Source organism: Bos grunniens, chromosome 28, assembly GCF_055505025.1.
Source record: "Bos grunniens cultivar Pamir isolate PY7600 chromosome 28, Bosgru_T2T1.0, whole genome shotgun sequence".
Taxonomy (NCBI): Eukaryota; Metazoa; Chordata; class Mammalia; order Artiodactyla; family Bovidae; genus Bos; species Bos grunniens.
Window position 1 is genome coordinate 27,865,477 of NC_141192.1, and position 121,896 is coordinate 27,987,372.

The following is a 121,896-nucleotide window of genomic DNA, read 5'->3' on the forward strand; positions in this document are numbered from 1 at the left end:
ATTGGCATTATACAGGGGAGAATAAACCAATCCAATGGTGTTAATGATACTACTGGTATATATTTGCACATGCTTTACATTTTTCACTTTCACAAATACTGGATCCAAAAAAAAAAAAAAAAAATCCAGTGAAGCAGAGAAGGGAGAATGACTAATCCTATCACAAGTGAGAAAACTTACATTTAAAGAAGTCAAGTGACTTGGCATATAGATAGGTGGCAGGGTTAAGACTATAATGTAAATACCATCTCTTAGTCTTGTACTTGTATCTATCAAAATGGGCTGGGTAATGCTGTAGTGACAAACAATCCCCAGGTCCAGAGGCTCAAAACAACAAAGATGCATTTCTAGCTTATAATACATGTCCATCACTAGACGTCTATGGGTTCTCTAGTTCTCTCACTCTGAAACCCAGGGTATCGTACCATCCATTGTCTGTAAGGTTGCCTGTCACTGGGACACAAGGAAAGAAAATTATATCAAATCACACACTTGCTCTTAAAGCTGCTGGACAGACACTTCTGCTCACGATCCATCAGCCAAAACATGACTCTCAGGCAATTCTGACATACGCTACAATGTGGATGAAACTTGAGGACATTAAGCTATATAAAATAAGCTAACCATAAAATGATAAATAGTGTATGATTCCACTTATATGAGATACCTAGAGTAATCAAAACCATAGAGACAGACAGAAGAATGTGGTTAGCAGGGGCTAGGAGGAGAGAGAATAAGGAATATTTGCTTAATGGGCATAGAGTTTCAGTTTTGCAAGATGAAAAACAGGCAAATCTATGAGCAAGGGTACCAAACCAGAAATATTTTGTGAATGTCACTGATAATAACAGTGCCAGAAGGGCCTTTCAATGAGGTCATCAAGTTCAAAGAGCAAGCTCTATGGGTGATATATTACAGTTCCTACATCAGGAAGAAATTCACTTCATGTCTGGGTATGGCTTCTCTTGAACTATGAACTAAAAACCTATGAACTAAAAAGGCAAGTCATTTGTTCCCCAAACATCCAATACACACAGGTAAAATGTGCTCATGGTAACATCAATAACTGTTCCCTGGAGAAAAATGGGAGACACAGCAGTTACTGATATGTAGCAGGTGGGAAATCCCAGTAGGCAGATATTGTAAGGATCCTTTATCCCAAGAGGAGAGAAATGTTCCTTGATTAGACCTGAAAGGGGCTTTCCAGTCCATTTATTCTCCATGACTCTCTGTTATAACCTTTTAAAAATTCTGTCTTTCCATTTTCCTTTTTGGACACATTCAAAATGAACATCAGGGAATATGACCTTGTTGGGACATTGAACAGCTGTTCCTGGAGGCTATATTTACAGAAGGAGAAAGAGATAATACGGTGAGTTTTTCTTAAAATCAAATATGTGCAATTTAAGATTGCTTTTTATTCTGTAATTATTTACTTCTTCTATTTTTTGCTGTTCAAATATCCTTACTTGTGGACTTCAATATAAGCAGCACAGTGGATTTTGTGAATAATATTTTGTTTCCTGAAACCATTAAACATAAATTTGCAGGAACCATAAATTTTGCATAAAACATAACTTTTATAGCATTGCTGAGATCTCCAGAAAGAAAAATCTCTAAGGGACTAAAATCAGAATAATAGTAACCAACCAAACAAAAAACCTTGAGTTGAAACCAGAGCTGTAAGCTATATGTGCACACGTGTATGTACACACACACACACACACACACACACACACACACACTCACATACACAAAGGGTTTTGCTGTCAGTGGCAAGTAGAAGGACCTGTACCTGAGATCCTTATAGTAAGCCTGAGAATCTGGCCTAACTGGTCTCAGGTACCTAGAGCCTTTTGGCTCCCAGAAGAAGCAAAGACAAATCCTCTCTGGAAGAAAGTCAAGGCTAGCCGAATTTGAACACAAACTTTAGTTCTGAAATGACAGAATAGAGAGAACAGAGGAGAGGCAACTTTTGAAGAGTTAATGCTTTAATGAAGAACATAAATCAAAACTTACAGGGTGAATATGTATACTTACGGAGATAAAGAAATCAACATTAGAAACATTTCCTTCAAATTGAGGAAGAAAACAAAAATGCCCGATATCACCACTTCAACACTATAATGGCCGCCTGCCTTAGCCACTGCAGTTAAGTCAGGTAAAAAGAATAACAAGAATTAGAAAAGAAAGAAACAAAATTGTTATGATTCACACTTAGTCATCTACATAGAATGCCCGCCCAAACCCATAGTTTATTGGGAATGATAAGAGAATTTAGCATGCTGCCTGCATGCACGCTCAGTCACTTCATTTGTGTCTGTGACCTCATGGACTACAGCCTGCCAGGGTCTTCTGTCCATGGGAATCTCAGGCAAGAATACTGAAATGAGTTGCCGTGCCCTTGAGATCTTCCCAACCCAGGGACTGAACCCGTCTATCCTACGTACTCCTGTATCACAGGAGAATTCTTTACCAATTGAGCGACCAGACAAGCCCTTTAGCATGGTTGCTGCTGCTGCTGCTGCTAAGTCACTTCAGTTGTGTCCGACTCTGTGTGACCCCATGGACTGCAGCCCACCAGGCTCCTCCGTCCATGGGATTTTCCAGGCAAGAGTACTGGAGTGGGGTGCCATTGCCTTTAGCATGGTAGCTGGATATAAAATCAACAGATGAAAATCAGTTTTATTTCTATACACTAATCACAAATAGAATACATATCTTTAAAGCTTTATTTCCAATATCGAGATATAGGAATCTAAAAATGGAACAAAAGATATGGAAGGCTTATGTAGAAAAAACTGTAAAACTTCAGTGAAAGACATTAAAGAAGATCTAAATTTGCAGCATATGTGATGTTCATAGATAGGAATGCCAATATCCTAAATATATCATTTCCTTCTAAATTCAGTGAGATTCTAATAAAAATTCCAACAGGCTTTTTTATTTTGTCAGAACTTGAAAAGCTGATTAAAAATGTTATGTGAGCAGTATCTTGGCCACTTTTGAAAAGAAGACAATGGTGAATATTCATAAGGAGAACCATTAAAGAACCAAAGTAGGAAGAAAAAGGTTTAGCCTAACTCATGGCACTAAGGTACGTAAAGAAAAAAAGTTACCTAGAGAAGGAGCTGGGTCCATTCTGGAAACTAGAGGTCCATATGAGAGACCATGTAAGGGTGGGTGCAAAGTGGAAGAAGAATTAGAGAAATATTTGAGGAGGTGAGTTTGCAGGTGTACGTCCTCTGTTAAACATAGATGTGTTTGGGTACTATAGCGTGATGCTATTAGATATCCAAATCAGAATTTTTTAAAACATTTTTGTGTAAAACACCTAAAAAAATTTGATCCCTTACATATATTTTAAGGTGTCATCTGTTATGTTTTAGCAGACATCTAAATAGTTACAAACGATGCAATTGCTGATGTATTGAAAAATTATAATTTAAAATTAAAACATTATATTTACTGTGTCCAATGGAACCCAAAATGCCAAAGACTCAGCCACCATTTAAATACATGAACAACTTCATCTGTAAGTTTTAGTGTTCCTCTTCCTACTTGAACTTGTATTTTTATTCCACTTCCTCCACAAAATTTTGTGCTTGTATAAAATATTTTTATGCTTAAGAGGTCTTTATTGCTCATCCTATCATGTTTCTCTGCCACAAACATACACATGTTAATTGGAATTTTAGATTTCATTGTCAAGAGTTTTCTTTTGGGTTGCATTATTAAAATTATTAGTAGTACCTAGCTGATAAAAACAAAATAAGTTGATTACAGATTATGATGAATCAATATTAAACATCAAAAGTAAAATTTTCCCAGAAATGAATCTCATGATGAGATGGATGAGCCTTTTCTTCCCTCTAGTTAGTTTATGTATCCACGGGTGAATATTAAATAATGCTAGAATGAGACAGCTTTTAATATCATGTCTACATCTGGTTTTCATTTTTATGAATGTAAGCCCTAAGCCTGTGGTTCATTGCTTACAGCAACATCAACACCAATAAATTTAATTGTCCCTTTGGCTCCCAGATGGTTTTTATACCCTGGGGCACACAATAGGAATGGGTGAATGTGATGCCCTTCTTTTGTCAAGTGGGAAAAGGTGGCTGTGAAAACGGGACCTACATGAAGCCTAGAGAGCAGGCAGGTTGTTACGTAGATCAATTTTAGGATGGAGAACATAAGTTGAAGACCATGATGGTGATTCCTTCAAAAGTGCCCATGCCTTTATAAACCTTGAAAAGTCTTTGTGTGCTATAGTTTGAGGATCATTGATTAAAATCTTAAAACTAATTCCTCTGGCTGATTGCTTGCTTGGTATGGAGCCCTCCGATTTTAATGCCATTCGAATATCCTAAGGCCTCTGTGTAATATGCAGGTCCTATTAACAGTAATAACTCAAATTGCACTTAATTTCATCCCCACCTACTGACAAAACCTCTCATCCTTTGCAAATTCCACCCCCTCCTCTCACCCAAGCTTTTAAAGAATGGCTCTTAAGTGTTCACAGATAAATCCACATGGCCAGATGGCCAGATGGCCAGTTCTCGTCTCTCACTGGGCACAGGCACCAATGTATTACAGCTGTACTTGTAACTTTCACATAGTATAATATGTACCGGAAATGAATTAAATGTAAATCTAATTTTGTAAGCCAAAAAAATGCATTATTATTTTGGTAAGTATCTTTTAAAATACCATACATTATCACCATTATTTAACTTATATAAGAATACTGTAAATATTGTAGCAATATTTCTTATTATGAAATGTTTGAGACATATAAAAGAATATTTAGGTAAGTTACCTACCAGGTAAACATTAAAATGTGAACCCATCACCTAACTTAAGAACTAAAGCATTAGCATTACTAAAGTGTGTTCTGATTCCATCCCATTGCCTCTCTCCCAGGGATTGTTACAGTCCTGAGCTTTGCTTCTAGCACTCTCTTATAATATAAACCTCTACCATATGTATGTATTCCTAAACAGTGTACTGTTTAGATTCTCTTAGTCTTACAGAAATTATATATTTTATATACTCCTCTTTAACTTGCTTCATTCAGTATTTCTAAGATTCAACCATGACATTACATGTATCTACGGTTTATACATTTTTATTGATATATAATATTTCATTGGGTAAATCACCACAATTTTTTTTACCCGTTCTCCTGAAATGAACTTTTGGCTTGCCTTAATATTTTTGTGATTGCAAGCAATGTTTCTGGCACACGATTGCAAAAAGTTATCTCAGGATGTACAGGCCTAAGAGTGGAACTGCTGGGCATTTGCATTTTCAACTTTACAAGATAGCTCTGAAGTTTTTTTCCAAAGTAATTTAACAAATTTACATCCCCTCTATCAGTATATAGTATCTTCTTGATTTGTATCTTCACCAATCCTTAGTATTATCAAACTTATTATCTACCAGTCTAGTGACTATAAAATAGTACCTCCATGTACAGATTAAAACTAATGATAAAGTCGAGCAACTTTTTACACATTTTGTCATTTGGATTTACTGTCCTGTGATACGTGCCTACCATAACTTTTGATCATTTTCCAGTTGGACTTTTCTGATCTGCAGGAATTTTGTCTATATAATCTAGGTATTAATTATTTTTCAGTGGTGAATGATATATTTTGACTATATCCAACCCCATTCATATAAGCTTTTCTCATTCAGTTCTCAGTGTTCCTTGGGTCGCTCATAGGCATTGGTGTTTTCTTCCTGCCTAACAATCCCTCATGTTTGTGTTGGATAATCAGTTTACAAAGCACTCTCACAAATCTTACCTCATTTGAGTACCTCAACAACTTTTAAAAGACAAGCTGGGTATTATTATACTTGTTTTATAGATAAGGACACTGAGTAGCTTGCCCAAGGTCATAGGGCTCATAAGTCCTCAGACTCTGTGTATATTCTTCTTATGATTATATGATGCTTCAGCTGTTTGTAGATTATGGCTTATTCATTTCAGAAAATGTTGCACCTCTGCTTAGCATCTTTACTTCAGTTCCTTCTTTTTTATGTATATAATTCAAGATACAGCTCTAGTCTGTGAGGTTCATTCTAAGTTCATTACCTTCAAGGTAACAGATGAGTAAAGGAAGCACCAAGACAATGTTTTTTAATGGGATTAAAAAAAAAAAAGAATGTTCAGGAGGATATTAGAAACCGCAAGTTACCTGTTCTGGGGCAAATCACGTTTTTAAAAAATGGGTCTATTATGTAAGAGTTGAGTTCAAATTTACTATTTTTCTTTCTCTTGGCCTTTTAGAGAGTTAACAAAAGGAGTATGGTTAATAAAGAGAAGAAAAATATACTTTAATATTTATTAGTAGTATCTAAATTGGCTGTCCATTTATGCCAAACTGATTTTCTGTTAATTAATTATTAAGTATTTGTGATATTAGCTATAACTGATACTTATATTAAATGTTGAACTTGCAATGGGAAGTGACATTGATAGGACAGTAATTCCATCACTCAAGCTCCGGCTGAAGCTCCTATGCCTGGGCAGTTCGGGGAGACTCTACCTTCTGTGGGAACCCAAGGAGGGTGGGCTGTTAGCTGTCAAATGAGAGACCCCCCAAGTGTTACCTCGCAAACATCTGAGATGGCGAAAGGTAGCACTTCTTACTTTCTAGGAGTTTTAAAATTCATTCATTCATTCACCCTCAAGCTGACCAAACTACTTCATGTGATATCTTTAATTTTTTGGTTTTCATGGATTATTCAATTTTCATGTACATCGCATACACCAGAGAAAACTATGTTTGAGGAAATTAGCAGCAATACCAAAGGACCTGAGTATAACTAAGGAAATAGCATTCCTACTTTGAGCTATTTTAATCACTGTATAATAGTTGTATCTTAAGCACTTCCTGAGCACATCCCTTGATGAATAATAAAGAGACAGAACCTCATTGTATCTTCTCCAAAAAGAATAGTTTTAATAGCAACTGTCTGTTCTACAGATAATTAATAAATATGACCTTTCCTAGGTCTCTTTTTCCTAGTATATCTCCAATTATATACCTGGTATTTACTCATCAAATATTCCTACCTCAGTGTCCAATTTAAAACTGGTTGGCTTGCTATTTTATTTTTGATCAGTGGCATTTTGCCCACTATAAAAAAGGTACTGAGCATCACTGTTAGTACTAGGGTTTTTATTTTTCTTGGCTTTTTCGTTTTTGGCACATGTGAATTTTGTTTTGTTAGAGACTTTTCTTGGTCTCTGATGATGGATTTAAAATTAATGGAACATCTGGTTTTGGTGTGGGGATTATGTTATGACTGATGTATACTGGTTACTCATATATATATATATATATATATATATATATATATCTTTGATCTTTGCAAGGGGAAAACTACAAGAAATGAGTTTTATGCAATATATTTAAATATGTTCAGGGTAAACAATTTTTCAACTTTGGGTGAAAATACTTGCAACAGTTTAAGGTGACTGTATTTTACCTTAGGACAACTGTTGCATGCTAATTTGTGTGTGTGTGTAAACACTTCAAAACTGAGTTAAAAGATGCAAATTTAAAATTGGTTGCATGTCTAATGTGCTCCAGGTTCAGTAAATAAGCAATTATTTAAAAGACAAACCAAAACAAAAAACAATTGGCTGGCTTGGTCCTGTTTCCATGAAGTGATGGTTTCTCTAAGTATTTTGATCGAGAGCTGTGTGTGATATATGAAAAATAATATATGGCTGATATGAGCATCCAATATTTCTGGGTCAGGTACTATACTAGGCTCATGAGACTCACTTTGAGTAGGGGATAATTATACCACAAAGTGGTAAGTATAAGAGAGAGGTGTGCACTCAGAGAAGGGTACCTAATGACTCTGGAATGCAGATCTGTATTTGGAAAAAATGAGTTGAACTCTGTATCAGTAGCTTTGAGCTCTATGTATTTTATGGTTTTGTGTAAGGATGTAGGTCATCATCCTTAATGACTCATACATTCCTAATGTAAGGAGAGGGCCATTCCTAGATGGGCAGCTTCTAGAATCACTGGTTCGGGGCCTCAAAGAGGCAAATTACCCTTATGAGAGAAAGGGCATCCTTTATATTTTCACAAGATCATCTTCAGACTAACTGGTTTAAAAAAGCCTTGTGGATGTGACCACATAATTTTATATCCACTCTAACTAGGCCAAGCCAAGATCCGTGGAATATTGATTGGGACAACAGACGCAAACAAGGACTGTCTCAGGCAAACAAAAAATGTTGAATGTTTCATTTTACTTATGGAATGAAAAATGCCCTAGGCCTTTAAGAGATGAGGGTGGGAAGGTTGTTTTGATAGATTCTTCCCTTAGGAGAAAAAACATGTTAGAAGCCAAAGAAGCTTCTGTTGCTTTTTCAAGAGGACAGTGGGGTTTTAAAGAACTTACAAAGGCCTGAAATCTTTGGCACTTCAATTTTGACTTTTAAAGATTCCATATTTTGGCATTATAATTAATTCCCAATAATTAATTTCCCAATATAATTAAAAGGGTCTTTATATTGGTCTTTAGGGACAGCAAGAAATCAGAGTCTGGGGAAATAATACCTCATTCTGTTGTCACTTTGGATGTTGGTGGGGAAAGAGTAATGAAAGGGTTTTTTCCAAGAAAGAACAGACTACTTAGCAGCGGGGAGGGGCATCTGGAATTACAAAGAAACATTGGGGACAAAAGAAAAAGGCTTGTGAAATGCCTGTCACGACGTCTCACCAGCCTGATTAATAAGGCCGTGGTTTCTAAGTGACCTCGGGTGACAATCTGCGTTGTTTGAGAGAGTGATCGCTGAGGGCAGTGTCACTTGGTTTTCTGGAATTGAGGTTGTCTGTGGGAGTCCAAGGACTGCAGCGTTGGGTCAGCTGACCCTGAGAGCTCTGGCGGGCCTCGGGTGAGATGCAGGCCGAAGGCTCCGCGCACAAAAGGCTTGCCTCGAAGACCACCAGCCTAAACCAGGCTTCCCGTCAGGTGCGTTCAGTGGGCTTTGCTTTCCCCACGACCCCGCCCACTCCTGTCCCAGGCCCGCCCACACCGCAACCTCTCCCTTAAGTGGGCCAGCTGTTCCCTACTTCCCAGCCGGCGCCGGGAACTCGGGTCTCGGCAAACTTGAGACACGGGCTGCGCGGGGTACCCTCTGCGCGTGCGCGCACGCCGGCTCTTAGCCCCCTCGCCCCCTCCCCTGCGCTGGGACTTGGTACAGCCGTGGCGGCGGTTGGCGTCCTCCGCGGCTCCAGCCAGGGGCGGGCTTTTCAAACCTTAGCTTCGGAGTTGTGCCGGCGGCCCTAGCTGTGACGCTGGAGATGGAGCGGCACCTCCTGAGGGGACACGAACTCCGCGCGGCGGGGCCTGCGGCCCAGCAGGTGAGTGAGGGAGGGGCCGGCTTCAGGTCCTCAAGAGGTAGTTCTGTCTGGACGACGGGAAGAGCCCCAGTCCGCGTCTCTATTCAGCCGAGGTCAGAAACAAAAGGAAAAAGTAGGCGACTGCACTTTGGGGGCCCTAGTGGACCTTGGAGATCTCCCTATTCCCACCTCCCCACCCTCGCCCCCAGTTTCTTAGAAAACTGGCCTGGAAGCGGGAAGCGACTTTTGGACGCACCTGCCCCTCACCCCTCCTCCCAGGATTGGGACCTTGTCTTTTTGCAAGTGTGGCTGACTCGGGGGACTGGGAGCCCCAGGATTTTCCGGAAGCCCACCCGAGGCCAGTGGAGAAGTTTGCTTGTTACTAGATTTGATGTAAAGCATAGTTACTGTAGATGCTGTGGGGCGGGATGGAGAAGCAAACTGGAACATCTGAACTTGAGAAACAGTTGGTCTGCTAGTGGATTCTTTTATTATTTCTTGGCATTTATTGAAAGATTATACTTTCCACTCTCAACCTTTAAAGAATACTTAAAAGATGGGGCTTGAAAGAAAACTCTGCCTTTGAATGGGATATCCACTTCCAATTTAATCTCCAGTTTTACCTATTTCTGAAGTAGGTTAAACCATATGAAATTCCCAGTTTTGTAGATCAGAATTGGTAGAATATTAGCAATTTCGTATGGTCCAACCTATTATCTTTGCTTAGAAACCGATTTTCTTTTCTGGAAATCTTAGAATCCTCAGCAGATACAAAATTATTAGAAAGTGTTCATAATGGTGTGAAAACTAAAGCATGACATTTAGTCTTTCTGCAGAGAGTGCAGTAGCTTTATCGGTAATTTATACTGCTTTATGGCAGCATTTTAAAAGTTTCTAACATTTCGATGCAGTGTTTCTTTTTCTATCTCGTTGTGTACCTTTTTTAAACTGTAAATTTGGTATCCAGCTGGGTCGCTCACTGCTTAAAAGCCAATAAAGAGGCAAGGTTGGTGGAAAGGAAAGTTTACTTCATTTTGGAGGCCAACAAAGAGTTGGGGAGGGCAGTTGTTGTTCTTTAGTCCCTCAGTCCTTCCACTCTTTTGTGACACTATGGGCTGTAGCCCACCAGGCTCCTCCATCCATGGGATTTCTCAGGCAGGAATACTAGAGCGGTATCCACTCTAGTATTTCCTTCTTCAGGGGATCTTCCTGACCCAGGGATCAAACCTGTGTCTCCTGCAATGGAAGGCAGATTCTTTACCTCTGAGCCACCAGAGAAGCCCTGGGGGAGGGCGGACTCGTATCCAAAGGCTGACTTCACCCCAGTGACAAGTGGCCAAAAGCTTTTATAGGCAGAGGGAGGGGGCTGCATGCAGAAATAGCACAGTCAGCTTTGACAGTCATCTTGAAATTGTCATTGGTAGTCTGACCAGTGGCATCTTGATTGTTTTAAATAGTTAAGCTTCACTTCCAGGGTAGGTTTGTTCTCATTTCTTTGAGACCAGTTCTTGGAGTTATGGCGGCTTCTGTAATGGCTACTGTCTGGTCTTGTATTGACAGCTTGTTCTGCCTGGTTGGGGTTTCAGTATCCATAAGACAGCTCATGGGATATGGCTTAGAATATTATCTATAGCCCTTGAGAAGGAATTAAATGGCATTGACTTTCCTTACTAACTAAATTATTGATATTATTGTTTTGTCCCGTTTTCAAGCTTTTCTTTGCTTCTGTATTTTCTTACTTCTCTGATTAAACTTATTGTTAAGCTAAAGATGTTTCACAGGCAAAAAAGGCAAGCTGAGGACGTGGGGGGCAGGGACCTTAAGGGTCCTGCTCTGTTTCACTTCGATCGTACTAATTATTTTTTAAAATTTGATTTCTAGTGAATTGGTGGTATCTTGAGGCTCTTGCATTTATCACATAGGTGTTGGTGGGGCTGATCAGGCGTACTTATTGAGTTGTGTGTAGCAGCAGTATTTTGGAATGGTACAAAAGAGATGAGAATAAGGTCATTAAAGAAGTTTTATGTGGAATGACAAGAAATACTTAAATATACATAAAGGTGAGATTATTTACATGTAGGAAAGTACAATACTTAATGATTTCATAGGTAGCAACAAATTAAGATAATTGAGTTGTGGAATTCCTTCTGTTTGGATCGTGGAGAAAAATTGCAAATAGTAATAGGCTGTAATCTAACAGGAATATTGAGGGTCAGTAAAAAAATTTTATACTTGACTAACACTGAATTTTTGTATTTCCTTTGATATTAATGAACCTGCCATAAGATAGGCCCAAAGATTCTGAGATCATCACTCACTAGTATAACTTCTCTACTTGAACGTTAGAGTTATCTGTCACTACTCACAGCATAGAATATTGTCTTTGAAGTCTGATTAAGGTAAACTCCAATTCTGCTTGTTGTGGAACCTTGCATAAGTTAGCTGTCTTTTCTAAGTTGCAGTTTCTGCAGTTGCAGAATGGGAAAATTGCTTATTCTAGAGAGTTGTTGGAATTTGAGAACCTCTTTAAAGTACTTAATGGACTTCCCTTGTGGCTCAGATGGTAAAAGTGTCTGCCTACAATGCAGGAGACCCCAGTTCGATCCCTGGGTCAGGAATATCCTCCTGGAGAAGGAAATGGCAACCCACTCCAGTACTCTTGCCTGGAAAATTCCATGGACGGATGGAGGAGCCTGGTAGGCTACACTCCATGGGGTCGCAAAGAGTTGGACACGACTGAGCGACTCCACTTAACAGTACCTAGCACTCATACATGCTTGAAAGATGACTAGTTTTGTTACTACCTTTGTCCCATTTATCCGAATACTTGGAACAGCCACCTACCTTTTCTTATAAATGTTTAAGCTTTTGCAGTCTTTATAAAAATTAAAATTCAAGGCATACTTTCTCATTGCAGAAAAGTAATCATAGAAACATGAATTTATGAACTCTTTCTCTAGTTCCATTCCCCAGAATGAGCATTGTTAACAATTTCCAGACTTTTCTCTGTACATAAACAATTCTTAAAATACACACAGTTTCTTTTGGAAAGAATGTATCTGTATATGCCATTTTGGAGTCTTTTTCATTGTAGTCTCTCGGTTAACATGGTTTAACTATATGCATTAGGTGGGTGTAGGTTCTATCTGGATTCATGCAGTTTTGTTTTTTTTTACCAGCTGCCAGCTTCGTTTTTCTTTTTCTTTTTTTTAGTCAGTGCTTGATTCCACCGCTCTGGCATTTTCTTTGTTCTTCCTTTGTGTGCCATTCTAGCTCTTAAAATTTAGTATATTTCTGTTTCCTACATTATCTAAGTTTTCACATTTAAGTCATCAATTTCCTTCTTAGCCTTGCTCTAGCCGGTTAGTCTTATCAACCTAACTTTAAATACCTACGAGATAAGGCTTCTGTTTGACTCGATAGCAAGCCCTTATTTAGAGACATGCTTTTGTCATGTGTCCTAGTCGGTCTTGACTCTGCCAATATGATTTTAGTTGCCTACTCTTCCTCTCTGAGGTCAGTAAGCATCACCATCGAATGCTTATGTCATTACACAATCACTGTTCTCACTGTGGTTGGCACTAGACATCACTCCTAGCCTTGGAGCGCTTTGTACCCCTTCTTAACTAAAACCAAGTCCTTTGACTCCATGAAGCTTTTCTTGGTTAGAGTAGTTTCCTTGACCAGAGATGTTTTCTCTGTATATAAAGCATAGATGTGTACGGTACATTCTAGTCTGGTAGTGGTGGTTTAGTCGCTAAGTCATGTCCGACTCTTGTAATCCCATGGGCTATAGCCCACCAGGCTCCCCTGTCCATGGGATTTCCCAGGCCAGAATACTGGAGTGCATTGACATTTCCTTCTCCAGGGGATCTTCTTGACCCAGAGATCATATAGTATATACTACAGTAAGAGAACTTGCATGAAGAACACAAAACTGGTCCTTTTGTTTCTCCATGAATACATTAAAAACAGAAGCTAACACAACATTTTAAATCAACTATGCTATGCTATGCTAAGTCACTTCAGTCGTGCCCAACTCTGTGTGACCCCATAGACGGCAGCCCACCAGGCTCCCTCGTCCCTGGGATTCTCCAGAAAAAAAAAAAAATACACTTAATTTATCCCACTTGTATTAGCCCTCCAAGATCCACATCCACTCACTGTAGAGTAAGGGAGGTAAGGTCACAGTTCACTATGTATGTTAATTTGGCTGGGTTAGGGATCAGCAAACCACTTCTGTAAAGGAACACATGGTAAATATTTTCAGCTTTGTGGGCCACGTAGTCTCTCTTGAAATTATTCAGTTCTGCCTTTGCAGTTTGAAAGTAGCCATAGACAATAGAAATGGGCGTGACTGTGCGCCAGTACAACTTTATTTACAAAAACAGGCACTAGGTTAACTATAGTTAGCGTCCCCCCCGCCCCCGCTCTAAAGGATGTGTGTGCTCAGTAACTCAGTTGTGACTCTTTGCGACCCCATGGACTGTATGTAGTCCTCCAAGCTCCTCTGTCCATGGGATTTTCCAGGCAAGAATACTGAAATGGTTTGCCATTTCTTTTTCCAGGTGATCTTCCTGACCCGGGGGGTCGAACTTGCGTTTCCTGCATTGGCAGGCAGTTTATCACTGAGCCACTGGGAAGTCTGATCTAAAGGATCAGTTCAGTTCAGTCGCTCAGTCATGTCCGACTCTGAGACCCCATGGACTGCAGCATGCCAGACTTCCCTGTCCATCACCCAACTCCCGAAGCTTGGTCAAACTCGTGTCCATCGAGTCGGTGATGCCATCCACCTGTCTCATCCTCTGTTGTCCCTTTCTCCTCCCTCCTTCAGTCTTTCCCGGCGTTAGGTCTTTTCCAATGAGTCTGTCCTTCACATTAGAATTCTAGTATCTGCCAGCTATATCTCATTTCTTTAATGAACTTTTAATCCTACAAATACTGTAAAATTTTTTTAAGCCCTGACTGTACATTTCCTTTCTCCACTCTATCCCAAGCCTCTCCAGTTTTATGAAGTCTTGATCAATAATTGATGAAGAGAGACAATCTTCATTTACAGGATAGAAACCTTAGAAACCAATTCCTTAGTGTTTTTGTGGCCACCTGCTGGTTCCTTAAGGTTTCTGCAATTTCCCAGATTGCTGGGGGATATCAAGCAGTCCAACGCTGGTTCTCTACCTGAACTGTGCGCTGAATCACCAAAGGAACTTTAAAAAACAAAAAATGTGCAGGTTCCACTTCCAAAAATCCTAATTGTTTGTTTTTCTTTGCCTGAGGTGATTCTAATGTGTAGCCAGCTTTAAGAATGACTGTGCTAGTTCAACTGGCTGCCTCATTCTCCTGTTTAAAAAACAAACTTGAATTTAATGGCACCAGATGGTACTTGTTTATATTTGAGTTGTGGGGTAGTTTTTCATCCCAGTTTCAAGTTGCTCTGTAAGTGCGCTCTCCAATACTAACCTGCCTGCCAGAGTTTATTTCTATAGACATGTGGGTCACACAGATAACTCTTATAATTAATTACTAATTACATTAAAAAGGAATTTACTTTGGGACTGACAAGTCATAAAAAGATGAGATGGAGTTGTTGAAATTCAGTCACGTGTAAAGAAGGAAAAGTAGCAAATGACTACATTTATATAGTACATCAGTTTTGAGTTATGCTACAAAAGAAGGTTTTTATATAGTGATTACATGATGTAATTACAGAACATAATTAAACAAGTCTGTTTCTGCATGTGAATAGTACATTTGCTGGATTTGGATAGTCAAGTTAAATCATCTGCAGTTTTTCTTTTCGAGTAATCTTCATATGCAAAGTACATCATGAGAAATGCTGGGCTGGAAGAAGCACAAGCTGGAATCAAGATTGCCGGGAGAAATATCGATAACCTCAGATATGCAGATGATACCACCCTCATGGCAGAAAGTGAAGAGAAACTAAAAAGCCTCTTGATGAAAGTGAAAGAGGAGAGTGAAAAAGTTGGCTTAAAGCTCAACATTTAGAAAACTAAAATCATGGCATCTGGTCCCATCACTTCATGGCAAATAGATGGGGAAACAGTGGAAACAGTGTCAGACTTTACTTTTTTGGGCTCCAAAATCACTGCAGATGGTGATTGCAGCCATGAAATTAAAAGACGCTTACTCCTTGGAAGGAAACTTATGAGCAACCTAGACAGCATACTCAAAAACAGAGATACTACTTTACCAACAAAGGTCCGTCTAGTCAAGGCTATGGTTTTTCCAGTGGTCATGTATGGATGTGAGAGTTGGACTATAAAGAAAGCTGAGTGCTGAAGAATTGATGGGTTGAACTGTGGTGTTGGAGAAGACTCTTGAGAGTCCCTTGGACTGCAAGGAGATCCAACCAGTCCGTTCTAAAGGAGATCAGTCCTGGGTGTTCATTGGAAGGACTGATGCTAAAGCTGAAACTCCAGTACTTTGGCCACCTCATGTGAAGAGTTGACTCATTGGAAAAGACCTTGATGCTGGGAGGGATTGGGGGCAGAAGGAGAAGGGGGGACCACAGAGGATGAGATGGCTGGACGGCATCACCGACTCTATGGACATGAGTTTGGGTAAACTCCAGGAGTTGGTGTGTGCTGCGATTCATGGGATCGCAAGGAGTCGGACATGACTGAGCGACTGAACTGAACTGAATCTTCATAGACTATTGCTCTAACTTTTCTGCTTTTTAAAAAGATTGTCTTTTCAGTATCTGAAACTTCTGTTATTAGATTCATTCATATTTTTGATACAGATTTTATTTCATTTAAAAGGTAAATTATAGCATTCTTTTTTTTTAACCACAGAAACCAGGGCGATCTGTTTTTAGAAGTAGACATACTGAAGCATTAACACATGTTTGTAGGATAGTAAAAAGTAACAACTTAGCAACTAAACAACAAAATAACAAAGAGTATCTAGCGATTTATAATTTTTTTAAAAGTCACTGAATTAAATCAGAAGAGTACATATCAATTTATAGAATTTTGATGTTATATCTGAAACTTGCTTTTAGAGCCAGGATGTTATAAGATCATTGTACAGAATGAAAGAAAGACTTTCAGAACTAAAATAATTTAGTAGTTTCATGGTGACTCTTAAAACTAAAATAAATGTATACAAAACTATGTTCTAAATCTCTGGTCCAGGAAGCTAAAGCTCCTGACATTTTCTTAGCACGGTGCTTTCACTCTCTTACTTCTGAGATTTTATTTACATTGCTTACTCTAACAAATAGCCTGTTAACCTCTCTGCTGCTAAACCTTAGTTCCTTTATTCAGCATCTGTTCTTTTAGAAAGTTTTTCCTTGGTTAATTCAGTATCATCAGTTAACATCTTGCCATTTCACAGTGCAACTTACATGAAACATATATATGCTATACTTTTCACCTTGGTTATTATATTTTTGTGTTAGTTTCCTGAGGTTGCCATAACAAGGTACGAAAATTGAATGGCTTAAAACAATAGAAATTTTTTCTGTCGTAGTTCTGGAGTCCAGAAGTATCTGCAGGGCTATGTTCCTGCTGAAGGGACTAGAGAAGAATCTGTCATTGCCTTTTCCAGCTTCTGATGGTTGCTGGCAATATTGGTGTTCCTCGGCTTGTAGACTCATTACTGCAGTCTTTACCTGCATCTTCACATCGAGTTCTCTGTGTGTTCCTCTGTTTCTCTGTCTGACTTTGCTATGAGGCCAATAGTTATTGGATTTAGGGCCAAAATGAACCTAGTATGACCTCATCTTAACTAATTATATCTGCAAAACTGTCCAGACAAGGTCCCATTCTGAGGTTCTGGGAGGACGAGAATGTTTGGGGGGCACTATTCAACCTTGTACAATTACAGTAAAAATATGTAGTATTTCTCACTTTTGTTTCTGTTCTGTTTTTCTAGTAGATTATAAAGGCTCCCTAATAAAGCAAGAAATTAAGATTTTGCAGAGCATATTTAACAATTTTTATACTATCACATATTAAACTTTATTACTTTCCTGATATGTTATAAAATTATAATACTAGATAGTACGTTTCATTTTTTAGGAATATAAAGAAATATTATTCTGTGTTTTGCTGCCTTTTAAAATGCTTTTTTCCCCCTCTCTCTTTTCTAAGAACTGCAGCATTCAAGAAAAAATGGATTTGGAAATTCGAATACGAGAAGGAATATGGAAACTCCTTTCTTTGAGCACTCAAAAAGGCCAGATTTTGCAGGCAGTTAAGAATCTCATGGTGTGCAATGCTCGAATAATGGCTTACACATTGGAGCTGCAGAAGTTAGAAGAGCAGATTGCAAATCAAGCTGGAAAATGGTTAGTGGCATTGTTTACCTTTGGTTTTTAATGTACTTAAATATTTACATTAAAAACACTGTGTGATTCAACCTTAAATTTAATCTAAATGTCAAATCACCAAAGCTTTTAAAAAATATACTGAAGTAGCCTCTAGTATCATAAATGTTTTGACAGTAGGGCTCAGAGTAAACGTACTATTAAGGCAGCAGTTTTTACTGGGCAGTTTTATTGTTTTCATTACTTTAAGGTTGTAAAATGAAGTGGTTAAGAAGCAAGGAGTGAGGAAATATTTTGAGAAGGATCAAGATTGATACTAGAGTATTAATGTGTACAAATGTAAATTTTTAAAAGCTAATTACTTAAACTGTTAAAAAGGTACTATCTGAGAGAAAGGGAAACTTAGGTATAGAAGTTGAAATGAGTGGGCAACAAAATTAAAGCTATGAATAGAATTAAAGATATCAATGGGAGGGAACTTAAAAATCAGCACGCACATTCCTTTTGTATGGTGAGTGTAAGTTCTAGTGAAGCAAGTCACTCAACTCATATTTTAACTCGTGACAGAAGCTAATGAGAGGTTACTTATGATTTGCTAAGTAACTCCTGGTCCTTGTTCTCTCTGTCGATTTGTGCTGCCTTTTATAGTGCCAGGTTTTATTTGGACCTTAGAATTGACTCAGTGACTAGATACTGGCTTCCTTTATCATATAAATGGTTTTACATTATCCATGGTTAATCATTGTTAAAGCTATAGCACTAGTTAAAAGTTTCTTTTTAGACATTAGTGGCCATTGATTTGGATGTTCACAGTACTCCTCCATGAAATTCTTGAAAAGTAAGGTAAAGTCACACATCAGAGAAAGAGTTTCTGTAAAAATAGAATATTGATGAAATCATATAATAAACACTTGTGTACAAAGTGGCTAGTATTTATTAGCTTTATTCCCTTGGGATAGCTGTTTAATCTCTGTTTAATTTCTGTAGTAAAGAAAAATTTCTTTTCTACAGTTGACATAATATTTACATTTTGAAAATTAAGATATATATTAAAAACCTAAAAACACCTTTTATATAATTAGTATTCATAATATGTCAAATAATTTTCACTATTATTTATCCCTGGCATTATAAAATGAAGTTATTCCAGTATCATAATGTAGGAAAATATTTTTCAGATACCCATAGTAAGTCAGTGCTTCCCAAATGGGCCAAATATATTACTTAGAGTACATGATTATGTGTCAGAAGACAGGCAAAGCCAAAGAAAAACTATGGCATATCTTTTTGTAGCATGAATTTTTAAGATAAAGTGTAAGAAATTTAGAAGTGTGGCTTAGTTTTATATTATGCTACTCACGGGGGTATATATTCCTTCTCCTAGCAATATTTTGTCAAGGAGGATTTATAACAATATTTTGTTTAGGAGGATTGTTTAAGTGGGAAAGTTTGAGAAGCACTGGATTTTAAGTATAGGCATGCTCAGTTGTGTCCGACTCTTTGGGACCCTATGGACTGTAGCCCGCCAGGCTCCTCTGTCCATGGGATTTTCCAGGCAAGAATACTGGAGTGGGTTGCCATTTCCTGCTCCACAGGATCTTCCCGACCTAGGGATTCAACCTGTGGCTCTCACATCTTCTTTACCACTGGGCCACCTGGGAAGCCGGTTTAAGTATACAATGTGGGACTAAACACTCAGTATTTGTCATCACTCACAATTACATAGAATGTTCTCTGGGAATGACATCTGCCCTTCATATTTATGTTCTTAAATATTTACGATGATTTGTGAACTGGCCGTTTTATTAATTTGACAGTACAGCTTTCCTGAAGTTGCTGATTTGTAAAAATGTTAAATTGTCTTAATCCCTGTTGGATTTATATAACAAAGATAAGAAAAAATATCTGGAACTCTTACCTGAAAATGTGTACAACCTTCAGTTTCTTTACTTATTATCTTTGATAAAAATAGCTTTGATGGTATATTTCTTTTATATTTCAACATTTATATTTGTTTATCACTCATATAGAAACATTGCATCTGTTAATTATTATTTCTTTAAAAATCTGAATATTCTGTATGAATTATTTTGTTTACAACTTCTTTTTGTTATGTGCACATATAACCCGAGGTCACTGATCAAATGTACCTGAAAATTACAGTACTCACTTTCTTATTACATAAAAGAGCCTAAAGATAAAAAAGAATCCCATGATAGTTTTTTTTTTAGTTCCTTCAAGAAAGTTATGTAAATTATGGCATTTGATTAATCACTCCAGTATTTATCAAATATCTACTACTTGTAGAACATTTACTAAATATTGTGCTAGTGAATTCAAATTCAAAGAACAGAATTGGTCAAAGTGTGAGTATATTTGTATATTCAGCAGTCAAATACTTTACCTTCAGAGACTCAGCAGTCTGTACCTTTCTTCGTTTTGGTGGTCTTCAAGGTAGAAAAGTATTCCAGTTTTACTTTGCTGCCAGAACTTAAATAGCACTTTAATGAGCCTACTGCCTAACACTCGTCTACCTTCTCTAAAATTTTATGATAAAATGTCAAAAAATTAATGGACTACATCTAGAGCTTTTCAAAGAAGAGTTAAATCACTATAAAATGGTAGAGTTAAGGAAGGTCTAGTGGAAGAATCGGATAGATAGAGTTTGGTTTGTTGAGTAGGAGGAAAGCAGGATTCTAAGAAAGAAAATCTCAAAAGTTTGGGATGAAAGATGAGCATGAATTATTCAGTTGCAGTGAAAAGATGTGTTTGGATGAAGCTGAAGATCAAGCCAAAGTGGGAAAGGATGTGGATAGCAAAGAGTCAAGAAAGTTTACAATGATAGAAATTTAATTGTTATTTCCTGATAGTCTTTCTAGCTGGCATATTGTGTGCCAGGGCGTTTATAAATACCACATCACAAGCTGAGAAAGGTTTAAACTACTTTATTGAAGATTTGGGATAGGGACTTAGAAATACTAAGCAACTGTTTCAAAGGGCACCCAGTAGTGTCTCTCTGTTTGGGACGTGAACCCAAATGACTTAAATGCCAGAGAAAACTTCACCCTCCCCAAAGAAGCCATGTACTCTGTACTACCCCAAGCTACTCTAGTAAGTTATTTGAAGGCTTTATGTTTAGTTCATTGTTTGCTTATCTTTTATCATTTTATTTTCAACAAGAAAGAGGTATGATAAAATGGGTTTTTGGGAAGGTTATCTGGCAGACTATTGAAAACGATGGTGAGACAAAATAATGAAATAATTTTTAAGGAAAATATTTAAGAACAAAGAGTTGGATACGACTGAGCAACTGAACAACAAATTTAAGAACAGACAGATGAAGTGATCAAATAAATAACTTTTGATGAGAGTTTTATAAAAACTAATACATGAGTTTTGGATTTTTCTGATATTCATGTGAGGTGCTCTCTACACAGAAACAAGTATTCTGCAAACAGTTTCAGTTATTTCTTAATTTATTAGGCATTGTCTTATAAGTAAACAAATAGTCTTGCTTCATTTTATAGTCTGGTTAACTGAGGTTTCAAGAAACAAGCCCTGATGCTCCAAGACATGCATTCTATACAATGACTTAACGTCTGTATATGGGGAACAGTGCTAGTTTGGTACCGTTCTTGGGAGAACTGAGAAAATAGTAGTCATTTTCTGGTTTAGTTGAGGAACCCTACTTGATAAATCTGTGATATAGTCATATCATTAGCTCTTTTTTTAACCACCTGGGAATATTGATAATGGGTTAAATGTTCCCTTACTATAATATTCTAATAATGTAACAGAAGCCTTGTTCTCTTTAACTTCTGGTATATTATCCATTTTTTACATCTAGATATGCAAAAAATGTTTAGGTTTGTGTAAAATTCATAGTAGAGTCAGAGTGACTCAGGAAAAAGTGAAGGGACTTACCTGGTTAAGAATCGACCTGCCTGTGCAGGGGATATGGGTTTAATCCCTGGTTTGGGGAGATCCCACATGCTTCAGAGCGACTGAGCCCATGTGTCACAGCTACTGAGCCTGTGCTCTAGAGCCCAGGAACCCACAATACCTGAAGTCTGTGAGCCCTAGAGCCTGTGCTCTGCAACAAGAGAAGTCGCCAGAATGAAAAGCCCATGTACTTCAATGAAGTGTAGCCCCCACTTGTCACACTAGAGAAAGCCTGCGCACAGCAATGAATACCCAGTGCAGCCCCCCACCCCCCAAAAAAGTGAAATATAGAAAGCTTTCTAGGTTGAGTAGACAGTAGTAGTAGGGGTGAGAGGTAGAGTGTGGACAGCTTACAACATTAGTTTAGAGGATAGGATTGCTTGTTTATAGCAGTCTGTCAATATGCTAGTTGTTTAATTGGTGAGTCAAACTCACCACCTTTTCCTGTATGCGCGCGCACACACACACATATGCGTGCAATGTGAATTGTGCCTAGTTCATTGCACTGTTCTGACCCTTATGCCTGACTCCTCTGTCTGTGGAATTTTCCAGGCAGATACTGGAGTGGGTTGCCATTTCCTACTCCAGGGGATCTTCCCAACCCAGGGATCAAACCTGTATCTCTTACGTGTCCTGCGTTATCAGGTGGATTCTTTAACATTGTGCCACCTGGAAAGCCCGTATAGCCATAAAGAATTGCTTATATTGGTTCACTTCTTAAAGACAGCTAATGGTTTCCATTTACTAAAATTCTTTAGATAGACACTGCATTTGTGGTCTGATCTCAAACTACTTCCATAATAGTTTACAAATTAGTTTGTTAATTTCTACTTTGCAAATTTATTTCAGCCAAATGCTTGGTCTGTATCCCCGAAATGGATTTTGAATTTTCCTGCCCCTGCTTTTGTTTATACTGAAGTGTCCTATCTTCTGTTTCCATTTTATAGACCTTTTTTGTTCTGCCATACCTTACTTGCATCATCAAAGTTTCCTTCATAAGTGAGTTCAGAAAAAGATAATTTCTTACTTATGCTCACAGTAAGGATTCAAAAAATGATTATTTGCTTCCTCTTAGTTCTAGTAACATTTGAGCCATGAATATCTCACTGTAACATACTATATTCTCTTTGGAATATGTATTTTCAATTACATGATAAACTTTCGGAGACAGGGACAATGTCTGGTTCATACTTACTGGTGAAATAGAAATGATGCCTAAAGCTTGAAGGCAATTCACCTGATGTTGATTGTTTTCTCTTTCACCTTTGTATCCCCCAGAACACCTAATAGTGCCGTGTAATTATTTAAGAACAGTTTAACTTGTGCTTCATAATGTTTTGTGTCATTCTCCCTTCCATGTGTATGATGAACAAATAGGGCTTATAATTGAATAATTGTTAATTGTATGGCAGTTACTTCTTATTCTCCTTGTAACTTTATTCCTTGTTCTTAGGTTCTTAATGTTTTTGTTGGCCTCTATGCTTGCCATGTTCTCGATTGTCCTTTTTTATTCTCTACTTTGTTAACTTTTTTAAAATCAATTTTTTATTGTGAAATTTCAGATGTAAAAACTTATAAGAATAGTATGATAGACATCATCTTTATTCTCCACCTGGAAGTTTGCCAAATACGTTCGCTCTTTCTCCGTCTTTATCTTTGTACTCATATACACTTGCATGCCTGCATGTGCACACATGCATATTTTTATTTTTCGCTCACACAACACATGCATGCATACGCACACACACACATTTTTCTTTGTCTGTGTTTAAGCATTTGAAAATAAGTTGCAGACAACATGGGATGTATATTTCAATAGTTCAGCATGTATCATCTAAAAACAAGAACATTTTCCTACATAACCAAAGTACGATTATCATATGTAAAATACTGACAGGAATTCCATAATAATCAACTAATATTCAGTCAATATTCAGTTTATCCTGGTTGTCAAAAGAAAATTCTTTATAATTGCTTTTCTCAAACAAGAATTCAATCAAGATTCATTTGATTATGTCTCTTTAGTTTCTTTTATCATTTTACCATTTTCTAAAAACTACTTGTCATTGATGCTTTGAAGATTCTAGACTTTAAAAAATATCCTCTAAAAATATTCTGCATTTTATATTTGTCTGTACAGGGGAGGGAAAATTTTTCCATTTGCCCCTCTGATTTCTTTTGACTGGTCTAATACAAGACAGATTAGTAAAAGAAAAACAAATTTAATTTTGTATATATGGTGGTCCCATACCAGACCACCTGACCTGCCTCTTGAGAAACCTGTATGCAGGTCAGGAAGCAACAGTTAGAACTGGACATGGAACAACAGACTGGTTCCAAATAGGAAAAGGAGTACATCAAGGCTGTATATTGTCACCCTACTTACTTAACTCATATGCAGAGTACATCATGAGAAACGCTGGGCTGGAGGAAGCACAAGCTGGAATCAAGATTGTTGGGAGAAATATCAATAACCTCAGATATGCAGATGACACCACCCTTATGGCAGAAAGTGAAGAAGAACTAAAGAGCCTTTTGATGAAGGTGAAAGAGGAGAGTGAAAAAGTTGGCTTAAAGCTCAGCATTCAGAAAAGTAAGATCATGGCATCTTGTCTCATCACTTCATGGCAAATAGATGGGGAAACAGTGGAAACAATGGCTGACTTTATTTTTGGGGGCTCCAAAATCACTGCAGATGGTGATTGCAGCCATGAAATTAAAAGACACTTACTCCTTGGAAGGAAAGTTATGACCAACCTAGACAGCATATTAAAAAGCAGAGACATCTCTAGTCAAGGCTATGGTTTTTCCAGTGGTCATGTATGGATGAGACAGTTGGACTATAAAGAAAGCTGAGCGCCAGCGAATTGATGCTTTTAAACTGTGGTGTTGGAGAAGACTCTTGAGAGTCCCTTGGACTGCAAGGAGATCCAACCTGTCCATGCTAAAGGAGATCGGTCCTGGGTGTTTATTGGAGGGCGTGATGTTGAAGCTGAAACTCCAATACTTTGGCCACCTAATGAGAAGAGCTGACTCATTTGAAAAGACCCTGATGCTGGGAAAGATTGAAGGCAGGAGGAGAAGGGGACGGCAGAGGATGAGATGGTTGGATGGCATCACCAACTCGATGGACATAGGTTTGGGTGGACTCCGGGAGTTGGTGATGGACAGGGAGGCCTGGCGTGCTGCGGTTCGTGGGTCGCCAAGAATCGGACATGACTGAGAGACTGAACTAAACTGAACATAACTAAAAGATTCAAAAATTGACCAAAGCAGGTTGTTTATTTTATATACCTTTTTGGACAAAGAGTAAATTATTTGTGAGGATTTGAGAAAACAAAGAGATTTGAGCTTACAGTAGCAAATTAATGAAGAAGTAATGAAGTTTGCATATATAGCTTCTCTGCCCCAAACTATGTGTCTCTGGCAATAAGGATGCCTCCATCCTCCAGCACAGGGAGGAGATCTTCCCATAGGAGCCTTGTTTCCTGCTTTCAGGGGAACAAAGGAGGGTTAGGGTGTTCTTGCATGAACTATTTCTTAGGTAACTTTAATTCAAAATAGTATGCCATTTTGGCGTATTTTGGGGTTGCATCCCCCAATTCCTATCAGTTCATTGTTTATGGTATTACTGAACTTTTTCTCTTTTTGTTGTAACTGAAAATTTTTTGCTGTAACTGAAAGTTGGATCTTAGTCAGATTCTGATTAAATGTATTTTTCAATAATTTTTCTAAGTGAGATTGGATACTGTATATTCTGCAATGTGTAACAATATGATACTGGTTTTTACTGCTTTAAATAATGTTGAGTTTGATCCCTTGGTTTAAATAGCAGTTGCCACATTTCTCCTCTGTGATACTATAATAGCTTTCCCTTCATGATTCATAAGTAATCTTTGGGCTGTTACATTGTAGCTGGGAGAATATTCTGTTATCCAACAAGCTTTCATTTAATGATTATATCCATTTATGATCCTTGCCTAAATTATTAGGACTTTACAAGACAGTCATTATCTATTAATAATACTCTGTTTTCCTATAACTTTTGGCTAATATTCTTTTGTAAGGAAGGGCATTCCTCTTTTTTTCTGTCTCCATAGATTTGTGGGGGTTTTTAATCCAGTGTGTTATTTTCATTTATATTCATTAATCTTTTTTATAGATTAAATTGTCCCAATTTTGTTCAATGGAAGGTCCTTTAAACTGGCTTCTTTGTCCTTTTGACTTGTCTCTCTATTAGTCATTAGAAACTGTCTTACTTTCTGGCACAAAAGGAGACCCAGGTTTGCCTTGTATTTTCTGTGCATTAGACCTAGAGTCTGCCATTTCTTTAATGAATCTTGATCTGCTTTAAGTGTCAGTGGTGATTTTAAACCAAGATATGAGCATTAGGTATGCTCACTTTTATTGGGATTGCTAATTTTAGGCCTTGAAAATGGTATAACTATGGGAAAGACTTAAAAACTGACGAGTTTATATTGATATTTATAAGTTTTTGAATTACTTTGTATCTCTTTTTCTTACACTAAATATCTTAATTCCTAAGAAACAGCAATATATTTCCTTATTTGATTTGTATATATATTTGTTTTATACTATGATTATATAAAACAGTTTCATAATTATAATACCAGCATGATTGCTGATATAAATCCATCTGAGCAAGTTCAAGATGTCCTTGTAGTTCTTTTCTGACCATAGGAATTATTAAAACTTTACAGTGTACATAAAAGTTGAAAGAATTATACTGTGAAGACTGATATATCTGCAACCTAGACTCTGCAATTAATATTTTACTATATTTGCTTTGTCTTATATCTATTCATCTATCAGTTCAGATTATTTTTTATGATGAAAGTTCTTTTTTTGCATATGTGTGTGTGTATACATACAAATATATATACATTCTTGTGGATAAAAGGTTAAAAGTTTAAAAGTTACTTAAAATAGCTCTCTCTCTCTCTGTTTTATGTTATCAGTTTCATAAACAGCCATTCATTACTTCTGTCAGTTTGGTGTTGCCTTTTATCCCTCTTTGAATAAACTATGCTTTCTGTATATGCTTTGTTTGTTTTTCCTCAATGCTGGATGAGTAGTACCTGCCTCTGTTCCCACTTGAAGAGGCAAACACTGTTCTTTTTCTTTTTTTCACCATAGATTTTGCCTTAATTTTGCCCCTAGAAATTAATATAAATAGAATTTGTCCAGTGTGTACCCTGTTTTTTTCATTAGCATAATATTTTTGAGATTCTTCACTAACTAGCATACATCAGTGAGACTCTTCAGTAACTAGCATGTATTGTTCCTTTTTATTGATAAGTATTTCTCTGTATGAATATACCATGGTGCCACTTCCTTCTCTGTCCAATTTATTCCTAGTTGTGTTTTAAATAGTTTGTCCATATTTTAAATTGTTTTCTCTGGGAGACTTTCTCGGATATGAGTTACTCTTAACATTGCATCTTGATCAGGTAAATTTTTATTTTTTCCTACTTTACAAAATGCTTTGACATTTTCTCTCTGACTTCATGTGGTCAGCTTTCATGACTGTCTTACAGATTTTTGAAGTTGAATTTATTTTAATCAAAGTACAAAGTTCAGGCTGGAAGTTGAATGGTTCGTGAAGACCTACAAGACCTTCTAGAACTAACACCTGAAAAAGATGTCCTTTTCATTATAGGGGAGTGGAATGCCAAAGTAGGAAGTCAAGAAACACCTGGAGTAACAGGCAAATTTGGCCTTGGAGTACAGAAGGAAGCAGAGCAAAGGCTAATAGAGTTTTGCCAAAAGAATGCACTGGTTATAACAAACACCCTCTTCCAACAACACAAGAGAAGACTCTACACATGGACATCACCAGATGGTCAACACCAAAATCAGATGGATTATATTCTTTGCAGCCAAAATGGAGAAACTCTATACAGTCAGTAAAAACAAGACTGGGAGCTGACTGTGGCTCAGATCATGAACTCCTTATTGCCAAATTCAGACTTAAATTGAGGAAAGTAGGGAAAACCACTAGACCATTCAGACATGGTCTAAATCAAATCCCTTATGATTATACAGTGGAAGTGAGAAATAGATTCAAGGGATTAGATCCGATAGACAGAGTGCCTGATGAACTATGGACAGAGGTTTGTGACATTGTACAGGAGACAAGGATCAAAACCATCTCCAGGAAACAGAAATGCAAAAAAGCAAAATGGCTGTCTGAGGAGGCCTTAGAAATAGCTGTGAAGAGAAGAGAAGTGAAAAGTAAAGGAGAAAAGGAGAGATACACCCATTTGAATGCAGAGTTCCAAAGAATAGCAAGAAGAGATAAGAAAGCCTTCCTCAGTGGTTAGTGCAAAGAAATAGAGGAAAACAATAGAATGGGAAAGACTAGAGGTCTCTTCAAGAAAATTAGAGATACTAAGGGAACAGTTCATGCAAAGATGAGGTCAATAAAGGACAGAAATGGTATGGACATAATAGAAGCAGAAGATATTAAGAAGAGGTGGCAAGAATACACAGAAGAACTGTACAAAAAAGATCTTCACAACAAAGATAATCACAATGGTGTGATCACTCACCTAGAGCCAGACATCCTGGAATTCAAGTGAAGTCAAGTGGACCTTAGAAAGCATCACTACGAACAAAGCTAGTGGAGGTGATGGAATTCCAGTTGAGCTCTTTCAAATCCTGAGAGATGATGCTGTGAAAGTGCTGCACTCAATATGCCAGCAAATTTGGAAAACTCAGCAATGGCCACAGGACTGGAAAAGGTCAGTTTTCTTTCCAATTCCAAAGAAAGGCAATGCCAAAGAATGCTCAAACTACCACACAATTGCACTCATATCACACGCTAGTAAAGTAATGCTCAAAATTCTCCAAGCCAGGCTTCAGCAATACGTGAACCGTGAACTTCCTGATGTTCAAGCTGGTTTTAGGAAAGGCAGAGGAACCAGAGATCAAATTGCCAACATCTGTTGGATCATGGAAAAAGCAAGAGAGTTCCAGAAAAACATCTATTTCTGCTTTATTGACTATGCCAAAGCCTTTGACTGTGTGGATCACAACAAACTGTGGAAAATTCTGAAAGAGATGGGAATACCAGACCACCTGACCTGCCTCTTGAGAAATTTGTATGCAGGTCAGGAACCAACAGTTAGAACTGGACATGGAACAACAGACTGGTCCAAATAGGAAAAGGAGTACATCAAGGCTGTATATTGTCACCCTGTTCATTTAACTTCTATGCAGAGTACATCATGAGAAACACTGAGCTGGAAGAAGCACAAGCTGGAATCAAGATTGCCGGGAGAAATATCGATAACCTCAGATATGCAGATGATACCACCCTTATGGCAGAAAGTGAAGAGGAACTAAAAAGCCTCTTGATGAAAGTGAAGGAGGAGAGTGAAAAAGTTGGCTTAAAGCTCAACATTCAGAAAAGTAAGATCATGGTATCTGGTCCCATCACTTCATGGAAAATAGATGGGGAAACAGTGGAAACAGTGTCAGACTTTATTTGTTTGGGCTCCAAAATCACTGCAGATGGTGATTGCAGCCATGAAATAAAAAGACTCTTACTCCTTGGCAGGAAAGTTTTGACCAACCTAGATAGCATGTTGAAAAGCAGAGACATTACTTTTCCAACAAAGATCCATCTAGTCAAGGCTATGGTTTTTCCAGTGTCATGTATGGATGTGAGAGTTGGACTGTGAAGAAAGCTGAGTGCCAAAAAATTGATGGGTTTGAACTGTGGTGTTGGAGAAGACTCTTGAGAGTCTCTTGGACTGCAAGGAGATCCAACCAGTCCATCCTAACAGAGATCAGTCATTGGTGTTCATTGGAAGGACTGATGCTAACCTCCAATAATTTGGCCACCTATGCGAAGAGTTGACTCATTGGAAAAGACCCTGGTGCTGGAAGGGATTGGGGGCAGGAGGAGAAGGGGACGACAGAGGATGAGATGGCTGGATGCCATCACCTACTCGATGAACATGAGTTTGAGTGAACTCCGGGAGTTGGTGATGGACAGGGAGGCCTGGCGTGCTGTGATTCATGGGGTCGCAAAGAGTCGGACATGACTGAGCGACTGAACTGAACTGAACTGAGGAACTGAACTGAACAAAGTTCAATATCTATGTATACTTACATATATGCAATGGGGCTTCTCTGGTAGCTCAGCTGGTAAAGAATCCGCCTGCAATGCAGGAGACCCTAGTTCGATTCCTGGGTCAGCAAGATCTGCTGGAGAAGGTATAGGCTACCCACTCTAGTATTCTTGTGCTTCCCTGGTGGCTCAGACAGTAAAGAATCTGCCTGTGATGCAGGAGACCTGAGTTCAATACCTGGGTTGGGAAGATCCCCAGAAGGATGAAATGGCTACCTGCTCTAGTATTCTGCCCTGAAGAATTCCATGGACTGTATATAGTTCATGGGGTTGCAAAGAGTCAGCGTGACCGAGTGACTTTCACTTCACTTTTTCATATATATGCAAAAGATCTGTGTTATTGGCTACGTTTTTAAGATCTTCTATTGCCTTACTTATTTTTTGACCACTTGAACTATCTTGGACCAAAAGAGGTTAAGATTTTTGTTATTATTAAGGTTTTGCTGTGTTACTGTTCTATATCCTATACTTTCTGTTTTATGAAACATTTGGTACTTAAGTACTTGTTATGTATTCATTGCTAGTTGCTGCCTTTAGCATTATAGAGTCTCCTTTTGTTGTTGTCCTGTAAAGCTTTTGGATCTGAGTTCTACAATTTCCTGATAACAAGATTATATACTCTGATTTCTTATTGTTTGCATTTGTTTGGTATATCTTTGTCCATCTCTAATTAGCCTTTATGAATTGTTTGTTGAAAGTGTGTTTCTTGTATTCATGAGTTTTACATTATGAGCCTATCTGAAAATCCTTTTACTAGAGAAATTAGGGCTTCCCTGGTGGCTCAGATGGTAAAGAATCCTCCTGTGATGCAGGAGAACTGGGTTTGATTTTATATATATATATATATAGCTGATATACTTGATTTCAGTTTTGTCATATTCTTATATGTTAACTTATGTGTATTATAATTATAGCTTGTCTTTTATATGTGGCCTGTTTTCCTTATTCTTTTTTTGATTTAAGAAGATTGATTGTCATTGTAGTACTGGAACTTTGTATGTTTAAAAACTATATACTGTTAGCTTTATAATGACCTTAATTCTTTTTTTTCTTAGGCTTCTCCTATTTTGTTTTTCTGCTTTATATGATATCATTTTGGAGAAGGCAATGGCAACCTACTCCAGTACTCTTGCCTGGAAAATCCCATGGACGGAGGAGCCTGGTAGGCTGCAGTCCACGGGGTCACTAAGAGTCAGACACGACTAAGTGACTTCACTTTCACTTTTCACTTTCATGCATTGGAGAAGGAAATGGCAACCCACTCCAGTGTTCTTGCCTGGAGAATCCCAGGGACGGGGGAGCCTAGTGGGCTGCTCTATGGGGTCGCACAGAGTCGGACAAGACTGAAGCGACTTAGCAGGAGCAGCAGCAGCAACATGATACCATTTTGTTTATACTTACAGTTTTCTGTGTGGGAATCAATGAACTTATTCTATTTTCCCATTTCTTCCTTTTCTACCGTTCTGTCTTCTTTTTTTAGAGTTGTATTTCTGTTTTGCTAAGTAGATAGTGTTTACATACCAATCCTGCACTTGTATCCTCACCTTTATTTTAGTCTTTGGTCTGCAGTTCAATAAATAAAATGTTTGATACCTGTCTTTTTGTTATGCTTTCTAAAATCATCTGTTGTTTAGAGGAAGCTCATGAGCTAGTGGATTCCTTAAAGTGAATACAGTTTTCTTCACATTCTTGTGTCTTTAAAGTGCTTTTCTTTAGTGTTGGTACCTAAAGTACAGCTTGATTGGATACGAAATCCTTGGCCAACACTTTCTTTCGCTGAGATTCTCTGAATACCTTGCTCCATTGTTGTATTGTTATCAATAAATTCACTTCTGATTTTTTTCCTTTTTTAAAAAGACCAGGTCGTTTATCTGGTATATGACTAAGGCTGAGCATTTTGGCTCATTTAGTGCCTTTGAAATATTGACTCAGATGGTGAAGAATCTGCCTGCCATAGAGGAGACTCAGGTTCAATCACTGGGTTGGAAAGATCCCCTGTAGAAGGGGATGGCAACTCACTCCAGTATTCTTGCCTGTAGAATTCCGTGGACAGAGGAGCCTGGCAGGCTACCCGTCCATGGGGTTTCAAAGAGTTGGACACGACTGAGTGACTTAAAATATTCAGTTCTTTTATTTTCAGAAAGTCTTCCTGGAGTTAAAGCCTCGAGGGGTGGGGGTGGCTGCTGCTGCTGCTGCTAAGTCGCTTCAGTCGTGTCCGACTCTCTGCAACCCCATAGATGGCAGCGCACCAGGCTCCCCGTCCCTGGGATTCTCCAGGCAAGAACACTGGAGTGGGTAGCCATTTCCTTCTCCAATGCATGAAAGTGAAAAGTGAAAGTTAAGTCGCTCAGTCATGTCCGACTCTAGCGACCCCATGGGCTGCAGCCTACCAGGATCCTCTGGGGGAAACATTAATTCTATCCTTGTTATTTTATTTTTATTATTTAAGGGCTCCAGTTGCATGCAGATTGGATCTTCTTTGCCTGTCTTTTATGTCTATCACTTTCTCTTTGATGTTTTTAAATTCTTTATTTTATTTTTTTTGTTTTGATCCACTGTATCCCTTTTTGCAGCATTTACCTGCAGTTTATCCTTTACTAGTGTGGGGTGTTAGATTTCAGATTCTTGGTTTCTCTCCTATTTGCAGTAGCTTTTTAAGCTACACTTAATTCATTTTGAAGTATCATGTTACTTTTTTTTTGTTCTTTGTTTTTTGGAGAGTGGTTGGTGGGGTATTTTTATTAGCTGAAGCATTGGAATTCTACTTTCATTTTATAGTAACTTTCTACGGGTGTTTGAGTCTTTTGTTGTTGTTGTTGTTCCTAATGAAATACATAGGATGCAGTATTTTTCTGGGTCAGGTGGTAATACTGGAGGGGAGTGGGTAAAAGGAGTTACTTGGTTTCATAGTTCAAAAGTGTTTTCTATTATTGGAAGGATGGATAGTAGTTTCTTTAATAAATGGTTTGTTTAGAGATGTTGGTCGGTTGATTTTCGGATAGTTTGATGCTATTTTATATCTAAGGGGTTTTAATTTCAGTTCCTTTCTCCTCCTCCTCTTCTTTCTCGTCCCCTCATCCCCACCCTTTCTCTGCCTCCTCTTGCTCCCTCTCCCCTCCTCTTCCTTGTCTTCTTCCTTCCTTCTTTTTTTCATGGCCAAACCTTCAAAGGATACCTCAGCAATTGTGTGTGTCTCTTCTCCACAAGACTAACAACTTCTGAACCACAATGCTTTCGGAGCCCCTACCAGGGCTGTGGTAGCCACCAGATTTTGTATCCATCTTCTAGAGGAGAGGATTAAATAAGTTGATCTTATTTTGTGTTCTGCAGTTGGTTTTCAGTTGCTCAGTCATGTCCAACACTTTGCGACCCCATGGACTGCAGCATGCCAGGCTTTCCTGGCCTTCACCATCACCCAACTTGCTCAAACTTACGTTCATTGAGTCAGTGATGCCATCCAACCATCTTGTCCTCTGTTGTCCCCTTCTCCTGCCTTCAATCTTTCCCAGGATCAGGCCTTTTCCAGTGAGTCAGCTCTTTGCATCAGGTGGCCAATTGTTTTGCAATACCTGACCGTTTGGGTAAGGCCTCCAAGAGCTGGCTCTGTTGTTTTCAGTTGTAAATTGAAGTCTGTTTTCCAGTTATGCTGTTGGTTTGGGCCATAGATGATTTTATTTGCTTTCCTTGTTGATGTGAAACTTTTCATGGGATTCTAGAAAAGATTCCAATTTAGGCGACTATCATTATCTTCCCTGGTGGCTCAGAGGTTAAAGCATCTGCCTGCAGTGAGGGAGACCAGGGTTTGATCCCTGGGTCGGGAATATCCCCTGGAGAAGAAAATGGCAACCCACTCCAGTATTCTTGCCTGGGAAATCCCATGGACAGAGGAGCCTGGTGGCCTATAGTCCACAGGATCGCAAAGAGTTGGACACGACTGAGCGACTTCACTATCACTATCACTGTCTGTCATTATCTTATAGAAACTGGAAAGTCATACTCCGATCACTTTAACAAACGATTTAGTGCCTCTTCCATGTAAGCTTCAAATTAATACTAAAGCCACAAATACTCACAAAATAATCCTAGTTTTAATGGACCTTTCTAAGAATGATACACAAATACTAGGGCTTCTCTGGTGGTTCAGATGGTAAAGAATCTGCCTGCAGTGCAGGAGACCTGGGTTCAATCCCTGGGTCGGAAAAATCCCCTGGAGAAGAAAATGGCTACCCATTACAGTATTCTGGCCTGGAGAATTCCGTGGATAGAGAAGCCTGGCGAGCTACAGTCCATGGGGTCGCAGAGTCGGACATGACTTAGCGACTAACACAAAAATGATACTGCTGCTGCTACTGCTAAGTCATGTCAGTTGTGTCTGACTCTGTGTGACCCCATAGACAGCGGCCCACCAGGCTCCCATCCCTGGGATTCTCCAGGCAAGCATACTGGAGCGGGTTGCCATTTCCTTCTCCAGTGCAGGAAAGTGAAAAGTGAAACTGAAGTCGCTCAGTCATGTCAGACTTGTCGAGACCTCATGGACTGTAGCCTACCAGGCTCCTCCATCCATGGGATTTCCCAGGCAAGAGTACTGGAGTGGGTTGCCATTGCCTTCTCCAAAAAATGATACAGAATACATTAAAAATATTATTTTATTCAGTAGCTATTAGATAAATACTTCCCACCATTTACAGATGAGGATTTTGAGTCTGAGAGGTTAACAGCAACTTACTAACTAGTTATTAATGGGTAAGAGTCACACCTGTAGGACTTGCTCCACCAAAATGACCATATCCTATTTTACTTCATTTGATATTCACTAAACATTTATTGAGTTCCTTAGACTGTACTGAGTTATATATTAGGCACTGGTGATTGAGCAGTGAACAAAATAGGCCGAAATACTATTCCTTTTTTTTTTTTTTTAAATAATTTTATTTATTTATTTTTGGCTGTGCTGGGTCATCACTGCTGCATGAGCTTTTCTCTAGTTGCCATGGATGGGGGCTGTACTTTGTTGAGGTGCCTGGACTTCTCATTGCAGTGGCTTCTCTTGTGGAGCACCCACATGGCTCTGGTGGTTATGGGTCCTGGGCTTTGGAGCACAGGCTTAATAGTTGTGGTGCGTGAGCTTAGCTGCTCCATGGCATGTGGGAGCTTCCTGGATCAGGGATCGAACCTACGTCTACTGCATTGGCAGGTGGATTCCTTACCAGTGAGCCGCCAGGGAAGCCCCCAAAATTCCTATTCTTACAGAACTTACATTTTAGCAATAATGTGCTCTCCTGGCCTAACCCACTAGTCTATCTTCTTGAAACTATTTGACTTTGTGAAAGTAATACTAGTCAAAGGTATTTATAGGACCTAATTATATGTATCATTCAACATGATTGTGATTTTAATAATGCCACAAAGCTAAATAGTTTCTTACACTCCAATTGACTAGTTTACTTATATACTGTAACATAAACAAAAATAAAAGCTAAAAATGTAGATTGCCAGTGAAATTATGTACTCTTGGTATTTCTGCAATACAGTATGGTATATTAAAGACATTACTGGTTTTACTTTTTTAAACTTTATATTGTTTGGTGTCTGTTGAAAATAGGTTGTTATTTCAAGATTTAAAGTAGAAAACTCATCTTCCCAACTTAACATACTTATGAAAGTATTGATTTTATACCACATAGTTTTAGATGGCTTAAAATTCCATGTTAAACATTTCTGAGTGTTTTAGTCTTCACTTACTTCCGTGAGAAGTGAAGGATTTTTATAACCTGCTTTTAAATAATAGAATCCTATTTAGAATTCTTCTATTGCTTTGTTAAGAAAATAATACTTTCATCGTGTCATTTCTTAATGTATTTTGCTAACTCTGGAAGGCAGTGTTACTGTAAATTCCAATATGGAACAATATAAAATAAGGTAATCTGTATTTACTCTGCTAATTTTAATACAGAGCAACAAAGTGGCTGATTGGCACCCTCTGTTGGTCATTTTATTTACCTACAGGCAGAAATATGTTAATAAAATAGTTAAAAATTTGACTTTTATATTTTTATTTGTCTTTTAAATTAGCTTTTACAAATCTTACCAAAATAATTCTCTAAACCAGGTTTGTAAGAATAAGGTACACTGTTATATAGCTGTGCTTTTGATTGAGTGATTTTTATGGTTATTTGCTTTTTCTTCAGACTGGCTAATTGTAGCATTTAGAATTGGCATTAACATTGCAGATTTTAAAGCAAGTATTTATTTAACTGTAGCAAACTATTAGCTACAGTAGCTCATTGTTAAATAGATAATGTTTAACAATTTTGTTGTCAATTTGGATTAATTAGAAAAACATAACGTTTTAGCACCCTAAATAGCAATTGAGTTATTTGAATTGAAAATAATTCAAGCTTCTGAAACATGAGGCTGGATTACTTCATCTCTTAATTTTTTAAAGGCAGACTTAATTATTCTGTAAGATTATATGGTTAATTGGATTTATATTATAGTTTGATAATATTTGTGTATAATAAATGTGTTGACTAGTCCTGAAAAGGACTTTTCTATTCAAGTAATTTACAGTTATAGGGGGAAAAAGCTATACCCTGCCAGGTGGTTGAATAATTTAGAGTGGGAAAATTTTTTTGGTAAATATTCAGCCAGTTGCTTTTGGTGTTTCTAGTATTTTAGAATTTCACTTGTCTGCCAAAGCCTTAAATTTAATCCAATTTAATAATGCCTAATGGATTTAAATTTTAGCATAATCTATGATCTATTCCATAATACTGAAGTTACTCACTGTGTTAGAGCTTCCTTGTATTTTTTCATTGAAATAAATAATTTGAAGAATTTATGCATTGCTCATATAGGAGATATTTTTAGAAATATTTACTTACAAATGCCAGCCAACTGTGTTTATACTATATTTCTTGTACCAATTTGAGGAAATTGAGATTTGTGTTTGATTTCTAGTTGGCCTTTCAGTATATAATTTCAAAGCATAGTAGACTATTCAGTTGAATTTTTCACTCTGATGACCTAATAAGCCAGCTGGTATTCCCCAACATGACAAACTGAACTTGTCTATGAAATATTGAACTTGACTCTCTAAAATTTATGATTCAACAAAACATTATTTTGAAATAATGAGTACTTTTATTTTTCACTGAGTGAATTCCCTGTTTTAATTTAAATACCAGTGTAACCACAAAATTATTAGATGGGATCCTGAGAATTTATGGCTTTAAGTCTACTATATTACTTAAGTTATACCTAGTGCTAGATTCTGTAAATTCTACATATATAAATTCTATAAATAACTATATATATAAATGTCCCGTATAGGCTTACTGACCATAAGTACCTCAGTAAATTATTTTTGCTCCTTCGGAATATATTTCAGCTGTAATACTTATGGGCTTAATCCAATAAAAGAGTTAAAAAAAAAGTAGGATGATATATTTTGTTTTAAAATTTGATGCGTGATAATGAATATTATGTGCAGTCTTTTTAGCAAGGCTACTGATGTGTATAAAATGTGTCATACTCTTCTGAAACTTAGATACACTTCACACTCCCACTCAATCTTTCTCCAAAAGCCCTTTTAGAATCAAAACAGTATTCAAATGAAGCTTCTATCTTATCACATACTTGAGGTACCTAATTAAATTAACTGGCAGTTAATTGGCTAACCAAATTGAATAGAGACAAAAGAAAAAGAAAAAAGAAAAAAACAGTGCACAGAAGACTACTCCTGGATACATTGCTCTAGAAATGGAATGCTAATCTCTAAATGTAGGTTATTTATTAGGAAACAGGATATTGGAGAACTGTTTAGAGATGGGATTGATTTGGTGTAATGGAAATAGAGTCCCTTGGACTGCAAGGAGATCCAACCAGTCCATTCTGAAGGAGATCAGCCCTGGGATTTCTTTGGAAGGAATGATGCTAAAGCTGAAACTCCAGTACTTTGGCCACCTCATGCAAAGAGTTGACTCATTGGAAAAGACTCTGATGGTGGGAGGGATTGGGGGCAGGAGGAGAAGGGGACGACAGACGATGAGATGGCTGGATGGCATCACCGACTCAATGGACGTGAGTTTGAGTGAACTCTGGGAGTTGGTGATGGACAGGGAGGCCTGGCGTGCTGCGATTCATGGGGTCGCAAAGAGTCGGACACGACTGAGCAACTGAACTGAACTGCATGGAAATAATTATTTTGAAAAAAAAATTTGTGATAATAGTATAGTCTACATTCAAACCTGGAAGTGTCTTATATCCCAAGAATTTCCTTTGAGACATTTTCTATTGTCATGCTAATATTTTCCTCTCCACATTTATTCTCTCTAGAGGGCCACTCCCTTCCTTTGCCACCTTAGTTAATTTATTGTTTTGATATATGCTTAGTGTTTAAACCTTCAAGGAAATAAATTACAATATTACTTGCACATGAATATGTAGCAGAGAATAATTTTTTAAATGTTTGTTGGAGATTTTATAGGGATAATATACTCTTTGGTGGCAAGCTCATGGTTAGAAAGTTTATTTATTAACTTTTTCAGATGACTATAATCTGGTAAGCTAGAAATGTAATTTATGAAATGGTTACCCAAGATATACTTCCTAGGACTTGTGTAAATATGGCATATCTTGTTTATAAATGTAAGAGGTCACAAAAGACTTTCATTGTAGAGTAAGCTGATATGCAATCATCAGGGAAAGTACAGGTTATATGAAAAAATCAAAGAGAGAATGGCTCTGTTTCTTTTAAAGTCAGCTAGCTGTTGACTAAACATCACAAAATTTGAGTCAAATAGTTTATATTAACTGGAAGTCATTGTTATTCCAGGATACGTGTTTGTTTTTAATATTTAGGCATTTATGAAAGATTGTTAAAACAATTGCTTATTAGAGAAGATCTTTGTTTTTTCATTAGGTTTTCATTTTCTTTTGACAGTGAGAATTTTGAAAGTAAAGAACGGACAGCTTGTAGAGGAAAGATTGCCATATCAGGTATGCTGTAATGGATCATTTTTATATTGCTGAGTAAATTCTATAAAGTAACTTCCTAGAGTTAGTGGTTTTTTTAATTCCTTATATCCATTTTCATTTTTCATTTTATTTTGCATACCTCTACCAGAATATTTGTTCTAAAACACTGTTTTCATCATTATGCTCTACATTTGTGTAGACTATTACAGTCTGAGAAAACTGATTCATGTATATTGCATACATTAATGTAGTTTTCTCTTCAGTGCAACACTGTGAAATAAGCAGGGTAGTTCTGTTTTTCTACAGACTCACTTAGCAGCAGCAGCAGAGGTTAAATGACTTCCTGTAAGTAGTTGAGCTGGGCTACAAACTCTAGTCTTTTGACTCTCCGTTCCTTTTCTGCTCGGAAGTTTCAGTACCGCTTCCTCTTAATGTCTGTCTACCCTGAAATTTCCATGAGGGTTGGAACCGTGTTTGCTTGGTTTGTCACTGTATACCCAGAAACTAATACAGCGCTCGTACGTAGTTACTATTCAGTGAATATTGATTGGATGATGACTGCACTCTGTTGCGCATAGGATAGAGAGTAGACTCTCCCCCACCAGAGTTTTATATTTTGATCCAACCATTTTTCCTTAGATTGTGTAGTCCATGGGGTTGCAAAGAGTTGGACACGACTGAGTGACTTTCACACTCACAACTATTTTTCTAGTCATATCGTCCACTATTCCTATACATAAGCTGTCTGTATTAGCCGTATATTTTTCTCTGTATTCTGTAAATACACCCTATGCTCCTGACCCCCAGTTAACTCTTGAAATAACTATAGTATCTTCAGGATCTAATAGCTCACCTATAAAGCCTTCCCTGTTATCATTCCCCTAGAAATGATGTTTTCCTTCTCTGAATTCTTAATGCAGTTAGGAAACCTTTTACCACTAGATGGCACTTATGCAGTGTTGTCTCAGTTTCTCCAAAGTGTTTAAGGAAGCTAAAGACAATGGCTTGGAGATACCACAGATTGGAGTGAATAAATACATGACTGACTCATGTGTCTGGTAGTTAGATAATGTATCTTTTATAATTATTATCTCACTGATACATTTTAGAAACAACAGACCTCCAGCAGTCCTTAAGTAATAACTAGTTTGTTTCATTGGCTGAAAGCCTTATTCTCTTAGCTCCAGGAAGCCTGCTGCTGCATTTCAGGCCATGTCACCCAAGGAACTGTTTTTAGAAATGTCTTCATGATAAACAAAAATTCTACTACAGGACGGGTAGACCTGTATTTTACATATGACATAATTGTCCTAAATCAGAGGAATTATTCTTAGCAGAAATTCTTCAGAAAATAACTATATATAAAAATCTATTGTTTGCTGTATAGTTATTTATGTTTTCCTCTTTGAAATTATGAGTGGAATAAAACATGTTTTATATCTTATTTATGCTTCTGATGCCAAACAGCACTTTTACATATTATACTGTTGTTAACTATGTTCAATAAATTTTAATGTGAAAAAACAAAATATTACAGATTTTTAAAGAGGATTCTAAAAATACTTAAATATAATCCTTAAATAATTAAATATAATTCCTTGCTTATGCTGTAGTACCACTCAGTACACAAATGAGATGTGTTAAATTGTTGTCGAAGACTGAATGCCATGATAGAGTTAGCCTCTATTGTCATTTCATAATAGGTTATTGACGGCAGCAGTTCATGAAATTAGCATTAACTGTCCATTTAGAAGAGTGTTTAAATAAAACCATTTAAGAGAGAAAACTATTTTCTTAACCATGAATACTTGAGTGTAGAAATTAATCTTATTTCATGTGTTCTTATTATAAATGATAATTTTAAATTAAGGAGCCAAATTCTCAGAAAATGGGATACATTTTCTCCTACAAAATTTCTTCTCGTCTTTGCTTAGGCTTAATCATACCCTGTCTCTGTATTTGTAAAAGATAAAAACAAAGAATGTTAAAAATGAATTCACCTTTATAAATCCATTTTGTTTTGATAGGGGAATGAAAATATGACTCGTTTTGGTCAAAATGAATATTTGCAACAAAATTTCATAGCGTTTCTGAGATTACATTGTTTTCCAGAAGATACTTGGATTTTCTGTTTCCAGCTTCACCACTCACTGGCCACATCTTTCACTTCAGTTCAGTTCAGTCTCTTAATCATGTCCGACTCTTTGCGACCCCATAAATAGCAGCACGCCAGGCCTCCCTGTCCATCACCAACTCCCGGAGTTCACTCAAACTCAAGTCCATCGAGTCGGTGATGCCATCCAGCCATCTCATCCTCTGTCATCCCCTTCTCCTCCTGCCCCCAATCCCTCCCACCATCAGAGTCTTTTCCAATGAGTCAACTCTTTGCATGAGGTGGCCAAAGTACTGGAGTTTCAGCTTTAGCATCATTCCTTCCAAAGAAATCCCAGGGCTGATCTCCTTTAGAATGGACTGGTTGGATATCCTTGCAGTCCAAGGGACTCTCAAGAGTCTTCTCCAACACCACAGTTCAAAAGCATCAATTCTTCGGCACTCAGCCTTCTTCACAGTCCAACTCTCACATCCATATATGACCACTGGAAAAACCATAGCCTTGACTAGACAGACCTTTGTTAGCAAAGTAATGTCTCTGTTTTTGAATATGCTATCTAGACTGGTCATAACTTTCCTTCCAAGGAGTAAGCGTCTTTTAATTTCATGGCTGCAGTCACCATCTCCAGTGATTTTGGAGCCCAAAAAATAAAGTCTGACACTGTTTCCACTGTTTCCCCATCTATTTGCCATGAAGTGATGGGACCAGATGCCATGATCTTAGTTTTCTGAATTTTGAGCTTTAAGCCAACTTTTTCACTTTCATCAAGAGGCTTTTTAGTTCCTCTTCACTTTCTGCCATAAGGGTGGTGTCATCTGCATATCTGAGGTTATCGATATTTATCCCGGCAATCTTGATTCCAGCTTGTGCTTCTTCCAGCCCAGCATTTCTCATGATGTACTGTGCATAGAAGTTAAATAAGCAGGGTGACAATATACAGCCTTGATGTACTCCTTTTCCTATTTGGAACCAGTCTGTTGTTCCATGTCCAGTTCTAACTGTTGCTTCCTGACCTGCATATAGGTTTCTCAAGAGGCAGGTGAGGTGGTCTGGTATTCCCATCTCTTCCAGAATTTTCCACAGTTTGTTGTGATCCACACAGTCAAAGGCTTTGGCATAGTCAATAAAGCAGAAATAGATGTTTTTCTGGAACTCTCTTGCTTTTTCCATGATCCAGCAGATGTTGGCAATTTGATCTCTGGTTCCTCTGCCTTTGCTAATACCATCTTGAACATCTGGAAGTTCACGGTTCATGTACTGCTGAAGCCTGGCTTGGAGAATTTTGAGCATTACTTTACTAGTGTGTGAGATGAGTGCAATTGTGTGGTAGTTTGAGCATTCTTTGGCATTGCCTTTCTTTGGGATTGGAATGAAAACTGACCTTTTCCAGTCCTGTGGCCACTGCTGAGTTTTCCAAATTTGCTGGCATATTGAGTGCAGCACTTTCACAGCATTATCTATCAGGATTTGAAAGAGCTCAACTGGAATTCCATCACCTCCACTAGCTTTGTTCGTAGTGATGCTTTCTAAGGCCCACTTGACTTCACATTCCAGGATGTCTGGCTCTAGGTGAGTGGTCATACCATCATATTATCTGGGTTGTGAAGATCTTTTTTGTACAGTTCTTCTGTGTATTCTTGCCACCTCTTCTTAATATCTTCTGCTTCTGTTAGGTCCATACCATTTCTGTCCTTTATGGACCTCATCTTTGCATGAAATGTTCCCTTGGTATCTGTAATTTTCTTGGAGAAATCTCTAGTCTTTCTCATTCTGTTGTTTTCCTCCATTTTTTTGCATTGATTGCTGAAGAAGGCTTTCTTATCTCTTCTTGCTATTCTTTGGAACTCTGCATTCAGATGTTTATATCTTTCCTTTTCTCCTTTGCTTTTCACTTCTCTTCTTTTCAAAGCTATTTGTAAGGCCTCCCCAGACAGCCATTTTGCTTTTTTGCATTTCTTTTCCATGGGGATGGTCTTGATCCCTGTCTCCTGTACAATGTCACGAACCTCAGTCCATAGTTCATCAGGCACTCTATCTATCAGATCTAGTCCCTTAACTCTATTTCTCACTTCCACTGTATAATCATAAGGGATTTGATTTAAGTCATACCTGAATGGTCTAGTGGTTTTCTCTACTTTCTTCAATTTAAGTCTGAATTTGGCAATAAGGAGTTCATGATGTGAGCCACAGTCAGCTCCCGGTCTTGTTTTTGCTGACTGTATAGAGCTTCTCCATTTTTGGCTGCAAAGAATATAATCAGTCTGATTGATGAAGACCAATCGATGTTGACCATCTGGTGATGTCCATGTGTAGAGTCTTCTCTTGTGTTGTTGGAAGAGGGTGTTTGCTATGACCAGTGTGTTCTCTTGGCAAAACTCTATTAACCTTTGCCCTGCTTCACTGCGTATTCCAAGGCCAAATTTGCGTGTTACTCCAGTATTCCAGTCCCCTATAATGAAAAGGACATCTTTTTTGGGTGTTAGTTCTAAAAGGTCTTGTAGGCCAGATCTTTAGGAAAGTTAAAAGAATAATTGAGGTTTATCCTGATTATTTCTGTTAAACATAAAAAACTTGCACATGGTAAATAGGCAGACTACTAATTCAATGACTAAAGGCAAATCAGTTCACAAAAGTAACTTGGATTTCACTTTTGAAAATGACAGAACTTCTAGGACCTAATAGTATCAATTTAGCTATCCTAATCAGTTTCAACAATAAAGTGTCAATTAAGACATTATAAAAGAAGATAAGAGTACTGTAAACTAAAATTGAGTCAATCATTTGCAGAATGTGGAAGGAATTCTCCTCTTTGACACTGAATTTAAAAATAATTACTAACTTATACATTTTTTTTTGTTTTTTTGCCATCTGAACAGTACATGACCGCCTGGGAAATAGATAAGAAATGTCCACCTTCTCTTCTTGAGGATCTGACATAGCTAGGCATGGGAAAGGGCACACTGACTAAATGGCTGTGGTTGTATGGCAAGAGAAGCAAGGGTCCAGTGTTTCTTCCAAGGTGGTGTAAGTAGTTAATAACACCCTAGAAGAAAAAGAACAGCCATGAAAAAGAACAGTTGTGAAATGCAGTGAGTCATCAACTATGGTCAAGAAAGCAGCAAGCCCTTTGACAGGACATCAGTGAAGTCATAGAAAACAATAAAGGCAATCCTATTAAAATCAAGAACAAAATGGCATTGTGTATTATATCAATTTTACAACAGAGTTTTAGAAATTCTAGCTAAAATACTAAGAATGAAAGTGACACAGTATTTCTAAGATTTACTTAAAGAAATTAGCAAGTGAGAACAATATGTTTTCAGAAGGGTATATTTCTCATGGTGAATCACTGTAGATGGTGACTGCAGCCATGAAATTAAAAGACGCTTGCTCCTTGGAAAAAAAACTTTGACAAACCTAGACAGCATATTAAAAAGCAGAGACATTACTTTGCCAACAAAGGTCTGTCTAGTCAAAGCTATTGTTTTTCCAGAAGTCATGTATGGATGTGAGTGTTGGACTATAAAGAAAGCTGAGTGCTGAAGAATTAATGCTTTTAAATGGTGGCGCTGGAGAAGACTCTTGAGAATCCCTTGGACTGCAGGAAGATCAAACCAGTTAATCCTAAAGGAAATCAGTCCTGAATATTGATTGGAAGGACTGATGCTGAAGCTGAAACTCCAGTACTTTGGCCACCTGATGCAAAGAGCTGATTCATTGGAAAAGACCCTTATGCTGGGAAAAGTTGAAGGCAGGAGGAGAATGGGACGACAGAGGATGAGATGGTTAGATGGCATCACCGATTCGATGGACATGAGTTTGGGTGAACTCCAGGAGTTGGTGATGGACAGGGTGATGGACAGGCCTGGCATGCTGCAGTTCATGGGGTCGCAAACAGTCAGACAACAGTTAGAACTGGACATGGAACAACAGACTGGTTCCAAATAGGAAAAGGAGTACGTCAAGGCTGTATATTGTCACTCTGCTTATTTAACTTACATGCAGAGTACATCATGAGAAATGCTGGGCTGGAGGAAGTACAAGCTAGAATCAAGATTGCCAGGAGAAATATCAATAACCTCAGATATGCAGATGACACCACCCTTATGGCAAAAAGTGAAAAAGAACTAAAGAGCCTCTTGATGAAAGTGAAAGAGCAGAGTGAAAAAGTTGGCTTAAAGCTCAACATTCAGAAAACGAAGATCATGGCATCTGGTCCCATCACTTCATGGCAAATAGATGGGGAAACAGTGGAAACAGTGTCAGACTTTATTTTTCGGGGCTCCAAAATCACTGCAGATGGTGACTGCAGCCATGAAATTAAAAGATGCTTACTCCTTGGAAGGAAAGTTATCACCAACCTAGACAGCATATTCCATGGGGTCGCAAAAAGTCGGACACGACTGAGCGACTTCATTTTCACTTTTCACTTTCATGCATTGGACAAGGAAATGGCAACACACTCCAGTGTTCTTGCCTGGATTGTCCCAGGGACGGGGGAGCCTGGTGGGCTGCCGTCTATGGGGTTGCACAGAGTCGGACACTACTGAAGCGACTTAGCAGCAGCAGCAGATAGCATATTAAAAACCAGAGACGTTACTTTGTCAACAAAGGCTATGGTTTTTCCAGTGGTCATGTATGGATGTGAGAGTTGGACTATAAAGAGAGCTGAGCACCAGCAAATTGATGCTTTTGAACTGGGGAGTTGGAGAAGATTCTTGAGAGTCCCTTGGACTGCAAGGAGATCCAACCAGTCCATCCTAAAGGAGATCAGTCCTGGGTGTTCATTGGAAGGATTGATGTTGAAGCTGAAACTCCAGTACTTTGGCTACCTCATATGAAGAGCTGACTCATTTGAAAAGACCCTGATGTTGGGAAAGATTGAAGGCAGGAGGAGAATGGGATGGTTAGATGGCCTCACCAACTCGATGGACATGAGTTTGGGTGAACTCCAGGAGTTGATGGACAGGGAGGCCTGGTGTGCTGCGGTTCATGGGGTCGCAAAAAGTCAGACACGACTGAGAAACTGAACTGAACTAATGATGGTCAGCCACATATAAGATACATATTCTTTGAAGTTTAAAGTACCTCTCCTAAGGACTGGGCTAATTGTTGATTCCTTATTTTTAGTTCTACTGGAATAAAATGATAACAGGAGTATTTTCCTGTACAATATAAAAGGTCATGTAACATGGAATTTAGTAAATATTGAGAAGAATCCAACAGTTAATAATATAAAATTCTAGCCAGCATGTGGTTTTGTGTAAGTATAAGATTATCATATGGAAAGAGAAGGAACTATAAAGAAACAGACTGTGTTAGAGATCTAGTCAAATGCCCTCCTTTTACAAATTAGAGACTGAGACTCAGTCTTGTAACTAACTTGTCCAAGCCACTTCTCAGTGTAGAACCAGGACTGATGCCTGAGCCTGATTCTTGTGCTGGGCTCTTATTTACCATATCTGTGTTCTCTCACTTTAAAACTTAATCATATTATTTATTCACTACATTTTTCCTTTAAATTTGGAAAATTAACAAGGAATGAAATGTCTTCTGCCCAGCAACTCTCTAGTTTTTCTCAAAAATGAGCATAATGAGAACAGGATGCAGTTCATAACATTAGAGCACTTGCTTAGCTTCATTAAGGTTAAGAACTTTACCCAGGAAAAGGTTTACTTTACATATAATTTAATTTGGCAAACAAACCTTGCATAAAAGTTACAAACTTTAAAACCTCTTTAGTCCGTATCATAGTAACTTTTGTTGTGAAATGGTTTTCTATAATCTTGACATTTTCTTCAGATACACAGTTTTCCAGTTTTAGCTGCCGTATAAGAGCTTCCAAAGACTTCAGTCTCCCTATAGTTTGTTGTTCTTGTAACTGAAGGAGTGTTAGCTCTGCGTGTGTGTGTGTGTGTGTGTGTGTGTGTAAATGGAAGAATTGTATAAAACAGATCTTAATGAACTGGATTATGATGGTAGTCACCCAAAGCCAGACATTGTGGAGTGTGACAAATGGGCCTTAAGAAGCGCTGCTGTTAATAAAGCTAGTGAATGTGATGAAAGTCTAGCAGAACTATTCAAATCCCCAAAGGAGGATGCCATCAAGGTTTTGTATTTATTATGTCAGCAAATCTGGAAGACCCAGCAGTGGCCACAGTACTGGAAAAGGTCAGTCCTCATCCCAGTTCCTAAGAAGGGTAATACCAGAGAATGTGCTGACCATTGGACAGTTGTACTCATCTCCCATGCCAGTAAGGTCATACTTAAAATCTTGCATGCTAGGCTTCAGCATTATGTGAACCAAGAACTTCCAGATGTCCAAGCTGGGTTTAGAAAAGGAAGAGATCAAATTGCCAACATTTGCTGAATTATAGAGAAAGCAAGGGGATTTCAGAAAAACATCTATGTGTTTCATCAGCTACACTAAAGCCTTTGACTGTGTGGATCATGACAAACTGTGGAAAGCTCTTAGAGAGATGGGAATACCAGACTATCTTACCTGTCTCCTGAGAAGCCTGTATGCAGGTCAAGAGGCAATAGTTAGAACCCTGTGTGGAACAACTGATTAGTTCAGGGTTGAGAAAGGAGTACTTCAGGGCTGTCTGCTGTCACCTTGTTTGTTTAATCTATACACTGAGCACATCATGAGAAATGCTGGGCTGGACGAGTTATAAGCTGGAATCAAGATAAGTGGGAGAAACATCAACAACCTCAGATATGCAGATGGTACCACTCTCATGGCAGAAAGCGAAGAGGAGCTAAAGAGTCTCTTGAAAATGAGGGTGAAGAAGAGTGAAAGAGCCAGCTTTCACTGGCTAAGACTAAACATAAGACTAAATGTTAAAAACTAAGATCATGGCATCTGGTCCCATTATTGCACAGCACATAGAAGGGAAAAAGGTGGAAGTAGTGACAGATTTCCTCTTTTGGGGCTCCAAAATCACTGCAGACGGTGGCTGCAGCCATGAAGTCAGAAGATGATTGCTTGGCAGGAAAGCTATGACAAACCTAGACAGTATGTTGAAAAGGAGAGACATTACTCGGCTGACAAAGGTCTGTATAGTCAAGGCTATGGTCTTCCCAGTGGTCACATACAGTTGTGAGAGCTGGACCGTAAAGAATGCAGAATGCCAAAAAGTTGATGCCTTCGAACTGTGGTGCTGGAGAAGGCTCCCGAAAATCCCTTGGAGAGCAAGGAGATCAAACCAGCCAATCTTAGGGAGATCATCCCTGAATATTCACTGGAAGGACTGATGCTGAAGCTGAAGCACCAGTATTTTGGTCATCTGATGCGCACAGATGACTCACTGGAAAAGTCCCTGATGCTGGCAAGGATCAAGGGCAGAAGGAGAAGAGGGCATCAGAAGATGAGATGGCTGGACAATATCACTGATAGAATGAACATGAACCTGGGCAAACTCTGGCAGATGGTGAGGGACAGGGAGGCCTGGCGTGCTACAGTCCATGGGGTCGCAAAGCATCTGACACGACTGGCTGGCTGAACAACCATGGTTTCCCTGGTGGCTCAGATGGTAGGAATCAGCCTGCAATGCAGGAGACCTGGGTTCAATCCCTCTATATATTCTTTTTCATATTCTGCTCCATATAAGGTATGAATATAGTTCCCTGGGCTCTGTAGTAGGACCTTGTTTGTCTATTTTATATATATATAGTCTATATTATAATGGGATCTGCTGATCCCAAACTCCTAATTTATCCCTTTCCCGCCCCATTTCCCCTGTGGTAACCGCAAGTTTGTTTTCTATGTCTGTGACTCTGTTTCTGTTTTGTAAATAAGTTCATCTGTGTCATTTTAGATCCCACGTGTAAGTAATACTATATAGTATTTGTGTTTCCCTTTTTCACTTACCTCACTTATGGTAATGTCTGGATATATTCATGTTTCTGAAGATGGCATTATATTATTTCCTTTTTATGGCTGAGTAGTATTTATTGGAGGAGGAAATGGCAACCCACTCCAGTGTTCTTGCCTGGAGAATCCCAGGGACGGGGGAGCCTGGTGGGCTTCCGTCTATGGGGTCGCACAGAGTCGGACACGACTGAAGGGACTTAGCAGCAGCAGCAGCAGTATTTCATTACGTATGTGTGTATATACATGTAAAAATATATATACATATACACACACCACATCTTTTTTACCCATTTATCTGTTGGTGATGTTTAAGTTGCTTCTGTGTCTTGACTATTGTAAATAGTGCTGCTATGAACATTGTTGTGTGTGTATTTTTTTTTTTTTTGAATTATAATTTTGTCTGAATGTATGCCCAGGAGTGGAATTGCTGGATCACATAGCAACTCTATTTTTAGTTTTTTGTGGAACCTCCCATACTGTTTTCCATAGTGGCTGCAGCAATTTATATTCCCACCAGCAGTGAGGAGGGTTCCCTTTACCCCACACTGCCTCCGGCACTTATTATTTGTAGACGTTTTAATGATGGCCATCCTGTCCAGTGTGAGATAGTACTTCACTGGTCAGATAATATTTAAGTTCTGACAGATTTCTCTAATAAAAAGTGATGTTGAGCATCTTTTGATGCACCTCTTGGTCATCTGTATGTCTTCTTTGGAGAAATGTCTATTTAGACTTTCTACCCATTTTCTGATTGAGTTGTTTAGCTTTTTTGTTACTGAGTTGTATGAGCTGTTTGTGTAGTTTGGAAATTAAACTCTTGTTGGTCATATCATTTACAAATATTTTCTCCCAGTCTGTAGGTTGCCTTTTCTTTTCTTTTTTACAATTTCCTTTGCTGTGCAAAAGCTTAAAGTTTGATTAGGTCCCATTTGTTTATTTTTTGCTTTTATTTCTACTGCCTTGGGAGACCTAAGATAACATTGGTACAATAAATGTCGGAGAATGTTTTGCCTATGTTCTTTTCTAGGAGTTTTATTGTGTCCTGTTTTATGTTTAAGTCTTTAAGCCATTTCTAGTTTATTTTTGTATATGTTGTGAAGGGAGTATTCGAGTTTCGTTGATTTACAGGTAGCTGTCCATTTTCCCACCATCAGTTGTTGAAGAGACTTTTCTCTATTGCATATTCTTACGTCCTTTGTTGAAAATTAATTGGCCATAGGTGTGTGGGTTTATTTTCGGACTCTTTTCTGTTACACTGATCCATATGTCTGTTTTTGTCCCGATGCCATACTGTTTTTGACTGTAACTTTGAGGTCTCATCTGAATCTGGAAGGTTTATGCCTCCAGCTTTGTTCTTTTTCCTCAGGATTGCTTTGGCAATTCTGGGTCTTTTATGGTCCTGTATAAATTTTAGGGTTTTTCTAGTTTTGTGTAAAATGATGGGTAATTTGACAGGGCTTGCATTAAATATGTAGATTGCTTTGGATAGTAAGGCCATTTTAACACTGTAAATTATAATTCAAGAGCATAGTATACCTTTTCACTTCTTTAACACACACACACACAGAAGTCGCTCAGTCGTGTCCAACTCTTTGCGACCCCATGGATTGTAGCCCACCAGGCTCCTAGGTCCATGGGATTTTCCAGGCATGAATACTGGAGTGGGTTGCTGTTTCCTTCTCCAGGTCACTTCTTTAAGTCATCTTTAATTTCCTTTATCAGTATTTTTATAATTCTCAGCATATAAATTACCTCCTTGATCAGGTTTATTTCTAAATATTTTTATTTTTTTGATGTGATTTTAAAAGCACCTTTTTAAAACTTTCCCTTTCTGATATTTCATTGTTAATTGTAGAGAAATGCAACAGATTTCTTTATGTTAATTTTGTATCCTGCTACCTTGATGAATTTGTTAGTTGTAATGTTTTTGGGTGGAGTCTTTTAAGGTTCTCTGTAGTATCCTGTCTTCTGCATATAATGATAATTTTACCCCTTTTCCTTCCAATTTGGATATCTCGTATTTCTTTTCGTTGTTGTTGTCTGATTGCTGTGGCTAGGACTTCCAATGCTATGTTGAATAGAAGTGGTGACGGAATTTCCTGGCAGTCCCGTGGTTAAGTCTCAGTGCTTTCACTGCCATGGACTTGGGTGTAATCCCTGGTTGGGGAACTAAGATCCCACAAGCCATGAGGTGCAGCCAAAAAAAAAAAAAAACTAAGTGGTGGAAGTGGGTTGCATTGTCTTGTTCTAGAATTTAGTGGGAAGGCTTTCAACTTTTTATTGTTGAATATTATGTTGGCTATAGATTTGTCATAAATAGGTTTTATTATGTCGAGATATGTTCCCGCTACTGTGGTAAGAGTTGTTTTTTTTTTTAATCATAAATGGATGTTGAATTTTATCAGGTGTTTTTTCTGCATCCATTGAGATAGATGATCATGTGTTTTTGTCCTTTGGTTGATATGGTGTATCACATTGATTGATTTGCATATGTTGAACCATCATTGTGACCCTGGGATAAATCCAACTTGATTGTTGTGTATGATCTTTTTTATGTGTTGTTTGATTTGGTTTGTGAGTATTTTGTTGATAGATTTTGGATCTGTGTTTATCAAGGATGTGCTCTGTGCTTAGTCACTCAGTTGTGTCTGACTGTTTTTCCATGCGATTCTCTAAGCAAGAATATTGGAGTGGGCGGCCATTCCCTTCTGCAGGGGATCTTCTCAACCCAAGGGTTGAACCTGGGTCTCCGTATTGTAGGCAGACTCTTTACCATCAGAGCCATTTTGTTGAGAATTTTTTGATCTATATTTATCAAAGTTATTGGCCTGTAACTTTCTCTTTTGATAGTGTCTTTGTCTGGTTTTGATATAAGGGTGATGGTGGCTTCATAGAATGACTTTGTAAGTGTTCCCTCCTCTTCAGTCTTTTGGTTGAGTTTGAGAAGGATCAGTGTAAGTTCTTTTTATGTTTGGTAGAATTCCCCAGTGAAACCATCCAGTCCTGGATTTTTTTGTGGGGAGTTTTTATTTTGTTTTTTACAGATTCTTTTGACTTATGGGAAAGATTGACAGCAAAAGGAGAAGAGGGTGGCAGAAGATGAGATGGTTACATAGTGTCACTGACTCAGTGAACACAAATTTGAGCAAACTCCGGGAGATAGTGATAACAGAGGAGCCTGGCGAGCTGCAGTCCATGGGATTGCAGAGAGTAGGACACAGTTTAACAACTGACAGCAACAACAACAAATGTCACTTCTAGTGATTGATCTCTTCAAATTATGTTTCTTCATGATTCCATTTTGGTGGACTGTTTTTGGAAGTCGTCTATTTCTTTCAGGTTGTCCAATCTGTTGGCATATAATTGTGCATAGTGTTCTCTTATGGGTTTCTGTATTTCTGCAGTATCTGTTATTTCTCCTCTTTCATTTCTTTCTTTTTTTTTTTTTTTTTAATTTGGATCCTCTTTCTTAGTGAGCCTGACCAGAGGTTTGTTGATTTTGTTTACCCTTTCAAAAAAACAGCTCTTGGTTTTATTGATTTTTTCCCCTATAGTTTTAAAATATCTATTTAATATATTTCCTCTTTGATATTTATTGTTTTCTTCCTTCTGCTGACATTAGGTTTTGTTTGCTCTTCTTTTTCTAATACTTTGAGTTGGTAGATGAGGTTGTTCATTTGAGATCTTTGTTTTTTTGAGGAAGATCTGTATTGCTGCATCCTATAGACTTTGTATGGTTGTGTTTTCACAGTTAAACTTAGTTGATATTTTGAGGATATTATATTTAAAAAATCCAGAATATATATTCTTTCCAAGTGCACATGCAGCATTCTCTAGGATAGACCCACATACTTGGATACAAAGCAAGCCTCAACAAATTTAAGAGGATGGAAATTTTTTCAAGCATCTTTTCTGTACACAATGGCATGAAACTGGAAGTAAACCACACAAAGAAACAAGAAAAAGCAATTAGATGGAGACTAGACAACATGATACTAAAAGACTAATGGGTTGATGATGAAATCAAAGAGGAAATAAGAAAATAGTTTGAGATAAATGACAGTGAAAACACAATCATAAATTAGTAGATATATTTTCAAAATTATTGTTGGATGAGATATGTGTAAAATATTTGGTTTGACACAAGAAGAACTCAATAGAATAATGTTTTATTTTTCTCACTTTTTGATAAAAATTAGTGCTAAACGAGCAGTGGGAAGAGCACTCATACATGTCTACCTAGTTAGGAAGCATAAGAACAGAGTAATATAAAGCTTTTCTAGAAAGGAAATTGAAAATAGGAACTAAGAACCTTAGAAAGAATTCTAAACAAAATTGTAGACAAAAGATCATGGAATCTAAAAGTGAAGCACAGCATAAAGATAGCCAAATAGCTTATGTTCATAAAGAATTTAATTATTTGAAAGTGGCTTAATTAATAGGTATGAAAAAATTGGCACATAAACTTCCAAAGTGTAATAGGGAAATGTTTTAAACAGAAAGTTTCCACAAAATTTGGAAATTTGTACTCTGAGTACAAAATTAAAACTAACTTCACTTTACCATTGAGATCTCTACTGTGCTGTGTTATGCTATAATTGCTCATCTTAATCTATTTGGTAAAATCTTAATTCTCAAACTTTGAAAATATGCAGATAGCATAAGAATGTCAAAGGAAAGTTGTTACTCCATAAGGTTAACTTAGTATTAAAAGGAAGAATGGAGGAAACTAGGAAGAACAAATGTTGGCTGTTTGAAAGCTCTAGATTAATTTCTGGAATAAATTTATTATTTATTAAACTTAGAATTTGAAGAATATGTGAATGAGAGAAGTATGTTTAGATCACTTTTAGAATATAGGCCCTTTGTTGGCCTGAAAGAAGTAATACATTCCTCTTTTTAGTTTTATTTCTTAAGGAAAATGCTACAGTTTGTAGCATGAATATATAAAGATCTGCAAATTCTTTTGTAGACAAGTTAAATCTTCCTAATGGAAAGATCTTGGATTTGTTTGTCAAGAGTTGGGTCTCTTCCAGAAACCAGTAATCTTATATAAGTCACTTAATTTTTTTCATCTTTAAAGTTTACATAGTGGATAAAAGTTCGTTCTAAAGTCATTTCTACCTCTTCTGTTCTATGATTTTGAAATTTATTTAACTACGTTTGCTGCTACTGCTTACCCAAAATATAAATTTAACACTAGTTTACCCAAATTTTGCCTGTTTCAAAAGCGTAAATCACAAAAATTTTATAACAAAAGCTTATTATAGGTGCTACTTAATAAATTAATTTCTTGAGTAATACTTGGTGAGGTTTAAGTGTAAGATTTTATATTCCTAGTCTAAGCTATGTTTAAGAGAAAATATTACTATGTTAGTATATTTAATAATAAATAAATATTGGTTTTGATGGTCAGAATCCATTATGGAATACAGAGGTTTACGTTATGCTAAGAAATGAAATTTACCAAAATTATTCCTTGTCATTTCTTTTTCCCCTCCATTATAGATATTCGTATACCACTAATGTGGAAAGACTCTGATCACTTCAGCAATAAAGAACGTATGTATGATTTTGATTGTAATTGACGTATTTTCTTTAGTATGTAGTAAATTTGAGATAATTGGGAGAAAAAGCTGCACCCACCCTGAAATAAATGTCATTTGACGGAATAAGCACAATCTTACTGATAGGAACCTGTGCAAGGATGCCAACAGGTAATAGAGAAGGAAATTGTGAAACAAAAGGAGATGTTTGAGTGAAGTAGTAAAGGCCACATTGTTTGACCAGAAATATTGGAGATTTTTTTTGCCTTGTTCTCTTCCTTCAGATTATTTAATGGGATATAAGAAAAAAAGATTTTTAGCTTGATCTAATTTTTCTTCCCCTTCAGCGTTATATAGCTTTATATAGTCTTAACAAATCCATGCATGGCTTGGGTCATGGAAATTAACCTCAAATGATTTGTAGCTGTTACAGGCAATGCAGAAAAGTTATGACAGTCCTTTATCTTTCTTGTCTATTATGATAGCTTTGTTCCTCATACTTTAAGCCTGAATCATATTGAGCATAATTAGTTTTATATGAAAAATACAAAATCAGGTTAGTATATTTGTTATTCATTTAAGAAATATATTAGTTTATAAAGGAATACATGTGGGAATTAAGTGTATCTTTCTGATTACTATAGAGAATTAAGTTTATCTGAAGAGCTCCATTTTCTCAGTAATGAGGATTTAGTCTTTTAATCACCTAATACTTTAAAAATATATATATTAAATTAGAAAGTCCAGCAGCTATGGTTTTTGTGTTCACATCTCTACTTTTTATTGTTTTTGTAGTTTCCCCCCTCTCTATTTGGTGGAAAATGTTTTGTTCTTAATGTGTCTGCTCCTAACCTTTTAAAATAGAAAACTTATTTTTATTAAGTATATTTGGAAGCCAAAATGACAGGGGTAATAGTATATATGTAGTGCTAAATTTGCTATTAATTAAAGCTTAAGGAGTTTCCTAGGAATAAAATTTATGAGTTTGGTGGTTACTTTAGACTGCTGAGAGGCCTATATTTTTAACTTTATTTTTTGATACTCCGTAGTTTAGTTGTATTTGAGTTGAGCAAGCAATTAATATATACTGACAAAACAGTCTCAATAAAAAGTTAAAGGATTACAGTGTACAATGTATGAAAATAAGAATCTATTAACAAATATTTAGGCTATTTTTTCAAGTAGATTTTAACATAATATAGGCATGACTCATCACATGAGTCATCGTTTTAATGTTGTTTTTCTTCTCTAGGATCACAGCACTATGCCATTTTTTGTTTATTCAAACTGGGAGCTGAAGTTTTTGATACTGAGATGGTGATTGTGGATAAAACAATCACAGATATATGTTTTGAAAATGTGACCATATTGTAAGTATTTTTTAAATCTTATTTGAAGGAAAAGAACCTAAAATTCTACCTTTTTCAGAGGAAGGCAAAGTTATTGACTTATTTTTGAAGCATTAAAATCTTTAACTGTTCAAATTGATTTTGAACGTTGCATTATTTATAAGCCATTTCTGGATTTGAAATTTTTCCAATGTAAAATAAAGTGGAAATCATATAATATTAGTAGTAAAACTATGAATACAGTGGCATATCATTATAACATGATTTTATATAGAATGAGTTTGAGCATAAAACAGATTCTTATTACATCTCATATAGGAGGTTTACTTACAGAAATACTAAAATAGTGTAACAACTTTATTAGATAGTTCTGAAATATGTACTGTAGAAAAAGCACTTTAGTAAAATTTCAAGATGTTCTTTTTCTTATGGTGCACTTCTTTCATGTACTCCAAAACAATAAAAAATTGGGTGATCCTCAGGGCCATTTTTATTGCCCTGCTCTTTTACAAGCTTATTTTATTGTGGTCATAATATAGAACCAGAAAGAACTCTTATGGTAGCCATAGAAATCATTTTTAACTAATATAAGTTTTTCCTGGCATTTTTTTCTATTGGCCTAAATCAGCATGCGATTTATATTTCTTACAGGGTTTCAAAGACAGTATCTTCATATTGAAATACTACTAACTACTTATCAATTAAAATGAAACCCATATATATGATTTTTCCAATCTTTAGTTATGGAACTATATACAGTTGAGATTGAAAGTACTAGTTTTGCCACGCATGTAGCATTAAAAAAAGAACTATTACAACCATGTTTTGGGGCTTTGGTTCACTGTTCCCTAAGTAATTGTACAACACAGAAAAATAAAGTACTTTTTTTGTGTGTAATTAGTAGTGTAGACCATCTTATAAGCTCTGTTGAACCAAAGGAATTTACTTAGGATCCCCCAAATATTACCACATGTTTACATAATGTAGACTAAAAAATTAATTTTTATTATATATCTAAATATATTTATTTCTATTATCAACTGTTATAGTGCATTTTTTCATGGCAAAATTGTCCTGTTAATGGACTCTTCTTCACAACAATTTGCTTTTGTTTATTTTCACCACAAAGGAAAAAAATCATAATTTTTTTCGCAGAATAGTGCAAGTTCCTTGGGAAGACAACTCATGATTTATAATTTTTTAATAATTCTGTAAATATTTCAAATTGTTCTAAAAATAACTGCTCACAAATGTTCTAAATGTTGTTTTAAAATGTGCTTTTTGTTATGATTGTTTTAATAAGTATTCAGTATTTATGAATCCCTGGTTTTTCTCTAAATATTGACATTTGTTAGTCATTACCAAGAATACTGTATGTTTAAAAGTTGCCAAATAATAAACTATAAAAGTATTTCAAATTAAATTATTCCTTGGATTTATTCAAACTATAGATTGGCTATTTAAATCTTAAAAAGTCTATTCTGTGTATTTAAAATCTCTGAGACTGATGGATCTTCCTTTACAGGCAAAATCTGCTGATGGACCTCTTTTGCAATTTTAAGTATATTTTATTAGTAGTAATATCACCACAGTCTTTTATTGTAAAGATAGTTCATTGTGTCTGAGAAAGAACAAAGCCAGTCTTGACATTGAATATTTTATGCATATTTTTTAATACATACTGAATATATTTTATGCTAGATTAAGAATACAAATATTATCAAGACTTCACTCCACCTCAAGGAGTTCATGCCTTGAAGTCTCTCTCTCTTTTTTAAGATTGGTACTATTTATATTTATGCTGGGTGCTAATGCACAAAGTTTATTTGTTGTAGCATTGTGCATTTTTACAGATACATCTAATGTTTAGTGAAGTATATCTCTTTATATTCGTTTGTTTTCCCCTGTATAACCAAGTAGTGAAATGTTAGAGTTATTAGGTACAAAGGTGGAGCAGGAAGGAGGGGCACATTGTTGAGTGGACTGTAAGCACTTTATGAAAAAGATAACGAAAACTCAAGGTTTCAGCAGAAGAAGCCTTTTGTTTAATTTTCTTTCCTTTTTGTTTTCACATCTTTTCCTTTTGAGGAATGGTCATTTCAGGAAATCACACATATAATGTAAATGCCTTAAAATAATTATATTAAGGGAACAAAAAGGAACAATAGCATTGGCAACAAAACGACCAGGGCATTTTATTCTTTTTCTTTAAGTAATTTGCCTGAATATATTGTTTACATTGAGTTAAAATCGCCCTACTTCAGAAGCTGGTAGCTCTAGAAGTTGCAGTGACCCTCTCAAGTCATTTAGATACTAAATAAACTCAGGGAGATTCTATCTTATTAATATATATTAACATAAACCTGTTCCAAATGCTGCTTTGAAAAGTTACAAAAACATCAGAGGGTGTTGTAATTTTATTTTCTTCTAAGTTAAATTTCTAACATTATGATTGTCCTTGTTTTTAGTAATGAAGCAGGGCCAGACTTTCAGATAAAGGTGGAAGTATATAGTTGCTGTACAGAAGAATCTTCTATAACTAATACACCAAAAAAATTAGCTAAGAAACTGAAAACATCTATAAGCAAAGCTACAGGGAAGAAAATCAGTTCAGTGCTTCAAGAAGATCGTGAAATCACGTGCTTGTCCTTCAGTTCTTCAATTTAGTAAGTTTTCTAATACAATATTTATAGAGACATAGTATAATTATGTATTTGTGACATTTTAGAGTATTGTATGTGGTGAATATGTTTACATTTTAAATGGGAAAAGACATCCTGAAGCAGTAACAAAACTTGGTTGTCTGACATTTACCCAGCTGAGGTGGTATGTTCCTTTGAAAGTAGAAAGTTGGGTGACAGTGTGTTTTTAGTGATTTGAAATTCCAAGATCTACCAGAAAGATGACATTTTTTTCTTGAAAAGGAACTAGCTATAAATCAAACTGTTTGCTCCGTATCAGTCTACTAATTGAATTTCTGAATATATGTCATGCTTTCAGTCTTACAGATTTTTAAAAAATATCTTACTATAGCAAAATCACATTACCATTATCACACCTAACAAAATAAAAAATTAGTCCTAAATATGATCTTATAGCCATTCTTTGTTCAAATTGCCCCAATTCTGAAGTTCTCTTCTGATTTGTGCAAGTCAAGGTCCAAACAAGGTCTGTAACATTGCATTTATGTGAATCTTTTAAGTTTCTTTTACTGTTTAACAAGTTTCTGTTCCTTTGCCAACATGTATTGAAGAAGCTAGATCTTGTAGATTTCCTAAATTTTCAATTTATCTGATTACATCTTTGTGATCTTTTTAAAATATCTTTTTCTATCCCTTGTGCTCCTATAGCTTGCAGTTAGATCTAGAGGACTGATTAGTTTCAGATTCTCTTTTAGGGCAGTAATATTTCATATTGATTATATGTACTTTCTACTGTATCCCATTTGTAGGTCTTGTTTCACCTTCAGCTGTGTTAAAACTGATCAGTGGGTTCAGGTGTTGTTAGCCTGATACATCCATTGTCAAGTTCCCTATCAATGTTACATCTAATAGTTTTAGCAGCTGTGACTGATCATTATTACATTCAGGATTATAATTTAGTGGCTTTCTAAATTTGTCCTACATTTGTTTATTTATTTTTCTATATGCAGTCATTTTAAAAAGTTTTATTTATTTTTAGTTGAAGGATAACTGCTTTACAATATTGCGGATTTATTTTTAAATCTGGAATTCTCTCAATAACTTTCCTTCATGAACTCTGTATAAATGCAAAAAATTCATGAAGGAAAAGGAGGAAAAAATATACTTAATTCTTTTATTTACCCAATTTTACTGTCTGAGCCACGAGGGAAGCCTTATTTACCCAGTTTTAGAATAATAATTTGATATCCTTGCATGGAGGTGATTAGTGTTTTGTTTTATTTGAACTCCTGAAGTTTTATTTGTGTTTCAATCTAATGCAGTTGTTATTCTCTTCGAAGGCAAATTGCCCCATCTTTGATCAATGGGAACCCCTAAGCTGACTCAGCATCTTTTTGCCACAGCCTAATCAGAGGAGCCTGGCAGTCTGCAGTCCATAGGGTCGCAAAGTTGGACATGACTGAAGCGACTCAGCAGGCACACACAATCTCTAATTAGCTTCTTTGCTTTGTGACCAGGGAACATGTTCCGTGTTCATGTTTTATTTTTCAGCTCACACTAGAATCACCACCTCTGCAAGGAGCCCTGGTTTCTTTCAGACACTTTCTTTAAACATTGTGTTTGTTGCTTTACAAGTGGTTTTATCTTTCTTCCTTAGGAAAACTGTTGTACAGGCGGCATTCCTAGAATTTCTTTGCATGTTGGCTCTTCAGCATGTCAATAATTTTACTATAATTATAAAGCAAAATATTTTAGGTGTACATCCTGGAAATCTCAGTCATCAGAATATAGCTAATTAGCTTTCATATCAGTTATATTACATGTGAAAAATGCCTTGGGACTTTAGCAATGTGGCTTTCAGTTTATTTTGATTGAGACCACGAGTAAAAAATGCATTTTATATCATTACTGAATACACAGTACCATCAGCAGTCAGATTTCATGAAACAATACTTAGCTCTTGCTATTTATAGTATAGCCATTAGACTTCTTTTATTCTAGGTATCTTCAGTTTTTTTTAAATGCTGTTTATGAATCAGTAAATTGATTTCATGATTCTTGAATGGGTGCCATCTATTGAAGAACAGTCATATAAGATATGTCTTTATAATATAAATGTCATTAAAAAGGAGGAAGCGAGACCCTTTAATTTTCCCTCTTTAGAATTTTAAGGCCAACTTAAAACTTTTCTAGATTAAGATTATATCAAATATTTGCTAGAAAATGTTTTAATTCAACTATAAGGTAATGAAACTATACTTTTTGATGAATAAATGAGCAATTATATTTCTAGTTTGAAACATAGATTTTAGAATTGAAAGAGACCTTAGAGATAATCACCAAATACAGTAGTGTTAAAATGTTTTTAAGCAGCAAAATTCTTTATTTAGAAAATGGCAGTACTAGTAGTGTCCTGAACAAGTATTTCCTGGGCCTCAGTTTTCTAATATGAACGGTAAGGATGCTTAGGCATAATCATTTATTTTAAGAAGGCTCCCTAGATCGCTTCTTGGCCTTTTGGCTAAGATCAAGTATAGAAGCCTCCTTAGAGACATTTTAGGGTTTCCTGGACCTTTCAAGCATGTAAAAACAATACTTGGGCTTTTCACACAGTTCAAAACGTCATGGTTTCAGTACTTGATTTTTTATCCTGTCATTTATTATTTGTGTGACCCAGGACAGGTTAATCTACTCTCTGGGTTTTTCTTTTTCCCTCTGTAAAAAGGGAATAATAATAATGGAATAATATTTAACTCCATAGGATCATTATGAGGTTCAGAAAGATAATTCATGAACTTGGTATGTTGTGAGCATTTAATGAATGTAGCTCTTACCATTATTGTTACTGTTTTTACTGTTCTGCGATCAATGCTTTTTCTGAAAAATTTTATTTAAAAAATTCATGCTGAAGCACTGCATGAAGAAACCTTCCTAGGATTATAAAGTGTAGGCAGGGTCTTCCCTGGTGGCTTAGTGGTAAAGAATCCACCTGCCAATGCAGAAGACATGGGTTTGATCCCTAGTTTGGGAGGATCCCACATGCTGCAAAACAACTAAGACCACGCACGAACCCATTTGCTACAAGTGCTGAAGCTCGTGTGCCCCAGAGCCTGTGCTCCCCAACAAGAGAAGCCCCCACGGGCAATGAGAAGCCCACCAACCACAGTGAAGAGTGGTCCCCACTCACCACAACTAGAGAAAAGCCCACACAGCAACAAAGACCCAGCACAGGCAATAAATAAATACAACTATATTTAAAAATGAAGGCAGATATTTTAAAATTTAAATCCAATGATTATAATTTCATAGAAGATAATCTAAGTAATTAAATATAAATTTAATATTTTATATATAGTAATAATTATATATAAATCTAAGTGATTTGCCAGCAAAGGTCCATCTAGTCAAGGCTATGGTTTTTCCACTGGTCATGTATGGATGTGAGAGTTGAACTATAAAGAAGGCTGAGCACTGAAAAATTGATACTTTTGAACTATGGTGTTGGAGAAGACTCTTGAGAGTCCCTTGGACTGCAAGGAGATCCAACCAGTCCATCCTAAAGGAGATCAGTCCTGGGTGTTCATTGGAGGGCATGATATTGAAGCTGAAACTCCAATACTTTGGCCACCTGATGAGAAGAGCTGACTCATTTGAAAAGATCCTGATGCTGGGAAAGATTTAGGGCAGGAGGAGAAGGGGACGACAGAGGATGAGATGGTTGGATGGCATCACCAACTCGATGGACATGGGTTTGGGTGTACTTTGGGAGTTGGTAATGGACAGGGAGGCCTGGTGTGCTGCAGTTCATGGGGTTGCAAAGAGTTGGACATGACTGAGCGACTGAAATGAATTGAATCTAAGTGATATTATAATTTATATTTAACCTATACTCTTCTTCAATGGCTAGAAGTGTTTTTGAGAATAACATTGTTGATATTAAGTTCTTTGTAACAGGGACTGACATATTTGTCTTGAAGTGTTCATTATTCTATTCAGGTTCGTCATTCTATTTTGTTGTTGTTTAGTCGCTAAGTCATGTCCAACTCTTTTGTGACCCTGTGGACTGTAGCCCACCAGGCTTCTCTGTCCATGGGATTTTGCAGGCAAGAACAGTGGAGTGGGTTACCATTTCCTTCTCCAGGGAATCCTCCTGACCCAAGGATAATTCTATTTGGTTTATACCTAAATCAAAATATCAGTTTTCCTTATCAACATTTCCCATGAAACTTGTATGGAATTTGCTTATTTATATCATTGAAGCTGATCAAAAGGTAGGGTAAAACCTTTTATAGCATTTTACCAATTTATATTCTTTTAATACCAGCATTTCTTTTGAGCTTTTGGTGTGAATGCTGAGTGTGCCAAGTTAAACTCATAGCCCAGGACCAGTCTTACCTGATCCTTCCTTAACTGACCACTTCAGCACCCTGGTAGGAGTTTCAGAATAGCAGTAGTGATCAAAATTCCTAAAAGGATCAGTTTTTATTTCTTTAATAGTGATTTAGTTGAATGAGAAGATTCCTAACATAGCTTATAATTTTTAACCAAAATGGGCAAAATATATCTTCTCTAGTAATATGTCATGTGACCAAATATAGCTGTTCTTCCTTACAAAGAGTACATTTTTTTTTCAGACTTCCATTTAAAGTAGTCATTTATTTTTTCATAATGTTTTTGGAACCCTTGCTGCATCAAATGTTACAACAATTGGCCTATTTGTTAAAAAAATGTAGCTGATTAAACTTTTGGGAACTCAATATTAGGGTTGGCTTAAAAGAATGAGTGTAATGTTTTAGTAAGAAAATGTTATCCTGACAAGAATGCTTTAAAAGTGAGATCATTGTTGATTTTGGAAGCATTGGCATTGTAATTAGTCATGGTTTAAAAATGAAGTAACTTGAAATATCATCATAAAGTATTGTTTGATCTGAAAGAAGACAGTGAACATTTTTGGTAATTCTTAGCATGCTCCCTGGTGTGATTCATTTATTCGTTTTATTTGTGGAATTTAGCTTACTGAAATTCCTGTAACTAGATTTTTCCCAGTGTTTCTAAGAGCTGAATTAACTATTTTATGTACCTTGAGAACCAATTAGTACATTATTCTTCACTGTATAAATATACATCATTTTAAACAATTATCTTGTGGAAACTAGTATAATTGAGAGTGATTATTTACTTGACAGAAAAGTATTAACTGAAAAATAACTAAATATTAACTAAGAAAATAGGCCATTATACTACATTTTAAATTAATTAAGCAAATATCTTTGTGCAGAATAACTGGATTATTTATGTTTTGAGAAACGGTGATGTTGATGGTTTGGTAGTGTGAAAGATGATGCAGTATTCAAGATTAACTAAGGAATTACTCAGCTATGGGGTATAATTTTATTTATTTATTCGTTTAATCATTTTAGAAATGATTATTCAGCAGTTGTATCATGTGGTACTTTGGATTTAAAGCTTAGTAAGCCATGTTTCCTGCACTCAGAATTCTTGCAATAGTAAAAGATAGTATGTATCTGTTTTAATAGACAATTACCTTAATTAAACTGTTAATGAAGTATAAAGGGTAGTGGTAGTAAGTATAGTGTAATGGGATTCTGTTTCCAGTGTACTACTTGCTAACTACAGGCAAGTCAGTTAAACTGCACATAGGTAGATGTAGTATTATAATGCTTTGCATGTTTTGATTTTTAGGGGAGGGTTTTCATCCTGCTACTTCACAAATCCTACAACATTGTTTATTTCATTGTGTGTGTACTTAGTCGCTCAGTCGTGTCCGACTCGGACTGTAGCCTGCCAAACTCCTCTGTCCATGGGATTTTTCAGGCAAGAATACTGGAGCAGTTTGCCATTGCCTCCTCCAGGGAATCTTCCTGTCCCAGGGATCAAACCTGCATCTCCTGTGTCTCCTGCATTGCAGGTGGATTCTTTACCTGCTGAGTCATTGGGGAAACCCAGTTACTTCATTATAAAAGTAATATAAACTTTAGAAATAGAACCTAGAAAGAGAAAAAAGTGTATTCAGTTTATTATAGATCAATTGGGCTTCCCTAATTGCTCAGTTGGTAAAGAATCTGACTGCAATGCAGGAGACCCCAGTTCGATTCCTGGGTCAGGAAGATCTGCTGGAGAAGAGATAGGCTATCCACTCCAGTGTTCTTGGGTTTCCCTTGTGGCTCAGCTGGTAAAGAATCTGCCTGCAATGCGGGAAATCTGGGTGTGATCCCTTGGTTGGGAAGATCCTCTGGAGAAGGGAAAGGCTACCCACCCCAGTATTCTGACCTGGAGAATTCCATAGACTGTATAGTCCATGGGGTCACAAAGAGTTGGACATACCTGAGTGACTTTCACTTTTACTTTATAGATCCAGTCAGTTCAGTTCACTCACTCAGTTGTGTCCGACTCTGCGATGTCATGGACTGCAGCACGCCAGGCCTCCCTGTCCATCACCAGCTCCCAGAGCTTGCTCAAGCTCATGTCCATCGAGTTGGTGATGCTCTCCAACCATCTCATCCTCTGTTGTTCCGTTTTCCTCCTGCCTTCATTCTTTCCCAACATTAGGGTCTTTTCCAATGAGTCAGTTTTTCACATCAGGTGGCCAAAGTATTGGAGTTTCAGCTTCAGCATCAATCCTTGCAATGAACATTCAGGACTGATTTCCTTTAGTATCAGTTGGATCTCCTTGCAGTCCAAGGGACTCTCAAGAGTCTTCTCCAGCACCACTGTTCAAAAGCATTAATTCTTCGGCACTCACCTTTCTTTATAGTCCAACTCTCACATCCATACGTGACTTCTGGAAAAACCATAGCTTTGACTAGATGGACCTTTTTTTGGCAAAGTAATTTCTCTGCTTTTTAATATGCTGTCTAGGTTGGTCATAGCTTTTCTTCCAAGGAGGAAGTGTCTTTTAATTTCATGGCTGCAGTCACCATCTGTAGTGATTTTGTAGCCCCCCAAAATAAAGTCTCTCATTGTTTTGCCATCTATTTGCCATAAAGTGATGGGACCAGATGCCATGATCTTAGTTTTCTGAATATTGTGTTTTAAGGCAACTTTTTCACTCTCCTCTTTCACTTTCATCAAGAGGCTCTTTAGTTCTTCTTCACTTTGCCATGAGGGTGGTATCATCTGCTTATCTGAGATTATTGATATTTCTCCCAGCAATCTTGATTCCAGCTTGTGCATAGTTTTTATAATTTTGAACTGATATTTTTCCTCCAGGTTTTAAAGTAACTAGCTTTGTGAGGTATATATATATTCATAATTATGCTATACATTCATATATATACGTGTGTATATATGTACACACACACATTTTTTCCTTGAGTTATTAGAGTCTTTATATGATCATTTTAAAGACCACATTATCTATCAATTGGTTCTATCATACTTTATTCTTGGGGGAGGTTATCAATAACTTTTTTTGTATTGTTATTTTAAGATGTGTAATTCATTGGAAACAGAGGCAAATGTATTACATGTTTATCTCAAATAGTTGAGGAAAAGATGTCTTAGCCACAATTATTTTATAAGGCCTGAGAAAAAAATCAACAGATATTTGGATCATCACACAATTTTAGCCTATTCTGCCACACAGGTTGCCACCTCTGCAATGCACTTGGTACAAATGCACAGCCTGTAACATCGCTACTTCCTGTGTACACTAAAAGCAGTATTTCATATTCCATTGTGTATGGAAATGATGCTGTTCTTGAAGTGAAGAATACTTTAATACTTTTAGTGGTCAGTAAGAATAAATTACATCACTCCTAAAAGTAAAACACCGAATTATCTTCATTCTTTCTCTCCCAGTCTCTGCTTCTTACCATTTCAGATAATATTTCTTGATGAATTTAAAATGCATGCAGACTGTTCATCTAATACCTTGACCTCTAAGTTTCATGACTTCCTTGCCTCTGGTGATCTTGTGCCTGTTTTAGCCATCCATCCCACAGTTGTACCCTAGATCTTGTCATTACTAATAATTGCACATGGTCTGTGTAGTAATATCAAATGATATCTACCACCTCTCACATTTCCAGCTTTCTCTGTTCAATATTCTGAGTCCAATTAGCTTAAATTCCTTGATTTACCATTTTATTATTTTCTATTATTTCTCTCCTTTTGTTATACTTACCTTGGGGAAACTTCAGTTCAGTCCAGTCGCTCAGTCATGTCCTACGCTTTGTGATCCCATGGACCGCTTCACGCTAGGCTTCCCTGTCCATCACCAACTCCCGGAGCTTACTCAAAGTCAAGTCCATCGAGTTGGTAATGCCATCCAACCATCTCATCCTCTGTCATCCCCTTCTCCTCCTGCCTTCAATCATTCCCAGTATCAGGGTCTTTTCCAATGAGTCAGTTCTTCACATCAGATGGCTGAAGTATTGGCATTTTAGCTTCAGCATCAGTCCTTCCAATGAATATTCAGGACTGATTTCCTTTAGGATTGACTGGTTTGGTTAAATCCTGCCTTTAGCTCCTCTGCACCTGCACTCATGAGGAATAGATGAGGAAATAAGAATAATAATACTGTCTGGTCTCACTTTAGAGGGATCACTGATCTTAAGTGAGTTCCAATATGAGCAATCGTCCGAAGTGTCCACAGCCTTTCACTTTACCTCTTGTCAGAAATAGTATTTCACATTACATTACTCTCTCTTATAGAACCTGTTTTTCCACGCCTTATTGATGCTTTTGAACTGTGGTGTTGGAGAAGACTCTTGAGAGTCCCTTGGACTACAAGGAGATCCAACCAGTCCATTCTGAAGGAGATCTGCCCTGGGATTTCTTTGGAAGGAATGATGCTAAAGCTGAAACTCCAGTACTTTGGCCACCTCATGTGAAGAGTTGACTCATTGGAAAAGACTCTGATGCTGGGAGGGATTGAGGGCAAGAGGAGAAGGAGACGACAGAGGATGAGATGGCTGGATGGCATCACTGACTCGATGGACGTGAGTCTGAGTGAACTCCAGGAGTTGGTGATGGACAGGGAGGCCTGGCGTGCTGCAATTCATGGGATCGCAAAGAGTCAGACACGACTGAGCGACTGATCTGATCTGATCTGATCTGATTCAAAGCTGATGTTGTTGTCATTGTTCAGTTGCTGAGTCATGTTGAACTCTTTGTGACCCCATGGACATACACTCTAGGTTCCCCTGTGCTCCACTATCTCCTGGAGTTTGCTCAGATTCGTATCCATTAAGTTGGTGATGCTATCTAACCATCACATTCTCTCTGACCCCTTCTTCTTTTGCCTTCAATCTTTCCCAGCAACAGGGTCTTTTCTAGTGAACTAGCTCTTTGCATTAGGTAGCCAAAGTATTGGAGCTTCAGCAACAGTCCTTCAAATGAATGTGAAGGGCTGATTTTCTTTAGGATTGACTGGCTTGATCTCCTTGCAGTCCATGGTACTCTGAAGAATCTTTTCCAGCACACAGTTTGAAAGCATTAATTCTTTGGCACTCAGCCTTCTTTATGGTTCAACTCTCACATCTATATGTGACTGCTGGAAAAACCGTAACTTTAAAAGACACTTGCTCCTTGGAAGGAAAGCAGTGACAAACCTAGACAGCGTATTAAAAGGCAGAGACATCACTTTGCTGACAGAGGTCTCTATAGTCAAAGCTGATGACTTCATTTGATACAGCATTGATGATGCTGAAGTAATCAGAAAAGAACTTGTGTATCCTCTGTCAACCGAATCTTTCAGCCTACCTGCATTTTTATCTTCACTTGCTGCTTTCCTTCCTTTTGAACTGCCCTCACTCCATCTGAGACCACCCACCTATGCATTCGATCATCTTCTCAAGTTTCAAAAGTTGGCTCCTGCACATGTCCCCCCTTCTCTATCATCAGTTTTTCTTCTACTACATCATTTCCAAAAACATAAACATGCTGAAGTTCCTCGCATTTCTCTTGCCCCATTGAACAGCTGTCCTTTACAGAAAAGTTTTTACATACTCTATCTCCACTTCCTGTCCTTCATTGTCTTGAACCAGTTCAGTCAGGTTTCACCATGTTAACTTCTATCCCATCCTATAGAAACTGCTCTTATCAAGGTCAGCAGTGATCTTCATGTTGCCAAATACCATGGTCATTTACCAGTGTTCCTCCTCCTGGAATTTTCAGTATTCAACACAGTTGATCACCCTCCTTGAAACACTTTGAACTTGGCTTCCTTGGACACCACTTTTGTGATTTTTCTTCTGCCTCAGTGACTGTTGCTTGCCTGTCTCCTTTGTTCATTGTGCTTCAACTTAATCTGAAATGATGGAGTACTTGTGTCCAAATACTCAGTTGTCACATTTTATGTAACTTTCATTAAATATCATTTATATATTGGTAACTCCCAAATTTCATTCTTTAATACTTTTTCCTCTCATAACTCCAGATTCATTATCCACCTGCCTACTCTACAACCCAGTCTCAAACCTAATCTGTTCAAAACTAAATTTTTATTCCCCATATCCCTTCTTTTCTCAGTCAGCCTCTTTGCAGTTAATAAGAATTCGCTTTTGCTAGTTGCTCAGGCCAAACTCTTTGGAGTTGTCCTTGATTCTTTCCTTTCTTTTGCATCCCGTGTCCACATTGGGTCAACTCTAGAATATATCAAAAATCTTACCACTTCTCACCATCCCATCAACTACCACCCCATTCCAGGCCTACATCAGCTCTTGACTGGTGAGGTGCAGTAGCTTTCTGGTTGGCATCTCCATTTCTCTCTTGGCCTCTTTGGTCTTTTGTCTACATAGCCCCAGAGGGATCATTAAAAAATATAAGTCAGATCATAGCACATGCCTCTACTCAAAACCTACCACTTGCTTCCTGTCTCACTGAGAATAAAATCCAAGGGCCTCATCACGCCCTACAAGGCATGCCCTCCTGCAGTGTATGGTGTCTGCCTGTCCTCGGCTTGTAGACATTGTGTCTCCCTCTCTGTCACTGTAATCCTGCCGCACTGATGGCCTTGTTGTGTGTCAGATGCACCTAGCGTCACTCTCTTGCATCACTTATCCACTTCTTGTCAATAATCTCTTCCTGAAAATAACACATTTTGCACTAAAACACTAATAGGGAGTCTATTTACCATTGTTTAGCATGGGAAAAATTGTAGTTGCATAAAATCCATGTATCAATGACCAATTATTATGTTGAGATAGTGCTTAAATATTGTGCCCCATCACCAAGCAACTCATATGATTGTTAATAGGCAATTTTGTGTGTAGTAATATTTGCTCTTCTATTATAATTGTTGTTCTCAATTGCTTTTATTTTTCACCATTTTTAAAAAATACTTCCTCAACTTTTGTGGGGCACTTATTATGTAACAGTAGGGAAAAATAAGAGCTAATAATAAAACTCACTGTAGAAATTTGTCAGGACAAGTGAAAATAGCAGAGAATGCCCACACTAAAAATGAGGTTCTCATAGTGTGTCTTTGCTCTAGCAACCTTCCCAATACTCTGAATAGAAGTCTGAATTATACCAGTTGTATTCAGAATGTAACTTAAAAATGTACTTACGAGTTGTTTTGTTAATTTTTTTATTTGGTCAAGTTTTGGAGACAAGCATCCATTTTCTTATGTAAACACTGACAGAAAAACATTGGCTAGTAAGATGTATCTCTTGTCTATGATGGGTGTATATTGAAAACCACCATGTGCATGCTCAGTTGCTGAGTTGTGTCCAACTCTTTGAGACCCCTTAGACTGTGGCCTGCCAGGCTTCTCTGTCCAGATAAACCAAACCAATAAAATCAAGTGCTATAAACCTTAAACTTATACAGTAATGTATGGCAATTGTTTTTCAATAAAACTGAAAAATCCAAAACCAAGACGCCTTCACCCAGGGAACAACATTCTGTGGAGTGTGCCATTATTTATTAATGAAGTGTATGCATGTGTTGCATTATTGCTACATTTATACATATTTTTTGTAATGTTTATTTTATTACATATATAGTAAGAGACAAAGAAGATTTATGAAACATATCACCTGGCCCAATTAGTAAAAATTCTCATCAGACTTTACATGGTAATTCTATTTTATTTTTCGAAGAATGACCATACTGTTTTCCGTAGTGGTTAACATTTTACATTTCCACCAACAATGGAGAATGATTCCAGTTTGTCCACATCCTTGCCAATAACTTGTTACTTTCTGTTTTGTTGTGTTTTAATAATGGTCGTTCCAATGGATGTGAAGTGGTTTCGATTTGTGTTTTTCTAATGATTAATGTTCTTGAGTATCTCTTCATATTTTTATTGGCCATTTGTATATTTTATTTGAAGAAATGTCTATTCAAGACCTTTGCCATTTTTAAATCAGGTTGTTTATTTTGTTGTTGTTGAACATCTAAATATTTTATGTAGTAGAAAATACACTACAATTCTTGACACCTGTCTTTTTTCTCACTATTAGTGATGCAAAGTACAGTTTGCTAGCTCATACTACCCTGAGCTTGGAAAGCGCTGAGGATGGCTTCAAGACCCACAATCTCTCTGTTAATGGGAATGGTACGTATGGTGTTTATTTTACTTATTATAAATGTTATGTCAATATATGCGTGTGACAGTAATAATTGCTGATTTTAATGTGTTCCTCTGAAGTGACTATTGGCTTCTATGACATAGGCATGAGTGATTCTGTGGATTCTTTCAAATATGTGTGTCCCTTTTCCCCAAAAGTGAAAAGTTTATTTTTCTCTCTGTCTCCTATTTGCTAGAGATTTGTTTGTGAGGCTTGCTTGTTAAGAACAGAAAGGTTTTGCATTTTCTGAATCCTTTTCTTTGACTTGAAATGGATGACTTCACCACTCTTCTGTTAATAATTGTCAAAGACCTATCTTATTTTTGAATTTGTAATTGAGGAAACCAACCTGTCTATTGGTAGAAAGCAGAGGATATAAGGGAAAAGTGGGGCTAAATTAATCTTAAACATTTTTCTGTAGATGATAATTGGTAGTTAAAATTTGTTAAATAGAAATAGATAGCAGGGTGAAGAAGGGAGGTGAGTGATTAGGAAGATTTGTAAAACTTACCATAAGCACTCTCTACACTCCCAGATTACTTTTACCTATGATGAAACATATACAGTAGTGTTGGTAAAGTAGATTAGAAATACGATTTGGATTATTTATTTTTTCATTTTTCAAGGTAGAATATATAAATTATGTACTACCTTACTTATACTTTTGTTGTAAGGAGAGAGACTCTATACATTTTTTAAATTTCACACTAAAATATTACATTAAAAATAGAGAAAAGTTCATAAAATGTAAATGTGCAGTTTAACAAATAATTATTATATGAATGGGGCTTCCCTGGTGGCTCAGAAGTTAAAAATCCTTGTGTGTTATATAATACCTTATTACATCTGGGATCATTTTCCTGCCACTTGAAGTATAATCCTTAGTATTTATTTTAGTATATTATGTTAGTATCATACCTCTTGATTCTTTGTGTTTGTCTGAAGATGACTTTGCTTAGCTTCACTCTTAAAAGGCATTTTTTACATGGTGTAGAAGCTTGGCACTTTAATATTTTTATTTTTGAGCATTAAAGCTACAGTTCCACTACCTTCTGGTGTCTTGTGAAAAGTGAAAGTGAAAGTGGCTCAGGCGTGTCCAACTCTTTGTGACCCCATGGACTATATAGTCCATGGAATTCTCCAGGCCAGAATACTGGAGTGGGTAGCCTTTCCCATCTCCAGGGGATCTTCCCAACCCAGGAATTGAACCGGGGTCTCCTGCATTGCAGGTGGATTCTTTACCAACTGAGCTATCAGGGTCTTGAACTGGCTATTAAAAATCATTTGTCAGCATGTTGCTTCTGTGATGGTAACATTTCATTTTTTTCTTTGTATTTGGTTTTCTGAAGCTTCACCATGCTATAGGTGAAGAATTTAGTTTTATTTATGATGTTTTTGGAAATCTTGAACTTCTTTATGCTGATTGATGCCTTTCATTATTCTGGACAAAATCTTGTCTATTCAGACAGCCTCTGGTCCATTCTTTTGTCTTTCTTCCTCTAGCATTCTTATTAAACCTATGTTAATCTTTCTGACTGTGTTCTCTATTTTTATTATCATTTATGATCTATTCCTCATCTTTTTTTCCCTTTGCTACTTTTCCTAGAATTTTTAATGCACTCTTTTATTTCCTTTATTCTCTTTGCAGCTCTGTCTGATCTGCTGTTGAATCTGTATACCAAGTTCTTAATTTCATTTATTGTACTTCTTATTTCTAGAAGTTCTGTTTGATTTTTTTCTTAAATCTGCTATGCCACTTTGTATTCCCTGCATGCACTGTTAATATTATCTTTCAGGTTTTTATTAAAAGAGTGAGTATAGCTATTTTATAGTCTATGGCTAATAATTCAGACATATAAAGTCTTTCTTGGTCAGTTTCTATTTTTTTTTTTTTTGTAAATGGTTACCACTCAGTTTCTCCATGTATAGTTATTTTCATGTACTAGTCATTATAATTCACTGTTTACAAAGCAGAATAAATTAATGCTTAGTGTCTGCTTCAGGCAGGAACTTGGAGAGACTAGGCTCACTTTATCCAAAGACCATGTCTGAATTTCTCTGGATCCCTTCATCCCCACTTCCAGGCAGTGGGAATCCTGGGCAGTTAGACTGGCTTATTTATGGAAGGAAATGGCAACCCATTCCAGTTTTCTTGCCTGGAAAATCCCATGGACAGAGAAGCCTGGTAGGCTACAGTCCACAGGGGGTCGCAAAGAGTTGGACACAACTGAGTGACTTTACTTTCACTACCCGTTGGTGATTCCTTTGGGCTCTCAGCTTAATATGAGGAATCCTCCCATTAATCTGCCTTTGTTGTTAAAGTCCTAGGCTGATTTCTGATCTATTTCCCTCATCTTGCAGGATCTTTAAATCATAAATTGGATTTGCTGGGATTAGCAAATGCTCTCAAGACAAACAGATTCTGTGCTCATTTAACTTACTGGTTCTCATTTATCAGATTTGTACTGGTAGTTTCTTTTAGTTTTGTTACCTCTTTGTTGCTCTAAAGTTTTTTAAATAGATTTGGTTCAGCATTTTATAGTAGTTTTCAGTGGGAGGATTGGTCTGAACAATTCAATTGAGCTTTCTTTCGCCCACAACTTCAAGTTTGTAATAGTATTAGCATTATCAGTTGGCAAATTGGAAAACTTGGCAAATTAAGTTTTAATTCCATTTTGTGTCAGTTCTCTAGAATTATTGATGTTATCACCATATATTGAGTGCCTGTTATGTTCCAGACATATTCAGCCTTGAGAAAGAAAATTCTGTAATATGTGACCTCATGAATGATCTTTGACATTATGCTAACTGAAATAACCAGTCACAGAAGGACAAATACTACCTGCTTCCACTTATATGAAGTGTCTTTAGCAACCCCATGGACTGCAGCCTACCAGGCTCCTCCAGACAAGAATACTGGAGTGGGGTGCCATTGCCTTCTCCCTGAAATAGACAGACTGTTAGAAGCAGAGCGTAGTTTACTATGGGAGTTACTATGGCAGTGACTAGGGGTTTGGAAGAAGAGAAAGGGGGTGCTAATAAACTGGTATAAACCTTCCGTTATACAAGGTGAGTAAGTTCTAGAGATCTGCTGTACAACATGTGACATAGGCTAACAATACTGTATTGTTCTCCCCAAAATCTGTTGAGTGGGGTATCCTATTACATGTCCTTATGCTAAAGCAGTTTTTATTTTTAGTCTCTGTGAGATATAGTTATTAGGGAGCATTACAATGAAGTGATTAATAATGGAGACTGTGGAGCCATCAGCCTTGGATTCGTATTCTAGTTCTACCACTGGCTAACTCTCTGACCTTCCGAAGTTCCTTATTTTGTTATCATTTACATTTTACAGATGAATAAAACATAGCTTAGAGAATGTAATGTGCCAGATTGTGTAGCTAGCTAGTGTTCAAGCCAGACTTTAAATAATCGAGGAGAGGCGGTGCTTGTTCTGCCATGTGTTCTGGTTCAGATCATATCAGTCGCTCAGTCGTGTCCGACTCTTTACGACCCCATGAATCGCAGCACGCCAGGCCTCCCTGTCCATCACCAACTCCTGGAGTTCACTCAGACTTACGTCCATCGAGTCAGTGATGCCATCCAGCCATCTCATCCTCTGTCGTCACCTTCTTCTCTTGCCCCCAATCCCTCCCAGCATCCAGTGAGTCAACTCTTCACATGAGGTGGCCAAAGTACTGGAGTTTCAGCTTTAGCATCATTCCTTCCAAAGAAATCCCAGGGCTGATCTCCTTCAGAATGGACTGGTTGGGTTGGATCTCCTTGCAGTCCAAGGGACTCTCAAGAGTCTTCTCCAACACCACAGTTCAAAAGCATCAATTCTTCAGCGCTCAGCCTTCTTCACAGTCCAACTCTCACATCCATACACGAACACAGGAAAAACCATAGCCTTGACTAGATGAACCTTTGTTGGCAAAGTAATGTCTCTGCTTTTGAACATGCTATCTAGGTTGGTCATAACTTTCTTTCCAAGGAGTAAGCGTCTTTTAATTTCATGGCTGCAGTCACCATCTGCAGTGATTTTGGAGCCCAGAAAAATAAAGTCTGACACTGTTTCCACTGTTTCCCCATCTATTTCCCATGAAGTGGTGGGACCGGATGCCATGATCTTTGTTTTCTGAATGTTGAGCCTTAAGCTAACTTTTTCACTCTCCACTTTCACTTTCATCAAGAGGCTTTTGAGTTCCTCTTCACTTTCTGCCATAAGGGTGGTGTCATCTGCATATCTGAGGTTATTGATATTTCTCCCTGCAATCTTGATTCCAGTTTGTGTTTCTTCCAGTCCAGCATTTCTCATGATGTACTCTGCATATAAGTTAAATAAGCAGGGTGACAATATACAGCCTTGATGAACTCCTTTTCCTATTTGGAACCAGTCTGTTGTTCCATGTCCAGTTCTAACTGTTGCTTCCTGACCTGCATACAAATTTCTCAAGAGGCAGATCAGGTGGTCTGGTATTCCCATCTCTTTCAGAATTTTCCACAGTTGATTGTGATCCACACAGTCAAAGGCTTTGGCATAGTCAATAAAGCAGAAATAGATGTTTTTCTGGAACTCTCTTGCTTTTTCCATGATCCAGCAGATGTTGGCAATTTGATCTCTTGTTCCTCTGCCTTTTCTAAAACCAGCTTGAACATCAGGAAGTTCACGGTTCACATATTGCTGAAGCCTGGCTTGGAGAATTTTGAGCATTACTTTACTAGCGTGTGAGATGAGTGCAATTGTGCGGTAGTTTGAGCATTTTTTGGCATTGCGTTTCTTTGGGATTGGAATGAAAACTGACCTTTTCCAGTCCTGTGGCCACTGCTGAGTTTTCCAAATTTGCTGGCATATTGAGTGCAGCACTTCCACAGCATCATCTTTCAGGATTTGGAATAACTCAACTGGAATTCCATCACCTCCACTAGCTTTGTTCGTAATGATGCTTTCTAAGGCCCACCTGACTTCACATTCCAGGATGTCTGGCTCTAGGTCAGTGATCACACCATTGTGATTATCTGGGTCGTGAAGATCTTTTTTGTACAGTTTTTCTGTGTATTCTTGCCACCTCTTCTTAATATCTTCTGCTTCTGTTAGGTCCATACCATTTCTGTCCTTTATCGTGTTCTGGTTAGGCATATATTATTACTGATAAAGCACCTGAAAATTCAAAATACTATCGATTTGTTAATAATGGAATTGATGATGAAAGATCCTATTCTTTCAACTAAATCATCAGAAAGACCGTTGAAATGAATAAAATTCACAAGAAAGCATCTATTTCATCAGTGTCCCTTGTAGTTAGTGTTCTTTAAGATATTACTAGATTTTCCTTTAATAAAATGCTCATGAGCAAATAAGCATGAGGACTATGTGGTATATTTCTTTCTAAGAGAAACACAATAGAGATTAGCATATTGAGCATTCACGCTAAGTCGCCTCAGTCATGTCTGACTCTGTGACCCTGTGGACTGTTGGCCACCAGGCTTTTCTGTCCATGGGTTCTCCAGGCAAGAATACTGGAGTAGGTGGCCATGCTGTGCTCCAGGGGATCTTCCTGACCCAGGGATTGAACCCACATCTCTTCTGTCTCCTGCGTTGGCACTAGTACCACCTGGGAAGCCCGAGGAGAATATTAAAGACTATGAAAAGGCCTGTGCTTACAGCAGTAACACCCCAAAATGGTTGACAGCCAAACTTGTAGCTTCCACTGGAGAAAATTTAAGAACACTAGCCTATATGCCAAACTCTTTTGATGTGATAGGTATATTCCTAGAAATGTATGGAAATGAAAATCTTGTAAATCAATTATATTTTGGGGAAAAAAGTACGTAATTAAAAATACAATTTTATGCAGGAAAAAGTCACCCTTTGATTTATTTGTTAATAAATCTATGTTTAATAAGGTTTTCCTAAATAAAGTTCTGTCAGATCAGATCAGATCAGTCACTCAGTCATGTCCGACTCTTTGCGACCCCATGAATCGCAGCACGCCAGGCCTCCCGGGAAGGCAATGCCAAAGAATGCTCAAACTGCTGCACAATTGCACTCATCTCACACGCTAGTAAAGTAATGCTCAAAATTCTCCAAGCCAGGCTTCAGCAATATGTGAACCGTGAACTTCCTGATGTTCAAGCTGGTTTTAGAAAAGGCAGAGGAACGAGAGATCAAATTCCCAACATCCGCTGGATCATGGAAAAAGCAAGAGAGTTCCAGAAAAACATCTATTTCTGCTTTATTGACTATGCCAAAGCCTTTGACTGTGTGGATCACAATCAACTGTGGAAAATTCTGAAAGAGATGGGAATACCAGACCACCTGATCTGCCTCTTGAGAAATTTGTATGCAGGTCAGGAAGCAACAGTTAGAACTGGACATGGAACAACAGACTGGTTCCAAATAGGAAAAGGAGTTCATCAAGGCTGTATATTGTCACCTTGTTTATTTAACTTATATGCAGAGTACATCATGAGAAACGCTGGACTGGAAGAAACACAAACTGGAATCAAGATTGCAGGGAGAAATATCAATAACCTCAGATATGCAGATGACACCACCCTTATGGCAGAGAGTGAAGGGGAACTAAAAAGCCTCTTGATGAAAGTGAAAGTGGAGAGTGAAAAAGTTAGCTTAAGGCTCAACATTCAGAAAATGAAGATCATGGCATCCGGTCCCACCACTTCATGGGAAATAGATGGGGAAACAGTGGAAACAGTGTCAGACTTTATTTTTCTGGGCTCCAAAATCACTGCAGATGGTGACTGCAGCCATGAAATTAAAAGACGCTTACTCCTTGGAAGGAAAGTTATGACCAACCTAGATAGCATGTTCAAAAGCAGAGACATTACTTTGCCAACAGAGGTTCGTCTAGTCAAGGCTATGGTTTTTCCTGTGTTCGTGTATGGATGTGAGAGTTGGACTGTGAAGAAGGCTGAGCGCTGAAGAATTGATGCTTTTGAACTGTGGTGTTGGAGAAGACTCTTGAGAGTCCCTTGGACTGCAAGGAGATCCAACCAGTCCATTCTGAAGGAGATCAGCCCTGGGATTTCTTTGGAAGGAATGATGCTAAAGCTGAAACTCCAGTACTTTGGCCACCTCATGTGAAGAGTTGACTCATTGGAAAAGACTCTGATGCTGGGAGGGATTGGGGGCAGGAGGAGAAGGGGACGACAGAGGATGTGATGGCTGGATGGCATCACTGATTGATGGACGTGAGTCCAGGGGCGGTGGCCAGGAGGACCAACCCCACGTCCAAGGAGCCGTGGCTGCACGGGCGCAGGAGGGCCTAGAGCAGCTATCCCACATTGAAGGTCAGGAAGGGCGGCGGTGAGGAGATATCCATTGTCCAAGGTAAGGAGCAGTGGCTGCCCTTTGCCAGAGCAGCCGTGAAGAGATACCCCACGCCCAAGGTAAGAGAAACCCAAGTAAGACGTTCGGTTTTGCAAGAGGGCATCAGAGGGCAAACACACTGAAACCATACTCACAGAAAACTAGTCAATCTAATCACACTAGGACCACAGCCTTGTCTAATTCACTGAAACTAAGCCATGCCTGTGGGGCAACCCAAGATGGGCGGATCATGGTGGAGAGATTTGACAGAATGTGGTCCACTGGAGAAGGGAATGGCAAACCACTTCAGTATTCTTGCCTTTAGAACCCCATGAACAGTATGAGAAGGCAAAATGATAGGATACTGAAAGAGAAACTCCCCAGGTCAGTAGGTGCCCAATATGCTACTGGAGATCAGTGGAGAAATAATTCCAGAAAGAACGAAGGGATGGAGCCAAAGCAAAAACAATACCCAGTTGTGGATGTGACTGGTGATAGAAGCAAGGTCCAATGCTGTAAAGAGCAATATTGCATAGGAACCTGGAATGTCAGGTCCATGAATCAAGGCAAATTGGAAGTGGTCAAACAAGAGATGGCAAGAGTGAATGTTGACATTCTAGGAATCAGCCAACTCAAATGGACTGGAATGGGTGAATTTAAGTCAGATGACCATTATATCTACTACTGCGGGCAGGAATCCCTCAGAAGAAATGGAGTAGCCATCATGGTCAACAAAAGAGTCCGAAATGCAGTACTTGGATGCAATCTCAAAAACGACAGAATGATCTCTGTTTGTTTCCAAGGCAAACCATTCAATATCACAGTAATCCAAGTCTATGCCCCAGCCAGTAATGCTGAAGAAGCTAAAGTTGAACGGTTCTATGAAGACCTACAAGACCTTTTAGAACTAACACCCCCAAAAAAAGTTATGTCAGTGTCTCCCAAATACTATAAAGAGGATATACAAGATTTTTGAAATTTATAACGCAATTTTATTGCTCTTTTTTCTTTTTCAAAGCTGTCTTTATTTTTTTTAATTATTATTATTATTATTTTACTTTACAATATTGTATTGGTTTTGCCATAAATCAACATGCATCTGCCACGGGTGTACACGTGTTCCCCATCCTGAACCCCCCTCCCACCTCCCTCCCTATACTATCCCTCTGGGACATTCCAGTGCACCAGCCCCAAGCTTCCTGTATCTTGCATCGAACCTGGACTGGCGATTTGTTTCTTATATTATACATATTTTAATGCCATTCTCCCAAATCATCCCCCGCTCCCTCTCCCACAGAGTCCAAAAGACTGATCTATACATCAGTGTCTCTTTTGCTGTCTCGTATACAGGGTTATTGTTACCATCTTTCTAAATTCCATATATATGCGTTAGTGTACTGTATTGGTGTTTTTCTTTCTGGCTTACTTCACTCTGTATAATAGGCTCCAGTTTCATCCACCTCATTAGAACTGATTCAAATGTATTCTTTTTAATGGCTGAGTAATGCTCCATTGTATATATGTACCACAGCTTTCTTATCCATTCATCTGCTAATGGGCATCTAGGTTGCTTCCATGTCCTGGCTATTATAAACAGTGCTGTGATGAACATTGGGGTACACGTGTCTCTTTCCCTTCTGGTTTCCTCAGTGTGAATGCCCAGCAGTGGGATTGCTGGGTCGTATGGCAGTTCTATTTCCAGTTTTTTAAGGAATCTCCACACTGTTCTCCATAGTGGCTGTACTAGTTTGCGTTCCCACCAACAGTGTAAGAGGGTTCCCTTTTCTCCACACCCTCTCCAGCATTTATTGCTTGTAGACTTTTGGATCGCAGCCATTCTGACTGGCGTGAAATGGTATTTCATAGTGGTTTTGATTTGCATTTCTCTGATAATGAGTGATGTTGAGCATCTTTTCATGTGTTTGTTAGCCATCTATATGTCTTCTTTGGAGAAATGTCTATTTAGTTCTTTGGCCCATTTTTTGATTGAGTCGTTTATTTTTCTGGAATTGAGCTGCAGGAGTTGCTTGTATATTTTTGAGATTAGTTGTTTGTCAGTTGCTTCATTTGCTATTATTTTCTCCCAAGAAGGAAAAAGCCAAAATGGTATCATAAGGCTTGTATTTGTCATCAAGAAATTTTTATACTTTTTATAAAACAATGAAGTCACATTGTAAAGATTGACTGACATGGAACTGAGATGTTATCTGGATTCTTTCTCTTGCCTTTGTTTTGTTGTCGCTGTCATTTTAAAACTCCATTTTGTTCCCCTTCTGAAACTACAGATGAATTAGATAAAATCCTCGAGTAATGAAAAGTCAAACTGTTCTTTCACTTCCTGTTTCATTTCATCTTGCCCTAATATCACCCTTGGTTAGAAAAGAAGAATAAAGTATTTTGATTAAATGTGTTGCACAAGACTGGAAAGACAGCATTGAAAAATGGAAAGGATATGGCTTCGGGACTGAGAGTGCCCTGGATATGAAATTATAAGAAGCATCTGTTACATGCCAGATACAGTGATAAATGTCATATATATGCATTTTCTTATTTGATTTCACAACAACCCTAGTACTTTATAGGTAGTATTTTTAAGAATGAGAGTTGATACTTGGGCAAGTTAAGTGACCAGCATAGATGCCATCCTTCTTGTTAAAAGTTGAAGAAGCTGTAGCTCTGTGCTTTATTCTCCAGTGGTCATGAGCTGTAGAGAAATCTACATGGGAAGTAGTAGCTGATTGCAGCCTACGTGGCATGTGATCTGTAGAGCAAAGAATTTTACATTGAGTATCTTTTTTCAAGGACTACAACTAGGAAGGAATTATTTTTCTTGGTGTGCCATGAAATCTGAAGTTATTTTGCTAGAGAAACTGTTACATGTGGTGTTTAGGTTCCAGGTACATTGTTGATTGAACAAACTTTATGAACTGGTCTGAAAAACTAATCACTTATGATTCTATTTCTTTAGGAGTTACATCCTAACTTAAAGACAAGTCATCCATAAATCTCGTATGTAAAGAAATTCACTTTAAAACTTTAAATTCATAAATCACAAATTTGATTTCAGATATATTTCTTAGATCCATGCTTTTATATAATGTTTCTTTCATTTCCTGCCTATTTTAAGAAAGGAGATTCTCATTTATTTATATCTGCATTTTAAAATCATTGGCTGTGTTGTATTTATACACTTAATTCTCTCAGATGAAGCCCTTCATTTCTAAAAGATAGCAGCTTTAACAAGGTAATAATAAAAAAGAATAGGCCCAGAAATTTTGTTGTGTGCTATTCTTTAGTAGAAGCTTGAGCAGGTAAATTGATAACTATTATTTTATTTTGTGCTGTTCATTTGGGCTTCTCAGGTGGTGCTAGTGGTAAAGAACCTGCCTGCTGATGCAGGTTAGAGGTAAGAGACTGGGGTTCAATCCCTGGGTCAGGAAGATCCCCCTGGAGGAGGGCATGGCAACCCACTCTGGTATTCTTGCCTGGAGAATCCCATGGACAGAGGAGCCTGGCGGGCTACAGTCCATAGGGTTGCACAGAAATTGGTCACTACTGAAGCAACTTAGCATCCACACATATGCTCTTCATTTAGGCTGGTCTTTTTCTTTAAACTGATGTACCAAACCTTGGCTACATCTATTAAATATATATTAAATAATTGTATTTTTACCAAAAGTATTTTATTTTCTGAACTTACTTTTTGGTTAATAATAGTAACAGCCAATGGTTAGTCATTTAATAGGCATTTACCAACAGGGGTGCAGTGAAAACTTTATAAATCTTTTTTTGTGTGGTCCAGTGTGAAAAAGGACTGGCCATATGTTGCATTTTTATTTATACCCTGATACACACAATAGATTATACAGTGCTTTCCTTCCATACAGTTATAAAGGCTGTATACCCACCTGCACATTAGAGGAATATCTTAATGTTTTTTGAAAGAACGGAATATTAAACAGTTGCAAACTTATAGAAAAGTTAAAAGTTGAATATCAAGGTCTTTTTGTTTTTCTCAAGAAGTATATGAGAGCAAGGTGCTTATCTGATGCTTCATTACTCTCAACTATGTTAGTATCTATTTCCTGCTAAAAGACATCCAGCTACATCATTACAGCTATCTAAGTCAGAAAATGAATATTAATGTATTACTGTTATTCCTATTAAACAGACACCATTCAAATATTTTTCCAGTAACGTCCCTATGACCAAAGGATCCAGTGTAGATTCACTTACTGCATTTAATCATCATGCTTCTTTAGTTTCTTTCAATCTAGATCAGTTCTGCAGTCTTCCCTTGGCTTTCATAACTATGACATTTTAAAATATCATGGTTATTTTGTAGAAGTTCTCTGTGTTTAGGTTTGTTGAATGTTTTCTGGTGCTAAGACTCAGGATATGCGTCTTTGGCAGAAATGTCACAGAAGTGCTGCATTCTCATTGCATTCTATCAGGTGGCATATTTTGATTCATCCCATTACTGATGATATGCACCTCAGTCGCTTGATTTAGGGTGTCTGTCAAGCTTCTCTACTGTACAGTTACTCCTTTTGCTTCCCCCTTTTGTAATTAATATATAATTTGTGTGTGGAATGAGGATACTTTGAAACTAAGTATAATATTTATTAGACTTCCAACTTATTCATTGATTTATTTATATAATAACATGGATTCGTGTTTTATAGTTTTACTCAGTGCATTATAATCTGTTAATATCTTGTTTATTTTGAGATTAAAACTGTCTCCGTTTGGGCCAGTGGGATTACATTCAAGATGGGTCTCTGTCTTTTTCCATGTCCTCCTCATTCATTGAGTACTTCCTTGCTTCAGGCATGACAAAATATTTCAGACTCTTCATGTACTTTACCTGCCCCAGTCCTGGAATCAGCCGTTTCTCCAAAGAAGACTGGTTCTTTTGAATAGAAATACTATTTAGAAGACATGGAGCTTTAGGTAAATTCACTGCTATTAGACTGTCACCATTAGCTGTCACTTTTCCTAGGCCCTCTTAGTGGACGTACATGTATATATTTTTTGTCATGGATTTCTTAATCTCTATATGTTGAAAACCATGAGTTCATACCAGTACATCTAGTTCTAAACCAATACCATAGAGTTCATTCTGCATATTTGTATTTCCTTTCTGTGATAGTGAGAAACCTGTCTTCTATTATCTTTATATTATCTACTGTCTTTTATTCTTTGATTAGTCTCCTTAAAAGCAACCTTTTTCCCATCCTCCTCACATAATTGCCTTCCTCACCCGACTCGGGTTTTAACCCCACGTGCCTGGCTGCCCTCATTACCCCATGTGGACACCCTCGTCAGCCTCCCTGTGCTCTGACACCCCATACCCAGCTGCCCCTGTGCTTGGATTTCCTTCTTCCTGGACTCTGACGCACTCCTCTGGTTTACCAGATGTGTGAACGGCTTCCTCACTCCTCAAGCTGACACCCATGTCTGGACCACCCCCGAAATGTGCACACTTCTCTTACTCTCCTTGGATTCTGACACCTCACTTGGGCAGCCACTGCGCATAGATACCCTCCTTGCTCTACCTGGACCCCAACTCTCCATGCCAGGCCAACCACTGAAAAGAGATTCCCCTTGGGTTCTAGATTCCCCGTGTGATCCATCGTCCTCAGCCCATTCAGGCTCTGCCGCCTCATGCCAGGAAGCTTTCTCACTCACCCTTCTTATCCTGCCTGGCTCCAGCACCTAGCTCTGCCCACTACTGTTCCCCTCCCCCCAACTCTTGGCACAGATCCCCATCTTGGTGGGCTTCACATAATGGCTTACAACTGTAAGGAAAGGGAGAAGGGGAAGGGCCTAAAGGTTTATTATTAAATTAAGTTGTGCTATGAAGTGTTTTATTCAGAGGATCAATTTGCTAATTACTATAATGAAAACCAGAGTAAAAAGTAGAATGTGACATACAAAAATCATTTTATTAGGATTTTTTTTAAATTACCTGAGTTTACTTATATGCCCTGAACTACCTCCATTGATTAATTGTTTTAAGATAAAGAAAGAGATTCCAGGTGACAGCATGCTATAAACCAGGGATCCCCAAACTCCAGAATCTAATGCCTGATGATCTGAGATGGAGTTGATGTAATAATAATAATAATAATATAAGTAAAATGCACAATATAAGTAATGTGTTTGAGTCATCCTAAAACCATTCCACCCTCGCAGTGTGTAGCAAAATTGTCTTCCACAAAACCGGTCCCTGGTGCCCAAAATGTTGGGGACCACTACTACAAACTATTAGTTTAATATCATCCTGTCCTGACTGCTTTCTTTCATTTGATGTTGTCATTGAATATGGTAATATGAGTAGGAGGGACCTTTACATATGTTCTTATATAAAGCAAAAAAAATTGTAAAAATAATTGAAATGTATAATGACCTTAAATAAACACATATTTATACCTTGACTTTTTTTCTCATTTAAATAGAAGAATCTTCATTTTGGCTTCCCTTATATGGTAACATGTGCTGCCGACTAGTCGCCCAACCAACCTGTATGGCTGAGGATGTATTTGTGGGATTTCTTAATGAGCAGGTTAGAAGACTTTAAATATCCTACAACAATTATAGCTCTAATTTAGATCTCAGTGGCAATTGTTTGGCATTTTGATATTGAGAAGTATTTTCTTTTTTGGTATATAAAACTGTCTCTTGAATGGCAGCTTCCTCATTGTTAGAATAGGAGTTATGGCTGGGAGTGATAAGGCGGGAAGGGGAAGGGTCTTAATGCAATTCTGATGGCTAGGGAGCTGCCTCTCCAGGTTCCTCTGCTTCATTAATAGCAGCAACAGGATAATCGGTAACAGAGGACTACTTGGGGAAACTGATGAGGACAGCTTTCAGCACAGTTTTGGCCTCTAGGCTTCCAAAGCTGCCTCTGTGCAACCTACTCCTTATTTATTTATAACTATAGTTATTTATATGCAGTAAATAATTAATTATGGGCGTCAATCAATAGCTTTTAAAAAAAGATTCCATTAAGAGGAAAGAAAATTTGCATTTATACAGGGAAGTCCGTGTTCTGAGAACAGTAAGGGAAAGTTATATTTTGAACATTGAGTTATTTTTATAATTTTCCTGAGTCATTCGGTGATTTTCTGTGGAATTCTAAGCACTAATTTTTAATAGGCTAGCTTCTCTTAAATTGCGTTGATTTATGATTTTATGTGTATGAGTTATGTGATAATCATTACTTCCTTTATGCATAATGTTTTTGAGAATTCAAAACATTTCTTCTCTGATACTAACTTTTTGACTTTGGGCTACTAACTTATTGTATATTAAATTAATTGGGTAGCTATCATATTAAAACATCTTTAAAAACTAACTGATAATTCAAGTATTTTGTTGAGTTTAGGGTTAAGATGATAAATAATGATTTAAAGTTGAGAATTTCTTGATTTTTCTTTTTCAGCAAATGGTAGGAGGTCTAATTCGTTGGAGAAGGTTGTACTGTGTTTTAAGAGGGGGTAAACTCTATTGTTTTTACACTCCAGAAGAAATTGAAGCTAAAGTGGAACCAGCTTTGATAGTGTCTATTAACAAGGTAAATAAAATGCTATTTTGAAGATAAAGGTATAATATTTTATAAAATTATTTTCTATTACAGTTCACACTGTTGTCATCTTATTTATAAAAATGGGAAGAACTGCTAAAAATAGTTCATAAAGATAATTTAATCTTATTTTTCTATTTATAAAACTTATCTGGTAAAGGAAGTACTGTATATTTTCTAAGAAAGTGTAGTAATTGGAGATCTATACCAGCAAATAGATCTTAAAGCAGAGAAGGTGACCTGACATTAACAGGTGGTTTAAATTTTTTATGAATGTATAATTAAGATATCATATAAACATCATGTTACAGTAATATGCTCTTTCTAGTTAATGCTTAAATGAACCCATAAAAAGAAATTCCTGAGTATACTTTGTGATTTCTTATGGGATTGATGGACAGTTGTTTAGCCTTCTGCCAGAAGAATACACATACATATAAATATACTGGTTTGATAAAAAGGAGATTATAAAATTTTAGTTTGAAAGTTTTTACCCAGAAATCTGCAGGAAAATTTTTCAGTCTAAGGCAGACTTATTTTATCTCACCATCTTAAGTTTGTCTATCCTCCAAGTCTAGGGTTTATTAGAGAGTTTTTCCTTCTCCTTTATAGCATTCCAACTCTAGAATTAAATTAGCATTTCTAGATTAGAAGATCATGTTTTCTGCCCATGAACTTCAATTGTTTCTAGTTGTTTAACTTTGCTTGCCTTCAGTGTGTGGTAAAACATGAGCCATCACATCTGTTAACTGTAATATACATGTTCTACTTGCCTGTAAGTTATCTTTTGAGAAAAAATGTTAGTATATGTCCTGAAAAAACATGTAGATACTGGTCTGCTAGTGTATAAAGATTTAGTTAATTTCTGTGATCTTTCCAGTAATGACATTTGATCTGTTTCTGCCCTGCTTTTAGAGATGATGCCACTTTTTCTTAAAGGAAATCCTATAGTGAGACCTTTTATTATGTAATTAAGTCCACTTAATTTATCTGTTGTATTAGAAAGATTAATGTTGCTCTTAAATAATACACCTCAAATATTATAACAGTGAATTTATTTTCATTTAAAAATTAGGTTACAGTGTCTTTTTATTATTGGAAAATTGATGTAATTTTTCCTTTGTTTGTCAACTTTTTGTTGAACATAGTGTTCACTTCCCCGCCAGAGTTTTTTTAAAATTTCAGATGTATAGAAAAGTTGAAAGAATAGAAAAATAAAACCTGGTACCCATCTCCTAGATTATTCAGCTGTTCTTAACATTTTACCACATTTGCTTTCTCTCTAGATACTTAAAAAAATTTTTTTCTGAACCATTTGAAAGTAAGCAGCAAGCAGCATGAAATCTCTTTCCTAGTATGTATTAGCATGTTTCTCCTGAAAACAAGGACATTTCCTTCATATCTGTAATATTATTATCATAGTCAATAAATTTATTGTTGATGAAATAATGCTATCTAATATACCGAGCAAATTGCCTCAATTGTCTCCAAAATGTTCCAATTTTTATTTTTTGTTTTATCCAAGACTCCATCAAGGATTACAGATTGCATCTGGTCACCGTGTCATTTGTTTCCTTTTTATCTAAATTGTACCCTTCACTTGCCATTCTTAAAAAAATTTATCATGACATTGACATTTTTGAAAAGTCCAGGCAAGTTCCCAAATTGTTTTTGACTAATTGTTTTGCTTTATTCATGTTAAATACTTTTGGCTAGAGCTCTTCTGATACATAGATGATTTTGTGTAACCTTATTTTCACTAGGTAGTTAAGTAATAAAAAAGAAATCCTACCAATTTTTTTCTTGTATGTTGTACAATGGAATATGGATAGCTATAAACTAAATTAAAATGTAATCCAAACAAGTGATATTTTAAAAGTTAGATTTGAAAACAGCCTTCAAGGTATTCATTTTTCTTATCGCAGCCCTTTAAGGGAGGCAGAGCAGGTAGGTCAACCCTGTTTTACAGGTATCTTATTTCTGTTTTACAAGTGAAAACCCGTACTGAGAGATCAGATAGAACTTGTCTAGCTAGTAAATAAAATTGTATGGGTCGCTTTTTTCCTAATGGGTAGAAAGCATAGATTAAAAATTCATGGATTTTTTTTTCTTCATAGTCATACTGCTAATGAAGCAAAATTAAACTTTCCTATCTCCAAATCCACTTTGAATCAGTTTTGAAAGTATAAAGTAGCTTTGAAATGAGGTTCTCAGTCCAAAGCCAAGTTACCTGTTGGCAGTAACTTATGAATCTATTGAAACTTTACGATTTAAATTTAAGAGGACAATTATAATAGAACTTCTTGGTTACTGTAGTCAGTGCATATGTATTTTCTTGTTTGATGATGAGTCTATTTCCAAAAAGTGGTTAACAGTATTTACATGGCCTGACTAAATTGACCTTTTTCAACTGACTCATTTTTCCTGTGGTAATAAAGGCTGATGACCTGGCAACTGATGGGATTCTGTAGTCAATCAGCTCCATTATTATGATCACTGAAATCAGCATATTTAGAAATCCCGTGGTGGCTCCACAATTAAGCATTGCAGATTCACAGGAATATTATTTAACTAATAATTTGTATAGACGCAGCCTTAGGCTTGGTACAACATGAGCTGTATTTGACCCTGAGGACTGATGACACAATTACTGCTTCCAGTGAATATGCTGCTGCTGCTGCTGCTGCTAAGTCGTTTCAGTCGTGTCCAACTATGCGACCCCAGAGACAGCAGCCCACCAGGCTCCCCCGTCCCTGGGATTCTCCAGGCAAGAACCCTGGAGTGGGTTGCCATTTCCTTCTCCAATGCATGAAAGTGAAAAGTGAAAGTGAAGTCGCTCAGTCGTGTCCGACTCTTCACGACCCCATGGACTGCAGCCTACCAGGCTCCTCCACCCATGGGATTTTCTAGGCGAGAGCTCTGGAGTCGGGTGCCATTGCCTTCTCCACCAGTGAATATGACTGTTATCTAAAGTACCAAAAAGAATTTTAATATTAAATCGTAAGGTTAAGGTTGGGAAGATTAATATAATTTAGTTGCTTATCTCAAAAATTAAATTGATGACAAAGTGTTAAATTACCTAACTTTGCAATATTTCCATCTTAATTTTCTCCAGTGCTGATTCCAGCACTGATTCCTGCCCTTTCTCAGTAGAAATTTTTCCTTTGCATTTCTTACTTAAAAAAAATTTTTGTATGAAAGTATAATTAATTTATACACTGTGTTAGTTTCAGGTGTACAACAAAGTGAATCAGTTATACATATACGTATATCCACTCTTTTTTTAGATTCTTTTCCCATATAGGTCATTTGCAGTGTATTGAGTAGAGTCCCCTGTGCTATATAGTAGGTCCTTATTAGTTATCTATTTTCTATGTAGGTGTGTATACATCAATACCAATATTTCAATTTATCCCTCCTCCTGCTTTTCTCCTGGCAACCATAAGATTATTTTCTACTTCTTTATCTGTGTTGTAAATAAGTTCATTTGTACCACTTTTCAAGATTCCCAAAATAAGCAACACCATATGACATTTATTTTTAAATATCTAACTTCTGTCATGGCTTAGTATCATTGAGTTAGACAAGGCTGTGGTCCGTGTGGTTAGGTTGGCAACTTTTGTGTGATTATGGTTTCAGTGTGACAGAATGTGGTCCACTGGAGAAGGGAATGGCAAACCTTCAGTGTTCTTGCCTTGAGAACCCCATGAACAGTATGAAAAAGCAAAATGATAGGACACTGAAAGAGGAACTCCCCAGGTCGGTAGGTGCCCAGTATGCTACAGGAGGTCGGTGGAGAAGTAACTCCAGAAAGAATGAAGGGAAGGAGCCAAAGCAAAAACAATACCCAGTTGTGGATGTGACTAGTGATAGAAGCAAGGTCCAATGCTGTAAAGAGCAATATTGCATAGGAACCTGGAATGTCAGGTCCATGAATCAAGGCAAATTGGAAGTGGTCAAACAGGAGATGGCAAGAGTGAACGTTGACATTCTAGGAATCAGCGAACTCAAATGGAATGGAATGGGTGAATTTAACTCAGATAACCATTATATCTACTACTGTGGGCAAGAATTCCTTAGAAGAAATGAGGTAGCCATCATGGTCAACTAAAGAATCCGAATGCAGTACTTGGATGCAATCTCAAAAACGACAGAATGATCTCTGTTTGTTTCCAAGGCAAACCATTCAATATCACAGTAATCCAAGTCTATTCCCCAACCAGTAATGCTGAAGAAGCTGAAGTTAAATGGTTCTATGAAGACCTACAAGACCTTTTAGAACTAACACCCAAAAAAGATGTCCTTTTCATTATAGGGGACTGGAATGCAAAAGTAGGAAGTCAAGAAACACCTGAAGTAACACACTAATTTGGCCTTGGAATACGGAATGAAGCAGGGCAAAGACTAATAGAGTTTTGCCAAGAGAACCCACTGGTCATAGCAAACACCCTCTTCCAACAACATAAGAGAAGACCCTACACATGGACATCACCAGATGGGCAACACCAAAATCAGATTGATTATATTCTTTGCAGCCAAAGATGGAGAAGCTCTATACAGTCAGCAAAAACAAGACCAGGAGCTGACTGTGGCTCAGATCATGAACTCCTTATTGCCAAATTCAGACTTAAATTGAAGAAAGTAGGGAAAACCACTAGACCATTCAGGTATGACCTAAATCAAATCCCTTGTGATTTTATAGTGGAAGTAAGAAATAGATTTAAGGGACTAGATCTGATAGACAGAGTACCTGATGGACTATGGACAGAGGTTTGAGACACTGTACAGGAGACAGGGATCAAGACCATCTCCATGGAAAAGAAATGCAAAAAAGCAAAATGGCTGTCTGGGGAGGCCTTACAAATAGCTGTGAAAAGAAGAGAAGCGAAAAGCAAAGGAGAAAAGGGAAGATATACCCATCTGAATGCAGAGTTCCAAAGAATAGCAAGGAGAGATAAGAAAGCCTTCCTCAGTGATCAATGCAAAGAAATAGAGGAAAACAACAGAATGGGAAAGACTAGATTTCTTTTCAAGAAAATTAGAGATACCAAGGGAACATTTCATGCAAAGATGGGCTCAATAAAGGACAGACATGGTATGGACCTAACACAAGCAGAAGATATTAAGAAGAGGTGGCAAGAATACACAGAAGAACTGTACAAAAAAAGAGCTTCATGACCAAGATAATCACGATGGTGTGATCACTGACCTAGAGCCAGACATCCTGGAATGTGAAGTCAAGTGGGCCTTAGAAAGTATCACTATGAACAAAGGTAGTGGAGGTGATGGAATTCCAGTTGAGCTCTTTCAAATCCTGAAAGATGATGCTGTGAAAGTGCTGCACTCAATATGCCAGCAAATTTGGAAAACTCAGCAGTGGCTACAGGACTGGAAAAGGTCAGTTTTCATTCCAATCCCAAAGAAAGGCAATGCCAAAGAATGCTCAAACTACCACACAATTGCACTCATCTCACACGCTAGTAAAGTAATGCTCAAAATTCTTCAAGCCAGGCTTCAGTAACACGTGAATCGTGAACTTCCAGATGTTCAAGCTGGTTTTAGGAAAGGCAGAGGAACCAGAGATCAAACATCCATTGGCATGGAAAAAGCAAGGGAGTTCCAGAAAAACATCTATTACTGCTTTATTGACTATGCCAAAGCCTTTGACTGTGTGGATCACAATCAACTGTGGAAAATTCTTCAAGAGATGGGAATACCAGACCACCTGACCTGCCTCTTGAGAAACCTATATGCAGGTCAGGAAGCAACAGTTAGAACTGGACATGGAACAACAGACTGGTTCCAAATAGGAAAAGGAGTAAGTCAAGGCTGTATATTGTCACCCTGCTTATTTAACTTATATGCAGAGTACATCATGAGAGACGCTGGACTGGAAGAAGCACAAGCTGGAATCAAGATTGCCAGGATAAATATCAATAACCTCAGATATGCTGATGACACCACCCTTATGGCAGAAAGTGAAGAGGAACTAAAAAGCCTCTTGATGAAAGTGAAAGAGGAAAGTGAAAAAGTTGGCTTAAAGCTCAATGTGGCATCTGGTCCCATCACTTCATGGGAAATGAATGGGGAAACAGTGGAAATAGTGTCAGACTTTATTTTTCTGTGCTTCAAAATCACTGCAGATGGTGATTGCAGCCATGAAATTAGAAGACGCTTACTCCTTGGAAGGAAACTTATGACCAACCTAGATAGCATATTCAAAAGCAGAGACATTACTTTTCCAACAAAGGTCCATCTAGTCAAGGCTATGGTTTTTCCAATGGTCATGTATGGATGTGAGAGTTAGACTGTAAAGAAAGCTGAGCGCCGAAGAATTGATGCTTTTGAACTGTGGTGTTGGAGAAGACTCTTGAGAGTCCCTTGGACTGCAAGGAGATCCAACCAGTCCATCCTAAAGGAGACCAGTCCTGGGCGTTCATTGGAAGGACTATTGTTGAAGCTGAAACTCCAATACATGGCCACCTGATGCGAAGAGCTGACTCATTTGAAAAGACCCTGATGCTGGGAAAGATTGAGGGCAGGAGGACAAGGGGATGACAGAGGATGAGATGGTTGGATGGCATCACCAACTCAATGGACATGAGTTTGGGTAAACTCGTGGAGTTTGTGATGGACAGGGAGGCCTGGTGTGTTGTAGTCCATGGGGTCACAAAGAATCAGACACGACTGAACGACTGAATTGAACTGGGTAGATGCCCAGGAGTGAAATTGCTGGATCATATGATGGCTTTATTTTTAGTTTTTTAAGAAACCTCCATACTGTTCTCCACAGTGGTTCTACCAATTTATATTCCCAAACAGCACCGGAGAGTTCCCTTTTCTCCACTCCCTCTCCAATCTATTGTTTGTAGATTTTTTGATGGTGACCATTCTGACCAGTGGGGGTTTCCCTGGTGGCTCAGCTGGTAAAGAATCTGCCTGCAATCCAGGAGACCTGGGATTTGATCCTTGGTGGGGGAGATACCCTGGAGAAGGGAATGGCTACCTACTCCAGTATTCTTGCCTGGATAATTCTATGGATAGAGGAGCTTGGTGGGCTACCGTCCATGGGGTTGCAAAGAGGCTTACACGATTGAGCGATTAACACTTTCACTTTGATTCTGACCAGTGTGAAGTGATACTCATTGTAGTTTTGATTTGCATTTCTCTAATAATTAGTGATGTTGGGCATATTTTCACATGCTTTTTTGGTCATTTGTTTGTTTTCTCTGGAGAAATGTCTGTCTAGAGCTTCTGTCCAGTTTTTAATTGGGTTTTTTTGTTGTGTGTGTTTTTTTTTTTTAATTGAACTGCATGTGTTTTTTGTCTATTTGTCAGTCTCATTGTTTGCAAATGTTTTCTCCCATTCTGTGGGTATTCTTTTAGTTCTGTTTATGGTTTCCTTTGCTATACAAAAGCTTTTAAGTTTAATTAGGTCTCATTTGTTTATTATTGTTTTTATTTTCATTACTCTAGGGTGTTGTTCAAAAAGATTGCTTTGATTTACAGTCAGAGAGTGTTTTGCCTGTGTATTCCTCTAAGAGTCTTACAGTATTCGGCCTTACATTTAGGTCTTTAGTCTATTTTGAGTTTATTTTTGTGTATAGTGTGAGGGAGTATTGTAATTTCATTCTTTTACATGTAGCTGTCCAGTTTTTCCAGCACCACTTATTGAAGCCACTTTCTTTTCTCCATTGTATGGTCTTGTCTCGTCTGTAATAGCTTAGTTCGACCAGAGGTGTGGGTTTATCTCTGGACTTGCTGTCTGGTCCATTGGTCTGTATTTCTGTTTTTATGCCAGTACTGTACTGCTTTGATTACTGTAGCTCCTTGACTTGATTGACTATTTCCTTCTCCATGTTGGGGAAATTTTCAGCTATAATCTCCAAAAATTTTCTCATACCCTTTCTTTTTCTCTTCTTCCTCTGGGACCCCTATAATTTGAATGTTGGTGTGTTTGATATTATACCAGAGGTCTTTGAGACTATCCTCAGTTTTTTTCATTCTTTTTACTTTATTCTGCTCTTCAGAAATTATTTCCACCATTTTATCTTCCAGCTCACTGATTTGTTCTTCTGCTTCAGATATTCTCCTATTGATTGCTTCTGGAGTATTTTTAATTTCAGTAATTGTGTTGTCTCTCTGTTTATTCTTTAATTCTTCTAGGTCTTTGTTAATTGATTCTTGCATTTTCTCCATTCTGTTTTCAAGGTTTTTGATGATCTTTACTATCACTATTCTGAATTCCTTTTTAGGTAGTTTGCCTATTTTCATTTATTTGGACTTCTGTGTTTCTAGCTTGTTCCTTCATTTGTGTAGTGTTTCTCTGTCTTTACATTTTTTTCTTTTAACTTATTGGATTTGAGGTGTCCTTTTCCCAGGCTTCAAGGTTGAATTCTGTCTTCCTTTCGGTTTCTGCCCTCCTAAGTTTGGTCCATTGGTTTGTGTGAGCTTCCTATAGCATAAGATTTGTGCTGAGTTTTGTTGTTGTTGTTTGTTTTGTTTTTCCTCTGGTGGGCAAGGCTGAGTGAGGTGGTGATCCTGTCTGCTTGGTGATTGGGTTTGTACTTTTATTTCGTTTGTTGTTTAGATGAGACATCCTGCACAGGGTGCTACTGATGGTTGGGTGATGCCAAGTCTTGTATTCAAGGGGTTTCCTTTGTGTGAGTTCTCACTATTTGATACTCCTGAGGGTTAGTTCTCTGGTAGTCTAGGATTTTGTAGTCATTGCTCCCACTCCAAAGGCTCAGGGCTTGATCTCTGGTCAGGAATGAAGATTTCAGAAATGGTTTGTTATGGCATTAAGTGAGATTAAAACAAATACCTGAAAACAAGAAACCAAAGCTGAATCCCATACAAATGGCAGTTACAAAATCAGTCAAATAATAATTAAAATAATGGAATATACATATATATATATATATACACACACCCATAAGCAAAATCAAAACAGTCTAGCAAAAATAAAGTACAGTAGATTGACCTGGCAAACAAAGGAAATCAAAAATTACATCTACCAGTTAAGAACAAAACTAACTAAAGCACAAACTGGAAAACAAAACTAAAGCAAGGTGCCAAGTGGGGAATAAAGCAATGCAAACAAAAGTAACAAATATGTTGAGAGGAAAGAAAAGACAGAAAGAATATATATACAAAATTAAACAGAGGTAGATACATTTTTTATTAAAGCAATTTTTACTTATTTTTTCAACTTATAAGATTATTCAGATTTATAGAAAAGTTGTAAAAAAAAACACCTCAGTGAACACTTGTGTTTCATCTAGAGTCACCCATTAACAATTTTGTCATATTTGCTTTATTTCTTTATTTTTCTTTTTTGGGGAGTGGGTTAAACACTTTTTGTAGTATTTAATTTTTAATCAGCTTTATGGTTGTATACTTTACATAAAATAAAATTCACCAATTTTAAGGGTATAGAAGTGAAGTCGCTCAGTCATGTCTGACTCTTTGTGACCCCATGGACTGTAGCCTGCCAGGCTCCTCCGTCCATGGGATTTTCCGGGCAAGAATACTGGAGTGGGTTGCCATTTCCTTCTCCAGGGGATCTTCCCAACCCAGGGATCAAACCTGGGTCTCTGGCATTGCAGGCAGACTCCTTACCCTCTGAGTCACCAGGGAAGTCTTTAAGGGTATAGTTTGATAATTTTGACAAATAAGATACAGTTATGTAATCATTATTAAAATCATTATTGGATTATAGTTTGTTTAGATATTTTTTATGAGAACATTAAGTCTATTCTCTTAGAAAGTTTCACTTATACAGTACTGTTATCAACTATAGTCACCATGTTTTACATTGGATTATTGGACCTAATTTAGCTGAAAGTTTTATAAAATCTTTTATCTATTTTTTTTTCTGGAGACACTTGAACATAAGTCTCCAGTATTGTTAATTCATCCCTGAATATTTCAACATGCACCTTTTAAAAACAGGAGCCTCTCAAATTATATAATTTATATTTATATGTATGGAATTATGTGTGTATATATAATTCTATCACCCCAGCTGGGCAGATTAGGAGGGTTTCCTATGTATCATCTAGTGTCCAGTCCATAATCACGCTTCCCCATTGTCGCTAAAATATCTTTTTAGCTTTCACTTTCAATCTAGGCCACTTCAACAATTATGCATCCTAACTTCTTCTAAACTGTAAATTAGGTCTAGAGACTTGATTAAATTCATTTTACACATTTTTATTAAAATATTTCAGGGATAATGTCAAATACTTTATAGGACATTATGTTCAGAGTCACATGGTGTCAGGTTGTCTCACTGTTGGCAATGACAAGTTTAATGACTTGATTAAGGTGATGACTGCTAGCTCTCTTCAAAATAAACGTTAACTTTTGTCTTTATAGTTAGCAAGTAGTCAGTTCGGTGATTTAGCCAGAGTGTAAATATGTTTGTTGTCCAACAACCTTTCACATGGTTTTAATGCACTGATTGCCCTTATCTAGACCAGTTATTACTTTGGAGATTGCATATACTTTTCTCCCTACTGTGCTTCCTCTATATGTGTTAGCTGGTGCTCTTTTATAAAGAAGAATGAATTATGTCACTCCTGAAAAGGCTAGATTCATGTTTAATGTTAATGACCAATTTTCAGAATAAGGAGTTGGTCTTACATGTTGACATTATATTGATATTGGCAACATGTATTAGAGTAGAATTACCTCCGCCAGATGTAGCATATGAGTGTCATTTCTATTGTCCTGTCCCACCTCCAATATTATGATAAACTCATAAATTTCAATCCATGCAGTCTACTCAGTGTTTTAAATTACTTGGTTTTATTTTATTTTATTTTTTTCAGGAAAGTAAGTCAGCATTTTTTTTTTTTTTAATTTTTATTTAATTAGTATACATGTGTTCCCCATCCTGAACCTTCCTCCCTTGGTTTTAAATATAAGGTAAGTAAGTAAGTGAAGTCGCTCAGTCGTGTCTGACTCTTTGCGACACTATGGGCTGTAGCCCACCAAGCTCCTCCATCCATGGAATTTTCCAGGCAAGAGTACTGGAGTGGGGTGCCATTTTCTTCTCCAGGGGATCTTCCTGACCCAGGGACTGAACCCTGTCTCCCACATTGTAGGCAGACTCTTTACTGTCTGAGCCGTGAGGGAAGTATAACGTAGATGTTTTAATTATTTTGCTTAATTTGTAAATTTCTAAGGGAAGATGTGCTATTAATGTGTTCTTAAATAAATAGGATCATTGATAAATGCCAAGTTGGTATTTTCTCATAGGTAGAGCAGATAAGCACCACATAAAACTTTTAAGAATAGTGTTTTTGTTTCACTTGTCAGTGTATTTCCAATACTGGGTCTCTAAGATCTTTCTTTTTATGCTTAACAATGTTAAATATTAAATACAAAGCAAAATTCCTTTCTTTTGATTGTCTTCTCTCATGATTTAGAAAATAGTAATTTTGCTTAATGCTGCTTTAAAAATTATGTGAAAGCATAAATTTTACAGTTGCTAAGGTATATAAATAATAGCTCTGCTATTTTGATCATAGGATCTTTTCTATGACTATAATTCTTGTCCTTCTAAATGGCATTTCCTGTAAGGCTAAGTCAGTTCATTAATTTTCAGAGGGAGCCATCTGTGGAAATAGTCACATTAAGAAAAGAAAAGCCTAAAAGCTATTCCCCTTTTCTTTTCAATCCAAATTTGAAAGGATGATTTACTTCAAAGTGATTGTTTAACTTCAAAAAACTTCCCTATGAATGTTGTTGAGCTAGACATCCTCAATAAAGGGTACTTAACTGGAGCCACTGAATCTCCTATACATTGTTGAAAGCATTTTATTAGCCAAAGTTTTATCCATTGCCAGTGGGGTGGGGAGTGGAATGGAAAAGAAGTGTGAGTCTTTGAGATCAATAGTCTTTTCTTGATTTAAATACTATGCATGACTTCATTTTAATGAATAATAAAATCTGTACTAAACAAGTCAATAACACTAGTTGGTGTGATAGTCCTTTGTTAAACGTCTTGAAATGGCTTTTAACCATTATATTTATCATGGACCCTAGCAAGTAAAATTATCATGAAGCACACGGGATTTTCTTCTGATTATGTTAGTCCTTTTAATGTATGAACCCTATCAACTATTTAGATTTTCCTTTATTAAATACAGCAAAAATAATTTTTTAAGCAACCTTTTTCTTCAGAGTTTGCATCTAATTTCACTGACATAAATTGAAAATAATTATATCACACTAATGCTAATTACACCCAGTACTTATTTTAACTTATGGTTATGCTTTATTTCAAACATTCCTTGCCATATGTTTGTAGAAGGTATGCCTTCTTTGTCATTAGAGTATGTATAAGTTCTAAAGCTTGTTTTTAGCCATCAACAATTTTGTCTTCATGCCTGATTAATAAGACTTTAGCCCAGACATCTTTCAAAGAACTCATTTATCTTTACAACATGTTTCTGAGGAAGATGTGAGTGCAATCTTATCTTTGTATTATAAGTAAGAAAGCAGGCAGTTCATTTTTGTAGTTGTATTTTATGGTTTGTTTTTTTTTTTTTGGAAAAAATTTCAAGACAAAATGTAGAAAGAATATTACCTCCACCATAGGATTATTTTGAAGCAAATTCTAGCAATCATATCATTTTACTTGTAAATATTGCTATTGCCATACTTAAGAAAATCTATAGTTATATATAAAGATAGTGTGTTATCAAAAATCCAGACAGTGTTCAAATTTCTGTCTTGTGATTTTTTTAACAGCTTTTTGAATCAGGATCCAAATAAGGCCCATATACTGCAGTTGACTGATTAGGTCTCCTAAATTTCTTAATCAGTTGGCATTCATTCCACCATCACCCTGCCTTCTCTCTTACATATACACACACACACAATTACACACAATTTGTTTGTTGAAGAAATTTGGTCATTTATCTTACACAGTTTTTATAGTCCAGAGTTTGCTGATTGCATCTTCAAGTTGTCTTTTTTCTTTCTGTTTCTGAAGCAGGTTTAGGTTTGTTCATTGGTTAGTTTTCATTCCAATCCCAAAGAAAGACAGTGCCAAAGAATGTTCAAACTACTGTGCAATTGTGCTTATTTCACATGCTAGCAAGGTAATGCTCAAAGTCTGTCAACCTAGACTTCAACAGTATGTGAACTGAGAACCTCCAGACATACAACTGGATTTAGAAAAGGCAGAGGAACCAGAGATCAAATTGCCAACATCCACTGGATCATGGAAAAAGCAAGAGAGTTCCAGAAAAAATCTACTTCTGCTTCACTGACTACACTGAAGTCTTTGTGTCACAATAAACTGTGGAAAATTCTTGAAGAGATAGGAATACCAGACCATCTTACCTGCCTCCTGAGAAACCTTTATGCAGGTCAAGAAGCAACAGGTAGAACTGAACATGGAACAACAGACTTGTTAAATTTGGAAAGGAATACATCAAGGCTGTATATCATCACCCTGCTTATTTAACTTCTTTAACTTATTTAACATGATGTGCAGAGTACATCATGTGAAATGCCAGGCTGGATGAATCGCAAGCTGGAATCAAGATTGCCAGGAGAAATATCAACAACCTCAAATATGCAGATGATACCACCCTAATGGCAGAAAGAGAAGAGGACTTAAAAAGTCTCTTGATGAGGGTGAGTGAAAGAGGAGAGTGAAAAAGCTGGCTTGAACCTCAGCATTCATAAAACTGAAATCATGGCATCCAGTCCCATCATTTCATGGCAAATAGATGGGGAAAAAGTAGAAAGTGACAGAGTTTATTTTTTGGGGCTTCAGAATCACTGTGGACAGTGACTGCAATCATGAAATTAAAAGATGCTTGCTCCTTAGAAAAAAAGCTATGACAAACCTAGACAGCTTATTAAAACACAGAGACATCACTTTGACGACGAAGGTCCGTGTAGTTAAAGCAATGGTTTTTCCAGTAGTCATGTACGAATGTGGGAGTTGGACTATAAAGAAAGCTGAGCACTGAAGAATTGAGGCTTTTTAACTGTGGTGTTGGAGAAGACTCTTGAGAGTCCCTTGGACAGCAAGGAGATCAAACCAGTCAATCCTAAAGGAAATCAACCCTAAATTTTCATTAGAAGGACTGATGCTGAAGCTGCAATACTTTGGTTTCCTGATGCAAAGAGCAGACTCATTGGAAAAGACCCTGATGCTGGGAAAGATTGAAGGCAAAAGGAGAAGGGGGAGACAGAGGATGAGATGATTGGATGACATCACCAACTCAATGAATATGAGTTTGAGGAAACTCTGGGAGATAATGAAGGACAAATGAAGCCCAGTGTGCTGCAGTCCATGGGGTCACAAAGAATCGGATATGACTTAGTGACTAAGCAATAACAACAGTTGGTTTGTTGGTAAGAATATATGTGACTCTTTTATCAATAGATGTATAATACTGTCTGGGTCTTCCAGTCATGTTAATGTCTGTTGATGAACATTATATAAATTCTTTATTTCATCAGGGATTCCAAACTGGTGCTGTTTTTAACATTCTTTCGTTTATTTGCTGGCATATCTCAGCTTTATCAGCTATTAGGTTGAAGGACAATTCTTAAAGGAAAGGCGGGATAAACGCTTGTATTTTTGCATTTATATACTTCATTGTTGTTCAGTCGCTCAGTCGTGTCCGACTCTGCATCATACCCATGGACTGCAGGATACCAGGGTTCTCTATCCGTCACCATATCCCAGAGCTTGCTCAAACTCATGTCCTTTGACTTAGTGATGCCATCCAACCATTTCATCCTCTATTGTCCACTTCTCCTGCCTTCAATCTTTCTCAGCATCAGGGTCTTTTCTAATCAGTTGACTGTCTGTATCAGGTGACCAAAGTGATGGAGCTTCAGGATCAGTCCTTCCAATGAATATTCAGGGTTGATTTCCTTTAGGGTTGACTGGGTTGATCTCCTTGCAATCCAAGGGGCTCTAAAGAGTCTTCTCCAACAGTTAATACACTAGTTACCAAAACTATGAGGTGGTTCCCAAGCATCCTTCAGAGGTGATCAATGAGTTAGTTTTTAAATATCATGAATTTGTGGATTTTAAGACTTTCCATGCATCAAACCATTTCTGTAGTAATTCTTATTGACGTTCAGTTGCCCTCTAATTGGCTACTGGAAGCATCTTCAAGTTTACTCTTGAGTCTTTTTGATACAACCTTAGTAATCTTTGATTTCTGGTAGGAAAGATGTTCCAGGCTTATTCTATTTCTTGAGCCAGGCTGGAAATGAACCATTTCTCTAAAGAACTCTGATTCCATTTAGTAGGAAAGAGTATTTAAAAATCATAGTATATAGTATAAAAATCGGAGTATATAGTAGACATTTTAAAAGTCACATATTCAAAAGTAAGATAAACAAATTATACATCTATTTCTGATATGGTATTTTTCCATTACCACAGAAACAGAGAAGTTAAAGTACAGTTTTAACTCAAAATAATGAAAAACTTTTTGACTTGAGTTAATTGTATTTTGTTACAAAATTGACTTCTCAGATTGTATTTGTATTATTGTAAAGCCTCTCAGATCAGCTAAAAGTTTTGGAATTAGCAAAAGCAAAACAAGAAATTGACCTTGGAGAGAACACTTATCTCAGAACATGTTTGCTCATCTATAAAGACTGACTATGGATTATCTCTAGGATCTGAGTCTTTCAGTAGCAAACTTTTAATTGCTATCAGAGTGACTCTTTTGTTATGCATTTATTCATCAAATATTTCTCAATCAGTTAGTGGGTACCAGGCAGTGTTTTAGTTGGTGTAAATAATGGGGGCAAGAATACCCACGTTGTTCGCCTTCACACCCTGCTGGAGGAGAAACTCACCACATGTACACATTGTGCAAGCCCGTAGTGACTGCCAGTCCTAAAATGCACCATGTATTTTCTAATTCATTCCTTGTTGGGAAGTGAAGTCCTGAGCACTATTACTGATACTTTTTCCACAGTGAAAAACTGATTGCATGAACTTTCTGACATTATCAGAAACTTTTTAATCACTTTTTCTTTGATATACACTTTCTTGGTTGAAAAAAGTTTCTCACTAGTTAAATTATTTTGGATGATAACATATTGAAGTTAATTCAGATGATATCTTCTGTTTCATTTGTACCTTTAAAAATCCTCTCGTGTTATAAAGATTTAGTGGTACTTATGGCTATCAGCCATTGGAAGGGCTGATGCTGAAGCTCAAACTCCAATACTTTGGCCACCTCATGTGAAGAGTTGACTCATTGGAAAAGACCCTGATGCTGGGAGGGGTTGGGGGCAAGAGGAGAAGGGGACGACAGAGGATGAGATGGCTGGATTGCATCACCGACTCGATGGACATGAGTTTGGGTAAACTCCGGGAGTTGTGATGGACAGAGAGGCCTGGAGTGCTGTGATTCGTGGGATTGCAAAGAGTCAGACACGACTAAGTAACTGAACTGAACTGATGGCTATCAGAGTTAATGGAGTGCTCAGTATTTCTATGTTGTACTGTTTTCTTGTAGAAGGATATAAATGATCAAGTTGTCAGATTTTCCACATAGCTATTTTTGTTTGAAATTGTGTATTGGTATTATTAAAAATTCTGCCTATTCATCTATAAAAATCTTATTTAAAAATTAAATCCATTTTAAGTCTGTATATTAGGTTGGTACAAATTTAATTGTGGTTTTGCATTGTTGAACTTTGTCAATTTGATATTGGAATACATTCTTAAATAAATGTGGTTAGGTTATACATCATTTTAATGTGCATATCTTGCTTTATATCTTTTTACCAATGACATTACTTGTTTATTTTATGTTTATTTTAGATTATAAAAATGGTGTTAAACAAAAAGCAAATTCTAGTGTTTTTTTTTTTCTTGGTTGAGTTCAAAGTGGATCAGAAAGCAGCACAGACAGCTCGCAACATCAACAAAATGCATTTGGCCCAGGAACTGCTAACAAACATCCAGTGTAGGGGTAGGTCAAGAAGTTTTGCAAAGGAGACGAGAGCTTGGAAGATGAGGAACACAGTGGCTGGCCATCTGAAGTTGACGACTACCAGTTGAGAGGATCATAGAAGTTGATCCTCTTAAACCCACAGGAGATGTTGCTGAAGAACTCAGTTTCAGCCATTCTATGGTCATTTGGCATTTAAAGCAGATTGGAAAGGTGAAAAAGCTTGATAAGTGGGTGCCTCATGAGCCGACCGCGAATCAAAAGAAATCGTCATTTTAAAGTTTCAGCTTCTCTTATTCTATGCAGCAACAATGAACCATTTCTTAACTGGATTATGACATGTGACAAAAAGTGGATTTTATGTGACAACCAGCAACAGCTGACTCAGTGATTGGACCGAGAAGAGGCTCCAAAGCACTTTCCAAAGCCAAACTTGTACCCCAAAAAGGATCATGGTCACTGGTGGTCTGCTTCCAGTCTGATCTAATACACTTTTCTGAATCCCAGTGAAACCATTACATCTGAGAAGTGTGCTCAGCAACTCAATGAGATGGACCAAAAACTGCAATGCCTACAGCTGGCACTGGTCAACAGAAAGGTCCCAGTTCTTCTCCATGACAGCGTCCGACCTCACGTCACACAACCAGTGCTTCAAGTTGAATGAATTGGGCTATAAAGTTTTGTCTCGTCTGCCATATTCACCTGACGGCTTGGCAGCAGATTACCACTTCTTCAAGTACCTTGATAACTTTTTGCAGGCAAAACACTTGCACAACCAGTAGGAGGCAGAAAATGCTTTCCAAGAGTTCATTGAATTGTAAAGCGTGAATTTTTACTTTGTAGGAATAACAAACTTAGTTCTCATTGGCAAAAATGTGTTATTGTAATGGTTCCTATTTTGATTAATAAAGATGTGTTTAAGCCTAGTTATAATGATTTTCAGTTCATGGTTCAAAACCACAATTACTTTTGTACCAACCTAATACAAAAGATAGTCAGAATTTGTATTAAGATCGATTTGAATGGAGGGAATCACAGTTTCAGCAACAATGCGAAATAAGAATAGTTTGTGTTTTATCATTCAGGTTTGTTTTTAAATATTAACAGCAATAGAGGGTTGTCACTGCAGCCCTCCATATCTGCAACAGCTTTTATTTAGGTTGAAAGGAATATATCAAAGATTATTTTGAGATTTAAGTCATTCTCTGCTAATGATAATAAGGTTTATATTTGAAAAGGTTGATTACATGTATTCAAAGGCTCCAGATGCCATTTAGGGCAGCATTATTGAATACTGTATAAGTAATTACTTAATGAACTTAACTCCTGAAGTTTATTCCAAGGCATAAGAGTGTAAAAAGATCCTATTACAATAAAATTACAATATTGGCCATAAATAATAATCCTCTGAAGATACATTCCTACTTTTTAAAAAAACTACAGGATAGACTGTCTCTAAGTTACCAATCCTTATATTTTACGATATTTGAAAATTTCAAAGCTTTGTAACTACATGGGGTTCTCAAGGCAAGAATACTGAAATGGTTTGCCATTCCCTTCTCCAGTGGACCATATTTTATCAGAACTCTCCACCATGACCCATCCATTTTGGGTGGCCCTACAGGGCATGGCTCATAGTTTCATTGAGTTAGACAAGGCTGTGGTCCATGTGATCAGTTTGATTAGTTTTCTGTGATTGTGGTTTTCATTCTGTCTGCCCTCTGATCCCATCACTTCATGGCAAATAGATGGAGAAACAGTGGAAATAGTGGCAGACACTATTTTGGGGGGCTCCAAAATCACTGCAGATGGTAACTGTAGCCATGAAATTAAAAGATGCTTACTCCTTGGAAGAAAAGTTATGACCAACCTGAAGTGAAGTGAAGTCGCTCAGTTGTGTCCAACTCTTTGCGACCCCGTGGACTGTGGCCCACTAGGCTCCTCCATCCATGGGATTCTCCAAGCAAGAATACTGGAGTGGATTGCCTTTTCCTTCTCCAGGGGATCTCCCTGACCCAGGGATCGAAACCTAGACAGCATATGAAAAAGCAGAGATGTTACTTTGCCAACAAAGTTCCGTCTAGTCAAGGCTATGGTTTTTCCAGTAGTCATCTATGGATGTGAGAGTTGGACTATAAAGAAAGCTGAGCACCAAAGAATTGATGCTTTTGAACTGTGGTGTTGGAGAATACTCTTGAGAGTTCTTTGGACTGCACAGAGATCCAACCAGTCAATCCTAAAGGAAATCTGTCCTGAATATTCATTGGAAGGACTGATGCCGAACCTGAAACTGCAATACTTTGGCCACCTGATGCGAAGATCTGACTCATTGGAAAAGACCCTGATGCTGGAAAAGATTGAAGACAAGAGGAGAAGGGGATGACAGAGGTTGAGATGGTTGGATGGCATCACTGACTCAGTGGACATGAGTTTGAGTAAACTCCGGGAGTTGGTGATGAACAAGGAGGCCTGGCGTGCTGCAGTCCATGGGGTCACAAAGAGTGTGATAGGACCGAGTGACTGGACTGGACTGAACTGCCCTCTGTTGGATAAGGATAAGAGGCTTATGGAAGCTTCCTGATGCGAGAGACTGACTAAGGGGGAAACTGGGTCTTGTTCTGATGGGCAGGGCCATGCTCAGTAAATCTTTAATCCAATTTTCTGTTGTTGGGTGGGGCTGTGTTCCTTCCCAGTTGTTTGACCTGAGGCCAATGGTGGCGGTAATGAAGGTAATGGTGACCCACTATTCTAAAGGTCCCATGCACCCACTGCTGCACTCAGTGCCCCCGACCCTGCAGTAGGCCATCGTTGACCCACGCCTCCGCCTGAGTTTCCTGGACACTCACGGGCAAGTCTGGGTCAGTCTCTTGTGGGGTCACTCCTCTTTTCTCCTGGTCCTGATGCATACAAGGTTCTGTTTCTGCCCTCCAAGAGTCTGTTTTCCCAGTCCTGTGTTAAGTTCTGGTGGCTCTATGGTGGGGTTAATGGTGACCTCCAAGAGTGCTTATGCCATACCCACGTCTGCTGCACCCAGAGCCCCTGCCCCTGCAGCAGGCACTTTGCAGGAGACACTCAAAACACAGTTCTGGCTCAGTCTCTGTGGGGTCTATGGGTCCTGGTGCTCACAAGGTTTGTTTGAGCCCTCTGAGCGTCTCTGGTGGATAAGGGGTTTGATTATAAACGCAATTTCGCTCCTCCTATCATCTTTCTGGGGCTTCTCCTTTGCCCTTGGACATGGGGTATCTTTTCTGGTGGGATCCAACATTCTCCAATCAACAGTTGTTCAGCAAGGAGTTGTAGTTTTGGAGTTCTTACAGGAGAAAATGAGCACATGTCCTTCTACTCAACATTTTCCAGGTCAGTTTTCATTCCAATTCCAAAGAAAGGCAATGCCAAAGAATGTTCAAACTGCTGCACAATTGCACTCCTCTCACACACTAGCAAAGTAATGCTCAAAATTCCAGGTCATTTTTCATTCCAGTCTCAAAGAAAAGCAATGCCAAAGAATGTTCAAACTACTGCACAGTTGCACTCATTTCACACACTAGCAAAGTAATGCTCAAAATTCTCCAAGCCAGACTTCAACAGTACATGAACCGTGAACTTCCAGATGTCCAAGCTGGATTTAGAAAAGGAAGAGGAACCAGAGATCAAATTGCCAACATCCGCTGGATCATTGAAGAAATGAGGGAGTTCCAGAAAAACATCTATTTCTGCTTTATTGACTATGCCAAAGCCTTTGACTCTGTGGATCACAACAAACTGAAAAATTCTTCAAGAGATGGGACTACCAGACCACCTGACCTGCCTCTTGCGAAACCTATATGCAGGTCAGGAAGCAACAGTTAGAACTGGACATGGAATAACAGACTGGTTCCAAATTGGGAAAGGAGTACATCAAGGCTGTATATTGTCACCCTGCTTATTTAACTTATATGCAGAGTACATCATGAGAAACAATCAAGATTGCCAGGAGAAATATCAATAACCTCAGATATGCAGATGACACCACCCTTATGGCAGAACGCAAAGAACTAAAGAGCCTCTTGATGAGGTGAAAGAGGAGAGTGAAAAAGTTGGCTTTAAACTCAACATTTAGAAAACTAGGATCATGACACCTGGTCCCATCACTTCATGGCGAATAGATGGGGAAACAATGGAAACAGTGAGAGACTTTATTTTCTTGGACTCCAAAATCACTGCAGATGGTGACTACAGCCATGAAATTAAAAGATGCTTGCTCCTTGGAAGAAAAGCTATGACCAAACTAGACAGCATATTAAAAAGCAGAGACGTTACTTTGTCAACAAAGGTCCATCTAGTCAAAGCTATGGTTTTTCCATGGATGTGAGAGTTGAACTATAAGTAAAGCTGAGTGCCAAAGAACTGATGCTTTTGAACTTTGGTGTTGGAAAAGACTCTTGAGAGTCCCCTGGGCTACAAGGAGATCCAATCAGTCAATCCTAAAGGAAATCAGTCCTGAATATTCACTGGAAGGACTGATGCTGAAGCTGAAACTGCAATACTTTGACCACCTGATGCGAAGATGTGACTCATTGGAAAAGCCCTGATGCTGGAAAAGATTGAAGGCAGGAAGTAAGGGGACAATGGAGGATGATTGGTTGGATGGCATCACTGACTCGATGGGCATGATTTTGAGTAAGCTCCGGGAGTTGGTGATAGACAGGGAAGCCTGATGTGCCGCAATCCATAGGGTTGCAAAGAGTCAGACACGACTGAGCGACTGAACTGAACTACTTTGTATAGCATACATTTTTTCTCATGATATTTAAATAGGAGTTCCTTCAGAAAAGAATTTATGTCATCTGTATGGTGTTCACCTGCTCATATTTATCTGTTTGTCAGAGAATGGATAGCTTTTCTTCCAAACTCTTTGCTAGTTCTAAAATGTCTACATAGGACATGATTAAATGTATATATCGGTTTTGGTGTGTGACTCTACACACAGATTCTCTTCATTCTATATTCAGTATAAAGTGAATAATGTCTTCCCACTCTGAACCAGCCTTTGTAACTGCCAGCCAAGTATTCTGCATTCATTACAGTAGGCTTAGCCATCCAGCTCTAGAACTGCTCTACTCGGTACAGTTGCCACTAGCCACTTGTGTCTGTTAGGTACTTAAGATGTGGCCAGTCCAAGTTGACATATAGTGTAACTAAAAATACAGACTGGAATTTTTTGAGACTTTAGTGTGAAAAAAACAATGTAAAATATCTCAACATTTTTAGTTAATTACATATTAAAATATTTTCAATATCTGGGTTATAAAAATATATTATTTTAAAATAATATATTAATTATTACATAATTATTTTCACTAGTTTCATTTTACCTTTTTTAAATTTGGTTACTGGAAAATCTTAAGTTCCTTATGTGGCACACAACATATTTCTAGTGAACAGCATTGTGCTAGAAAAATGTAAGTGTCAGTCATTATCCAGGCAGCCAGATCACTATCTTTGCTTTATAGGTCTATTTCAGACTTTTTTTCCATAGTTCCTTGGAAACTACTTGTAGTTGCTAGCTTATCACATGACATAGCAATGCATATATGTGACTTGGGAATAGTCTCTTCTACCCATAAACACAAGACGGATCACATGGTGTCATACCTACTAGCGCTCAGAAAAAAGGGACTTTCCTTTTTCCTAGATTGGGACTTCCTGGTGGCACAGTGAATAAGAATCTGCCTGCCAAGGCAGGAAGCATGGATTTGATCCCTGATCTGGGAAGAATCCACATGCCATGGAACAACCGAGCCTGTGCTCTAAAGCTCTTGAGCTGCAACTCCTGAAGGCTGTTTGCCTAGAGCCTGTGCTCCCCAATGTGAGAAGCCACCTCAGTGAGAAGCCCGTGCACCACAATGAAGAGTTAACACCCCACTCCCTCCGCCCTGCTTGCTGAAGCTAGAGAAAAGCCCATGTCCAGTACAAGACCCAACACAGCCAAAAATAAATACTGAAAAAAATTTAAAGAAAAGGTTTAGAGTATCAGCATGTATGAAGCGGTTGCCTTTGTTATAAAGTGGTGCATTCATCATTTTAAAAAATAATTTTTTTACCATTTTCAAATTTATATTACTTTATGGATCTTTAGCTATGAGCTTGGTAAATGAATGTTACATATGAAATAAATGTTAATGATGAAAGCCTAACTTTACTACATTATGTAAATGTTACATTATGATTTTACTGCTTTAACTGATAACACTGTATTCTATGAGTGAATATTAGAGTAAGAAACATACTTTACTGATTATTTTATTACTGTTGGAAATACAGTTAACATAACTCATTACAGTTATAACATGCTTACTTGTTTTATTACAAATTTTAAGATGTATGTAAAAGACAGCAAACTCCTACTTAAACTGAGAGATCAACAGAGGTTGTGTTTTAATCTCATGTAATTTAACATTAGTGTTACGTGTAGTATACTTTGAAACATTACTCAGTATTTTTAAAGTATTTTTTAAAAACTTTCTTGATTTGAGCTTGTATGTTGAAAATTCTCAAAATTACGTATTTTAAATTTCAACTGATCAGCAATAAGATTGTAATTGCATCTGGTATAAACATGGTAGCTATGCAATAACACATTTATTTGATCATTACAGAAATAGTCTCTTGTTAAACATCAGTTTTGTCTTATTTTTAGGAAACCAGAATTCGGGCAGTGGATAAGGATAAAACGAAAAGAATTAATAATTTCTCTGTCATCAACCCTGTTGCTGGACAGGCTGAAACTCATATATTTTCAGCTGACAATAGAGAAGATCTTCAGAAGTGGATGGAAGCCTTCTGGCAGCATTTCTTTGATCTTAGTAAGCTGACATTTGGATTCTCTAATAGTATATTCATGTAGCATGAAAGGATGTACATAGCAAACTAAATATTAAAATTACAATTGTATAGTTTGTATTAAGAATTTGTATGCTCTTGAATAAAATGGTAGTATATCATCAATGCATTGATGCTTTTTTCTGTCCATTTTTCCCCAGTGCATGACTGATAATACCTGTGAATTCCTAGTATCATTGCCTGTTACTTTTAAGTTCTGGTCCCTAAAACAAGTAAACCACCTTTTCTCAAAATATTAGGTTGAATGGCTTAAGGCAGTCTCTCCAATCAAAAGGATAATAAGCTATATGAGTAAAAAAAGCTTCTCTAGGATAGTGATGATCATAAAATAAGTGAAATGTTCAGAAGGAGATTCATTTTTATGTAGACTTCTGTTAACTCCCGATTCATTCTATCATTTTGGACATCATCCAAAGAGATTTTTTTTTAAACAGCACATATGGTTTTTCAGTTTCAATAATACAGTTCAATGGCATGGATTATAAAAACAATGTGATAGTAATGTAATGGAGTTATAGTATGTAAAATATACGAGGTTCTAATATTCTCAATTTAAGGAGGAATTTTATCAACAAAAATATTGAAACTGTATATTGAAAATGTAGACTATTGATAATGGCTATTTCTAAGCAAACTAAGCCTACTGTTAGATTCAATCAGTATTTTCTGTCTTTATGATACTTTTCTATAGAATTGCAAAGTAAAACCATTTTTAAACAATAGGAAGTTATTTCTGCAGCTCTTCGAGATAATCCTAGAGTTATTTTAGGATCTAGGATTAGATCCTAATCCTAGACATTTTAGGAGCTGTTGCTGAGAATTCTCTAAAATAGTTAATATCTGCAGTCCTCAGGTTAATTTTTGTAAGCATACTCTGATCCATGGCTTGGCCAGTTATTACAGTGATGGTTGGGGAGGGGGCAGAAAAGGGAAATAAATTTATTGATTAGCTTCCAAATACCATATGGCTTCATTTATTTTTCATAACAACCCAGTGAAGTAGAAATTATTTCTCTCTGCTTTTAAGATGAGAAAATTGAATCCTGAATAGGTTTCATGCTTATTGCAGGGAACCAGAGGACTCCTTCCAGGGCTTTCTTGGATTTTTCAGAACTTGTTTTCCTTAAGTATTGTCCCTTGGCACTCAGTAGATGTTTAAATGGGTCTTCCCTGATGGCTCAGATGGTAAAGAATCTGCCTGCAATACAGGAAACCTGGGTTTGATCCCTGGGTTGGGAAAATCCCCTGGAGAAGGGAATGGCAACTCACTCCAACATTCTTGCCTGGAGAATTCCATAGATAGAGGAACTGGGTGGGCTACAGTCCATGGGGTTGCAAAGAGTTGCGCACGACTGAGCAACTAACACTAGTAGATGTTTAAATATTTGTTATACATTTACCTGCATGTACTGCATTTCTTTATTTTAAAATTTTAGCTGATCTTAGGTATGTAACTTAAAAGACAACAACTTCCTCTCATTTGTTGATTACAGCTAAAATTTTAACTACTTACCTAACTGCTCTTGATTTATAAAGTCTGTCTTATAGAAGACCGTGTTACTTTTAGAAATGATTCTGGCATTTTAAGGGCTTCCCCAGTGGCTTAGCATTAGAGAATCTGCCTTCAATGCAGGTGTTGCAGGAGACATGGGTTTGATCCCTGGATTAGGACTATCCCCTGGAGGAGACATGGCTACCCACTCCAGTATTTTGTGGGCTACAGCCCATAGGGTCGGAAAGAGTCAGACATGGCCGAAGCAACTTAGTATGCACACATCCACATTGGCATTTTAAAATTTTTGTATAGACAAAAACAGGAAAGAGGAGTAAAAATGTGAGAATAGTATATATAGTCTAGGTATCAACTACTGTTAGATGATTTCGTGTTTTCATTCCTCAAATTATGTAAAATAATTTATTATGCTAAAAGAGGCAGTTGGTGGGGTAAGAATCTTATGACATCTGAGGAGAAATGAATTGGGAGATTGGGATTGATACTGTTGATACTATGTATAAAATAGATAACTAATGAGAGCCTATTGTATAGCACAAGGAATTCTACTCAGTTGTTTCTATGGTTCCTTCCTAAATGGGAAGGAAATCAAAAAAGAGGGAATATACGTATATGTATATTCTGTCCTTTCACTTTGCTGTACAGTAGAAACTAAATATTATAAAGCAACTATACTCCAATAAAAATTAACTTAAAGAATCTCATGACATTTTTGTACTGTCAAAGTAATAAAGCGATGACAACTAGGTTCTCAGGTCTGGCTACTTCTTTAGTATTTAATGCTTTGGAGATAAAATCTGCCAGTCTAATTTTTAAAGTATAAATAGTATTACATTTGCTGTTTAGAATTCATTGTGTAAGATATGAAGATCTGAAGCAAAAATGGAAGTGCATATATTATCCCAAAGAGTGACTTGTGCTTTAGAATTTTTACTCTCCTCGTAATAAGTGTAGCTTCTTGTAATCTTCAGTGAAATGTGATATATGCAACAAAATAGAGGATAAATATCTAGGGCAGAATAAAGTAAGAGTAATGTAATTCTTAGAACATATTTCAATGACTTGACTTAGCTTGAGAGTTAGAAAATCATGAGGCTGAGAAAACTGGAAATGATGAGAAAACAGTAATGGAGCTAGGTGTGTTTAGCCTGTGGAAGGACAGCTTGAGAAGGAGGTTGGGAGGCAGTGGGGAGGTAATCGCTAATTTTTAATATCTGAGAGCTAACATGTAAAAGAGGAATGACACCTGTTTTAGACCATCAAATAGGTTACTGCTTGGAATAGTGAAAGATTTTTTCAAATATTTAATAATATATACTAAGTTAAATTTGAGCATTACTTTACCAGCGTGTGAGATGAGTGCAATTGTGCAGTAGTTTAAGCACTCTTTGGCGTTGCCTTTCTTTGGGATTGGAATGAAAACTGACCTTTTCCAGTCCTGTGGCCACTGCTGAGTTTTCCAAATTTGCTGGCATATTGAGTGCAGCACTTTCACAGCATCATCTTTCAGGATTTGGAATAGCTCAACTGGAATTCCATCACCTCCACTAGTTTTGTTTGTAGTGATGCTTTCCAAGGCCCACTTGACTTCACATTCCAGGATGTCTGGCTCTAGGTCAGTGATCACACCATCGTGATTATCTGGGTCATGAAGATCTTTTTTGTACAGTTCTTCTGTGTATTCTTGCCATCTCTTCTTAATATCTTCTGCTTCTGTTAGGTCCATACCATTTCTGTCCTTTATTGAGCCCATCTTTGCATGAAATGTTCCTCTAATTTTCTTGAAGAGATCTCTAGTCTTTCCCATTCTGTTGTTTTCCTCTATTTCTTTGCATTGATTGCTGAAGAAGGCTTTCTTATCTCTTCTTGCTATTCTTTGGAACTCTGCATTCAGATGTTTATATCTTTCCTTTTCTCCTTTGCTTTTCGCGTCTCTTCTTTTCACAGCTATTTGTAAGGCCTCCCCAGACAGCCATTTTGCTTTTTCACATTTCTTTTCCATGGGGATGGTCTTGATCCCTGTCTCCTGTACAATGTCACAAACCTCTGTCTATAGTTCATCAGGCACTTTATCTATCAGATCTAGGCCCTTAAATCTATTTCTCACTTCCACTGTATAATCATAAGGGATTTGATTTAGGTCATACCTGAATGGTCTAGTGGTTTTCCCTACTTTCTTCAATTTAAGTCTGAATTTGGCAATAAGGAGTTCATGATCTGAGCCACAGTCAGCTCCTGGTCTTGTTTTTGCTGACTGTATAGAGCTTCTCCATCTTTGGCTGCAAAGAATATAATCAATCTGATTTTGCTGTTCCCCATCTGGTGATGTCCATGTGTAGAGTCTTCTCTTGTGTCGTTGGAAGAGGGTGTTTGTTATGACCAGTGCATTTTCTTGGCAAAACTCTATTAGTCTTTGCCCTGCTTCATTCCGTATTCCAAGGCCAAATTTGCCTGTTACTCCAGGTGTTTCTTGACTTCCTACTTTAGCATTCCAGTCCCCTATAATGAAAAGGACATCTTTTTCGGGTGTTAGTTCTAAAAGGTCTTGTAGGTCTTCACAGAACCGTTCAACTTCAGCTTCTTCAGCATTACTGGTTGGGGCATAGACTTGGATTACTGTGATATTGAATGGTTTACCTTGGAAATAAAGAGATCATTCTGTCATTTTAGAGATTGCATCCAAGTACTGCATTTCGGACTCTTTTGTTGACCATGATGGCTACTCCATTTCTTCTGAGGGATTCCTGCCCGCAGTAGTAGATATAATGGTCATCTGAGTTAAATTCACCCATTCCAGTCCATTTGAGTTCGCTGATTCCTAGAATGTCGACATTCACTCTTGCCATCTCTTGTTTGACCACTTCCAATTTGCCTTGATTCATGGACCTGACATTCATAAGCAGCTCAACATAATAGATTATTTTGAATGGGAGCATTATAATAGTATATGTGGTAGGAAACATCTTCAATATACAGATTTTATGTGAGCAAAATATACCCATTTAATATCTCATACTGGGCCTTTATTGTTAGCATGTTCATATTACATATACCTATGCTTGCTAATTTATTTACTGGTAAAGTGTTTAATTGTAATGTCTTGATCAGTGAACATGCCACATTTATATCTCTGACTTGTGTAACACATGGGATAATGTGGCTTTATATTGCAGTTTTCAACATAGTATTCTGCTATCAGTTAAACGATGAAAAGCTTTGAACTATCAATATTGAAACAATGCTGTACTATATTCCTTATCTAAGGTTTGACAGAGAATTGTTTGCTGGTTTAAAGTGTTTCATTACTTTTCCATTTTAAGGCCATTTTTTCATGCCCCCCCAAAAGAAAAGGCTGGCGCTTCTATATTTATCTAAAAAAGGAAGTAGAAAGGAGGAATAAGTTATCAAATCTCAGATCCTACTAGATTTAAATTCTACAAAGCAACCTTTGAGGCTTAAACTCAAGATTTTATTCCCTTTATATATTGCTATATGAGATATTTTGAAATTTTTTTACCATATTCTATACTTAGCATTGTAATAAAACATATTGAAAGGGATTTTTTTTATTTCTTAACTATTTAAAGTGATGGATCTAAAATTTATGTATATATTACCATATTAACATGACATAAATTAGACATAAAATAACAAAAATAGATAATTTGAGTAAACATGAAGTATCTTTAATTTTTAAGCCATGGGAAATAAGCTGGATGTTGAATGTAGAGGTTGAGAATATAATAAAAAGAAATACAGATCATAAATCAGTATAAAAAGGCACGTGTTTATTACATTTACTTCTTTGCTAATGTAAAATAGCATGTAAGAATGGCAAAACTCAGCATACAAGTCCACAATAAAGATGGAAAAGCTAAATATTTTTTTATATCCACTCAGGAGAAATAAATCTGAGAATTTTATTTTGAGATGAACATAGTAAACTGTAATTACAAGAAAAATTATTATGGTCCACACTTTTCAATTTTAAATATTAAAACAACTTACTCAAGAGTATTTTTATTATTGAGTATTATTTTGAATGCCTAATGGCTTTAAAGTGTCCTTCCTAAAATAAATTCATTTCAGTTCAGTCATATCCGACTCTTTGTGACCCCATGGAGTGCAGCATGCCAGGCTTCCCTGTCCATCACCAATGCCCGGAGCCTACTCAAACTCAAGTCCATCGCGTCCAGTTAGAATTTTGAATGATCTGTCTTTATAGTAACAGGTTTTTATGTACCCAAAATAAAATGAAAATACAGCATTTTTCTAGTTTTCCTGATTTTTAGGAGGGCATGATTATTATCTTAAAAGAATTTTTTGTAAGCAATTCTTATTTCTTAATTAAAATTTTCAAAATTAAAATCATTTTCTGAGAAATACTACTTATATATTTTTTTGCTTCCTTCAAGTTAACTATATTTCAGTTAATCTTTACTTTTCAACTGTTTTAAATACTGAATGTTTTTATATAATATTTAAGAGAACTTACACAAACTTTTACCATAAACATTTTAGTTATTGACCATTTAGAGAAGTAATATAGTATTTAGTAGCCTACAGAACTTAGCTTAATATCTGTTCATAGAGATTTATATTTAAAATAGAGTACATTTGTGCCTAGACTTAGAAATAATGGGTAGTACTAGGTTTTTATAACTTCTTTAAGCTACTACTTCATGAATTCACTTATTTTTTCAAAGCAAAAAACGTGTTGATAATCTGTTAAAAATTAAATATATATTTCACATTTGTTTTAAACTAGCCTACCTTTTTCTTTCTTAGGCCAATGGAAGCATTGTTGTGAAGAACTTATGAAAATTGAGATTATGTCACCACGGAAACCACCTTTGTTCTTGACAAAAGAGGCAACCTCAGTCTATCATGATATGAGTAAGTGAGGTTTGTCTTTTCTAAGCTTCAGGGTAACAAAAACGACATTGTCCTCAAACAAGCAGCTTATTCTATTGACATTAAAATGCTAAAATTTTCAAGCCACAGTCAAAAATGAATGAAAAAAGACTATGATTATAGACTAAGAAACTCATGTTTAAAAGATGAATTAATACAAAATTAATGAATACACATTTTTCATAGTTTGAATGCTTAAGATCAAACAAAAATGTTAAGACTTCAAAATGAATAAGGGTACACTGAAAATAAATATTAGCTGAGTAGCTGATGAAAATTCTGAAGATATAAACCTTGACGTTTTAAAATGTAATTATGTTCAGTAATTTTTTCCATATTTTATTAAATTTGTTTTAAAGTAGTGTTGATAAATGAATATTAATAAATGGAAGTTTTCCTCTCAGGCAAAAAAATTGGTTAAGTTTAATACTTTGGAAAATTTTAGATTTCTAGACTCATAAATATTCCATTTTCCCCACAGTTTGAAGTGTATTTATTTATCTTTGTGTGATTGCCTCAGTGAGCAGTGTTGTGAACAAGCACAAATCAGTGCTAAATTCTAGTGTATTTTACCACCAGTGTTCCTACACTTACATATACCTTTAAATGTTGGATTTAAAATGAAACATTTGAGCTTACACATTTGAAAATATCATGTAATTGACATAAATGTCTCCCATTTTTCCCAAGGAAAATCACCAAAGTAGTATTAAGGCTTCACTCTGTTTCCATGGGGGTTTTGTTTTGGATTTTTTCCCTATTACAAAGACTTTGCTGGTCTACAGGAAGGAATACTAATCCAGTTACATTTTCCTAGTTTACCTATCAGGGGTTTATAAAAGGGAATCCACTCTTACCTATAAGTCAGAATAGATTTTAAACCCAACAAAAGTTATTTAATAAATACTTAATCTGCAGAATTCAAAAAAATTCTGATGATGCTCAACTCCTTTGAAAACTGGATTTTCCACGTATATTTAGGAATATACTTATGCATGTGTGTGTATGTGTGTGTGTGCATGCATGCAGTACATGATCTTATTTTTTGGTTCCATTAGTATGGTTATTTTTACAAGTAAACATATTAAAAAAAAAAAAACTTATCCTGGTCTGGTTTGGATAACTATTATATAGATAACATAGTGGAATAACGTCCTTGGGTAAAGGGTTTACTGCTTCAGAATTTGTTCCATGTATTTTTTCTAATAATTATTACAGGCATTGATTCACCTATGAAACTTGAAAGTTTAACTGGTATAATACAAAAAAAAATTGAAGAGACAAATGGAGAGTTCCTAATTGGCCAGCATGAAGAAGCCTCATCTCCTTCTTGGGCCACACTGAAAAAGGTATTATCTCCTGCAAGCAAGCAGTTACATGAAGAGAAAGGGAAAAAGAGACGAGCTCCCCTTCCTCCTTCTGATAAAGTGCCATTCAACTTAAAAACACAGAGCAACAAAAATCAATTGGTTCAGGGCAACTGGGAAAAAACAAGTGTATCTCAGACCTCGCCTTTGGATACCAAACTGTCAACCCCAATGCATCACTTACAGAAACCGGTGGCTGCTCCTCGAAAACTTCTTCCTGCCAGGAAAAGTAGTTCAACTGATGGTGAACACACAGACACTAAAACCAGTATTGAAGCCAAGCCAGTACCAGCTCCAAGGCAGAAAACTATCAAAGACATTTTGGACCCTAGATCATGGTGGTGGACACAAGTATAGAAAACCCTTAATGTGTAAAACATTTTAAAAATCTATAACTGTGAAGCTTAATTCAGAAGCACTGTAGATATAGTAATATGAATTATGTAGGTAAATATGATAGTGATAGTGATTTAAATCAATAATTAATAGGTATAAAAATATTTTATAATTAAGAAATGGATTTCTCTTTTATAATTTTCAGAATTATTTCTCTAGCAGAGCATAAGAGGCAGTTTCTAGACAATATCTCAATTGTTGGAAGGGTTAATTTATTCCTAAATTAGTACTACATGGTGAACAAGCACTAGGCAGAAGAAAGCATTAAAATTTCTTTGGGGAGAGATTGTCTAGTAATTTAAAATGTGTTAAATGAGAGCCATATTCTCATTGTGAGAATTTTAATCCTAATGGAATGTTTCAAAAGTTTCATTCAAACCACAAATTATAGAATCCACCCAAGAAGATTTCTTCTTAGCATTCTGGAATTCTCATCTAATAGTCCACTGGCTCTCATCTATTGTTTTACTCACTAGTTGACTGACCTTTCAAATTCCTGGGATAAATTTTGGAATATTAAATTCTTCATCTTTAAAGGGAATATGTAATGTGTTATTCAAAGTTGTTTCCTTGATGATCCCTGAAATGCTATTGACATTACCTTTCATATGTAAAGCAAAACATTTTTTAAGTTTAGGTAACAGGTAGATGAAATGTTCTTTACTTCCACTTTTCTATGCATGGTATTAATTTCCATTGTGACGTTGGCATTTGGGGAAATGAGTAGCTGTTAACACCTTAAAATTCATTTAATACTTATTTAAAAAGCAGATGACCTATTAAAAATACCAGAAAATTTGGCCGTGATAATTTCAGAATTAATCCTTCTAAAAATATTATTTAGATTTCCTTTTTCTAGCAGGGGTTTGTGTCTGCTATTGATATTTGTCATTAAAGTCATATTATTACAATAATGACATTGGAATCATTTCCATAGGAGGTAATTTCCATAGCAACTAATCATAGTGACACAAACAGAATTATGAAATCAAGTGAGGAATAAATAGCAAAAGAATGAATACCTTAAAGGAACAAAAAAAACCTTTTTCTTAATAATTATGCTTCTTATAAATAAGAGCTGGACAGTTTTAAAAATCAGAATTTTCAAATAAAACAGTTTCCGTAAGCTGTCAGCAGCAGCACTAAAAATCTCAAATATCATTGTAAGAAATGAAAATATAAGAATTAAATTACTGCCTTGTATATAATCTCTAGAGATTTTTTAAAGCTCATAAGAACTCTATTTGAATCAGAATTACGTTATTACAAAGTAAAATGACTACTTCACAAAAAATAACATTAATTTAAATGGATCCCTTCATTATTTTTAGATAGCAGAGTCTTTTCTCATTTATGTAGCATGATGTAACTGCCAGGTTACTTTTGTGTTTGCCCAGGACTCCTAGTAAGAATTGGGACTCAAGGGAGTAGTGGTACAAAAGGTCTCTTGTGACTGGAGACACCAGGACAGACACAGCATTTGATGAGGAGGAAATCCTATATGCTTGCCTGATAAAATATAGAGACAATGAAAACCTAAAAAGGTACGATTCATTTGTTTTTTCTAACTAGAAGGCTGTCATAAATCTCAGTTGTGATTGCCAATTCAGTAAATGACATATTAAAAATGTGAAGGATATTATTGTTTGAATTTTTATTTTTAAACCTCACTGCTGTTTTTGACAGCATTAATGACTCTTGTTGCCACTAAATTACTAAGCTAGAAGATGTGCAGGAAAAATTGTTTCTGAAACTGACATCTACACATTCTTTTTTTGTTAAGTTAAAGCCTTCCTTAGAATAAACCAGTTTTAAAACTTCCAAATTATATTCTTGTTGTTTCTCCTTATGCATATTATTATCAAGAAGGATTCAAATGGTACAGAAACCAGAATTTGTTCTTAGAGAAATTACCTAGCAGTTGTGCCCTCAGTGGGCACTTTGAAATAAGGCTGAAGCCTTTCTTCCTAGAACCATTTAGATGAAGCCTGACCAAGGGCCATCTCCCCCAAAATTATTCAGACTGTTTCTGGGGTCCCATCTTTCTATATGTTACAAAGCCTTTAAAATCGGGTTGAAGTCTTAAGCTGTACTTCTGAGCTACTGCTCATTAAGTGTTAGTTCTTCCCACTCTCCATTCCCAGCAAAAGGTATGATACAAAGTTGGGGCTCCTTTCATCCCTCTCTTCCTCCCTCCTTTTCTTTCTTCCACAGTTAAAAAAAAAATCTAAAAATACTGAGTTAAACACTTTTTCAAGGAGTTTGCCAAAAGAACTATTTGTTTTCTCATTTTCCTAAACTGGAAGTTCATGACAGAGAAAAATATGCCATGTAATAAAAAACATTTCAGCTTTTTATGAGCTGACTTTTCACATTCCTTGTTTGTCCTTTTAATTTGCTTCTTGATATATGAAGACTGTAAATTTGAAACAAAGAGTTCACTGTCATATATTAATAATGTTATAATTGGAGAATCATAAATAGAATAGGTATTTTATGATATTATAATACAGATGATCTGATAATATCTTTAAAAATTAGATTTACATTTCAAGCCCTGAGATATAAATTACTTAAAACAGCATTAAAGTAGTATTTTAATTGCTACAAAGTAGTGAGCTTTTTATTAAAAATCTTGCAAGGACAGAGAAGGCATTTTGTTAATATAAATGCATACCTCCTAAGGTAAACAGACTTTCAAAATATCAGGCATGCCAACTCTTGATTAGTTTTGTTAAATCCTAACTGTCTGCCGTGCCCCCTGACTTCTTTTAAATGGACATGCATGCTTGTGGAAAACTAAATCCATTTATTATAAATGCCTTATCTTTACCCTTTAGGTCCTACTAAATATATTTTACCTGGTACTGTTTATTAAAATGGAAGCTGCCTTGATTTAGAGACAATTCATAGAAGGTAGGTTAAGCAGTCAAATATTTCTTTAGGCTTATGTTCAGTACCTCAGCCACCTACTGAGAAGTTAATTAATTCAGTCCAAATGAAATTATAGGGCAGTTCGGTGCAATTTATGGTAAATGCCATTTGAATGCAGTCACCTGTGTTACCATGAACAAGGAACAACCATACTAGATAGAGGTAAAATGCTGCACCATGAATGAGAGAAGTGGTTTGGCAGGAAAAATATTTGTCCCTGTGGTTAGAATTTGTCAAAACTGTCTTTTTAAAGAGTGAATTATCACACAGTATTTAAACTTTCGTGACCTTTTATATTCTCATAGTTGTCTTCAGTGTTCTATTGGTCTTAAACTTACGATGTAAGTAGAGTTGACTTTTTGCATTTACATTTCAAAGACACTCCTCTTTTTAAATGCTTACACATGTGTAACTGCATTGTTGCTAGTAATAGTTATAATGAAAATGGTCTCTTCTGTATCGTGCTTATTCTTGGTTAATACTAGGAATTTTGAATTCCTAAAAACAAGAATTTTTTGAATTTTTAAAAACAAGATTTCATTTGAAAATATTGTAGAATGTTATTTTCTGTGGCATATTTGTATAATTGGCATTGTTTATAATTTTTACCTTTTTAATGTGGGTCAGGATTCTGGATTAAAAAGTATTAATTATGCACATATATATATTTAACTATTAGAAATTGATAAACCAAGGTCATGTGATTAAAACTTGTATACTTTAAAAGACTGATTCATGAAAACATTTTCTGGACTTTTTCCTTTAGGTATGTCCTCTAAACTGATAGAAGTAAACAGTGTTGTGAAATCAGGGTAAACAGAGAAAAGACATACCCAGCAGCTGGTGCTAAGAAATGTACTCAAATGAACAAAGTACCTTAATGTTCAAATAACATAACTTTAACTATTAAAGAAATAGTAACCAACATTTTTATTTATCTCAAGATAGGAAAAATACCAATCTTGGTGTGTTTGATAGGCAAAATCATCTCCTATCTTGCTAAACTTGTGTTTTAAATGGCAGCAATTTGCTTTGAGAGATGTGGTAATCTCTTAATGTTAACTACTAAAGGAGAGAAATATTGAAAAGATATATATACATAATTATGCTTTGTCATAAACATGTTTCAAGATATCCAAATAGATAATTTTGTTGAAAATGGATACTTTCCTGAGTGTTGTATCAGGATATAT

At 37.0% G+C, this 121,896-nt stretch overlaps 1 protein-coding gene across 5 annotated transcripts; it reads left to right on the forward strand.

Annotated features, from left to right (window-relative positions):
* The first annotated feature begins 8,909 nt into the window (after positions 1-8,909).
* On the forward strand, positions 8,910-121,429 carry RTKN2 (rhotekin 2). Of its 5 annotated transcripts, XM_086382285.1 has the most exons (13): positions 9,269-9,401; positions 13,949-14,155; positions 17,498-17,694; positions 38,718-38,773; positions 54,250-54,303; positions 55,540-55,657; positions 58,105-58,302; positions 70,711-70,805; positions 84,610-84,716; positions 85,596-85,727; positions 109,377-109,542; positions 115,881-115,988; positions 117,225-121,429. In XM_086382285.1, exons 2-13 carry the CDS (start codon positions 14,063-14,065, stop codon positions 117,728-117,730), a joined length of 1,830 nt encoding a protein of 609 aa, XP_086238411.1. In that variant the 5' UTR covers positions 9,269-9,401; positions 13,949-14,062; the 3' UTR covers positions 117,731-121,429. The 5 variants fall into 5 exon arrangements, with proteins under 5 accessions (XP_086238412.1, XP_086238413.1, XP_086238411.1 ...); XM_086382286.1 differs by lacking the exon at positions 13,949-14,155 and having other exon boundaries at positions 8,910-9,401; XM_086382287.1 differs by lacking the exon at positions 13,949-14,155 and having other exon boundaries at positions 9,109-9,401; positions 17,506-17,694.
* Positions 121,430-121,896: the final 467 nt, after the last annotated feature.

What these genes read in the sequence shown, in the direction of transcription:
- RTKN2 (XM_086382285.1), top strand. Translation starts at nt 14,063, where the DNA reads ATGTCCGACTCTGAGACCCCATGGACTGCAGCATGCCAGACTTCCCTG. An exon ending in TCTCTCTGTTAATGGGAATG is followed by an intron (nt 70,806 to 84,609) that starts GTACGTATGGTG and finishes TCATTTAAATAG; the next exon opens with AAGAATCTTCATTTTGGCTT. An exon ending in CTCAGTCTATCATGATATGA is followed by an intron (nt 115,989 to 117,224) that starts GTAAGTGAGGTT and finishes TAATTATTACAG; the next exon opens with GCATTGATTCACCTATGAAA.